Source organism: Prionailurus bengalensis, chromosome A3 (genome assembly GCF_016509475.1).
Source record: "Prionailurus bengalensis isolate Pbe53 chromosome A3, Fcat_Pben_1.1_paternal_pri, whole genome shotgun sequence".
In the NCBI taxonomy this organism is placed as follows: domain Eukaryota; kingdom Metazoa; phylum Chordata; class Mammalia; order Carnivora; family Felidae; genus Prionailurus; species Prionailurus bengalensis.
The window spans coordinates 120,527,249-120,667,894 of NC_057354.1; the positions used below are offsets into that span (position 1 = coordinate 120,527,249).

The 140,646-nt window shown below is 53.4% G+C and overlaps 1 protein-coding gene across 3 annotated transcripts; it reads left to right on the forward strand.

The window, feature by feature from the left end:
* Nucleotides 1-3,422: 3,422 nt before the first annotated feature.
* On the forward strand, nt 3,423-109,620 carry DNMT3A (DNA methyltransferase 3 alpha). 3 transcript variants are annotated; one of them, XM_043604385.1, is made up of 23 exons: nt 3,423-3,573; nt 30,793-31,028; nt 43,479-43,583; nt 59,461-59,731; nt 65,881-65,924; nt 66,380-66,526; nt 90,247-90,462; nt 90,727-90,885; nt 91,256-91,363; nt 91,613-91,769; nt 92,100-92,249; nt 92,357-92,401; nt 93,147-93,226; nt 93,741-93,853; nt 93,987-94,170; nt 94,387-94,471; nt 96,708-96,853; nt 97,621-97,711; nt 97,901-98,049; nt 99,073-99,158; nt 100,964-101,033; nt 101,870-101,988; nt 103,040-109,620. In XM_043604385.1, exons 2-23 carry the CDS (start codon nt 30,966-30,968, stop codon nt 103,179-103,181), a joined length of 2,730 nt encoding a protein of 909 aa, XP_043460320.1. In that variant the 5' UTR covers nt 3,423-3,573; nt 30,793-30,965; the 3' UTR covers nt 103,182-109,620. The 3 variants fall into 3 exon arrangements, with proteins under 3 accessions (XP_043460320.1, XP_043460319.1, XP_043460321.1); XM_043604384.1 differs by lacking the exon at nt 3,423-3,573 and adding an exon at nt 4,048-4,154; XM_043604386.1 differs by lacking the exon at nt 3,423-3,573 and adding an exon at nt 29,878-30,018.
* The last annotated feature ends 31,026 nt before the right edge of the window (nt 109,621-140,646 follow it).

A 140,646-nucleotide genomic window follows, 5' to 3' on the forward strand; every position in this document is an offset into this window, starting at 1 on the left:
GTCCTGAATCTCCAACCCTGGGCTTCCCAACCGTCTAAACTCTAAACTACTGAATCCCTTTGTTTGTTTAAACCAGTTTAGGCTGGGATTCTGTCCCGTGTGACTTGAGAGTCTTGACTAATATAACAACCCACATGGAAGGTAGGTGGAAGTGTCACCATTTGCTATAGATGAAGAACCTACGTGGATAGCGGTCCATGATGCAGCTCTCCTGGTGGGTGTGACAAGCGGTGAGTATTAAGATGGCCCGAGTGATGAGTCACTGTGGGGTTGAAACCACCGGGCGGGATGGAAGGTGAGCCGGGTCTGGACATTAGGACGAGGTGCTGCAAAGGCAGGTGGAATGGTTTCAGAAGCCAACTGAGGTGGAGGACATAAGGTCTACCGGGGTGCGGGGCCCAGGGTAGACTCTCATCTGAGTCAGACGTGTGGGAACCGAGTCTCACCCTCTAGAATCCCTGGGTGGAAGATGTTAGAGGAACATGTTGTCAGTGAAGGAGTTGGAAGGGCCCCTGCGGTAGTCATTGGTGCTGGTTGCTAAATACGTCTGATTCTCGCTGCTTTAAGGTCTGTGGTAGTGATTACTTCCTGGATCCTGAGAGCTGAATGGAGCCGTATGACTGGTTCCAGCCAATGAGTGACAAATGGCTCTTGTCAGTGTGATACTCTCCAGTGCTCTCCTTGAGATGGTGACTCTTCCGTCAGCCAGGGTCCCAGAATATTCCACCGACTCTACCCTTCTGCAGACTTGCCACAGACACGTAACAGGAACGAGAAAAGAAACTTACGTGATTTTTTTTTTAAGTAATAGATCTAATAGATTTAATTTATAGTTGTACCATGCTCAACTTTTGTATTGCGGTAAAATATGGATAACATAAAATTGCCATTTGAACGATCTTTAAGTGCACAGTTCAGAGGCATTAAGTACATTCGCATATTGTGCCACCATCACCCCCCTCCATCTCCAGGACTCTCCCCATCTTCCCAAACTGAAGCTCTGGACCCACGAACACTAACTCCCCACTCCTCCTCACCCAGCCACCCCGCCCCGCAGCCCCAACTTCCTGGCAACTACCATTCTGCTTTGTCTCTGTGACTTTGACCACTCTATGTACCTCATGTAAGTAGAATCGCACAATTTTTTGTCCTTTGGTGTCTGACTTATTTCACTTAGCATAATGTCTTCGTGGCTTATCCGAGTTGAACAGGTGTCAGAATTTCCTTCCTTCTTAAGGCTGCCTAATATTCCACTGTATGTAGGTGCTACATTTACTCATCTATTCGTGAACATCTTCACCTTTGGGCTATTGTAAATAAGGCTGCTATGAACGCTGGTGTACAAATGTCTAGAAGAGTCTCTTTCACAGAAGGGGAATTGCTGGGTCATATGGTAATTCTAGGTTTAATTCGTGTGAGGAACCATCATGCTGTTTTCCATAGAACTTTTGTGATTTTAAATCACCAAAACTTGGGGTTGTTTGTTATCGCAGGATAACCTAGCATATCCTGACCCACACTGCCCCTCGCCCCGGATAATCTAGGATCAACCAGGGTTCTGCAGGCCACAGTGGAACAGACAGAAGTGAGGGGGTATAGGAGCCCAAAGGCTAACTCGATCTGAGCCAGACCCAGTGTGACATGGGGTGTGGACCAGTAGGGTTTGCCACAACTGATATGCCTCTTCTTGGGACCACCTGGAGGGTCCTTCTCATGCCAAAGACATCAGGGCCACACTCTGGAACCAACCCTGTAGCCATATGGTTGCTTCTCGCTGGACACAAACCCCTTCTAACATAGCTTGGGCCTCTTGACCCCAGCAACACAGATATCCAAGGTCATGCACATCATGGACTCCCAATGATTCCATCATAAATAGTTCTAATCAGCAGAAACTTATATTTGCCCTTCTCGATCCTGAGGATTTCAGCTTGTTAAGAGTAACTATAATGTGTTAAAAGTATGGTGTGGTGATCTCAGAGTCAGATGAACCAGGCTTTGAATCCTGATTCTGCGGCTTCCCGACTGCATGGCTTTGACTAAGCCTTAGTTTCTTCATTCGTAGAGTGAGGATAATAGAAACTACCACACAGAGTTGGCAAGGGCTAAGGGAAATGTGCCAAGTCTGGTGCCTGGTGTACAGGACACGCTCAGTAAACAGTCGCTATTTGGGGGCACTATTCTGTAAGCCTTTGAGGAGGGGAGAGGTATGGTGCCATCTTTCTAAACACGGTTTTCCCCTTTGCCAAGCTTTAGACTATTTGTGGATGCCCGCCTTGACGTGGAAAGCAAAGTGGCAAGGAGCTTGCAATGTGCACCTTCATTCAACCGATGTTTATTGAGAACCTACTGGGTGCCAAGTGCTGGGCTACATATGTGGTTCCTATCCTCATGGAAGAAACAGTACAAGTTTCTAGAACTGGCCAGGTGGAGCCCATGCATACAGGGCCTGCCATCGGTGGCATGGGGGCGGGGGGAAACTTGAGTGAGGCCAGGACAACTGTGTGGAGAGTGGCCTCTGACCTTGAGGCTGGGGAGTGGGGCAAGTGTACAGGATCTGGAAGCATTACAGAGCTTCCAGAAGGAAAACCTCTTGGATGAAAGTTCAGCTCTGTGTCTCAAAGAGTGAGGTGCCCTTTGAGGTGCCCTCCGCGGGGTGAAGCTGGTGGGGGAGAAGGGAAAAGTAGGACTGGTTTCAGCAGCGAGGGCCTGAGTGCCCATTTTCAGTAGCCCCCACCCACAAGTGGGAGGGTGGGCGCCTCGGGAAGGGAGCACTCCATGTCCCGGGTGAGGGAACTCAGGGCACTGCCATGTAGCTGAAGTGCTAGGTGGAATGGGGGTGCACAGTGGGAGGGGCTGATGGAGGTACAGGCAGAAGTGGAGAGCCAGTCTGGGGGGATTGGGGGCCCAGCACCAAGCCTTAGAGGTAGCGATGAACAGAGGGTGGCTGTGCTGATGGAAGTAGACGGAGATGCCCCAAGTCAGAAACCTGGAGCGGGAGAACTCTCTGGGAAATGAGAACAACCCCCGCAGGGAAGGGGTGAGTAAGCGTGAGGGTGGAGTGTAGGTGTGCACAGAATCTTAGAGCTGGAAGGGATCTTCAATGTCATTTAGTTCAACCTCCCACCCCACGAAGTCTTTCAGTCTTCCACTGTCCAATTGAGGGCACTCAACTCTACTTGGACGCGTCAAGGTACGGGGAGCTCACTCCCTTTAAGGGGACTCATCCTAGAGAGGTGCCCGAGCCTCTAGGACGGCCTGGATGGACCTGGCGCCCCGACCTTGGCCCTGTTGAGTGGGCTGGCCTCCACTCGGCGGCGGCACCTGGCGGGGGTGGCGGGTCGGGTGGGGATTGCTGTGCGGATGGGCCGGCGCTGCTGTCCCCAGCCCCAGTGCTGAGGCAGGCAGAGTGCAGTGGGCTCTGGTGGAGGTCGGGAGAACTGCAGGGTGAAGGCCGCCGGGGGCTCCACGGGCTGCTGGGGGGGAGGCACTGACACCGGCCCAGGGAGAGGAGGGGCCGCTGTCCCTGCGGCCAGTGCTGGATGCGGGGACCCAGCGCAGAGGCAGCGCCAGGTAGCGGGGCACCCCGCGGGGGGAGGGCTGCAGCAAGGCCCCCGGCGGAGTGGCCCGGAGAGCGGCGGAAGCTAGGTGCCCAGGCCCAGCGCAGGGTCGGGGCGCTGCGGGGTCTGGCCCTCCGTCTTGCAGCGTGCGGGGACTCCCGGCGGGGCCGCAGAGGCCGGGAAGTCGGGCCGAGGGCGCTAGGACCGGCCGCGCGCCCAGGCCGCTACCGCCGCGGCGCCCCGGGGCCCCCCAGTCGGCGCTGCCTCCCGGGCCGGCTCCGCAGCGCCGGGGCCGGGGCCAGCGCGGCCGCGGGGGGCGAGCAGCGGGCGGAGGCCTGGGCCCGCGGGCGGCCGGAGGGAGGGAAGGAGGAAGGCGGAGAGAAGGGGTGGGAGGGGGGGGGACCCGGCAGAGGAGGCGGAGAGAGGGAGCGCGACAGCGAGAGCGGAGGGAGGGAGCGAGCGAGGCAGGCGGGCCGGGAGGGAGGGAGGGCGCGCGGGCGGCGGCGGCGGCGGCGAGAGCAGAGGACGAGCCGGGACGCGGCGCCGCGGCACCAGGGCGCGCAGCCGGGCCGGCCCGACCCCACCGGCCACACGGTAATGAGCGCCGCTGCTGGCGGCCCGGGAGGCCGGCCCGGAGGCGGGCGGAGAGGAGGGGAGGCCGGGCGGGGGGCACGGCGGCGGGCAGTGCCCGGCTTGGGGCACGCTCCCGGACCCCTGCAACTCGGCGCCGGGCGCTCGCGGGGCCAGGGCTGCGGGCGGGGACGGCGGGCCGGGCTGGCCAGGGCGGCGCGGGGGATTTGAGGGTTTGTTTATGTCCCCGCGGGCTCGGCAGGCGCCCCCTCCCGTCCCGCCCGCTCCCGGCGCGGAGCCCCCTCCCCGCCCCCGCCCGGCTCCGGGCTCAAGTTCAAGTCTATACAATGCCGCGGGGGGCCCCCTCCACCGCCGGCCTCAGCCGCGGTGCCCGGTTCGGCGCTGCCGCAGGGGCCCCGGCCTGGCCGCCCCCGCCTTCCGGGCCCTGCCCCCGCCCCGGGGCCCCGCCTGGGGCCTGCGGCCGGGGCGCTGGAGGGCGCGGACCCCGACCCGGAATGATCGGCTCCCGCCGCGGCCCGCAGGGAGCGGGGGAGGGGGCGGGGGCCGGGCCCCGCGCAGGCTCCGCGGCGGCGGCAGAAAATGGCAGCCTGGCACGACCCGGCCCCCCGCCCCTCCCCCCGGCTCCCGGCCCTCCACGGCCCGGCGGGGCGGGGGACCCGGGAGGCCCCCGGGGGCGGGCCGAGGGGTGATCCGGGGGCCGGGCCGAGGAGCGCTGCGCTGCGATCCTCCTCCGGCCACCTGTGGCTGGGGGTGCGGGGTGCCAGCGGATCTGGGAGGGGCGGCGGGGGTGGGGAGAGTGCCACTCGGGGGGCACACCTCCCCGCGGAGGGCCAGGCGGCGCGCGGGGGGGACGTCGTGCCTGGCTCCTCCCTGCCCCCGCCGCGGGCCGTGGGAGCCGGGGCGGCGGCGGCGGCGGCGGCGGCGGCGGCGGCGGTGGCGGCGGCGCCGCAGTGTGGGGGCGGGGCGGGGGCGGGCGAAGATCCCGGGCCCGGGCCGCTGGGGCCGGAAAACGCGGGGATGGGAGCTGCGGGCCGGGGCCGGGAGCGGCGCGGGTGGGGGCGCCCAGGGTCGCCCCCTGCAGCAGCACCCCCAGTCGCACACACTCACACGCACGCGGGCACACTCACGCACACGCACCCCCGCTGGGCCGGTGCAGACGTGTCCTTGAAAGCTTCGCATCTGCACAGTGAAGGACGAGGCCTCGCAGAGGCTGCCGAGCGGGGTCTTCGGCCCCGCGCCCCGGGAGACCCCGAGCTTCGGAGCCGCAGGCGGCCGCGGTCCGTGTCCCGCCCTCACCCCGGCTCCCCTCCCCCAGGCCGCCCTGCCCTCCCTCCCCCTCGGCGCGGACCGAGCTGGCGTGGGTCCAGGGCCCGCCCCCGGCCTCCCCCAGCCCCCCATCGCTGGGGCCCGCGGCCCTCGGGCTGCCAAACTGCATTTCGCTTTCCTGGAACCTCCCTTCTTGGGGGCACCCACTTCCCTCACTCCCCCCTCTGTGATTTCCCACTTTTCTCTCCATCCCCAACGTCCTTCCACCTCTCTCTACTGCAAAGCCAGTTGAGTAGGCGTTGCTGCCCTGGAAGGGGGCCGGGGGGCTCGCTCAGTCTCAGCGGCTTTCTTCCCCCCCCCCCCCCCCCCCCCCCCCCGCTCCTGAGGGGAGCCCCCTGTGGCTGCACCTTGACCCAAGATGGCGTCCAGCACCCAGCTGGGCAGCCCCGGCCTGAGGGCGGGGGGGAGGAAGGGCCGGGCCCCAGAGCCACGCCACGCGCCCCCTCCCAAACCAGCAGGGACAGGAGCCTGGGCGAGAAGCGCCCTCTGCCCTGTGACCCAGCTTGCCCCCTTCGCAGCCTTGCCCAGAGACTGCCATCAGCATCCCCGCGGGACTGTTCAGTCTTCATGTTTCACCCTGGGCTTGCCAGCGGCTGAACCGGCCTCCGGCCTCCTGGGCGGGCGGGCTGCGAAGGGATCCTGGGATCAGGTGCTGCTCTGCTGTGCCTCCTCCCTTCCAGGCAGATGTGACAGCTGCAGCCAGGGAAGCTTTTCTCCTTAGGCGTTGCTGGAGTGTTAGGACTGGCCTGTGGGATTTGGGGAGCCCAGCTGTCAGGCGGAGGGACCCTCTTTGGGCTGTCTTCTCTGCTGGCAGGGGCTATCTTCTGGTGGTTGAGTAAACCCCCCGGGGTTTGGAGACTCGGGTTGTCAGGAGGGAGTCCCTGCTAGGTTTCTGGGGTAAGGTGGTCCTGCTCTGCCTCCGCGTCCCGTTGAGCCCCCGGTTGAGCTGTTTGACAGGCAACTGTGTGAAAGTGTGAGTCTGCGTGTGTGTGTGTGTGCATGTGAGTGCATGCGCTGCACCCAGGCAGGGGCCCACAAACTTGTGCGGCGAGTCTGGCACCTGCCCGACTGCCTCCCTTCCCGGGCCCCACTTCTTTGGGCCCTGGCTCCCTCTCTGCACTCTTGTCCAGCTGCTTGGTGCTGGTCTTCAGCTACTCCTCAAAGCTCAGGCTGACCGAGGTTTTCCATCCCTGGCGTGGGGTCTGCAATGAGAGGTCGGCCTTAGGAAGGTGAATTCCTAATTCCTTCTCGATTCCCTGAGTGCCGGGTGCACAGTGCAAGGACTGCCCACCCCCACCCCCCCCAACCCCAGCACTGGAGAAGACGACCGGACTGTGGCCATCTGTCAGGGTGTCTGCGGACAGGATTCCTCTGTGGGGTGGGGGTTGGACTGGAGCTTGGAGGTCCATTCCAACTTTGAAATTCTATGGCTCTGATTCTAGTGGTGGAATTTCAGACCCAGGAATGGGGGCGGGGTGGTCTGTTTTCACCACATGGCGGTAATCCGGAAAGGCTTCCAAGGAGAGGAGGTCTGAGAGAGCAAGGCCTCCTGGGGGATGGGCCTTTGAAAGGAGAAGGTGGTGTGAGGGGTGGGGGCCCTGCAGGGAGACAGGTTTGTCACAGGTGACTCCACAGAGGCTGTAAAAATGCAGCCTCCAGTTAAACCTTCACACGTGTGTGATTCACGTGTAAATCTGTGTGTGTACATAATTTCTGAGGGTTTTGTTTTGCTCTGAGTCCAATTCACAGTATGCCGACTCCCTTGTGGGTATTTTCCTATCACAGTCACACACATCACTGCTGACGGTCCTCTGAAAAAGGCCACAAGGGAGACAGGACTTACAAAATACTTGCCCAGGGTGACCTGGCCCCTGGGGAACTTACACTGTCCCCGGCTCCAGCTCTCCGGGGCTGCTGCTCTGGGTGACCGTCTCTCCCGTAAGCCTGTGGTCTCCACAGGACAAGGACCTTGACTCGGCTGCCTCTGGGTCCCCCATCAGACATTTAGTGGGGCCTCCATGGGTGTCTGCTGAATGGCGGGGGAGTTTGCTACACATCTGTGTTTTTGGTCCCTGTCCTCTCCCTAGCTGTGGCCAGGCAAGGCTGCGTTTGTTGGAAGCACAGAAGAGCTTCCTCAGATCAGTCTCACTGGCTCCTGAACGAACGGGTCAGTTAAGAATAGACCACCCACTCCCCATCCTTGGGCCTGAAATGTTACCATTAGAATACGAGCCTTACAATTTCGGGTTGAAAGAGAACTTGAAGCTCTGAGAACACTTAGAGCTGGGTTGGGGGCTGTCTGCGTGTGGGGCCTGGCTGGGCTTGGAAGTGCTACCCGGAGCCTGAGGCCAGAAGAGCCAATAATGGCCTGTCACGTGCTCCTGCTCCTTTCCTTCGTCACTTCCTGCTGCCTGTACGGGCCTGGGGACCCTGACTCGGGTGCCCGGCGCCCTTGGGGATTGTTTCCACGTCCATTTTGGTATCTAACGGTGGAGTCAGTCAGGAGTCTGCCTCCACCTGCCCTTTGAGGCTGGGCATCTCTGTGGGCCTGCGCTTGGCCGCTCCTGGGGGCTTTCATGATAAACTAAGGTGCCAGATTCCGTTCCCTGCAAATCTTGAGGGCTTGTTTTTAGTCCTTTCTCTCCTTGACTGTTTTTCCCTAAAACAAAACAAAACAAAATAACAAATCTGAGGCTCATGAAGTATCACAGATGTGTGTGTGTGTGTGTGTTCAAGCCTGCCTCCACTTGGCTGAGTGTTCTGGGCAAGACAGGGTGTGGTGCACGTGTGTCTGTGTGTACTCCTGTGTACACGGTGTGCAGCCGCGTGGGGAGGGATATGACTTGCTTAGACATGAGCCTGTTTCGAGGCAGCCGAAGTGAGGCCCCCCGGAGACAGCCGCTTCCCTGCTGTGAGATCTGGGGCAGCTAACTGAATTTCTCTGGGCCTCAGTTTCCTCACCTGTAACGCGGCAGTGAGACGAGGCTCTCATCAGGGTGGTGGTGAGGATTCCAGGAGAGAGTGCACTGCCTTAGCAGAGAGCCAGGGCTCAGTGTTAGGCAGCTGTGACTGTCTTCATCACGTGGGCAGCTTGGGTTGGACTGGTGCTGCAAAGCGCTCTGGGAAGCCTTGTCCACCCTCCTCTTTTGCCTCTTTTGCAAAATCTTGGACAAAGGAGGAACGTGCTGATTCTGATTGGATAATCTTCAGAGGTGGAGGCCCCTCCGTGCCACTTAGCTGTCTGTTCCCGAGTGTAATGGATCCCATTGTCAACAGGTTGTCTTTGTACCCACCTTCGATCCCTCACGCTGCAGTCCCAGGCTTTATTCTCAGCCTGTCTTCAGTGGCCCATGTGTGTTTGCTGAGCATTTCCCGTGGGCAAGGCCCTGGGCTAGGATTTGAGGAGACACTGAGTTTACGATGAGCCCAACTAATTAATGACCACAGACCGAGGTCACGGGAGAGGGAGAAATAAAGTGCTCAAAGGACGGTGAAGTCACAACCATCTGAGGTCGTCCGGGAAGGCTTCCTGGGGGTGGCGCCTGAGAGGGGCCTCAAAGCACTGAGGTGGGGTTTCCAGGCTGAGGGGAGGAAGCCAGGCTGCTGGGGGTGGGGGGGCGGCGGTTGGGGTGGCTGGAGTGTAGAAGAGCCGCTGGGATGTGGGATGGGCTTTGGCTGTGCTGGGAGCCAGGCAGAGACCCCATATCGATTTGAGGAGAGCAGCCCCTGTGCCCTAACGCCTGCGTGGCCTGTGGACAATGGCTTTGAACTACCCTGCTTGTAGTGGCTTTGCAAGGTGGGGTGGGGAGAAGACAGGGACGGAGGGGAGGGCAGGGAAGGGGCCAGCTGATTTCATTTGGTATAGGCTCTTGATCATTTCTTTATATTCCAGAGACTAGCACTTAAGAGCTCAGACTTGGAGGGAAACAGCATATTTAAATCACAGTAACCCCAGGGGGGCTGCGGCCATTAAGGGAAACACCAGTTGGGGTAAGGATTACATGCCAGTGACAGCAACCATGGTATGAATGGGGAGGGGGGGGTCCCTTGCTTGGCCTCCCATGGCTTCCCCTAACCCAAGCTGAGGTGCCTTTGCATCCAGAACATTCCTGCAAGGGGCTGTGAGTAGGAAGGGGATGGGGGCAGGAGAGGCTGACTCTGCCCTTCCCTCCAGTCTCCCTCCCCCACACGCAGCAGAACTGAGAGCCCAAAGCCCCCAGCTGGGGGTGAGGGTGGGCGCGAGTGGGATATGACCGAGGTGTGGCTGCAGGTGCCTGGCAGCCCCCAGCAAGGACAGCCAGTGCTCAGGGCCCTCCAGGCCACATCTCCCTTGCTGATCACATCAAGCCAGGCCTGTCTGGAGGACAGCGACAGGGGGAGGAGGTGCAGACGTCTGGGGCTTTCCTAACTGAATCCCAGTAGGGAGTGGAATTTTTTTCAACCATAGCTCAGCATTGTCCACTCCCATCCTGCTGTGGTCCCCTCTGACCCCTAAGGCTTCCCAGCCTTATTTACTTCTATAACCAGTTTCCTATTTTCTCTTTCCTGCGGTCATGGCCCTGCTCACTGTCATCCCTATTGATCTTTCCTCTCTGTTTCCGTTTCAAATGTCAAGGTCATTTTTATTCTGAGCCAGTTGTTAGCTGCCCTGTCTGGGTGCACCGAGGGGACGGAGGACCGTCTCTCTCAGCTAGTAAGCGGAAGGTCGGAACTTGGGTGTCCTGACTCCCAGTCTAGTACTCTGCCTGCTGGGCTGTGTGGATGGATCTGGGCTTTGGTGCAGATGTTCCGGACCTAACAGATCGTCTAGATCCCTGTGTTTCAGTGGTGCTTACTTGAACAGGTGAAAGATGCTCAGAGGGGACATTATGGGACAGTGGGGTCAGATCTGTGGTTTACTGAGCCCTGGACTGGACGTGGGCCATGTCACGGTGACTGTTTGGGAATGCTGGGGCTTGGGGTTCTGGAAGTGTGCCCCCCCTCAGAGGTTCCCCAGAGGACCCTGAGAGGGGCCGGGGAGGGCACGCAGGCCTGTGCCTGGCGGGTGAGATCCTCTAACACTCCAGCAAACGGCACCTGTCGGGCAGGGACTTCTTGAGGGAATGGTCCTGTGTGATTAATTTTAGAAATCCTGGAAAGGTAAATACATTTGTGGATAAAGGGGAATCTAAATAGACCTAAGTCTTTGAAATGAGGTCGTAGCATGTCTACTCTGATGTGTTAAATGTCCATGATACGGTGCTGGGTTACCCTCAAAAGCAGGGCGCAGAGTGTGATCTTGTTTTTGTAAAATCCTTTAAAAGAAATACAAATATACGTGGACAGAAAAAGTTGCTCTGGAAGGACACACAGCAGACCTGTCAACAGAGACTTTGCCTTTTTTACTTTATATGCTTTATACGTTTTTTTGTAATCTTTGGAAAAATGTAAACACACGTGTGTTGCTTTCTTAATGACAACAACAAAAATAAATAAAAGCACACTTTTGAAAGCTTCTGGAAGAATATGAAAAAAATTGAGTCGTGCCAGGGCTGGAAGAATGGCTTTTTTTTTTTTTTTTTTGGTAATGGATAAGATACGGGCTTGGAGACTGACAGCAAAGGGTAGAGCCACTCAGGTACCTGTCTTTTCCGGAAAGGTTGCAGGAAGAAATATTGCAGACACTCTAGGCAAAGGCCTGGGCTAATAGGGATTGGGTGAGAGTAGAAAATAGGCAGCTGGCTGAACTCTTGGTCCATGCCAGGGCCAGTGGACCGAGTTAGTTTTCTAGGGCGGTGACTAGAACTCTCAGTTCACCCAGGATGGCACACAAGTCATCGAAGATCTTCACAGAAGGCTTCGATCTGGTGGCTGTTGTGGCCCAAATGGTCCTCTGGGAACCGGAGGTATAACCAGGCCCTGGTCCCAGTACGGAGCTCAGGGGATCCAGCCCCGGCATAGCATGGACAGCGTGGGGAGCCGCACACAGCGAAGACAAAATAGGGCTTCAGGAGACCCCCAAGAGGGATGGAGGGGGTTCTGGAGAACTCATCCAGCATGTGCCCAGCTCTGTGATCTGGAGGCCCATGAGTGGGTGGCAGTGACCCCGATGATGGGGTGGAGAGGTGAGGAACGGCAGGTACAAATTCCTCGGCCTGTTGCTTGGCAACAGTACCCACCTTCCCCTTCCATAGCCTCCTCCTCCGGCCCTACCCCTGCACCCATGGGTGCCCTCTTGGAGTTTGCTTTCCACTCTGAGGCTGCCCCTGTTTAACATGACTTGGGAAAGGGTATGCGGCCTTGTTTGTCTCTGCCCCCCCCCCCCCGATTTAAGGCAGGAAGATAAATAGGGTAACGTGTGCTGCAAGCAGGCACGGAATGTGTCCCTCTGCCGCACCCCCCGCCCCTCGACCCCAGGCTGGTAGGGGGACCGATGTGCCGGGCAAAGCAGAGCCCTGGCAGGCAGGGGGCGGGCACACCTTGAGCATCTCAGCCCCGCTACCACTCACTCACCGCGGGCCCTAATGTCTCTGTGCCGCGGGCCCTGCATCTGTGAGACGCAGGGAGGATAGCCTGCCCACCTTCCCCGGGGTTGCCCGCGTCGAATGAGATACTGTATGAAAACCAGCTGGCGCTGTCCCCGACACGCCGTAGGTGGTGAGGAGATGTGCGTTCCTTTGTTTTAAGTGGGGTCATGGCAGGGCTGCATGAGGGTGACGGTGGGCACCGGGTGAGATGACCCCCGTGAAGGCCTTGTTGCTCTGTACGACCCTACAGATGGCTGTCGTTCTCGCTGTCGGGGTTTCAGGGCCTCCTGTGGGAAGCCAGGATTCAGCTAGGTGGTTGATCTGTGAGCCCTCTGGCCCTGGCCGCCTGATCTCTGGGCCTTTCATCTGGATGCGCTAACTTCAGTCTTGTCGGAGTCCGTGCCCGCTGGGGACCTCGAAGGGCCCCTAAGCCCTGGGCCTCTCTCTCTCCCTGCCCTCTAGTCTCTTTGGGCCCAGAGCAGGCAGTGACCTCTCTGCCGGGTTCTGGCCCTGCCCCCTGGCCTGGAGGCGTGGGAGGCTCTAGACCACAGCGGGCTGGCAGCTGGAACCCAGCGCTGGTTCCTAATGGTTTCATGTCCAGCAACAATGGTGGTGCCTATTGCCATCCTTTGTCCGGGCCTGGTTCCCCCCCGCCCATCTGCTGGTGGCCTGAGGGCCTGCCTAGTACTGGAGGCTCAGCTGGGAAGCCCAGTGGGGCCGGGCCGTTGCTTCTGTGTTTTTTCTGTCAACACCCTCCACACAGCCTGGACTCCGAGAGAGCCGGGGTTCAGCAGAGTGAGATGCCAGGGCCCCGCCTTGGCAGGTCTGGCAGCTCTCGAGTTTTCTGTCCAGAGGTCCTTTGCTTCAGATCCTCAAGTCATGTTCATCTATTCATTTATTAAAGACCTACTACGTGCCAGATGAGAGAGGCTGAGCCGGTCCCTGTGGGCTGAGCCCACAGTAGGTGAATCTGACCAGGATGATGATTATTATCTGGCAGGGGAGTGGAGGAGTGGAGAGAGCTCCGGATACCACAGGGGCTCAGACGTCTCATTAGAAGGGGAGAGAAAAACAGCAAAGGCTTTTTTTTTTTTTTAATTTTTTAATTGAAATTTAGTTGACCTATAATATTAGATTAGTTTCAGGTGTACAACATAGCGATTCGACAATTACAGACATTATGAAGTGCTCATCAGGATACTGTTCTAAAGGACGTGATGCTTGAGCTGAGTGTCAAAGGGCAGGGAGCAGTCAGCCAGGGGGTCAAGGGCATTTTCGGACGTCACGGGATGTGAGGAATGGTGGGATGCGGGGTGGAGCTGGACCACAGAAGGCTGGGGTGTTATTCTCTGGCAGATGTCGGGCTTGGAGTAACATGTCCACGTTTATACCCGAGCGGGGGGGGGGGGGGTCCAGGGGCCTCGAGGCAGAGAGACTGGACAGAAGGAGGGGGGCAGGGAGCCTAGTCAGAAGGGGAGTGGCAGTGCGGGCATGGAGGTGGGGCTAGAGGCTGGGCAGTGTCACCTGGCCAGCTGTGTGGGGGGAGGCGACAGCCACTGAGAGGGCACCGGTCGGGGGAGCCTGGGGGAGCCCTGCGGAGGCTTCCCATGGGGGACAGGACTGGAGCTGGAGGGAGGGACAGGGCCCAGCATGATGGATTAGAAGGGCCGGCACATTTTCTTCCGTAGCTGGTAGCAACTTCTGTAGACTTTTCGGAGGGAAGTAACCGGGGGCTACTGATGTTTGAGGGCCTGAGCTGGACCTTGCTCTTCTCAGGAGCCCCTTCAGAAGATGAGCCTTAACGCCTAGGCTCTGTCCCCGGGCTCCCTGGCTGCAGGGCCCCGGGGTGAGTCCCTTCACCCTGGAAAATGGGTACGCGAATTGCAGAGTTGGCGTCCACCCTTCCCTTTAAGGCAGGGCTGCCGAGATAGGTGGGGATAAGCCGGGGGCAGCAGTTTGGAGAAGCAAACAAGAAACAAACAAAAACCATTTCTCTAAGATAGAAATGAATCTGCCTGTCGCAGGAAGGGCCATTTCCAAAGACCTTCCAGCAAAATGACGTGAGCTGAGTTAGCACCACTGAGACGAGAGGCAGCGTGGCATCGTGCCAGGGCCAGCAGACCCGGTGCTGGACAGACAGGGGTCTCAGCTTGGCCCTGCCACCTCCTAGCCGCGTGCTTGGGCAGATCACTCCATGCTTCTCAGTCTCAGGTTTGCCATCTGCAAAGTGGAGACAACCTCACAGGCTTGTGTTTGCTTGTTTGAAACGTTGCTTCTTGCGCTAACCCTGGATATTTGATGTCACTCGTCACACATTTTATGTCACTCGTCTTTTAAAAGAATCCTTATGCAGTTGGCCTCACAGGTGTTCGAGAATTAACATTCAGCTGCGCGTGTTCCCTTCTGGTGCTGTGGAGGCACACACGTGTGCACCCCTTCCTTCCCTCTCTCAGCGGCTGAGTTACTTCTTGCGCTTTGCCTCCAGGAGGCCCGTGTCACCTGCCCGCAGTCAGTTTTGAGGAGTTCCCTGTCCTGGGAAGGTCCACGTATCACGTTCCATTGACTCTCCTGTTTCTCGAGCCTGGGTCACCCCACTGTATTTGAAGAGCGTCTAGTGGGCCAAGTGGGAATCAGGGGAGTCGGTTCCTTTTCTCTTTAATAAAGAGGGGGCAGGACTGTCCACGGCCGTGTGGACAAGAGAGGGAGAAGCTCGGCACCGTGCGGGGCCTGGGCAGTGGCTGGCTCAGTGTGCCAGGAGGAGGGGTGTAGGGCCCTGGCGGGGTCTGCAAGGTGAGCTTGGGGTGGCCTTGTCTGGACAGCGAGGCCAGCTGCCTCGTGAGTGGCCGCGCCATGGTGACCATTGGCCGTATCGTGGCCCCTGTGACACGTAGCCACGGCCACGGGGAGACCTCGGAAGGTCAGCCTTCTGCTGGAGGCTCTGGCGGGAAGATGGCGTCTCGGCCTGGGCTCCCGTGGTGGTGATGTTGGCGGGAAGGCCTGGGCCAGAGTCAGGCTGGCTCTGGCTGGCTGGGGCAAGAGGTTGGGGTGGGGACCACGATCGACTTCAGAGTGGAAAGCAATGTTTCTCTGGTTTGTACAGACCTGTGCTTGCACCCTGTCAGAGGGATGGCCCTCTGGAAGCCGGGCGTATATGGACGGAGGGTGTGGTGGTGTAATCAAATGAAACATACAGCATAATTCATCTGGCATGCCCTTAATGGTATGCATAATTGTGCTGCATGGTAATTAGGTGTAAATGGTAAGCAGTTCACATAAATGTTTTTGTAATTGGTATTAATTTTGCAGAGGCAAACTAAGTGTATGCGGTTTTCTCTTCTTGCTCGGTTAGTTTTCTAGCACAGGCAATTCCTAGCTCTTGGAGGAATTCTATTGCAAATGTTTGTTTATCGGGCAATGTTTTGTGTTTTCTATCAGAACAATGTTATGAATGGTTATGAGGTTCCCAAGCTGGTTTCCAAATGCCTCTTTGGCCCATACAGTAGGTGAAATGTGTGATGCATGTGCAGGGGGCGCCTGGAGCATGAGGAGAGAGAGAGAGAGAGAGAGAGAGCGCGAGTGTGTGTGTGTGTGTGTGTGTGTGTGTGTGTACATACGTGTCTGTCTATATATGTGTGTCTCAGCATGTCAGTGTGTGTCTGTATCCGTCTGTGTGTGTGTAGAGGGGTGAGTGTCTGTGTGTGTCTGTGCACACACGCATCTGTCTGTATCTGTGTGTGCACATGCATGTGTATCTGTGTACCCGTGTCTGTGCGCACACGCATGTATATCTGTGTATGTGTGTGCATGCATCTGTCCTTGTATACATGCCCATGTGGGCACACATGCACCTGTCTGTGTGTATCTGTGTGCACACACACGTGTGTGTGTGTGTGTGTGTGTGTGTGTGTGTGTGGCCATGATGATGGATTCGGGGCTCTGGTGAAGAGGTTGCCCATACTTGTGGCCAGGGGCCTTGGACTGGGGGATTAGGGGCAGACGAGAGCTTTAACTGGGAGAGATGACTCTGGGTCAGGCCACCATGAGCGACAGGCACTTGTAGATGTGATCTTAAGCCAGAGTCTAGGTTTTCTAAGGACACTTCACTGGCCTTTTGCCCTGATTAATCACATAACACTTTTTAAAAGACTTAACATTTATTTAGTGCCTACTGTGTCCCAGGCATTGTGCTAAAAGCTTGACTTGGATTCTCTCATATCCTTTTTTGTTTGTTTGTTTATTTTTGAGACAGAGAGTGTGAGCAGGGGAGGGGCAGAGAGAGAAGGAGACACAGAAACTGAAGCAGGCTCCAGGCTCTGAGCTGTCAGCACAGAGCCCGAACCAGGGCTTGAACTCACAAACTGTGAGATCGTGACCTGAGCCGAAGTCAGATGCTTGACCGACTGAGCCACCCAGGCACCCTGGATTCTCTCATATCTTACAATAGGGGCTCCTATTCACTCCACTGCACAGACCAGACACCGAAGCCTGTGTCCCTGACTGGCAGGGCCAGGGTTTGAGGTGGAGTCTGGCTGAGCCTCCCTAGGGCTGAAGTTGGGTTGGGGGGGGGGTTGGTGAGAGGCCCCGGGGCTGCTGCCAGGGACTAGTGACTCCGAGAAGCACTGCCCAGAATCTGGGGCTCTACTTCCTCCCCTCGACCCCCTTCACAAAACGTTTGGTTTTGGTTGGGGCAGAGGGTGAGGAGAAAGCAAACCAGGGACAAGTGAGTAGTTCATGTAGCAATGGGTGGAGAGGAGCTGTGCCCCGATAGCAGCTCCCAGGCCCTGAAGACCTTTTCAGGGACATCTTAATTGTGGCCTGGAAGGGGGTCAGCTGGGTGGTCACTTGGTTTCGGAGGAGGGTGAGAAAGCGTGAGTGGAAGAAGCATGTGCGTAGATGGTGGGGAGAGGGTGGCAACAGGCCATGTGGGGACCCAGCCTCCAAGGGCCCGGAGGGGTGTGGGAGGCCATCCCCCCCTTGCTTCCTGTGACTTAGGACCCTCGTGACCCCCTTCACCCTGTGCATCTGGGGGCCAGTGGGGCCTGCAGACCCCACAGCAGGTGTATGTTCTGGCCTGGGAAAGGTGGTGCAGGAAGCCAGGAGGTCCCGCAGGGGGCCTTACTGTGGGCAGAGTCCCTTGGGGGGCTCTGCTAAGCGACCCCTGGAATGGGGCTTGTGGGGGGTCACTCGGGGCACCGCAGCACTGTGCTGGGGATGTTGCAGCTGCCTGGGAGTGATTTCACACAGTCCTCTTTGCCTCAAGGGTCACCCGGAACAGGGAGGAGGGGGGAGGCAGCTGTGAGCTGTCTGGGGGGACAGCAAGGTGCAAGACATGAACTCTGACCTCCTCTGTTTGGGAAAGCAGACACACGCATATACACATGAAAAGCGAAATGACCACGTGACAGACACTGATTAAAGACCACTGGATGGGTGGTCGAGGAGAAGCAGTGGGCACAGGGGGTGCTGAGGGATGGGGGGGGGGGGGGGAGGGGACTCCCTCAGAGGAGAGGACGGGGTGGGTGTAGTCACAGGTGTGGGAACGGAGGGTGTGAGCTGGGGGACAGTGACCGGCCCTGGGATGATGGGGTCGGCTGGGAAGGTGGGGGGTGAGGCCACGCGGTGGTGAGCCATCCGTGTAGGTCTGGACCAGAGTTCAGATTTTACTGTGCGTGAAAATCATAGGCCCGATGGGGTTTAAAAAAAAATAACGGCTGTATTGAGATATGATTCACATACCATACAATCCACCCGTTTAACGTGTGCAATGCGATGGTTTTTAGTACATTCACAGAGTTGTGCGACCATCACCACAGGCAATCTCAGAACGCTTTCATCAGGCATCATAGGTTTTGATGGAGGAGGCCACGTGCTGTGGAAAATCTTTGCTGAGAGGCCGGGGTGGGCGGTAGATATGCAAGAGGCAGGGAGCCCCGTCGTAGAACATCCACCAAGGTCGAGACCCGTGGCACAAAGGGCCCGGAGGGCGGAGGTGGAGGATAGAGGCCCGAGGACAGGATCAGGTGCCGGGTGGACTGAGGAGGAAGGGGGACCTCGGTTCTCTTCAGGGTTTGGGGCTTCGGCGGCCGAGGGGAGGGTGGTGCCACTACCGCGTAGGGAGAGAAGCCAGAGGAAACATGAGGCATCTGGGTCTAGAAGAGTGGGATTTTAGGTGGTTGCAAACCAGCCAGGTGGAGATGTCCAGAAAGTGGGGGTCTGTACTGACCCCGGTGCCTGAGCGTCTCCGCAGAGGGGACCGCGTGCCCCACGGGGGTGCCCGCCGTGCAGTAGTAGCTGCCCCCCGAGGCAGAGCAGAGGGGCCCGAGGGGTGGGAGAGTCAAGGGCATGGAGCCAGGGGAAGGCATGGGCAGGACTGAGAGCCAGAGAATCGACTGGCTTGGAAGCTTCCAGAAGTAGTGCGTCTTGTGGCTCAGCAGTGGCACTCAGCAAACGGTGGCCGATCGAGTGCTTGAAGCAGGGTAACGGTTAGCTGGCGAGGAGGCTGAATTGAACTCGAGGACCACGAGGATGGAAAATGGTCCTTTGAGGCTGTGGGTGACCGTATCAGAGTCCATTCAGAAGACAGAAAGCACATCGTGATCCGAACAGGAGAAGTTTTACTATCAAGACGTGTTAACTACAACTGGGGTTGGGAGTAGTGAGAGACCGGCCGGTGAGACGTAAAACGAACGACAGAGAATCTAGAAATAGCACGTGTGAGACCAGCCGCTTCCCCGGGGGTCACCATGGAGCGCCCGGGGAAGAGGCCCACGCCGGGGCCGATATCCCGACCTGGATGGAGAGGGCACGGCTGTGGCTCCCTGGATGACAGGGAGCTGACTGTGGAGACACGTTGGAAGACCTTGCTGGAGACTTGCCCCTGGAACTCACCGGAAGCCATCCTTTGGGTCCCAAGGAAAGCTACGCATGGGTCACACTGCCACTAAACTACCCAAGGGGAATGTCGGGTGGAGCTGTTGGCCGCTGCCGGCTGTTAGGGACTCTCCAGACCAGGCGCTTCAGAAGCCCCCTCGCTGCAGGAGCCCGGGGCCTGGGAAGTTGTGTACAGAGCTCCGGGAGAGCACCCCAGGTCTAGGAAAGAAGACTCCCTTTTCTTCAGTGTCCCTCCAGTACCCTCTGGTGGCAGAGTCTAACGCCGTGCCTGCTGGCAGAGGAGAAACACTTCAAGGGCCTGGTTCCATTTTCACCGAGCAGGAAGTGAAGGATGAATAAATCGCTAACTGGCAGTCTATCTACCCCTTTGGCCGCACAACTGCATTTGCACCTTTCACACCTCTTTGGGCTCCCCTACAACTACAGTCGAAGCCGTGTTTCTACCTCGCAAGACACGGCAAGCAATTCTTCTCACCCTTTTCCCCGAAGAGTCCCACGAAGCACTGGATCAGCCACTGTCTACGTGAATAGCTTCTCAAGTTCAGTCACAGTGCCACTGACTATTCTGATACCTAAAGACTAAAGTAATAGGGGAGGCTGGCTGGCTCAGTCGGTGGAGCACGTGACTCACTTGATCACAGGGTTGTGAGTTCGAGCCCCACGTTGGGTGTAGCGATTACTTAAAAATAAAATCTTTTTTTTTTTTTTTCAAAAGACTAAAGTATACATTTAACTTCCAACAGCTTGTGTATGAAATAATGGGAAGAAGGAGGAAAAAGAAGAAGAACGGTTACCATGTACAAATAAACACGTATATGTATCAAGTAAATAGAAAGTACACAAAACTACTACTGTTTTCATTTCTGTGTTTGTTCCCAAGGCCACGTTTGATGTCTGGCTCCTTTCTCCCGTTATCCACCCTAGATTTCCTCTGTGCTCTACTGGAATGGCAGCAGGCCAGGCTTCTTTTACCTGGTGCGGTGGCCCGAACCTTGATTCTCGAAGGATCCGAATCCCTCGTTGGTCTGTCTTTTATGTTGTTGTTATTGTTCCTCTGGTTTTTCCATTAACCCTAACTTTGGGGCTTGGAAGTTCTAAGAGGTGACTGAGAGAATCCTCTGGATTCCGGATGTGGTCTTCCTTGTCTCTGTTACGAACCAGCAACTCAGTGGTGTGGTAACTAGGATCGATCACGCAAGCCAGTGGAGTAACTCCTTTTTGGGGGCTCTTGGTTCAGTGGCGCAGGGGTCCAAAAAATGCCAGGCTGTGGACTTACTTTCCAGTGGAACCATGGTGGTGTCCCCTTCGGGGATTATGACGTTTCGCACTCCTAGACGGTTTCAGAGACAGGAGGTAGGGGCCGCAGGCAGGGGTCAACAGGGAGTAAGTGAAGAGGTCCCGGAGCTGGCAGGTGTGGACCGTGGGCTACCTCCAGGGGAGGACAGGACCGGACCCACGCTCACGGCTGCTCAGACAGCAGGCCCTGCCAGGGCCCACGTGGCTGATTCTCATGTGGACCCTCAGCCTGGCCACCCTGGCTCTCTGATCCAAGGCCCGGGACGCCCATCTGACTGCTCCAGCACCCATGGCTCCCCACAAGTCAGGCATCTCCTGACCTGTCACACTCAGAACTGCATGCTCCTTAACGTACTGGTTCTTTTTAATGCCCAAGGACAACTTCGGCTCCTTACCAGCATCTATTTTGGGTATAAATCTTTTTTTTCCCTCCTTGCTTTCGGGTCTGTGTCATGGTAACCATTAGTATGAGCACAGGAGTCTGATTCAACTCATCTCTGCCGGTGTTGCCACCATCGTGGCAGCAGGTTTGGTGTGATCACAAATGCTCACACTGGTGGTGCCCTGGCCTCGAGGGTAGTGTGACAGCCACAGGTCATCTTGTTGTGACTCCAGAGCCAGACAGATGGGCTTTGAAGTGGCAACAGGATGGCAGGACTGTTGGCCTGTTGCCAATGGCTTTTGGTATTCTCTGTGCAGCTGGTGGTTTGGATGGGAGGGATGTTTCTGGAAGCCAGAGGAATGGTATGATGATGTGCATCTCACTCACGCTGAGAGGGAATGAGCAGTCCAAAGGAGACCCCCCCCCCGCCCCCCCATCCAGCTCAGTCTTGTGACCGAGAGAGGCTGTGGTAGGGGGAAAGACTTGGCAGATAGACATCTCTGTCTAGGAGGCCTTGATCGCTCCCCTCAGCCTCCTACCGGCCCCCAGTTTACTAGGCCCGGAGCTTATCGCCACCCTGGCAGATGATTAGGTGGCGAGGGGCACACGATTACTCTCCTGCCTTCGGTCATCCACAAGGTGCATTTGTCGCTCCGCCCAAGCTCCAGTAGGAAATTCAGCTATGACGCTGTTATCTGTGGGCTGGTGCCACACCAGGGGCGTAGACAGATGATCTGCGGTGTAGGCTCAGCGAGTTTGGTAATCCGTGACCAAGTGCTGCCATGTTTGTAAGGACTCTGGAGTTAGATGGACCTGGCTTCATAATCCTTCCCTGGAACTTTCTACCTGTGCTCCCTTGGAGAAGTACTAAACCTCTCTCAGCCTCAGGTTCTCCCTTCTATAAGACGGGAATAACAAGAGAACCATTTCATACATTTCACAGGATCGTTGCAAGGATGAAATGGGACCATACGAGTCTCTTAGCAAGTGCCGAGCACATGGTAGGTACCCAGTAAATAGCTGAATGAACGATTGGCGCGTTGGGCAGAGCCCGGGCTACTATGATTAGAAAGTTGTTTACCACCACGCCGACTCCTGCCCTCCCCGCAGACAGGCCTCACCAGGAAAGGGAGGCTAACTGGAAACTTTGCTTTCAGACCAATCTGTGCCCAAAGTTAATATGTCTGCAACAGCCACATGTTAATTGTAAGAGGACATGATGAAGTGGAAAACTCTGGACTTTAGGGTGGGACAGACGTGGATGTGAATCCAGCTCCACCACTTAATAATGACCTTGGGCAGCTTTCTTAACCTTTCGATACCGCACGTTTCTCGTCTGGAAAACGGGGAGGGGGGAGGGGAGAGTCCCCACTTCAAAAGGTCGGAGTGAGGCGTGACGATGAACAAGATGTTGCGGTTGTAAAGCTCTATTCACAGGGGCTGGCACGTCGTGGGAGCTTCGTGAGTACAAGCTCCTGTTTGAGTGACGTCCGCTCACGGGCACTCGGGGGATTTCAAGAAAGGAGAGAAAACCGTGGGCTGGATTAGTCAGGGACTAACAGTTGTTTAAATGTACTGAGGATTTTCTTTGTGCCAGGCACCCTTGTAAGCATGTTCAATGAATTTCGTTTGAATTCTCACAACAACCCTGTGAAGTGGCTCCTATTATTACCCCATTTTACAGCTGAGAAAACTGAGGCCGCGGGCCATGGTTTTGCCCCAGGTCACACAGCTGATAGAGTAAGCAGGTCAGGATTTGAACCCACGCAGGAAGAAGCCCTTTAGGAGGCTGAGATTAGCATATGAGTCAGGACTGTCAGCCACACGGCACAGACTCACTCACACCCAAGCAGGGAAAGGCTTCCATTACTGCGAGTTTCAGAGATGCCCTGCCTCCAGGTACAGCTAGATTCTCGGGGGCCTAGACAATGACCTCAGTGTGCCATCCCTCTGTCTTCAGCTCTTTGTTCTCAGGCAAGCCCTCCCCCGCAGGCAGCCGCTCCTGACTCACATCCTACCCTGTAGCCTTTCCACTGCACCACCACGGTCCCCGGAGGCGTCCGGTTGGCCCCGCCTGGTCACGTGCTCACTCTGCCTGGGGTGAGTTGCGGGGTCAGGACAAATACGCCCCAAGCCCCCTGGTGGGGAGGGGTAGATAGCTGGAAACAAGCAAAGTCCACAAGGGGAAAAGGAGACTTTAGACGGAGGGGGAGGAAGGGCCTGCTCCAGAGATGGTCTATGTTTTTCAGCGATGCAGATCGAGCACTTGAGATGGAGTGGAAGGGGCTCTTACGATGATGACATCAAGACTGTGTTGTTTTTTTAATTTTTAAAAAATTTTTGTTTATCTTTGAGAAAGAGAGCGTGAGCAGGGGAGGGGCAGAGAGAGAAGGAGACACAGAATCCAGAGCAGCTCCAGGCTCTGAGCTGTCAGCACAGAGCCCGACAGGGGGCTTGAACCCACCAACCGTGAGATCGTGACCTGAGCCGAAGTCGGAAGTTCAACCGACTGAGCCACCCAGGCGCCCCGGGATTGTTTTTGATGGAGAAAGGATTTAGGTTTGGGGCAATTCTGGTTTTGTTCCTGGAAGAGAATCGTTCTGCGCAGGCTCTTGTTGAGGTGACATAGCGGGGTGACGGTCTCAGTGCCGGTGGGCGCAAACCTGGAGGGGAGACTTGGGGTGATGAGCTGGGAGGTGCTGATGGGGTTGGGGTTGGTGAGGAAGGTGGGGACGGTGCCGGGGACGGTGTGGTGGCAGGCTGGAGGCGGGGGGGGGGGGGCAGGTGACGTGGCAGGGATGGCTCAACTGTGGGTGTTCGGCTGAGGTGGGCTGTTGAATGAGCCGGTGTTGCGGTTAGGGACGTGGGCAGCCATGGCAAGCACAGATGCACTTTGGGAGGAATGGAAGGGACGTGCAGCACCCTGGGCAGGGGCTGTGCTTGGTGGAAGTGATGTACGGGGAGGGATTAGACACGTTCGGTGAGGGGTGGGGTGGGGGAGCAGGGAGGGAGGCACCCCTTTTATAGCTGGTGATGGAACTGTGTGTGGGCGTGAGGCACTGGTCATGGTCATGCTGTGGGAAGTGATGGTTTCACAGAGCAGCAAGGTAGAAGGGCTTAGACTCACTCGTAGAGGAGGATAGAAGCCAACGCCAACCAGTGGTTGAAGTTGGGAGGTAAGCCCTCTTGCCCTTCCCTATTCCCTCTTTAAAATAATTGTGTTAATGTTTATGTATTTTTGAGAGAGAGAGAGACAGAGACAGACAGAATGCAAGCGGGGGAGGGGCAGAGAGAGAGGGAGACACAGAATCCGAAGCAGGCTCCAGGCTCCGAGCTGGCAGCGCAGAGCCCGGCGCGGGGCTTGAACCCCCGAACCGTGAGATGATGACCTGAGCTGAAGCTGACGCTTAACCTCCTGGTTAACCCAGGCGCCCCATAACATTCCTGTCTTATTTCCTCACAGCAGTACATACGCATCACGTAAGAAGTCAAGACCAACATCACTTCACCAAAGAGACCCTCCCACCCTCTCTTTCTCAGAGGCGACCACTTTTAGCTGTTTCTTCTAGCAATTTTGCATCTCACGTTTCTGAGGCATGTGCATATTTTTGATTCTTCTTCCATTTTAGACATTTCCCATTGATTTCCTATTTAGTAAGTAGGCATGCAGCTCCCTTACACGGCCAGCCTTTCTGCTCCTAAATAGTTCTCGTGGTAGGGCATACTATTAACAGTGCTCTTTCAAAAATGTTTTATGCACATATGAATGCATGCGTGTGTATACGTGTCATAGGCAGGATATCGCCACGTCCCCATCCCCGCCAAGAGGGACGCATCCTAATCCCCTGAACCTGTGGATATGTTACCTTATGTAACAAAAGGGACTTTGCCGGCAGGTCTGATTAAGTTAAAGATCTTGAGATGGGGAGATCATCCTACATTCTCTGGGTGGGTCTAGGGTAATCGACCGGGTCCCTAGAAATGAAAGACAGAGGTGGGAGAGGCAGAGGAGATGTGATTCTGGCAGCGGAGTCAGAGTAATGCGATAAGAGAGAGCCTGGCCGTTGCTGGCTCTGACGATGGAAGGGACCATGAGCCAAGGAATGTGAGTAGCCTGTAGGAGTCGAAAAAGTCGAGGGAATGGATTCTCCCTCGAGCCTCCAGAGAGGGGAGTGCAGCCCTACCAACATCTTGATTTTCAGTCCAGTGACAAGAACCATTTTGAACTTTTGTCTCCCAGAACTGCAACATGGCACATTTGTGTTGTTTTAAGTCATTAATTTTGTGGTGACTTGTAACAGCAGCAACAGGAAATGCATATATATATACACACACACATATATATATACACACACGTATATATATACGTATATATATACATATATACATATATATACACATATATATGTATATATATACACACACGTATATATATATATACGTGTGTGTATATATATATATGTACGTATATATATATATACGTATATATATATATACGTGTATATATATATATATATATATACGTGTGTGTATATATATACACACATATGTATATATACCCACATGCACTATATAGGTGTGTATACACACACACATATTTGTTAAATCAACTAATGCGTCTGTATTCACAGCTAAGCCTTATAGTATACTGCAATCATTTCCTTTTTTTTTTTTCCACTGAAGTTAACAATGATCTGGTTTCTGCATCTGCCTTATTTTCTTTGTACCTTTTGCTAGTTGCTGCCTCACCTTCTAATAGCTGTTGGTGTGGCTTTCCATAGGGCAGTCACATCAAATATTACCTGCTCCAGACCCAGTTTTCCAGTTCTTGCTGGAAAGTTCTTTCCAGTTCTAGCTGTGTGGCACGTTGTGGCTGCCATTCTGTGGCTTCCTTTTGTGGTCCTCCGTGGCATTCCCTCTGCCTTCTTTCGGGTCGAAGTTCCTGTTTCCTGGATCTCGCCTTCTTCCTCTTGTCTGGTTTACTCCCCCTTTTTGGAGCACATCGTCCAGGACAGATACCTGTCAATATCCGAATCCGTTCAGTTCCTGAGTTCAGATGGCAGAGTGGGAACAGGGAGTGACACCCGTAGTCTTGTCGGATTAAAAAGACCGTTCGATGGCCAAGGGCATGGCAATGACAGCAGTCAACAGGCCTGAGGCTTAGGTGACGCTGCTTTGATCCGAACAGTGACCCTCGATGGCTTCACCTGGCCTGTTTCCACCTCATTCCCAGAGATCCCCTTCCCTTGTCTCGTGTGTCTTAGAGGACATCTTCCTGTGTTCCTGAGAAAGGAGAGTCTGGAAAATATATTCTCCTATCACACGTAAATGATGACGAGGCTGCGTAAAGAATTCTAACGGGAGAATTATTTTAAGAATTCCAAAGGTATTGGTCCTTTGTCTTCTTGCTTTCCACATTACCGTTGAGCGATCCGAAGCCATTCTGCTTCCTGGACCTTTATGTGTCACTTTTTCTCCTGGTCTGCAAGATCCTCTCTTGATGTCAGTGTTCTGAGATTTCACGGTGACATGCCTCGTGGTGGGTCTTTTCAACCAGGTCACTCATGTCTCGGCTCTGGGAAATTCCCTTGAATTATTTCATTGGTAATTTTCTCCCGTTTTTTTGTTTTTGTTTTTGTTTTTTTTTTCTGTAATGCCTGCTTTTCAGATGAAACTTCCGGACCAGTTCTCAAGCTGTCTTTCCCGTCCTCTCCTATTTCCATTTTTCTCTTTGGAGTACCTTTGTGTTGAGTTCTGCATCTTGCTAGCATGACTTGTACCTTCGGCAAATCTGTTTTGTTCTCTGAGTGTTCTCTTCAAATCGCGCCACGTTCTTGTCTCGTGAACGCGGCGTCTGATCTGGGCCTGGAGTCTAGGTTTTCCAAGTTGTGGTTTGGTTTGGGTTTCTGCGTTCTCGTCTCTGTCTTCCAAGTCAGAGGCTTCCCTCTGACGTCCACTGGTCCATGATGGTCCTTTTCAGGATTAAGCACGGGGAACGAACAAGCGGATTAGAAGACCTGTGCATGATGCTGGGGCTTGTTGTGCGGCAGACCCACCTGGTTGACCTAAACAAGCCATTTGGACACCGTTTGGCTTCTGGTGGCAGCATCTATGTCCGCAGGCCTATCCCCTCGGACTAATGAGATTCTCCAGAGAAGGCGAGGGTCGGGCTGCCAGGGTTCTGGGAGCCCAGTGGGGAAAAGCTGGGGGCACTTGACGTCAGCGTTTAAAATAATCTTCGTCTCCCGGATTTTGATATATTACCTTTGCTCTCAGCTGCACCAGTCAACTCTCTGTGCAGAGACCCCTCTGTTCTGTGCTCTCCAGAGAGTAAACCTTCGGACTCCACGGGGACAGACCTAGGGCTTTTACTTCTTTCCTTCAGTCTTCTTCATTTTCCCTTGTCCGTCCCCCTCACCCCTGGTCTGGGAGATATCTGGTGCTATTGTCTCAAGTGTCTTTTGAGGATTCTTGTCATAAAGCAGGTCTGATCTGGTTGATTTGAGGTTGATTTGAAATCAGTTTTGTCTGAAATTTGGCAATCACGAAGCTGCTTTCCAGACCCCAAAATGTCGCGGGGGTGGGGGTGTCTCCTCTCTGTTCGGCCCCAGCCCGTGACTGTACGTCTTGAGAAACAAAACAAAAAAAAACTTTTTACCAACTTGGATTTAGACAGTGGTGAAATTTGGTGTGTATATTCAAAATCCCTGTCCTTTTTCCACAGCGGGTTTGGAATTGAAGAGTGATAATGGTGACTGTGTAGGTTGTGATACCCAGACATTTTTCTGGTGGGATTCCTTAAGCATTTAAAAAAAAAAAATTTTTTTTAACGTTTATTTATTTATTTATTTATTTATTTTCAAACGTTTATTTATTTTTGGGACAGAGAGAGACAGAGCATGAACGGGGGATGGGCAGAGAGAGAGGGAGACACAGAATCGGAAACAGGCTCCAGGCTCTGAGCCATCAGCCCAGAGCCCGACGCGGGGCTCGAACTCACAGACCGTGAGATCGTGATCTGGCTGAAGTCAGACGCTTAACTGACTGCGCCACCCAGGCGCCCCAGCGTTTATTTATTTTTGAGACAGAGAGAGACAGAGCATGAACGGGGGAGGGGCAGAGAGAGAGGGAGACACAGAATTGGAAGCAGGCTCCAGGCTCTGAGCCATCAGCCCAGAGCTCGACGCGGGGCTCGAACTCATGGACTGTGAGATCGTGACCCGAGCTGAAGTCGGACGCTTAACCGACTGAGCCGCCCAGGCGCCCCTCCTTAAGCATTTTTTAAAGATGTTGCTATACACATTATTTACGGCCACTGTGGACATTTAGAAGTGTAAAGAAGGAAATAAAAGCTGCTTGTCCTTGGTGGTAGGGTTCCTGGCATGGATTTTTCTTTGGTGGTGGTTTTTGTGGCACAGCCCTTGGCACCGGTGAGAAGGAGGCTTCGGCGCCAGGAGCAGCAGAGAGCCGTGCTTGGCGAAGGACCGTCGTCGTGGTGGACACATGCCGCTGGGTTGGGACCGGGGGCCCAGGAGCTGGCCGCTCCTCTCAGCAGGGCTGCTTGAGAGAAGGAAGCTTCCAAGGGCAGGTGGGAAGCGCCGTGTCGAGTCCTGGAGCTTGGCCACCGTCGTGGGCCCCCTGGGCTGTGCGGTGCATGGCCTGCCTGACCATATGCCGGATGGTTTTAGATGATGTTGGGTGATTCTGAGGAGCACTTTCTGACAGATCTGTTCCACTGAGTAACACAAAGGAACCTACAGACTGACCCAGGTCAGCTGAGTTTGCGGTGAGTTTGTGCGTGCCTCTCAGATACCAGGGGGATATGGGGAGGAAGGGGAGGAGGAAAGAGGTTTCCTTTCCTTTCCGGGGTGTCTGCCCTCAGGGTCAATGCCTCGTGATGTTCCGCTTTTCCCTCCTACTTCCTACTCTTTTCAATGGCAACCAGAGGTTCTCTGAAAGTGGTTTTTTTTTTTTTTTTTTTTTTTTTTTTTTTTTTCTTGCAGAAGCTCCCTGGGTGTTTCTGGGCCTCAGGGCAGTGTTGAGACAAACATCTGGTGGAGGGTTATCTGCCTCTTACTTACTTTGTGCCTGGGTCTTCACCGACTCCATTCTGGGGCTCTGGGGCTCCTGAAGTTGTCCCAGCCTTGTCTGCGTCTCCCCTTTGCCCTTGGAGCCTCCAGTAGCTTGGCCGGGAGGGGCTAGAAGACCCCTTGTAGATAACGGAGTCTACCTCGACCATTTCACGGTTGAGGAAACTAAGGGTGGGAAGCCCGAGTCAGGACTAGAACCCACATCTGCTGACTCTGGGTTCAATATTCTTTCCAACCAGATAACTCCCTTATCCTTTTGAAGGTTTTGATGTGGTTGGGGGGGGGAGGGGTGGTGGGAAGGCCATTGGGCATGTTTGTGCTAACAAACGGGGTGTGGGTTTGAGGGGGAATGACTGGCTGATAATGGAGGGAAGCTTTATGGAGCTCTGGGTTGGACCAGTTCTCTAATGGGCTCTCAAGAGTTGTTTCTGTGGGGTGGTATAAGCTGGGGGACAAAGCTTCACAGACAGCCCCCCCCCCCCACCAGAGCTTTAGTGAGAGAGATCTGGATTCAAGTTTCTGCTTTGACTCTAGAATATGGACAAATCCTAACCTTTTTGAACATTAGGTTCCACTGTAAACGTGGGATAGTAATAGTACTAGAAGCTCCCCGAAGGAAGGAAGGAAGGAAGGAAGGAAGGAAGGAAGGAAGGAAGGCAGGCCAGCGTGTCACGCGCTTAGCACCGTGTCTGACACTTAAAGCAATACTCCTCCTGCTGTCTGTGCACTCGTGCATTTGGGCAGCAAACATTCATGGGGCTCAGTACTGTGCCGAGCTTACGTGTCTGCATAGCACCTGGGGTTTCCTTCGGGTTCACCTGTGGGGGCTTGGAGCACCTACAGCCCACTGGGGTCTGAACTTACCGCCCCTCCTGTGCTGGCCCTAAGGAGGCTCCTCCCAGCCCCAGCCTGTCCCAACACACCCTGGGCAGAACCCACCTTCCAGCCGCCGCCGTCCCTGGGGGAGGGGCCGCGCCCGTGGGAGACCCAAGCCTGTGCTTTCTCCAGTGCCTGGTTTTCCAGGGAGCCTTGGCTGGAGGGGGATGGGAGAAGGAGCCCGAGAGGGAGGGGAAGCCCGGGAAGCAGAACGGGAACTGGAAGGGGAAGGGTGTGGGTGGGCCCAGATCCAGCTGCCTCCCACTTTCCTTCTCCTGCCAATCCCCTCCCCGCGGGCGGGTGCACTGGAGGCAGGGGCTTGGCCCGGGTTTCCTCCTGGGGGGTGGGGAGCCCAGAACTCAGTGTCTCCGAGCAAAGGGGGTTGAATCCGCAACACCCCCACCCCGAGCAGAGGCCTGCGGCGGGGGCTTTGTGATTTCACTGGCTTGAGGCCCGCACCTGAAGCAGGGAAGATGAAAAAGCCCCTAAAATCAAGCAGGGTGGGTGCAGAGGGCCCCCTCAAGCCCACCAGGTTCCCCGGGCAAATGGTGCCGATTCGTGGGGCCCGAGTGGGGGTGGGGGGGAAGCAGCCTCCCGTCAGCCGTCGCCGTGGCCTTGGCTTCGGCCTTTCCCCACCGGGGCGCCCTCCAGACTGCACTGCAAACCTAGGCCTTCAGCCTGGCCGCAGCCCGAGTTCAACCTCAGCTCTCTCTGGGCCCAGGCGCTGGTCCTAAAGTGAGCTGACATTCATTTCACATCCTGTGACTGCAGCTCACTTCCTCCACGTGGTGGGAGCGGTGTGGGGGCGGGGGCGTGAGGGGAGGACAGATTAGAAGGAAAATGTAGCGGGGCTGGGGACCTCTGGGATTTCCCAGGGGGTGGCTGGGTGGGAGGGAGGGTGCGGGAAGCTTTCAAAGGAGAGAACAGACGTGAATGAAGAAAAGGGAGGAGGCAGGAGGCAGTTAGAAGTCCCAGAAGTGGCGCCCACTGCGCCCCAGCAACGCGGAGGCCCCGGGGAGACTGTTGCCGCCTCGCAGGCAGGAGGTGGCCCTGGGGGAAGCCAGGCAGTACCCTGCCAGCTGAGTCGGCCTCGGTTTCCCCTACTCTCTGGGGTGCTAGTTTGGCCGGAGCTGCTGGTGAGCCTGGGAAGAGGAGTGAGGTCGGAGGAACAGGCCTCACAGGCCCCGGGGCTGAGGTGTGTGTGTGGGGGGGTCAGGTGGGGCCTGGGTTGGGGGTGCCCTGCCCTGCTGACCCCTCTTGTCTTTCCCCCACAGGTGGAGCCACTGGAAGCCCACACCGCAGGCAGCAGGAGTCTCCCTCAGCACCGGGATCTATGTCTAAGTTCTAACTCTTGCTTACAAAGACCACGATAATTCCTTCCCCAAAGCCCAGCAGCCCCCCAGCCCCGCGCAGCCCCAGCCTGCCTCCCACCGCCCAGCTGCCCGCAATGCCCTCCAGCGGCCCCGGGGACACCAGCAGCTCCGCTCCGGAGCGGGAGGAGGACCGCAAGGTGAGCGGCTGGCTCTGCCCAGGACCCCCTGGGACCCCAAACCCAGGGAAGGGGAGGGCCCGTCCCCGAGCAGTGACAGCTCTGGTGTGCTGAGCGCTGGACCGCGCAGCTCAGCCTTCGCGCTGGGCGGTGGAGGGGGGTGATGTCCCCCTTCGGGTGATGGCTGGTAGAGGTTCAGTCCTGGTGGTACGGTGGGAACTTGAACCACGTGATCAGGCTCCAGGACCCAGGCTTTTCACCTTCCTGGTGTCTGAGCAGAGGCTCAAGCCCTGGGTCTGTACAGTGTTGGCAGTCGGCCTTGCAGCGTGTCCCCAAACCCAGATTCCTTTCTGGATTGGCCTCCTACCAGCCCTGTGTCCTTGGGTTGGTCACTTTACCTGTCTTAGCTGCCTCTGCTTCCCCAGGGTATTCGGTAGCTTCTGGGAGGCCAAAGACAAATTCAGGGAGGTTGGTAGATGTGAGGCCGCGTGAGGGCTCCCCCTCCCACACAGGGTGACACCAGTCATCCTGGAGATGGTGATTTCCTGCCCCTCACCCCCACCCCGGGCTCTGAGTGAGTGTCACTTCTGACCATGGAGCTAATGACCTCCTTGTTTTCAGAGCCCCATGAGAGGTGACCTCATCACCCTCTGCTGAACTCCAGGATGAGCCTAAATCAGAGGAGATCCCAGCAGACCAGTAGGGATCCCTGCTGGGTCCCCACAGGCTGCCTTGGAACCTCACCAAGCCGTGTCCACCTGTAGGCAAAGCCACCCTGAACCCCCAACGTTGGGATTCTGTGTTCCCCCTCTGTCAGTGAAATGGTAAACCCCACCACCACCTTTCTGGGGAAGCTGTGCCAGCCACGGGCCTTTCTGGGGTGTCCTATCTGCCGTGCCCTGGTCCCCACAGTTTCCTCTGCCTGCTCCCCTTTTCCTGAGCAAGGAGCGAGGGGTGGTGATGCTTGGTTGGGGGTTATAGTTTGTCCTTCTGGAACTACAGTGGACACCTGGCACCGGGCATGCCCCCCCCCCCCGGCACTCTGAGGAGGGTCCCCTCTGCTTGGCCACCGTCAGGGGCGGCCCTGAGACCCGCTCACTGCTTATCCTCCCCCATGCGTGCTCAGCTCCTTCCTGGGTTTGCTCATTCTTAGAGCCTGTTTCGGTTTTCTGAGTGGTTTCCATCCATGTGGTTCTTGGAAGCAGCCCTTGAGACAGGTGGGGCAAGGGCAGATGGCCCTAGTTTACAGGTGAGGACGCTGAGCCCAGATACTCAGTGGTGGGTCCAGATGAGAGCCTAGTGGGTCAGAACCTTTCCCGCTGCCCCGCCTGCGTCAGTCCTCGTGCGGACACACGCACAGGTGTGCGCACAAAGCGCAGGCACCTGCCTTCCCAGCCTGGAATCCACAGAATGCCCCGGTTGGGGGCGTATACGCAGCAAACTGGGGAGAAAGTGCTTGCCGTGGCCCACTGAGCCAGGCTTTCTAGGCGCTACCGGTCCCCTTCTCTCTGACCCCCACAGAAAATAACAGGTAGTCCAGGTTATCCTGTGGGCCTTCTGGGCCACTCCTATCTCGGGTGGCAGTAGACCTACACCCTGCCACCACGGAGTCAGGGCCACCTGCAGCTGGCCACCTGTGCTCTTGAGTGGAGGCTATGGGTAATTCCCTTCCCTCCACCAGCTCTGCTTTGCTCCTCTGTTGGATTAGGTGACCCTGACCTCCCGACGTGGCCTGATGCCCTGACTGGTGCTGACACAGCTCCAGTCCCTACACTGGCAGGTGGGGAAGGGGGGGGGGGGGGACAGTCAGGCCGGATTCCTCTTGTTACTGAACTGTGCCACCCTGGATAGCAGAGGCCCTGGCTCCCTCGCATGGAAAGCAGCAGATCAGGCTCCCTGTGATGACAGTTCAAGATCGAGAAAGAGCACTGGACAGAGTCAGAAGTCCCCGGGCCCGGGCCTGAGTACGCCACTTCCTGGAGATGTGACTTCAGGCCATCCGGGCTTGCATTCGCTCAGCTGTGAAGTGGGGATCATGACTCTGGCTGTGCCTGTTTTACAGGGTGGTTGTGGAAGTCAGATGAGGTCACGGGCATGGAAATGCCCTGCAAACAGCAAAGTCTGGTCCAATTATGAGGGATTACGATTGCTATTATTATCTACCCATAGTAACTGTTCTGGCTCACGCGGCAACAAACACACACCCAAGCCCCAGATCCTGGTGCTGATAGAGCGGCCGATAGACGGGGGCTGGGGCATGGCGGGCGCTCCTCCCCAGTCGCCCACGCCCACAGCGCGCATGCCGGCTCACCTGGCACACCTCCCTGGCACCTCTGGGCTGGCTCCCACAGCTCCAGGGAGCCACCGGGGAGGGCGGGTAGAGACACAGCCGCCCACGCTGGCCCGAGAAAGCCAGGCCTGGGGCAGAGGTGCCTTGTCTGCAGAGGGGGAAGATGGGCTTGGGCTGCGGCCCAAGGAGCCTGGCAGAGTTGCCTGGGGCACCTGGCACAAAGGAACTGTTTGGTGAGCCAGAGGGAAGGGGTGTGGCCACGCACTGGCCCCTGCTCCACTGGGCCCCACGCCCCTTCCAGCCTCCTTCCCGGCCACGCCTCCACGCACCTTCCACTTGGGTACTTCCTGGAGCTGCCAGGCCTCTGTTTCTGCGGTTTCCTCTGCCCGGTGTGCCTGCTCCCTAATCTTCACTGCTCCTCTCTGATCAAAGCCCTTGCTTCCTTCTGTCGGCCTTGAATTACAGTTTGTAGCGGACATGCAGTTCTCAAAACGTGACCCCCTAAACCGGCAGCCCCAGTGGCCCCTGGAAAGGTTAGAAATGCAAATCAGAAACTCTGGGGCAGGGGCCCAGCAATCTGTTTTAACTAGCTCTCTAGGGCATCTAGGAAGTACTGGTGTGGATGATATCCAGGGGGAGGGGAGGGCAGGGCCTGACTAGCCTAGAGTAGATGCTCAGGAAATACATAGCGGATAGCAGAGAAAGGGAAATGAGAGGGGTAAGACCCTCCCACCGAACAGCAGCCTGGGGCCTGGGTCAAGCAGGCTGGGTGCAGTGGTGGCTGAGGCAGAGTGCGTATGGCTGGGAGTGCATAGAGGGGTCTGCCCAGCACCTCTTCTCCCTGTGGCCTCCCCTGCCTTGCCATCCGTATGTTAAGTGGGGAGGCTGGGACAATGCAGATTTGGGGGGGGTAGAGCTCTGGGGTTCTCTCCAGGGTGGGTCAGCTGGGTAGATGTAGCCACATGGAGGGAGGGGGAGCTGGCCTTATGGGAGATGTGTGTGGGGCGGGGGGGGGGGGGGGGGGGGGGGGGCGCGTCCAACAGCAGGGAGGCCCGGAGCCAGGGTCCTGGCTTGCGGAGGAGCATGGAGGTGGGGTGTCAGGCCCTGCATGGAGGGGAGGGGAGGGGCAGAGGGAGCAGGAAGGGGCTGGAAAGGCCTCCTCAGTTCCCCAAATATGAATCAGCGCCTGGCCACGAGTCCAAGCCCCAGGCTGGGCCCCCGATCACGCCGCTCCCCTCTTTCTTTCCTCTGGCCTCAGAAACACAACAGCCAAGATGCACTGAGTGCTATCTGCCAGGTGCTACTTTAAGCTCTGTGCTTTGCATTATCTTATTTCATTCTGACCATTGCTCCGTAAGATAGGCTGTATTCTTTTCACCCTCCATCTTATTAACGACTAAATGGGTGCTGGGAGAGGTGCGGTCACTTGCCTAAGGTTACACAGCTCGTCAGTGGCTAGCAAGTGGGCTTGGAACCCAGGCAGGCTGTGCTCTTGGCTGCTGACCACCAGGCTGCCTCCTGCATGAAGAGGTAGAATGAGTGGTGCCTCCAGGGTCCTGCCCATATTGCTTCTGCTGCAGGGACCAGGATATTTATCTAGCCTGGAAGTCGGGACGGCCAGGGAATGCCTTACTCCTCGCGACAGCGCTCTTGCCCCAGGGTGGGTGTTGGGGGCACTTCATCTCCAGTAAGAATTCACACACAAGTCTCGTGGGCACGATTGTGGGTATGTGCGTGCGCACACACACAGACACTCCAGACACACGCTGGTCAATGAAGATAGGGCTGTGGACACCCTCCTTCTTACCATGCCTCCTTCCCTGCCTGTCTGCCTCCCTCCTGCACCCATTCTCTTTCCTTCTCTTCCTCTCTTTCTTTCCAGGTACCTCTCCAGGCACCTAGCGCATAGTAGGGCTCCATAAGTCTGTCAGATGAACTAAATAAACATTCCTGTAAAGGAATGGGGATAGGAAGGTACGAGCCGTGCCTACCATCCAGGGGGGGAAGAAGCAACAGCAGTGGATGCATATTTGTGCTGGGGGAGCACAGTGAGTGTGCCCGTGTGCGTGTGTGTCCACCGCTGTGGCCGGGGCTCCCTCCTCCAACCCAAAGGCCTGGCAAGTGCCGACTTCCCTTGGGCACTGACTACTTCCTGCATCCTGGTACACAAACTCAAGGGCACCCTGGGTAGGCTTCCCCTAGCTCCCCTCTCCGTTGTTCTTGCTGGTCCACAGGTCTGTTGCCCACTCTGGGCACGCTCTGCCTTTATCACACTCAGATGCCCACACATCAATGCTTAGGGCCGGCTCTTTGCTTTATAATAGTCACTGTAGGGGTTGTTTAAATAGCATCCCTCTTAGTTCATGCAGACGGTAACAGAAAAGGTAGCTTTACCCTTACCTCTTCAAGAACACAGCTACGACTAAGGGCACATCCGTTTGTAGTTCAGTGGAGTCGATTAGATGCTTGGTCACGGAGACTGGACGTGTGACGTAAACAGTCCACCCCTGAGCCGACTGGGACCCATGTTTTAGGTCCTCTAAGATTCTTTACGTTAGATATGACAGGCGTACCTTGGAGATACTGCACGTTCCTTTCCAGATCCGCAGGGCAAAGTGAATACTGCAATAAAGCAAGTCAAATGAACTTTTTGATTTCCCAGTGCCTAAAAGTTCCGCTTGGGCTATACCGTAGTCTATCAAGAGTGCAATAACGTGTCTAAAAAATGTACAGGCCTTAATTTTGAAACATTGCTAAAAATGCTAACCATCACCTGAGCTTTCAGCAAGTCGTAATCACTGATCACCATAACAAATAGAATGAAAATTTTTGAAAAATTGCAAGAGTTACTAAAACGTGGCACGAAGAGGGGCGCCTGGGTGGCGCAGTCGGTTAAGCGTCCGACTTCAGCCAGGTCACGATCTCGCGGCCCGTGAGTTCGAGCCCCGCGTCAGGCTCTGGGCTGATGGCTCAGAGCCTGGAGCCTGTTTCCGATTCTGTGTCTCCCTCTCTCTCTGCCCCTCCCCCGTTCATGCTCTGTCTCTCTCTGTCCCAAAAATAAATAAACGTTGAAAAAAAAAAAAAAATTTAAAAAAAAAAAAAAAAACGTGGCACGAAGTGAGCAAATGCTGTCAGAAAAATGGTGCCGGTAGACGTGCTTGCCACAGATCTTCAATTCATAAAACACATCTGTGACGCACCGTAAAAGGAGGTAGGCAGGTCAAGTTTAGGTAACCTGCCGTCACTACAGTCTTGAGAAGGTGTCACTCGGACTCTGGAGACAGACCTGTGTTTGCGTCTGGAATGCGCCGTGTGACTCAGCGGCATGGCCTGAGCGGGGAAAAGAGAGGTTTACATGGTGTGTTTTTAACACAGGGACCTGACGTGTTAAGTTAGTCTTATGACTTAATTTGAATAAGTAGCTAGCTTGCTCTCTACCTACCTACCTACCCACCCATGTATTTATCTACCTGCCTATCCGCACACTGGTGGGGTAGGTGCAATGTAGCCCCCAGGATCTCAGGAGCTTGGGGTGACAGGGTGGAAAACGCAGGCGGGGTGTGGTGTGGGTTGAAAGTCCACTGAGAACCTGGCATGTGGAAGGAAGGTTATTCCTGGGTCCTCAAAAACAGGCCTGAGGTCCCTCTTCCCTTCATGCATTGAATAGAAACGACACTGAGGCAAGAGACAGGGAGCCCCAACTCCTGACGGGAAGGGCAGTGGCTCCCTTCAGAAGCTCAGGTGAGGTTCCCCAGGTCCCTCATGGCTTAAATGGTCAGGCTGGGGATGGAGCCCCTCCCTGCCAAGAAGCACGTCCCACAGGGCCTGGGTGGGAACAGCCGAGCTCGGCTTTGCAGAGAAGGGCAGACTGGAGGGGGTATTCCAGGACGTTCGGGAAATGGGGACGATGCCCTTCCTTTCTGGCACCTGGGCCTGGTCGTGCCCTGCAGACAGCTGCGGGGCAATGAGGGATATTGCTTGTGATCATCCCACTTAATGTCTGCACGCTGTGGTAGGGCATGTAAAGGAGCTTCCTTGGCTTGGCAATTAACTCACTCAATCCCACAACAACCCAGGGGGCATCTCCTCTCGTCACCCCCGTTTTAGAGAGAAGGAATGGAGGCATAGGGAGGCTAAGAAACTTGGCAAAGGGTCACACGGCTATGAAGTAGTTTTAGCCGGATTCTCTCCCTCTATAAATCGAGAAAAATCATGCCCCACGTAGCGTTCTAATGCCTCCGGAAAGGGGGTGCCTGGTGGGGTGGGGATGAGATGGAGAGCTATGTAGAGCTTGGGTGGGCTTGGGGTCCACGGAAGGGACACTGTACTGAGGTGCTTTTTTATTTATGTGTTGTCTCTCTCTCTAAACCGAGTGCTCTATTTGCTTATCTTTGTATCCAGCACACAATAGGTGCCGGATAAATATTTTTTGAGCACGCCCATTAGCCTGGCCTCGCGTTGGCCTTGAGGCCACGGAGGTTAACCTGCTGGGCTGCAGTGTGTTGGGTATGCTTAGTGGAGTCTCCATTCCAGAAGGCAGTGAGGCCCCATCATGGCACACAGCTTGTCGGGGAGGGCTGCACCCTGGCAGGAGGGCCTGGGAAACCCCAGGCACCACCATTTTGAACCATTTGGGGTTTCCAAATGGCGTTTATGGGGCACTGGAGCTGTGGGAACCCCTCGGGGGCATGGCCTTTTGGGAGGGATGGGGCCTTCCTCAGTATGTATAATATGAAGCAGACCGAGGGGGCAGTGAATACTTGTTGAATACTGATGAATAATTGGAACAGAGGACTCATAGTTTGGGAGATGACTGAGATCATTAAAAGCAAGGGACTTTGGGGGGTATGTGCAACCATTCCTGGTGCCACTGCGTGGCCACTCACGCTGCAGCCTCGTCCTCCGCACGCGTCCTCCGGCAGCGTGCCTTGCCACCCACCTGTCTGTGGGCCCAGCCTGGGCGTGTGGCACCCGTGAGCACATGTGCGCAGTGTGGTGTGCAGGGTCCTGTGGCTGTCACTCTGCAGAGCTGGGACTCGGGCCGCCCAGAACGGGGCTGGGCCTGGCGGAGAGGCCAATCGGTTCCATTGAATTCCACGATCACAGACGGCCCCTGGAGGCCAGCCGGCCAGCTGGCCAAGGCTGTACGTGCCTCTTGTCCCAAAGGGTCTGGGCAAGTGGCTGGCTAGATCTGTCAAGTTCATCCCCTCAACTCAAACACCAACTTGAGACATCTGCTCAACGGATGCTGGGTCGGTAGCATCCTCTGTATGCTCTGGAGGGAGCACGTACATCTTGCCGGCGGTCTCTGGGTGGGACGTAGATCTCTTTAGGGGAGGGGTCCTGTGTCTAGGCGTGAGCCTCCTGAGACAGCTGTGTGGATACGCGCATGTGAATGCCGGGGTGTGCCTTTACCTTGGATCGCCCGCACGCTCACGGTTTCCCTGTGACGCACACGGTGACACACATCAGCAGCACGTGGCGTCATAGGGTGTAATGGCACGTGGCAGTGGAAAAACCCATGAGCTGGGCGTCGAAAGATTGAAATTTTGGTTCTAAAGACCTTTTCTCCTGGCTCCCTGATCTCTGTAAGTTAGATAACCTCTCTGAGCTTCAGATTTCCCGCCTGTGTAATGGAAAAAAAAATAATAATAATAATGATAATAATGCCAGCTCTGCTTTCTGTAAAGCAGAAGAATAAAATGAAATAATGTATGTGAAAATGCTCCGTTAATTACCACCTACTGTACGACTGCAAGAGATTATTATCGTCATAGCCCAGCTCATCAGAATGAGAAGTTGTATGTGGCTTAAAATAATCCATCCAGTGAGCTGGGTTAAAATCTAGGTCAAATCATAGCCTCAGAAGTTTAGAAAGGCTGATGGTAACTACCTAACCTAACAGGCCACCAAATGTGAAGGTGCTTTGAGAGCTGTAAAGAGTTACATAAATGTAAAGTGACATGACTCTGTGTAAGCCTAGAAAGTACACGTTAGTCATCCTGTTTCCTGATTTGAAATCATAAAGCTCAGGGCAGCACCGGAGCCTCATGCACAGTTATCTTCACGTAACTGTAGGTTTGTAGATTTGCATGTGTGCCTCTCTCGGTGTGTATGGAGTCACCTACTGAGAGTACCTACTATGTGACAGTCACTCATCAAGTGCTTTTGAGTGCCTGCCTCATGCTAGGCGCATCGGTCTAGGCTTTGGGGATGCCAAGGTGGATAAGACATAATCCCTTCCCCCAAGGCCCTCACAGCCCACCCAGGACAATTGCTGGCCATTGCAGTGCTGGGTATTTGGTGCTATGGGGAGAAAGGACCTATGGACTCCGTCAGAGGAAGGGACCAAGAGGAAGGAAATCCAGGAAATTAGGTTGGAAAAGTAAGGATTTGCTGGTCAACCTGAGGGGGAGGTAGTCAGGGCAGAAGGAATGGCCTATGCCACGGCGCTGGGGAAGGAAGCAGCCCACTTTTGCAGCTGGTGCAGTCTGTTTACGGTGAGTGGGAGGAAGGTGGTGGGGAGGGGAGACCAAGGCGGCTGGCCAGATCCTGGGGGACTTCCTTCACACGGGCTAAGGAGCTTGGTTGGATCCTGCAGGCCCCTGGGAGCCCCCTCGGCAAGGGCTTAGGCTCTGCAGAGTGACATAATCAGCTTTGCATTTTGGAAAGATCAGAGAGCCGGTGTTCCTGAGTATCCCACTGCAGTGGTACCAGCCAGATGCGGGGCTTGGTCTGTAGCAGTGAGTGATGGCTGCACATGCAGGGCACTGGGTTCTGCCTGGGGGTGGGGAGGGAGGGGGGAAGGGGAAGAGGGAGGGATGCACTTTTGTGAATAGTTCTGGTCAGGACGTGTAGAGCGGGAGTTAGTAGTTCTTCAGTGACTCTCATGTGTCAGCTCTTGATAGATTACCTCATTCAATTGTCACAGCATCGCTGTAAGGTAGATATTATCAGCCTCGTTTCATAGGTGAGCAAAGAGAGACTCAGGTTAGATGGCTTGAAGTTACTAGTGACTCAAGAGCAGGACGGAAAGGCCAGCTCATCCCTGCCCTCTCCAAATCCCACCCAACTAGAATTTCTGTCCCCTTCCTGCCAACCCCCACTGTAGGGATTGACTAATTCAGTCCCCTTAGTCGAGTTGACAGATGAGGAAACCAACCTGGGCTCATGTCTGTTCCTGCTAAATTTGTTACTGTTTTCCAGCTGCTCCAAGTCACTGGGGATCAGATTCTTCCCTTTCAGAGTATTAGTGATGCTGCCTAATCAGGGCTGCTTACAGATTTGATAAGCATATTTTACATTCCTTTGCTCAACCCATCAGCAAAGATATTGAATGAAGCCAGCTCCGTGACAGATGCGAGAATGGACCTCTTGATACGCCTCCTTGAGGGGCACAGCCCTGAGCCATCTGTTCTCCTTCTCTGTGTGTCATCCCCCTGACTGTGTGTGTGGACTCAGGCAGGTCCCAAGCCGGAGGCCTTACCGCCCTTCTCCTTGCCCTGTGACATCACTACGTCACGGAAGAATGATGTGTTGGCCCCAAATAACATGCTTTGTACAAAGCCGTACTTAAGGGTCTGATGGAAAGGGCATGGGCCAGTTGTTACGCGGACCTGAGTTCGAGTCCTGACCCGGGCTCTTGGGGAGATTGGGTTTCTTCATACACAAGCCAGGGGTGAGGCCTGAATGCCGGACCGAGCGTATCGCACTTTGCCCTGCACCTGGGCCAACGTACGGGCTCAGCATGTGGCAGCCTGCCCCGGTGATGTCCACACTCTCAACATGTCAGGACCTGGTCAGGTGGCATGGCATTCAGGCATCCCACCCCTTCCTCCGGGGGTGTATTGCACTGAGCTGAATTCAATGGGGGGAAGATACGTGGAACATCTCCTATGCGTCAGGCATAGCCAGTGTCACTAAGGGGCCAACTTACAGCAGTCTTCGGGTGGCACAGCAGTTGCCTCTCAGGGGCCCCTGAAGGCTTCTGCACGGGCTGCACCAGCCTCACGGGTCCTGAAATGTCAAGTGTCATTGTTTTTAGGTCATCGCAGTGTGGTGATTGTGGTTCCTTAGTGCCGTTCAGGGGCTCTGAATGACTTTCACTTCTCAGGTTAGTTCAGAGTAAAAGTTAGAAAACCAGATGAATCCCTCTGTAAGAAATGCAGTTTGTTAAAGAAATCATTGGTAGCCCAGAATTTCTGGGCGGTAGGAGTCTTTCCAGACCCCGTGGCCACCCAGCCTGACCCTGATCCACATCGGTGCCTCGTTCTTGCCTGTTGCCTTGTGCATTCCAGTCCCATGGGCCTGGCCGTGAGGAGTGGTCAGAGGCTTGGCTAGGTCTGGCCCAGTGCTTTCCAGGCAAATGCAGGGGCTGAGTAGGCCTCCTGCTGCCAGGGATTATGTAAGCCCCTCCTGTGGGGGGCATGCGGAACACTCACTAAGCGCCGGGCCTGTTCTAGGCTCTGGGAACTCAGCAGTGGACAAAACAGACAAGGGGACAAAACATTGGTTCGGTCCTCTGAAAAACTTGAGAAGCAGGCAGGATGGACACCTTCAGATTCCCCTTTTACGGATGAGCAAAGTGAGGCTCAGAGAAGATGGTACTATAGCTAATGGATACGCCGGGCTCAGCCCCACTTTGGTTTGTTCTAAGTCCTGCGCCTTTGCATGACTTCACGTTGGCTGTGTTTTGTAAACGCCGGGTTACCTGGTCAGAATGATTAAGATGTTGCCCGGTTAGCAGCGGTGGAGTCAGAACAAAAGCACTGCCTCCGCCTGAAATTCACTGCCATTCTGTAGATTCGACTGAAACCTTCACACATTGGTAATATTTCCTCTGGGATCCAAGTGATCATTTCTTATACGGGGTATCTGCGAGGTCTCACCAAGGACAGCTCAGAGCCGGAGGGCTGGCCTCCCATGGGGCACGTGCCCCAGCCCCTGCACTCAGGCCTCCCAGAGCCCTCGTGGAACCCTCCCCACCATCTGGCGGGCCACCTCTGTGGCCTTTCTGCTCTCACAGCTTCTCTGCCGTGTCTTCCTAAAAAGAGCCTGTCAAGGGTCTCTGGTCCTGGTGCAAACTCTCTCTTTCCACCCTGGACCCTCCCCTCCCGCCCACAGACAGGCAAACCACAAGCTATTTTGAAATCACAGAAAATGAAAGTTGAGTGGGATGTTGAGGGACATCTTGATTAAATCCACAGGGAACCTGTGCACCTTCCCTTTCTCTTCTGTGGCACCAGCGCGGCTCTGGGTTGGCACCCTCCCCAGGGTGGACTGGGAAGCCATCTTTGGCTCCTGACATCATGGAAGGTTTGAAGAGCTGCCTGAGATCCCTCTGCGGGGTCAGGGTCCCTTTCTCCTTCCCCATCATTGTTTCTGTTTGTGATTAGTCATGCTGGAGCCGGCTGAGTCAGAAGAAACCCGTGGGTGGTTTGTGGCCAGGCTGGAGCAGTGAGGCAGGAGGACTTTCTAGGTTTGTGTCTCTGTGCTCCATGAGACGACAGTGCAGGGCCCGGCTCTGTCAGGTGCTGGGGGACGTGGCTCACAAGACCAAGCTTCTGGTCCAGAGCTCCATGAACGCAGGGCATCGAGATGAACCAAGACGGTGTCCCTGAGATGCTCCTGTGGGGTGACAGTCATGCATGGCAAATGCTTCAGGGCAGATACATCACAGTGACTGTCAAAGTCCTCCATTGTTTGCCACAGTCCCCATGCCAAGGGCTGCCACAGAGGTGGTGCCCGCCAAATTTACTATTTCGTGTCATGTGATTTTATGCTTTACAGGACAGGTGATTCATGAAATACATAGCTAATTTAACTTTTGTACTTGTGTAAGGTTGGTTTCATATAAATAAATTCCTATCCAGAAATACACTTTTTGTCAGAGCATGTGCTGTGACCCTGTGCTTGAGAAAAACGTGACCACCAGGAAGGAGAGCGGCACAGCGCTTGGGGCAACAGCGTCTGCCCTCAAGTCTTCCCCAAGGTTTTGCTTAAACGGGACTCTGAGGGGCAGCTTGAGCTTTGCCAGGCAAGAAATGGATGAAGATCATCCCCACGGGGGAGGAACAGCCTGGCACGACCCCGGGAATGTGGCTGTCACGGGTGTGGGTGGGACAGGGGAGGAGGCCTCTTGGATCCAGCCCTGGCTTCACAGGCTGTGTCTGTACCCGCAGGAGGGAGAGGAGCCGGAGGAGGCTCGTGGCAAGGAGGAGCGGCAGGAGCCCAGCACAACCGCACGGAAGGTGGGGCGGCCTGGGCGGAAGCGCAAGCACCCCCTGGTGAGTGTCATGGCATCCCCTCCCCCCCAGCGCGCGCACACACGCACGCGCACGCACGCACTAAACAGCAGTGACGTGTGTCCTGCGGGGACCAGGGGGCGTTAAGACTCGGCAATGCGGTGCACCCCTGCGGGTGCAGAGCTCACTGACATTCCCTGTCCTTTGAACCCTACCGCCACCCTCACGCTTTCCTGTTTTCTACACTGAACTGGAAACCCCTAGAGACCAGAGGATTTGCGTTGCGAGTCGTGGCAGAGCTGGGACTTTTCTGGAAGGGCAGTGGCAGTAAGGGAGCCTGAAAGGTTCCCCAGGCCAGGCCTGTGGCTTTGACAGCAGGACTTGCTGTTCCCTGGCCAGCCTGCACAGGCCCCTCCCTCCCCATCCACCCCCCACCCTGGGCTTCAGCCCCACCTGAGGACCCGGAGGAAGGGAACCCAGGTCTGGACGTCTGATCCAAGTGAGTAGGAGAGCTGCAGGCTGATGGGTCCCTTCAGAAGAAATAAGTAGAGGGGCTCCTGGGTGGCTCAGTTGGTTAAGTGTCCGACTTCGGCTCAGGTCATGATCTCGCGGTTTGTGGGTTCGAGCCCTGCATCGGGCTCTGTGCTGACAGCTCAGAGCCTGGAGCCTGTTTCAGATTCTGTGTCTCCCTCTCTCTCTGCCCCTCCCCTGCTCATGCTGTCTCTCTCTGTCTCTCAAAAATAAAATAAACATTAAAAAAAAAAAAAAAAAAAAAGGAAGAAGGAGAACCTGACGCTGTTTAAGTGTGGGCTACAGGGCCAGTCCCAAGCCCAGGCTTCTGGGGGCCATAACCTCTGAGTCTAGGGAGAGTCTTGGGGTTGCCCAGGATGAAGAATGCTCCAGAGGGCATGCCCGGGGGGCTCTAAGAGCTGGCCTGCCTATGCCTTAGACTCAGAGGCAGAGCAATAATTATTTGCCAGCACTGAAGACAGCTGGTTCCTTTCTTTCAGTTCCTTCCAGCTGAGAATGGGAGAGTCAGAGCAAGTAGGCAAGGGAGGGCTGGGAGCTCAGATTTGTAACTCAGCCCATCAAGGAAATGTTCTCAGCAGGGCAGGGTTTTCTCCCTTGGGGGAGAGAGTCGGGGTGAATGGTGGCCGTGGTGAAAAGGACAGCAGAGGGAGGGAGGCCTGCACCAGGGGGAGGGGAGGGGAGGTTCTTAGAGCCAGGAGGTTTGGGCACCTGTGGGTACCAAAGCGCACACTGCCAATTCTGTTTGGAGATTGGGGGGGGGGGCAGAAGTTAAGTCGTTTAATTGGTAAGTAATTTTAAGTATTTTAATATTAAAGCAAACATGGATATTTTATGGCCTGTGATGAAAAATTCACATGAAGTTGAAAGATAAAACAGGGGACTTCAAAGGAATTTCCAGCTTGCAGCAGACTCCAGGCTGTACTCCCAGATTCCCAGGGTGCCCCTCCACTCTCCTTCCCCATGGGCATCTGGGAGAAGGTGGAGGGCCCCAGTGCAGGCTGGAGGGAGGGGGCGGGGAGCCAGGCTGAGTCAGAGCCCACCAGTTATTCCTCACCTGCACATGTGGCCATGATCTGTGGCCGAGAACTCGGCCCCCCCCCCCCCATTCAGGCACACCTGGGACAAGAATTACCACCTATAGCAAATAAAGACCTGGCAGCCCTTTGCTCATCCTTGTGAGTCCCCGGGACCAGAGGGAGGGCATATCACTGAGAGGGGAGGTGAGGCCCCGGGAGAGAAAGTGCAAGGCAGTCAGGGGCAGGTTTGTGGAAATGTGTCCAGAGGTGGACGAATGCGAGGGAGGAGGGGCAGGGCCAAGTGGGTGAAGGGTCAGTGGGTCATATGCCCTCCCCACCCCTGCCTGGAACAGGGGCCAGTGTGGAAGGAAAGGCACTGTCTTTAGACTATAACAGACCCGGGTTTAAATCCTGGCTCCACCACTGACCACCCGTGTGACCTTGAAGAAGTCACCGCCTGAACCTCGGCTTCCCCCTTGGAAAAATAGAGATAAGGATGCACTCCTCCTAGATGCCTGTGGGAGTTAAATTCGTACAAGCACTGGAGAGCCAGGGCTTAGCAAAGGTCAGTCTTCCCTTGCCCGGCCAAACCTTTCCTCTTTAGGAGGCTACAGCAACCTCAGTTTGATAGAAGAAACAGATTTACTGCTTACCAGCTGTGTGACCTTGAGCAAGTTACTGAACTTCTCTGAACTTCTGCTGCTCCATCGGGAAAACTTAACCGCCAGGAACACTTGTCCTGTCCACCTCCAGGGATGCTTTGCAAACAGCCAAGTGGATCCAAAAGAGCAGGGCAGGCAGTGTAATAAACCTGCTCCTGTGCGGGGGTCCGTGGGGCCGGGGTCTACCAGATTTTTCGGGTGGGAGCCAAGCGTTGGCCTCTCGGCAGCCCTGGTGAGAGGCGGTGCAATATTGTGCAGGTCACAGTCTGCATGTGGCCCAGCCCATGCCCTAGTGGACATCTGCAGCCCCCGGACTCTCAAGAGAGGCCCCAGGATGGGAGAGAGACCATGGGGACGGCAATGCTGACAGGGGGACAGAGGGCTGAGGCAGCTGTTGTGAAAGGGACCCCTTGTACTCTGGGGCAACAGAGAAGAACTGACCCCAGAATAAGAGCTCACAGGCCTTCCCAGGCAGCAGGCCCCTGGCCCCCGGAGGGAGCCTGTGGGGGGGAAATAGGGGAAGTTTGTGCTACCACTAGAGGTCGGCTCCCAGGACGGAGCAGGTGCTTGCCCTCCTCGCCTCCCAGCAGAGGAGCAGAGCCGGAGGGCTTCGTGGGGACCCGGTACAGCGGCAGCCCCGGGGACAGACTGACCAGGGAGCTTTGAAGCAGCCGAGCCTGTGTCATCCAGCTAAGCCTGGAAACAGGAGGGAGCCTGGCTCAGATCCCGACAGGTGGCACGGAGGGGGAAGTGCGGGGAAGCTGAGCGTGAGAGCCAGCTGCGGCCGGGGTCTTAATTTGTGCATGTCCCGTGCTGAACAGGGAGGGGTGAGGTACGGCCACTACTGTCCCCGCTCTCGCCTGGCCCCAAGGCTAAGAAATCATTGTCTGCCTTCCCGTGTTGTCCACAAGGCCTGGATCTCTTCCACTCATTCCTGCTCTGGCATCAGCCTCCTGACTGCACCCTCACCCAGACCAGACCCCAGCTGCCCCCAGTATACTTTGTAACCCCTCAGTGACAGATGCTTTACACCCACTGAGCACCTACCAGGGTGAGGAGGCCACACTGATAAAGAAGACATACCTTTCAAGCTAGTGTGTTAGAGAGAGGGGGCCCCGTGCAGTTACACTAAATACTGTCCACGGTACTTTTGTGTTCAAGAATCTTCATTTCTTATAGGACAAGGTCTGGAATGCTCCATCTGGCCCCTCTCCTGAACCTGCTCTCGTGCTCAGCGTCCACTGCTTTTGTCATAGAAACCCTGTCTCCCAGCTGCTCCCTGAGCACACCGGCCACATTTCTCTCACTACCTTGGGGGCTTGGTCCACAGCCTTCCCTTCTCTCTCCCGGCCCCACCGTCATAGCCCATCAAAGCCTGTCCTGCAAGGGAAGCCCGCTTCAGCCATCATGACCCTCTCTTCTGAGCTGTTTGTAAAATTAATCCCAACGAACACAAAGGAATAAAAGACAAGATATTAAGCCCACTGGGGCGCCTGGGTGGTTCAGCTGGTTAAGCATCCGACTTCGGCTCAGGTTATGATCTCATGGTTGGAAATTTTGAGCCCCACATTGGGCTCTGTGCTGTCAGTGCAGAGCCTGTTTCCAATCTTCTGTCCCCCCACCCCTGTCCCTCCCCTGCTCTCTCTCTCCCTCTCAAAAAAAAAAAAAAAAAAACCATTTTAAAAAATATTAAAAAAGAGGCGCCTGGGTGGCTTAGTCGGTTAAGCGTCTGACTTTGGCTCAGGTCACGATCTCGCAGTCCGTGGGTTTGAGCCCCGCGTCGGGCTCTGTGCTGACTGCTCAGAGCCTGGAGCCTGTTTCAGATTCTGTGTCTCCCTCTCTCTCTGACCCTCCCCCGTTCATGCTCTGTCTCTCTCTGTCTCAAAAATAAATAAACGTTAAAAAAAAAGATATTAAAAAAAAAAGATAATAAGCCCACTGATCATGTGCTTGGATGGCACTGGTCTTCAAACTATTACCCGTCTTTAGGGAACTTGAGAGTAAGTATTTTGAATTTTTGCCGATTCGATACTGTCACCACAGCCACACGCATGAGTTTGTATTTTACAAAGGTATTATTTCTTGCTGGATTGGGAACTGAGAAAACAAAACCAAAAACCTGGCCTTGCCACCCCGCGTAGTTGGAAGAGCACACGGGGAGAGCTCGCGCCTTCCACTAGACTTAACGTTGACTGCCACCCCACATCGCACTGAGCTGAGCCACACTGCACTGTCTACCCACCTCACTGAGGACACAGATCAGGAGCAAAGACGTAGTTAGGGTCGTGTAGCACTTTATTGCCTACAAGGAAAGGCCTTGTGCAAGGGTGACTTACTTACCTGTGTGAGATAGGTGGGGCCTCTGTCATTACGATGCCCACATTCAGATGAGGAGACTGAGGTTCAGAGAGGATGTTTGGGACTTGGGCTCCACACCTCCCGCCCACAGCACTCAATCCTCCTTACCACGCCAGCCACGTGCTCTGGAAGCCTGGGTGTTTCCAAAGCCGCCTGAAGTTAAAATGTGAATGCAGGGCTGTTTGAAAGAAGTGGAGACCTGGTCTAAAAAGCATACAGAGAAATGCAAGTCAGATATAATAGGAGGAGGGCGACCAACCCAAGTACCAGGGAGCCTGGGGGTAAATGGGCAAGGCTGCAGCGGCCTTCAGAGCGAGAGGGGGGCCCATGAAAACCGGGCAGCGGGGCTGGTCTGCAGCGCTGGCCTCAGAGCCAGGATGCTTGAGCCGAGCAGGCAACAGGAAACAGGAAGCCCGTGCGGGGCTGGGCGTGGCTTAGGAAGGGAGCTGGCACCTGGGCTCAGGGCCTGCGGGCTGGCCGGTGCCCGTGATGGGGAGGAGGGAGAGCAGTGTGCAGGGCTGATTTCTGCTGGCCGGAGAGTGTGAGCCTGTGCGTGGGTGCGAGCCTCAGGGTGGGAGGAAGAGGCATCTTCCTGTTCACCAACTCCTGAGGACATAACAAGTGGAGGTGTCTGAAGCCGGGTCCTGCCCGGTCACAAGCCCCAGCAGCCCTGCAGGCACCTTTGTCGTTCATGCTGGTTACAACTGGGGGACTAGGAGGGACAGTTTCTGCCCTTGCCCACCAGACCCCGGGGAGTGACCAGCCCTTTAGGGCTCCATACCTTGTGTACTAGCTATATGTATTTATTCATTGAAGATTTATACTCACCGACTTCCTCCAGGGTTATTTTTTGCTCAGTGGGAGCATTCTGAGGTCACCTCTTGCTAAGAATAACCCAGAAAGGGAGGGGGAGGGGGAGGAGGAGGGGGTTGGGAGCAGGGGCCCAGCTCAGCCAGGCCAGCCCAAAGCCAACATTACTCACTCCACGTTGGAGGCTGAGCCTCTGACACAACGCCCAAATGAGTTCAAGAGGGCAAAGCTTCCCCTCTTCGCAGCAGAAGACTTGGGGTATAAACTGGGAAGTTAGGGAGCCATTTCACTGCAGCTCAAGACAGCTGGGGACAGTTTAACTCAGCTGTTGGGCGTTTGCAGTATTGGCTTATTTTCCAACCTAATACGAACTTTTGATTCGTCTCCAAGTTCAGACAGAGCTCAAATCCCCTCTTTGTGTCCAGGTCAGAATGGTTCCTTCACCGATCTTTGGAACCTTGATTCAGTGACTTGGTGCCCCCTGGGTTTTATGCACAAAACTTCCAGAGAGTATCTCCCAGTCCTGGCTCCCACCCCCTCGGAGGGCTTCGCTGCCTGTGAGGGTGCCTCGATGCAGTGCTAGCACCCGTCTGTCCGTGGTTTTCGAAGTGTGGGGAGAACAGTTCTGTCGCTCATCTTAGGAGGTTAGAGACCTCTCGTAACTATGCCCTGCAGATTCATCTGCCCATTCCTGCACCTGATGGGTCAAAGCGGCACTTGCCAGTGGCATCCAGGACCGAGAGCCTGGCTGGTAGTCTGGTCTTCAAGTGCCAAAGACATGCTGGGGGGGGGAGGGGAAGGGGCTGGACTTGGGCCTGGGAAGGGAGGTAATGTTTAGAAGTCCAGGGAAAAGTGGGAGACTTTCCTACCTAGGACCTTCCTGAACAAAGGTGTGGAGGGAGGAAGGCGCACTGAAGGAGGCACTGAGAGCTGACTGGTGTGGCTGAGTGGCTGAGGGTTTCATTTATGAACACATTAGATAGCGGTTGGAGAGGTAGTTGGCAGGCGGCCCGAGGGGTTTACACTTTATCCTCTCAAAAGTGTGTTTATCTAGGAGATTTTTGAGGGGGTGGGGGGGCGTGAAGCAATGGGGGTCATGTTTTGGGCAGCCGGCTCTGGCATCCATGAGCATGGGGGGGTTGAGCACGAGAGACTGCAGGGAGATAGGAGGGTGAGGTGGGGCGGTGCCAGAAAACACCCCCAGAGCCTGCCAGGGGAGGCAGCGTGGGACAGAATTGGAGGGGCCCACACTGCTGACCGCTGCGGACCGGGGAGAAGGAGGGGAGAGAGGAGATGCTGCAGGCCCCATGGATGGCATCAGTGTTGTTGTCAGAGATGGAGACGTCTGGAAGAGAGCAGATTTGGCAGGGGCCCTCGCAGAGTCACTCTAGATAGCTGGTCTCAGCGAGCATCTGAGTGAAATCCCAGAATCTCTGTTTTGTTTTTCCAAAATTCCCTGTTTCTTTTCATCCCGCCTTGGTCCCTTCCCCAGAGTCACACATTCCAGGGCCACCTCCAGAGAAAGCCCTGCTTCCCTCCAGGGGTGGCCTCCAGGGGGCTTCCTAGGACCCCGTGGGCCTCTCTGGAACCCGCCCTGCACCTGCACCACTCCTGTGCTCCTGTGGGTGCTCGCCAGCACATGCACCCGGACAGAGTTGTTGACGCTGGTTTTCTTTCATCATCATCACCTAGAGAATTGTGTGCGTTTTGGTCCCGCCACCTCGAGGAAGATATAACCGAACTGGAAAAGTTCCAGAGCAGGGCGGCTAGCTTGATCAAGGGGAAGGCAGGGCTGCCAAGTGAGGACAGACGAGACTGTGGCTCCCCAGTCCGGAGAGACAAAGGCTAGAGGGGATGCGATTGAAGTTGTGAAATCATGTTGAGGGGTGGGGCGGGGGGGGGGTTGTGGTGCACCCCAGTGGGGCGGGGGGGGGGGAGGTACCCCTTTGAAACTTTAGAAAGGTACAGGAAGCACAGAGAAAGAAAGCCCCATTTTCCATGGTGGATTTCCTTCTTACCAAACCCCAGGCCTGGATGGTAGGGGTTGAAAATAGAAATAACTTCAGAAGAGATTTACCTAAATATGTGGATCTTCTATACCTGGTGGCTTTTTAACGGGAGCCTCCAGCTCATCCTGAAATCCTTTGAGGTTGACTTCAAAGAGCACAGCCAGGCCCTCTTCCAGGTGGACAGGTGTCCCTGCTGGAGGCAGAACCCCGAGTGGCTTGGCCACCACCAGGCGTGTTCGCTCTTGCACGCACTTGCCATGGCCAGCAGGGGCACAAACTGTGTGACCTCTGAGGCTCTGCTGAGCCCTGAATTTGTCTCCTAGAATCAGTGTCTGTCCGTCTGTGTCTGTTTCACACACACACACACACACACACACACACACACACACACACGGTAGAGAGATCTGCTTAGAGTCTGCCTCCATTCACCTCAGAAAGGCAGAGCAGGGAGGCTTTGGGGACCTTTTTTGGGAGTTGGCAATGCGAGGACCTCTCTGGCTTTCCCTGCCTCAAGGCCATGTCCAGCCAATCAGATCGAGGGCCGCCAGGAGAAGGGGCTGCAGGAAGGCCTGGGGCAGAGGCGAAGGGGGGAAGTGTGGGGCCCAGCGCCAGTGCTGTGGGACAGGCCTCCCTGCAAGCTGAAGTCAACCTGTAGCTGGAGTCAGCCTGGGAGAATCCAGGGCTTGGTGGGGGGGCTGACGGGCCCGCGGGTACAAGGAGAGGGGGACTGTTTGTGTGTTTTTGTGGACACCGCTCTGCCGCCTCCCCCGCGCATCTCCCGGGCTGTGCCTCCGGAAGGTGGCGCACCCCTTGTGTGTCTGTGCGTGTGACTGTGTGTCTTCAATCAAGAGGCCAAGGCTGGCGGGATGCCAGGGTCCCCGGCTGGCACAGAGCTGAGTGCTGCCAAGGGCCTTAAAGGCACAACGGCGGTAACACGGGGTGGGAGGGGCCGCCCCACATCTGCTGGCCTCTGGGCTTCCCGCCCCAGCGCTGCGCTGGGGTGCAGGAGAGAAGGCCCCTTTTAGCTGCAGCCCTGGCCTCCAGGCCTGCAAGGGAGAGCCAGTTAGGGGCCCAGAGCCAGCCCAGGAACCTGACTCAGGCCTCCAGGGGCTTCCTGTAAGAGAGGCTGGGCCCTGGGCCTGCCCCCTCCACACCTGGGCCCAGGTGAGCCTGCACGCAGGGCTGCCCTGGACAGCTGGTCCCTGTGCCCTGGCACCCTCAGTGAATGGGCTCCTGTGCCCTCAGATGTCTGGGCCTCGCCTCCTTTGTATTGTTTTCCTCATCTCTTATTTGCCAGGTTTTAATTTTTTGTGTGTAAATATTATTATTATAATAAAGGGCCTCTCGAAAGTCATTTCCTTATTTGGGACCTCAGCACACTGCCCCACCTTGGGAGACGAGGCCTCATCTGGGGGGGGGGGTGGTGTTCTGGGGTCTGGTCCAGACTTCCAGCAGAGGAGGAGGCGGACAGGGGCGGGGGCCTGGACAGGTTCACTGCCGAAGGTTGCTTCTTGCTTTGCCTCCGGCTTTTCCCTGCTGTGGCTGCTGCCAAGGAAACAGCCGGCAGCCTTTCCCTGGCCCTGCTTAGGCACATCAAAGCCTCCTTTTCCTCCTTGGAACCCTTGGGATTTGAGGTTGGGTTTTTCCAGAGACTCAACCCAAAGAGGGAGCTGGCTTTCAAATGCCTCTCTCGTACCTGGGTCATTCTGGAAGCTTTACCACTTAGAAGGTGTGTGACCAGAGGCCTTGGTGCCTTTTTCCTCGGAAAAGTGAGGGTAACGCTACCCACCAGGACGATTGTGATAATTACATTTATTAATTGCATGTGCATATTTATGCCGCGTGCTCAGTGCTAGGGAGCTGTAGGTGGAGTCGTTGGAAGGGAGGGGAATGAAAAGATACGTAAGGCAAAACTCTTGAGTCTACAAGGGAGACACATGGTGAATAATGAAGTGTAGCAGAGGCGTGCTGTAACGAGCTAGGGTGTGGAAGGCTCGGTAAACAAATGTGCCTGCAGTGGGCTGGGGGTTCGGTGACCTCTGGACTGGATTTTACCCGCCCCCCCCCCCCACTGCCAGGCTGGGGTGGGGGGGCTGGAGGGGCTGACTGTGGCCTGGGGACAGGGCCTAGCACAAATACCTGCCTGGCTGGGAGTGTGTGTGTGTGTGTGTGTGTGTGTGTGTGTGTGTGTGTGTAAGAGACAGGCAGACTTTAAAATGTTCCTTAGAAGACACAAAGTAGAATAGTGGTTACCAGGGACTGGGGGCACGGGGAGTGGGGAGTTAGTATGTAGTGGGTGCAGTTTCCGTTTGGGATGATGACAAAGTTCTGAAGACGGATGGTGGTGATGGTTGTTCAGTATGAATGCGCTTTAACGCCACTAAATTGTACAGTTGAAAATGGTTAAAATGGTAAAATTTTATGTTAGGTATATTTTGCCACAATACACTTTTTTAAAGATGTTTTAAAAAAGGGTTCTTAGAAAAAGGCAGTCTGCTCAGTGCCCCCCATTCAGCCCAGGGGTTTTCAACAGCAGCACTGTTGATATTTGGGGCCGAATCATTCTTTGTTGTGGTCGCTGCCCTGTTCTTCTATGGTGTTCAGCAGCATCCTTGACCCCTACCCACTAGAAGCCAGCGGTAGCCCCAGCCCAGTGTGACAATCAAAAGTGTCTCAGACACATTACCAAATGTCCTCTGGAGGGCAAAACTGCCCCCGGTTGTGAACCGCTGCATTTGCCAGCTTGAAATAAGCTGCTCACAGGAGAGCCCGAGGTGGGGGTGGTAGGCAGGGGGTTAGCCGTAGTGGAGGAACCATTGTCCCAGAGTGGAGGGGTCTTGCCTGGAAGGAAGGCAAAGGTCAGCAAATTCTGAGGGACCCCAGGAGGCGGTGGGCAGGGTTTGAAGACCCATAATGGGGCATACAGGCAAGAGTAGGTACATCGTGGGCAGTAGGATCAGGCTTTACCCATAACTGTTGCCCCCTGCCCCCAGGGGGGAGATGTGACGGGGCGCTAGCTGCCGCCATTCCCATTCTGCCAACTCTGCCGCCCCTTCCCCCAGCCCCACAGGTGAGAAGCAGAGGAAGCTGAAATTGTCACCTTCAGTTGCTGCTGGTGGCTTCTGAAAGGACCAGGGGCTTCTGCTGCTACCCCTCCCCCTCCCCTCCATGGGAAAAAATAAGTGTCTCAGGGTGTGCCCCTGTGTCTCCTTTCAAGGCAACTGTGAAATAAAAGCAAACAAAAACCGAATTTTAAAGTTAGCATCTGACCTGCAACTAAGTTGAAACTGCCTCTAAGCAGATGAGCAGGGTGTTCTGAGTTGTAACCTAAGCTTGGCATGCAAGAATCGGTTATGAATACTGAGTGCCCAGCAGGTGCCCTGCTCCTGCTGAGTCGAGCTGGATAAAGCAGACTCCTTGCCTCCAGGAGTGGACAAGCCCAAGGGTGACAGGGGACAGGAGAGGAAGGAGCTGGGAGGAAGGTATGGAGGTGGGGGCAGAAGGGTGCGGTTCTGGCTCTCCCGGTGGCTTCCAGGTGTGGATCAGGCTGTGCTCCTCACCCGAGATGCCCCTTTCAGGGTGTACGCAGCCCCTCCAAGAGATTTGGACGGTCACTTCAGCTCATTTGCCTGTGGACCTCCTTCCTTCCTCTCAGAGGTTTCTTATAGGTGGATTCAACCTGCTCAGTTGCCTGGGCCCCAGAGAGGAAGCCAGGGAGGACGTACTGCTGGCTTGGGGAGGGGAGGGTTCTTTTTTTTTTTCAAGATTTTATTTTTGAGTACTCTCTATATCCAGCATGGGACTTGAACCTGTAACCTGGAGATCAAGAGTCACATGCTCTACCAATAGAGCCAGCCAGGCATCCCAGCGTTGGGGGGTTGGGGGGGGGGTCTTGAGTTGGCTCAGGGGCTGGCCTGGGCTGGAGTCAGCAGCTCCCCCGATTCCAGAGCTTTGGCTAATGCAGACTCATCTAGAACCAGAGAGAATGGGCAGTGGAGGGTGGTGCGGTTGGGAAGAGAGGAGGTGAGGACTGTGTGGGATCCAGGGGGGATTTCAGCCCACCGAACTAACCCTGGGGCTGGAGCTGTGCAGAGTGCTTCCCTTGGCCTGATTCGCCCACCTCTGGAGAGGGTGTGGGGTCTGCTGCAGACTGGGGTCCTCCCGGAGCAGGCCTGGGAGGGGTGTGTGAGCAGCGTGGGTGTTAGAACAGGTCCTCCTGGCTCTCTCTGCTGGAGCTGGCGATCAACAGGAAGTGAGTCCCAGGGTGAGAGCAGGCCATGTGGTTCCCAGGCAGGAAGTTAGTGACAGCAGGGTTGTCTTGAGCAGCTTTGGGGGGCTGGGAGCCTGCCCCAACTTGAGGTGTCTGTGGGCAGCAAGTGGCCAGAGGGAAAAAGGACGCGGCCACGGTAAGAGCTTGGCTCTGACCTGAATTTCCCAGCCTGAGTTGGCCAGCGGGACCCCCACCCCGTCTTCCTGGGAGTGCCATGTTTAGGGCTCTGTGGTGCCCGACACAGCTGGGCGTTGGGGACGCCCTGAGGGTCCGGGTATGCCCTACTCTACCTGGGCTGTCTAGAGGTGAGAGGATTTGTACCAGGGAGGGGCGTGCTAGGCCAGGGAACCCTGTTGGCTTGAGCAGGGAGGTGGGAAGGGCCGTCTGAGTCCTGGACAGAGTGTGTAGGTCCCAACACTCAGAGATGGAGGCTAAGGAGAAAGACGGGGCCTCCTTGCTCACTTGCGTTCCTGTGTTTGGCCTCCTGGCTGTGGCTTGGGAGGCCCTCTGTGCCCAAGGCTAGGTTAACAGGAGGACTTCTTGTTCCTGCCAGAGGCCTCCTCTTTTTCTTGCTACAGCCCCCACCCCACCCCGAGCCTCTGAGGACTGCATACACTTGCAGCTTTCCATGGGAGCTTCCCTTCCTGGAAGCAGGCCTGCCCCAAGCTACCCGGTCGGTCCCTTTGCCTCAGGCTGCTCTGTAGGCCTGGCCTGGAGCCTTGTCCAGGGAAGACTCTAGTTTTTATTTTGATGGATTTATCTTTTTTGTCCCCAAGACCCTTGTCCCTATTTGCCACCCTGGAGGTTCCTCAACAGATGGCAGCAGCGGGCTCAGAGTTGAGGATACAGACCCTTAGAGCAGAAGCGGCCTTGGAGATTGCTGGGGAGGGAGACCAGCGCGCTCTCTCGGGCCGTCAGGGTGCACTTGAGTGGTACAACTCTCTGGAGGGGATTTGGCCTGTTTACTCACACTTAGGCGGGCCCTCTACCAGCCAGCCCACTTGTGGGACTCCAAGCTACAGAAATACACAGGTGCATACAACTGTGAAGTGCTCGGGGTTCACTGTAGGTAAAGTAAATCCCCCCAAAGGCTCACTATTAGGGAACTGCTTGAATAAATTATGGAGCCTCCATTCAATAGAATGTTGAGCAGCTGTGAAATAGGAGACAGATCCATATGTACGGGTATGGAGAGATGCCCACTCTGCTTGTTATGTGAAAAAGCAAGTTATAGAACACAGAGTAGTATGATACCCTATTAGAAAAAAAAAAAATCTGGATCTGGATGTGTGTGCGAATACATATGTATAAACATGTAACTCACACGTGATTGTAGATGCATAGAAAAAAAAAAGTCTAGAAAATATACTCACCAAACTGTTGATCAGGGTTTACCTGTGATTTTGGAAGTAGGGAATTGAAAAATGAGATTTAGGGGCGCCTGGGTGGCTGTTGGTTAAGCGTCTGACTTTGGCTCAGATCATGATCTCGAGGTTCATGGGTTCGGGGTCTGTGTCAGGCTCTGTGCTGACAGCCCGCTTCAGATTCTGTGTCTCTCTCTCTCTCTGCCCCTCCCCCTCTCACACTCTGTCTCTCACTCTCAAAAATAAATAAACATTAAAAAAATTATAAAAAAAAAAAAAAAGGAAAAGAGAAAGGAGCTTTAGCCTTTTAAGAAGACTCATTTTTGTGTGGCTTGAATTTTTATAATATATGTGTCTGACTTTTAGAAACAGAAAGGAAAAAAAAAAAAAGACTTAAAAAGATGGGAAAAACCTCAGGGGACTAGCCTAAGCATCTCACCTTCTAGGTGGGGCACCCGAGGCCCCCTCCTGAGCATCGCCTAACTGGCAGGCCAGCGGCCCGGTCTCCCTTCTCATAGGCATTCCGCGGATGCGGCTGGTGGGTGCCGAGGGTGGCCTTGTGCCTGTGGCATGGCAGAGCACTGATCACAGGGGAAGCTAGCTTTTTCTGCCCCAAGAGGACACCTCCCTTCCTTCTGAGATGTCCGGGCCTACTTGCCCCTCGGGGGCCAAGCACAAAGTGCTCCTCAGGCTCTCCTCCCCTCACTCTGTCCTTACAAAGTGTGTGGCCTTAAGCAAGTCACAGAATTCTCTGAGAGCCTCCTCAGGGAGGTTGAGTGGCTCTAAAGGGGTAATGGTGACAAGGAGTCTTGCCCACCATGCAGTGACACTTACAAAGGACAGTCACGATTACCCTTGATGGGATTCTTACTACCTGGAACTGTAGCAGGCTCGGGTCTTAGACTCTTGGGATGGAGCGATACATTTCCTTTCAGAGGGGAATATGAGAACACGCACAGGGAGGGCTTACCGCAGAGGCTGCAAACAGCTTCTGTTGGGGTCGGGGTGCGGTTTCTCCGGGGGCCTGGGTGCTGGGAGAACACATGGGGTCCAGAGCTGAGGGAAAGAACTGTGCCGGGCTTTGGGGCCCAGCAGAATGTATATTTGAGAGGCTCCCCCTTTGACTCTTCTGCTCCAGGGGGCAACTGGTCACTATTTGGGTCTGGGCCTTAGGAGGCCAGAACAAAAGCCAGAGACATCGGACGGAAGTCAGATCAGCCCACAGCGCTGACGGCAAGGAGCCTGCTTGGGATTCTCTCTCTCCCTTTCTCTCTGCCCCTCCCGCCTCCCTCCCTCTCTCTCAAAATAAATAAATAAACATTAACAACAACAACAAAAAAGTCAGATCAGCCCAAGGTTAACAGAATTGATTTGGTGACACTAGAATCTTCTGAGGAGGGGTCCTAATTTGCAGTAGGGATAGTGCAAGGGATGTTTGTTGTTGTTTGTGTTTTTGTTTTTTAAAAAATCCTTGATGTTTTCTTTTCTTTTATGTATTTATTTATTTTGTTTTATTTTTTATTTTTTTTAATTTACATCCAAATTAGTTGGCATATAGTGCAACAATGATTTCAGGAGTAGATTCCTTGGTGCCCCTTACTTGTTTAGCCCATCCCCCCCCCACAACCCCTCCCATAACCCTCTGTTTGTTCTCCATATTTATGAGTCTCTTCTGTTTTGTCCCCCTCCCTGTTTTTATATTATTTTTGTTTCCCTTCCCTTATGTTCATCTGTTTTGTCTCTTAAAGTCCTCATATGAGTGAAGTCCTATGGTTTTTGTCTTTCTCTGACTAATTTCACTTAGTGTAATACCCTCCAGTTCCATCCACATAGTTGCAAATGGCAAGATTTCATTCTTTTTGATTGCCGAGTAATAGTCCGTTGTGTGTGTGTGTGTGTGTGTGTGTGTGTGTGTGTATGCATATATATATATATATATATGCATATATATATATATATATATATATATGCTACATCTTCTTTATCCATTCACCATTGATGGACATTTGGGCTCTTTCCATACTGTGGCTATTGTTAATAGTGCTGCTATACACATGGGGGTGCATGTGTCCCTTCGAAACAGCACACCTGTATCCCGTGGATAAATGCCTAGTGCAATTGCTGGGTCGTAGGGTAGTTCTATTTTCAGTTTTTTGAGGAACCTCCATCCTGTTTTCCAGAGTGGCAGCACCAGCTTGCATTCTCACGTTTATGTATTTATTTTAAATTTTTTTTAACGTTTATTTATTTTTGAGACAGAGACAGAGCATGAACGCGGGAGGGTCAGAGAGAGAGGGAGACACAGAATCTGAAACAGGCTCCAGGCTCCGAGCTGTCAGCACAGAGCCAGACGTGGGGCCCGAACTCATGGACCGTGAGATCATGACCTGAGCCGAAGTCGGACGCTTAACCGACTGAGGCACCCAGGCACCCCTTATGTATTTATTTTAATGAGGCTCTAGGTCCAATGCAAAGCTTGAACTCACAACCCTGAGATCAAGAGTCGCAGGCTCTGCTGACTGAGGCAGCCAGGCGCCCCAGAACATTTGTTTCTAACAGCGGGCCTCAGCATCGGCTTGGAAGCCCTATGTCACCTCAGGGAGCGGGGGTGGTGGCCAGGGTGGCTTGGGCAGTGAAACCAGCCTGGCACACCTACCGGGATTCTTCTCCTGCTTCTGAAGCTGGAGTGCACAAACCCCTTGACCTCAGGGAGTCAGGCCCACGAATCCCTTGACACTGAGAGCAAAATCGTGAGTGTCTCTGCTGGTATGGATGCTTACGTGAACACAGTTTTCTGGACAAAGGGGACATCACTCACCAGAATTTCCAGAGGGGTTAGTGATCTAAGAGAGACAAGACCGCTGGTCTAATCCTCTCCTCCTGTTTCTTCATCTTCCAGGTGGAAAGCAGTGACACGCCGAAGGACTCCGCAGTGACCTCCAAGTCCCCGTCCATGGCCCAGGACTCAGGCCCTTCAGAGCTGTTACCCAATGGGGACTTGGAGAAGCGGAGTGATCCCCAGCCTGAGGAGGGGAGCCCCGCTGGAGGGCAGAAGGGCGGAGCCCCAGCAGAGGGAGAGGGTGCGGCTGAGACCCCGCCCGAAGCCTCCAGAGCTGTGGAGAATGGCTGCTGCACCCCCAAGGATGGCCGAGGAGCCCCCGCAGAAGAGAGTGAGTCTTGGGCACAAGGGGCAGCCTCTCTGGGCTCCGCAGGATTCCCCCAGGGGTTAGAGACTTGGGGCCAGCAGGTCCGGTCCGGGGAGGCATGGGAGCTGAAGGTCGGTGGGCTTGCCAAGGCTGTGCCCTGGAGGCGGCTGGCTGCATGCAGCCTGCATACGTGTTTTATTTGGCCCATGTAGTGTTTTAAACATCTAAAAAAAATTAGTTGCCAGTATTTAAAAATCAAGAAATTTCACATAAAAATCTGGAGTTTTGGCTTCTCGTGAAGAAAAAAAAAAAAAGCCAGATCTGGAAGCAGTGGGTTTGCAGAATGCTAACAGTTGCGGGACTGGGGTGATGGCTGTCCCCCCACCCCGCCCCCTACCCCTTCGTAGGCTGGGTGTGCACCTCAGTTTCCCTCAGCCCTCACCTGGCGCGCAGCTCTCAGGGATGGTTGTGTCTGTAGCCTCTGGGCTCTTCAGAGCAGTGGATGCCCTTGTAGGCGTTAAAAGCCCAGTTAGTGTTCCCCAGCACAGATGTCCTGAACCCACCACAGTTCAGCTGACCCCGCTAAAATGTGGTTGTGACTGAGCGGGGTGGGGGAGGGGCGGATGGGGTGGCCAGGGCGCTGCCCGGCCCAGGCCCCTTTCTCCCTGGACTTTTTGGCCTCTCCCTGGAGTCCTGGAAAGTTGCCTACTTTTCTCTTTCAGGTTAAGCCAGTGATTTCAGGGCCAAGTGAGCTGTAAACATGTTGGTAATGAGGACAACTAGCATTTGTACAGGGTTCACAGTTTACAGAGCGCTTTCTCATATATTATCACATTTGATCCTCCCAGGGCCCTGCCAGGTTGGTTTGCATATGTGCATTTTAAATTCAAAACGTCTTCTTTCCAAGTGTGTATGATGGAATGAGTAAATTGATTAATTGGCATCGCTTATTTTGCATGGATCCAAACCCAATATTCATGCAAGATTGAGCGCATTTCCAGAAAAGAGAGTTCCAAATTTATTAAAAAATATCTTTCATTCATTTATTATTCAACTAATACTTTGATGTTCCCATTATGTGCAGAGCGCTTTCTGGGGCACTCTGTATTCGTTGTTTTAGTCCTCCAAACAGTCTTCCGGAGGTATTATTATCCCCATTTTAAAGCAGGAAAAACTTGCCACTTAGTGAGAGGAAGTGACTTGCTCAGGGACCCTGACCCTGTAAGTGGTAAATCCAGGATTCATTCCGTCTTGGTCTCTGGCTTCAAAGTCGGCGTGCCCTTCCACTGTCCCCTTTTATTCTGCAATGGGGCTCGGGGTGGGCTGGCCCAGAACTGTCCAGGGCTCCCGCCCTCACCCAAGTGCCTCATGGGATATGTCCCGACACTTGGCAGGATTGTTCAAGGGGCCTGAGTGGGGGGGAACTGAGGAGGAAAGGGAGAAGACACCATCCCTCCCGTTAAAGAGACCAGGTGTTCCAGAGCAGAACCTGGGAGCCCATCAGCCCTGCCCACCAAATGTGCCACTTCCCGTGGGTACGTCTTGGCTGACTCCCAGATTCCTGGGATCTCACCACGACTGGCACCAAGTTGCTGTGCAAGGTCAGGGCAGGTCCTTCCTGCCCAGTGGGGTGGAGCCAGAGCTCTAAAGCCGCTCTTAACCCTTAAGGGTTTGCTTTCAATTTGGGATTTCCCTGTCTCCATTTCTGTTTGTTCTCAGGAGTTCCTTCTTGAGTCGGTCAATAGGCGTTTGTTAAACACCTATTTGGTGTGTGTGTGTGTGTGTGTGTCAGGATCTGGGGAAACCATCACGAACAAAAACCTGGTTCTTGCCTTCAAGGACCTCACAGTCAGCTGGAGAGACAGACATGAAAGAGAAATTCACACTTAAAAGCTTGTGATTAGGGGCGCCTGGCTGGCTCAGTCAGTAGAGCATGCTGGAGTTCAAGCCCCACGTTGGGCATGGAGCCTACTTAAAATAAAAGTTTTTTTAAAGTTTAAAAAAGAGAAAAGCTTGTGATTATACAGGGAGATGTGTTCTCTAAGAGAAAATAAGCATGGTTCTGTAAGGAACGGTGACCAAGGAACCTCAGCCGGTCTGGCCTGTTACACAGAAGCTGAAGGATGAGTGGGGGCTCACCACGTGAGGGGGGGGGTGCAGGATGAGGGGAAAAAAGGCACACAGGCTCCCAGGTAGGAGGGAGCAGGGCACCCAGAGACCTGATAGAAACCAGCAGGGCTGCAGTGGAGAGGGCAAGGGAGAAGGGTGTGAGATGAGAGCAGAGCAGACAGGGCCGGGGCAGGTCTTTGAGGACACCTTTCGGGGCTGGGGGGGGTGGTGGGCGGGTGACACGGTCTGCTTTGCGTTTTGAAAAAAAACATCACTTTGCGCTCTGGATCCTGGAATGGAACAGAGGGGTTGGGAAGCAGGGTTAGGACGCTGCTGCAGGCGTTGAGGGCGGGGGAAGGTGGCTGTGACAAGTGAGGTGGCAGCAGAGATGGAGAGAAACAGACAAGCCCCAGAACACCAGGGGAAAGGGGAGAGAGGGTGTCGAGGTGACTCCTGGGTTTGGGATCTTCACACATCAGGCAGACCTTCCTCAGGGTCTTAGTGCTGAGTGTGGCAGGCAAACACTCCGGGCCTCCCGGACCGCCCAGCTACGGCCTCAGAGCGCTCCTGTGTCCTGCAGCTATCCAGGAGGGGGAGATACTGGCCGCGCTCAGAGCTGGTAGGACCCCTGAAGGCCACTGTGCATTGCCCGGATGCTGAGACCCGTGAGGTGCTACCTGGAGGCATGGGCAGCGGTCTGCCAGGCCAGCAGTCAGCCACACAGAACACGTACTCAGCTGCTTAGTTCCAAGGAGGAAGGAGACTAAGGCCCCAGGGGAGGAAGTGAGTTAGCCATGGTCTCCCTTCTATTTCCCTCATTCCAGATCTCTTAGGGGGGGGAGGGGCATCCATCCCCTCTGGAACCCCTTCCGTTAGCTCTTATACAGGAAAGACAGAAGACTTTAGGGCAGCGTTCTTGTGCACATAGGTGCCCCAGATCCTGACAGTACAGCCAGGAGAAAGAAGGAAGAACAGGGGAGATGATGAGTAATCAGGACAAGAGCCACCTGGATAGGCAGGTGGTGGCCTTGGGACCGCACCTGCAATCCTAGCATTAATGCCGCCATGATTATAATAGAAACGACGGTAATATGGCTTTCTTTTACTGAGTATTGACTATGCGTTGAGTGTCCTATATCCTCACTACTCAAAGTGGCCCATGGACCAGCTCTGTCACCTCGGAAGTTAGAAATGCAGAATCCTAGGCCCCACCCTAGACCTGTGGGATCAAAATCTACATGTCAAAGAGATCCTGATTTCGATGCATATTCAAGTTTAAGAAGCCCTGCTTTTTATGTATTCTCTTGTTTCATCTTTGTGATCACGTGAGGAAGACTCTTATTGTCCCCATTTTTCAGCTGGGGAGACTGAGAGTTCGGAAAGGTTAAGTTACTTACCCAAGATTGTACAAACTAGTACAGGACCAGATCAGGGTCAGCACAAAGCCCCTCTCTGAACACTCACTATTGGGCTAGTGACTGCCCTCTGAGGCAAGCCTGGCCTTAGCCTTGTCATTGAGATTTGGGTTCCTTTTCAAGGGAATTTGGCGTGGCCCCCAGCTGAGTATAGGCTTAGACCGACAGGTAAGTGTTGGAAACATCCCGGCCTCTCCTGCCCCCAGGACCTAAGATACTCTAGGGTCATGTCTGAGTCTGCCAGGGCCACCCCGGGAGGCATGCAGCCACCTGGCCCGCCTGTGACCCTGGGTCTGGGCCAGGAGCAGATGGACCGCAGAGGGAGTGTTGAGAGAGCAGCTGACCCTCCTTGACTCAGGACAAGTGCGGCATTCTGAGACAGCCCAGTTTGTTGTTTTGCTGGGCCAGGCTGGAAAGTGTGTGTGTGATATCACTCAGTGGGCATGTGCAGAATCTGTCAGGGAGAAAATTCCAGAAAGAAGCCAGTTGGAAACTGCACGAGGAAAAGGAATTCTGTTTGGGGGAGCATGGGGGCCAGGGAATGGGGAAGGGGAGAACCTGAAGGTGGTACAGGGTAAAGTGAGCTGGCTTGGGGTTCAGGAGCCCCGATATCTGATTTCGGCCCTGGCAGTAAGTCACTCCACAACCACCCAGCCACCCACCCCCCAGCCTCAGTTTCCTCATTGGCAAAATCTAGGGACTGGACAGGTGCTCCAGCATCTCTACAGTCCCCTTCAGCCCTGATTTTCTTTCATTCTAATAAATGTATGATTCCCCATAATGAGATGCCATGGAGGGACCCCCCCATAGGAAAAGCTTGAAAGGTCCAAGGGACCCTGGGTCGTAGCCTCGTCCGAGGGCAGGCTCCCCCTTCTGGCAGCCCAAAGCCTTGCTGGGAGAACGTGCAGGTCTGAGAGGCGGGGGACCCCCGGGGGCGGGAGGGGCACCCTGCTCCAGGGAGAAAAGTCCGGGAGCTGGCCGTGCTGAGCGGAAGCTCAGAGGAAGAGACAGAAAGCCCCGGGTGAGACACACTTAAAAAGCCTGTCGTGTAAAGCGTTAGCTAGCACCCCCGTTCCCACTGCGCACACCCACGACAGACACTCCTGCTTCCTCCCACGCCCCCTCCCCCACCCAGGCAGCCAGCTCAGCACCGTCCCTGTCGCATGCCGGCACGTGGTGCGGTGCCCGCAGCCAGAGCCCTTGTGGGCGCTGCCCCTGCCTCCCCTCCCCTGGGCTCTGGGGGCGCTGTAACCCCGGACTGCCCCTGCCCCAGGGGCACACACAAAGAGCCCCAGGTCTTCTCTAGCGAGAGAGAGGGAAAGAAACTTCCTCTCCGGGGGCCGAAGAGGCCTTCAATGCTGTGTCTGGTTTCCGCTTCAGAGCCAGGAGATGAAGTAGGGGCTGTTTTTTCCGTTTTGGGCTCCCCCACCCCAACTACCGTGAACCAGCCTTAGTGACCTTCCTGCTTTGGGCCCAAGCTCAGTACTCTTGGCTTCAGAGAACCGAGTTCAGGGGCCCAGGTGAGAAGGGGCTCACTTGCCCACCCCCACCTGCAGGAAGCTCTGGAAGGCATAATTAACCCAACCCCGCCGCCAGACTGCCAGGTGTGTGCGGGGCCCCGGAAGGGCATCTGGGTGAGGACCCGAGAGGACCCGGATAGGAGCACGGGATATTCTGGAGGAATGTGGCTGTCCTCCTGCTTGGGGCCCAGAGAGGGACAGGGAGAGGGTGAGACTCCCCTATAGACAGAACTTCTGGGGCTTCTGCTAGGGGGGTGGGGAGCTTCCAGGAAATGGCATCTGGGCCCAGTGAAGGAGCCACAGGGTAGAGGAGCAGGGAAATGCCTTGGGGACAGAGATCCAAATGAACGTTCATTGAACACCTACTGTATGCCAAGCCCTGCCCCAGGCACTCAATGTTGCCAATCACCTAAAGATATTAGAACAGTTCTCTATCTTAATGCAGTGAGGAAACAGGCTAGGAGAGGTTACAGAGGTCACACAGAAACAGCTGGAATCCAAGTCTACTAGAATAAAGGCTTAGCTCAGGGACCTGAGAAGGGGGGTGGGGGGGAGAATGGAGTACAGAGGCAGATATCGATAACAGAACCACAATATTGAGAATTGCAGAAGGACCTTAGAAATCATCTCCAGCATCATTATTTTCCAGATGAGGAAACCGAGTCTCAGAGACAAAGTTGCTTCACCAGAGTCTTGCTCCAGTGGCTCTGTACCCACTGCCCCCCAGGGTATCTTTGCCTGACTCCATACAGGGAAGAGAACAGCTCCCTTCCAGGGTAGGGGGAGGCTGTCTGGCCCCTCCTCTGGGGGAGAGAGCTGTTTCTAGACGACCCCTTTTGTGTTGCCCGAGACAGTGTCTGTGGGCCAGAAACAGTGGCCCTGGCTTTTCCATTGTTCCTTCGGATTTGGGCCTCCAACCCCGCACCAGTTCCTTCTCTGCTCTAGGCCCTGCTCTGAGTCCTTGGGGCCACCACCGTGCCTAGCACGCGGTGGGCCAGCAGGTTCGCCACACGAACAACTGAACGGCTGGAGGACCCCGTCTCTGTGGCAGGGACCCCAGGCACAAGGTGGGGCCTCTGAGCCACTCCTGTAACTCTGCGACAGTCCCTTTGTTCTTCCCTCTCCACAGGCAAAGAACAGAAGGAGACCAACATCGAATCCATGAAAATGGAGGCAAGTGTTTTCCTCAACCCCCAGGGGCTCTGTGGATCCTGGTTCTAGGAGAAGAAAGCCACCTCTCTGACCAACTGTGGCCAGTGTGTGTGAGGGGAAACCTGAGGTGGCCCTGCCCCCTTCTTTACCTGTCCCCCATGTTAGGAGGAAAGGAAATGGGTGCGGAGGTTAGCAGTCCCCCAAACGAGGCAGCCAGCTGGTCCTGCTCTGAGACCAAGCACCTCCCCTCGTGGTTCACGTCCACGTGCCCCGTTACCCCACGGCTCACTCCTCCAGCCCAAACAGGGGCTTGCCCAGCACTTGCAGGGTCGGCATCTCTGGCCAGGAGTCAGAGCTCCTGTGTTGTGTTCGAGGTGAGTGCCTCCTCAGTTTCCCCTTAGGAGGAAGAAACCTTGCAGTGGGACTGTCGGTGCCCATCTTAATGCCAGTCTGTCTCTGTCGTCTCTCTGTCCTAGGGCTCCCGGGGCCGGCTGCGGGGTGGCTTGGGCTGGGAGTCCAGCCTCCGCCAGCGGCCCATGCCGCGGCTCACCTTCCAGGCGGGGGACCCCTACTACATCAGCAAGCGCAAGCGGGACGAGTGGCTGGCACGCTGGAAAAGGGAGGTGAGGTGCCTTCTGGCCTGGGCCCCAGCCCGTCCCCCAGCATTGGAAAACCAGAAGTTAGCTTCAGCCGCCTTCCGGAGCTGTTGTCGGCCCCTGGCTGAGCCTCAGTTTCCCCTTCAGGTTAACCTCTTGCACTTACAGGGAACCGCTCAATTAGTAGGCAGTGACTGGTTTCTTTGTCCGTTCAACACATGTTTCTTGATCGCTTACTGTGTACCAGGTAGCGTTCTAGGCTCCGTGCCTATATAATTCTTGGCCTCGTGCAGCTGACATTCTGATGGAGGAGATAGAACAAATAAAGACAGAAACGTAAAGAAGGGGCTGAAGTAGAGGATAACAGAGGCCTGCTTTAGGTGGGGGTGGTCACGGGAGGCTTCTTGGAGGAGGTGGCATTTAAGTTGAGACCTAAAGGAAGAGGAGAGCTGGCTCTCATCGGGTCGCTCCTTGGTCTCTCAGTCTCCACTGCCTCAACGCCTCTTGCTGCTAAACCCCTCTACTAGCTAGCTTCCACCCCTCACCCCACGACCCCCGCGGAAGGTGTCTGGTGAGGAGCGGAGTGGGGTAGTGTTCTAAGAAGGGGAAACACACAAGCAAGGCACTTTGTGTGGCAAAGTGAGGGACCAGTATGCCCAGTGTGAAACAAGCAAGGGAGGAAGTGGGGCTAGACGAGGCTGGGAGGTCGGCAGGGGTCCAACCACATGGAGCTTTGCAGCTCCTGGGCAGAAGCTGGTATAGTTCTGAGGACGTTGAAGGTTTCTATGCAGAGGAATGATCTGATGTGGATTAAAGGGGCAGCAGTGGACACATCGGGATGTATTTTGGAGATAGAATCAGTAGGGCTTGCTGATGGAGGGGAGAGGCGGGGGAGGGGAGGACATGGGGGGACTCCGGGACAACTCCCAGGGGTCTCACCTGAATACCAGTGACGGTTGGGCCATGTCCTCACATGGGGATGGCTAGCGGAGGGGCAGGTTTGAGACCGGCGGGAATTCTGACTTCAGTCTGAGATGTGGAGGTGCCTGGAGCCTGGGGGGGGGGGGGCAGGGAGGTCTGGGCTCCAGATGCAAAGGTGAGAGGGCGTTAAGAGCAGAAGCTAGTGTTTAAGTCCAGGGAAGCTGATGAGCTCACCCAGGGACAGGGAGAGAGAAGAGACAAAGTCCCAGGATCGCAGCCACAAAACCCCACTATTTATGGGCCGTGTAGAGAGCAGGACTGGCAGGCTGCGGGGACTGACGAGGGGCTTGGGGGGTAGCCGAGGGGAGAAGAGCCATGACTCAGAAAGGAGAAGGCTTTCCCGAGAGTGTTTGCCTAGCCCTGTGGAAGGTGAATTCACTGAGACTTGCTCATTGCATCTGACGCCCTGGAGTTGGCCAGTGACTTTTCTAAGAGCAGCTTCCGTGGGGGGTGGAAGCCAGCCCATGGAAGGCTGCGGCCGAGAGAGGAGGTGAGGAGACTGCAAGACCAGGGAGGCCCCAGTCTATGAAGGCTGATTTGTGGGGCTGCTCTCCTTCCTGTCTGATTAGTAGAGAGAAGGCGGTTGACCTCTGGCACCAGGATTGGAGCAGAAATGCCTTGAATTGCCACCATCTGGGACATGGCCTACAACGAAAGGCCTTATCCCGTTTACATTGTGTGAGAGCTTGCTCTAGAAGAGGTTCAGAACAGGTAGGGGTTTGGCTACTTGATTGTTTCCAGTTCCTTCGGGATCCAGGAAGGCAGAAATTTCTCTCTGGGAAGAGCCTGGAAAAGGGGCAGCCTGTCTGAGGTCTGGGAGAGGAGAGAAGCACTTGACCCTGAGCACGCAGTGTGGTCTTTGGACTGGAAATTTCAGGAACTTGGGCTGTTTTTGCCATCTGGTCAGGTGCCCACCAGTCAGTTCCCAGGGGCCGGCAGAGGGGGGCTTTGCTTTTTTCTGCTTTCCCTTAGCCCTGGGGCCAGAAGCTTGGACACGATGACTTTTATTTAGGCCTGGTAAATCTATAAACTCTGTGGTCCTCAAACTGTGCTCCCTGAAGAAGCAGTATGGGGGCCTGCCCTCAGTTGCAATAGAAAAGGGGATCTTTTCCCAACTTGGAGGAAACATTAAGATAATAGGTGTATTTTCTCCTAATTTTAAGTGTTCCACTAAAATTTCAAGACTTTATCAGGGACGTCTTGTAGCATACGCAGAAGCCGAGAGAGTGATGTGCCGAACCCCCATGTACCTATCACCCAGCTTCAACCATCATCAAAAGCTTTTCTAGTAAATCTTAAACCTTTGGCCTCTGCTTCCCCACCCCCAGCCAATAAAGGCAATCAATGAGCATTTACAGAAACACGTACAAAGTTGAATTAATTTAAAATGTTTGAGGTATGTGCCCCAAAAGTATATCCGTTGGGCTCCTGGCTGGCTCAGTCAATAGTGTACCTGACTCTTGATCTTGGGGTCTTGAGTTCAAGCTCTACATTGGGCATAGAGCTTAGTTAAAAAAAAAAAAAAGTTCAAAAAAATGTATTTCTTCTGCCAGTAGAAATGTTCCTCATTCATATTCTATAACTAAAGATGTCATAAAGCCTTCCGTGATTTCCAGTACAGGTGTTAGAACTGCTGATCTCCTCATTCTCAAACTAGGGGGCTGGGGCCGCACTTAAGCGCTGGCTACAAGCTCAGGCCCCCTTCGGGCTCCCTACTGCCCGCTGAGGCCTGGCCACAGCACCACCCCTGCCCCCCTTGGGCTCGGCCAGGGAGCTAGGAGAGAGCTAGCTGCGGGCAATAAGAATGTTGGGGAAACACAGGTAGCCCTCAAGAGTGCCAGGTTCCCTTCAGACTAAAGGGTAGTCACTGTCACCAGCAGGCCTGTCTTCCGAGTGGCTTCCCAGGGGTAAAGAAACCCTTCCTCCTCTTGCGGCCTCATCCTCATTCTCTGGCGTCCGACCCTTTCTTCCGACACTGCCTCGCTAGGCCTTCCTGACCTTGGCCCTGGGATCCTTCCCCGTTTCCTCCAACGGCATCTGCTTGGCATTCTCCTCTGTCCCTTAACTATGGCATCCCCAGATCTCTGCCCGCCCCCGCCTCCTGCCAGTTTTGATCCACTTACCCCTTATGTGCTCTCCTAGATCTTACTAGGTGCCCTCCTAAAACCACAGTTCCAGCTGTTTCCCAGGCAGCGTCACTTGAAGGCCCAGCCGGCTCTTCCTAACCTCAGAAGGTGACACCTGCTCTTTAAAACTTCCCGCAGGGCACCATTTTTGAGCTACCAGAACCCTCCATGTCTCAGCACTGTATGAGATATTGGGGGTACCAGAAGCCTAGAAGATTCCTAGTTACCCCAAGATAGGACAAGGGTTTAGGGCACCTCGGGAAGAGCGTCACCCAAAGGGCTTAGAGCGGTTCTGCCTGGATCATCCATGCATCAGCAAGAGGTGGCTTTTGGCTTCTAAAGAATGGACTAGAATTTAGGGAAGGGGAAAAAGGGCATTGCAGAAGGAGGGATACGGCATATGCAGAGGTTCTGAGGCACCAGGCGACATGGCCTTTTCAGGATCAGGAATGGAAGTTGGTGAAGAAACACAGGATGTAGGGCTTGAGGACTGTGTGTCTTGTTTTGGGGCTCCCACCAGACCCCAGTCTGCACCTGCCCCTTCGCTGGTCCACATGCCCCAACTTGTGGGGCCTGCTTCCCTCAAAATACTCCTCTGTCAATCCCGTTACTGACTGGGGTTTACTCTTTCCTTTTCCATCTGAGATTACCTACCTCCCCAGGCTTTCCTCTACCTCCAATTTTTTTGTTTTTTTTAAAGAAGGCTTAGAATATCACAAAATGAAAGAAATTTAAAATAAGCGGGTGAGGAAAATGAGACATGTGCTCCTTCCCTGAGACTGAGGTGGGAAGCTGTCTGTCATTTTCTGTCTGTCCTATCACATAGTCACTTCCTTACTAATCCTTTCAAGGCTTAAGCTCCGCTTGAATCCTGACTGGGCCCTGCTATACAACCTACAATGGCTCTCCATTGTCTCCCTCATCTGTGCTAGAGATGCCCTGGCTGTTTCTCAAGGCATCATCTCTCACTGGGACCTCACAATCACCCCACCCCGTTTCACTGCCACTCTCTAAGAGGAAGGCCCTCTAAGAAGGACCAGTCCCCCTTTAGATTTTGCTGTGCCCCTTCTTTCTTCCCTTTGTCCCCGCTGTGCTTTCCTTTATATGCTCTGCAGAACTGAGTCCACAAGGCTCTCTAGGATTTCTCCACTTCACACTGACCTCCTCCCTTCTCTGCACCCCATTGCCCTTACTGCTAATGTTTTTGGATGAAGCACTCAGTTATATTTTGTAGGGTACTTTTCACTATTTCTCGTGTGTTAATCCTGTCTTCCCCCATCATGCCCAGCCTGATATTGGATAAGAATAGGCTCAGTATATACCTGCTGATTGGCCAAGCAGTTGAGACATTGGTGAATGTGGGACACCTCAGGGAGCTCAGGCCCTTGGATTTCTGCCTTGAGGCCCCAAGCCCTTGGTTTCCATATGGTTTCTCGGAGGTGCTGACAGGTGTACCTGGAGAACAGCATGGGGCAGGAGGACCCGTGTGATTAGGCTCCCACAGGTAAGGTGGTGCCCTGATTCTTCTGCACTCCGTGCTCCCGCTATTTCTGCCGGGCCTCCGCTGTGCTGGAGCCGATGACAACCTTCCCTGCCCTGGCGGAGCTGGCCCAGGCCCTGGCAGCAGGGAGGGCAGAGGTGAGGCATTCCTCCTCCCAGAAGAGGGCAAGTCCTAGCTCCTCTTTCTAATGATTAACAGAACGCAGTGACCCAGGGGAGTATGGTGGGTTTAGGAAGGTCTTCCTACATGTGTCACTTCATCCGATGTCACCACCGTGAGGCAGAAGAGGTGCAGAGGGCTGCTCAAGCAGCGGGGACGGTCGTCTGGCCAGAGGGGCTGAGGACTCCCACGGTTCCAGTTTGTGTGGTTTAAGGGCTCCCTTGTAGCTGCGTGATGAAGAGTAATCTCTTCACCCCAGCCTGATTCTAAATTATGTCAAGGCAAGGACACCATGTCCTGCTGATCTAGGATCTGGTCTCTTTCCTGGCTCCCATCCTGGAGGGAGGGACTCACGCACCTTTACACTTATTAGATGCTTAATACATATTCAATAGTGATGATAACAAATAATCTGTGGTTCACATAGAGACCTCCCCTCTCCCGCCTATATCAGGCAGTTCCCCATCCCCTCCCCCTGGGCCCCCCAACAGGTGGCAAAGCTTTTATGTTCCTGAAGGGAAGGGTGCCTTTGGAGGGGAGTTCGAATGCCACCTGGCCACTTACGGGATGTGGGACCTTAGGCGTCACTTTTAACCTCACCAGGCTGAGAACCCTTGGTTGTAGCTGGCCTTGGATGTGCCCCCAGCTCCCGGGTGTATGCACGAGAGCGGCTCTTGCCCGGCTTGCTTTCCGCCTCTCCCCAACCCGAGCTGGGTAGATGCAGGCACTCTGGGCACCTCTGTCCCCAGGGGTGGCACTCAGGGGAGACTGGGGAAAGGTTTGCTGAATGAGTCAATAATTCTAATCTCAGAACTGGTGTGGGTTAATAAAATAATCCTTAACATTTAAAGCTCCTAGGGCAGGGCTAGCGTATAACAGAAGCTTGATACTTTTCTAAATGATTTTAAATGACATAAGTATTACACAAATGCATTCTTGTCGTGAAAAACTCATCCCTCCCCCGTGATTCTAATTCCTCCAGCAGAGGTGCTTGGTGTTGTGAGTTTGGTGTATATACGACATGATTTTTTCTATCCATCTCTGTGTGTATAAATATATAATTTTACTTCACAGTTGCTTTTGTTTCTCTTCCTTTTTTACATAAATGGGACCACATTGTAGTTTTGTTTTACAGCTTGGTTTTTCACTTACAATAAGTCTCAACAATCTCGCCACGTAATCACTGTTCTATCCCAGCATATGGATTGCCACGATTTTACTCAACTGTTCTCTGAGTGGCGGGCATTTGTGTTGCTTATAGTATCTTACTACATACGCGTTGCAGCAGCGAACATCCTTGGTCATGCCTCTTTGTGCATCTGTGTTCCTCTAAGACACCTAGAAAGAGGAATGCTAGGTCAAAGGGAATGTGTGTTTTGCATTTTATCGAACCTGCCAAACTGCCTTCCAAAAAGGGCAGTGCCATTTGTGTGCCCATAAACAGGGTATGAGAAGACTTCCACCTTTGCCAACATCAATATTTTGCTAATCTAATGGGTGGGGAAAAAAAACGGTATCTTGTTATGATTTTAATTGGCATTTCCCAGATAATAAGTGAGGCTGGACTTCTTTTCATATGGTTATTGGCCATTTGTGCTGCTGCTTCTGTGAGCTGAGCAAATGTTGCTTCCTCTTGCTTTATAACCCTGCAGTCTCAACAGACTGTGCTTCCTGTCCGTCCTGGGAAGAAACAGCCTGTGAATGTCGAGAGGGTCATCTCCTGCTGTGCTATATTCCATTTAATAAGCAATCACTAAGCGCCTACTAAGTAGGGGGCCATTGTGCTTGGGGCTTTAGGAATAAGGAGATGAATTAGGTGTGATTCCCCTGGGCTCTAGTGCTGGAGACTTGAGAAATGGCTACGCTAGTAGACCATTAAGGACTAAAATCAAATTATTAGCCAACTATGTGGATAGCAGTTTTAGGGTATTCTGACCGGCAGGCATCCCTCTCTTATCCACCATTCGTAAATTCATGACAACCTGAACTTTTGCAGGATGGCCTCAAAAACAACATCTCCTTCAAGGAGGTGATGCCATTTGGGGCAAGCATGACAAGTATGTACTTTACCAAAAGGCTGAACAGGTTTTTAAAGGTATTCCTGTGACAGCTTATAATCAGAGTGACTTCCAGGGCTGGCTGTGAAATTGTCATCATAGAGGCTCCCACTGTCTCCTGAGGGGATGGGCTGTTTGCACCCCGGAGTGTTCACTTTATCAGGGGGCACAGAGGATAGCTCTTAGAACAAACCTCACTTTTTAGTGATGAGAAAACAAATGGCGGCGGGTGGGGGGGTGGGCGTGGTGGTGGTGGTTGTGGGCGGGGTCTAGCGGCTGGCCGAGGCCGCGGAATTGGCAAGAGGGGTTGGACTTTACTGAGCACCTACTTTGTACCAGGCACTGTGCCAGGAGCATTCACTTTCACCATAGAACTAAGATGTGGTATGTTCCAGTGGCCCAGCTTACATCACAAATCCAAGCCTAAGTTTATGAACTTACGGGAACCACAGGTCAAACTTAACATACACCAATCACAATCGTCCAGCTCAGCTTTCGTTGGCTCACCTTGCCCTAGAAAATAGGACCTGCTAGCCTTATAAGGAAATTCCCCACTTCCTAGCCAATCATGCCTTGTTTCCGTGTTACCTCTTCTAAGAGTCTATCAAAGTCGCTTCCTGCCAGAATCCCTCGGGAAGAGTACTCCATTGCTTGTTAGGCACTGTACTCTCCGATCCTTGGATTCTTCTCCCTGGAATAAACGACATCAAACGCATTACTGAATTGTATTGTTTTTGTCATTTGACAGATATATTATCTGCAGTTACTATAAGAACTATCTTTATCCCTATCTTACTCCTAGGAAACTAAGATTCCCCTAGATAAGGAGGTGAGAACCACATGGATATGCTTGTAGAGTGTTCCCAGGGGCAAAACCCATCCCATGCTGCTTCTGTTTTGCGCTCAAATGACTCACCTAGAACAGAATCTTCCTGGTTTGCTGATGGCTTCTCCTTAAAGTATGGGGTTAAAAGAGAGGGATAGTGGGGGCGCCTTAGTGGCTCAGTTGGTTAAAAGTCTGACTTCTGCTCAGGCCATGATCTCAAAGTTTGTGAGTTCCAGCCCTGCGTTGGGCTCTGTGCTGACAGGGCGGAGCCTGCTTGGGATGCTCTCTCTCTCCCTCTCTCTCTGCCCCTCTCCCACTTGTTCTGTCTGTCTCTCCCTCTCTCAAAACAATAAGCTTTAAAAAAAAGAAAAAAGGAAAAGAATCATACCACATTTAAAAAAAAGAGAGAGATAGGATAGAGTTGGCCCAGCCCTACCCCCCACCCCCTGCCCCAGCTGCCGCCTCCACTCCCCACCTCCTGGGCTGCCTGAGCCAGGTTTGGGTCCTTTAGGCCCTTGGGACTGCCCCCACCCCGCCCCCGCTCCACTCACTTGGTCCTGAGCCCCTCCTTGAATCGCTGTTTTCTCTTGAAGGTACCTTTGACATCGTGAGATTGGATTAAAACAATGTTGGAATGAGATTCACGAGGCTTGGGATTCAGGAGGCTTGGTTTCCGGGCTCAGCCTCTGCCCCTGATCTATTTGAGAAGATCTTTCTCCTCTCTGCAATTCAGTTTCCTCATTTGTAATGTGACAGAAATAGACTCAGCTGACCCCAGAGATTCTAAAAGTTTATAATTTGTGGGGAGGAGGGCTCGAGTCATGACCTGTAGCACCTTTGTCTCCTGTACTACCTTGTACGTGAATTCTAAATTAAATATCTGAGCGCGTTCTCAGACCTTACATACACGCCTCTTCTAGAAACACATATATAAAGTATCCCGACAAGGATTCTTAATAAAGACTTTCGTAATATTTACGTGTTTGGTGCTAGAACCTAGTTTTCCTTTCCTCCTCACTACTCTTGACTTGGTGCTTATCTTCAGACACTAGGCCCAGGCTAGGGAGAGGCTTGAGTTCATACAAAAAAGGCCATGTTGCAAAGTACACCCCTCCACCCCCGCCAGGTGACACATCTTCCTAGGGCATTTCCTTAGCTTGGGAATTCACATTCCAGCTTCTGGCTTTGGTGGCCCTCTACCTAGATCTGCCCAGGATTGCTAGTTTTCTTTTCATTAATCACTGATTCATTCATTCATTCATTCAAAGAACCGTCGAACCTTAACTGAGCTTTAAGATAACACCACATGTGTCTGCAGAGCTACTGCATTCCGACATTTTCTAGACACTACGGAAACAAATTGCAAGGAAAGTCAGAATCCCGGCCTGGGATGCCTCCTTCCCCTGGGAGACGTAGGCAGGTAGGTGAGTACCTTGTGCAACCCAGTACGGCCATTTTAGGACTAGGAGCAAACAGGCCATGGGAGCACTAACTAGCCTGAGGACCTCGGGGAAGGCTTGCCAAAGAAGGGACAGCACGCAGCCCTCCCCCTGGAACCAGCAGTCTGCCTGACAGGGATGGCGGGGGAAGGGCGTTGAGTGGGATCTTAAGGTAGGTGCCGAGAAATCCCCCGCGAGTTTGGGGTCTGGAGCACCTCCAGATGGCTTGCATATTTAGTCCCAACTTTGAGAAGCGTTCTTATAGCACCTTCTATGAGGCAGACAGAGGAGAAGATATAACAGTGATGTTCTCTCTGCTTTGCTTTAAAGACCAGACCATTTGTCCTGGAGGCCCCAGGGATGTTGAAGCACGGGGTGGCCGGCTGGACTGTGTGACCCTATTAAGGAGCCAATAACTCTAGATGAAAGAGTTAATGGACTTGAATTCAGTTCTTACCAAACACACACAGCACTGTACTGGTGCTGGAGGAGACGCATGGGCACAGCTCCCGTCCCAGGGACATGTGGCTAGTGGAGAAGGCTGGAGCGTTCACTGTGAACCTCGGTGTCGGGTAGAGTGTGGGGCTTGTTCTGTGCTCCCGGTACCAAGAGTCTGGTGAGCACAGTGGAGGGCAAGAGCACTTTTCCAGGGAATTTCCAGGAAGCTTCCTGGTGGAGGCCTCCTTTGGGAATTCTAGTAGGGATAAACGAGGAAAGAACCACTGAGGGGGCAAAGAGAAGGAGCCGTGAAGCTTCTGGGTTGTTCAGGGAACAGCAAGAGATCTGGTAACTAGGGTGTGAGAGTCGGGGAGGAAGCGTTAGGAGAGAGAAGACTACAAAGGAAGATGGTCAGATCCGCAAAGGCCTTCCTGTCGCGGTCAGGAACTGCTTCATTGTGCAGCAGAGAGCAGGAGTGTGAGAGAGGTGGCCGTGGCTTTTAGGAAGGTAACCCTGGCAGCATGGCAAGGGAGTCCAGAGCAGAGGAGTCGAGAAGCAGGACGAGTTAGGAGGGCGTTCGGCTGGGCTTTGACCGAGGGTCCAGGTAACAAGAGGCAGACACGAGAGACTTGATAGAATTGTCTCCAGTCGGAGGACAGGGAGAAACTGGCCTCGTATTTAGGGGCTGGGGGTGGTGGTCATTATCTGAGCTAGAGAATCCTGGAGGAAGAGCGGGTTTGGGACTGGAAGGTGGTCTGGGCTTTTGATGTTCTTAAGGATGTATTGCGATGAGCAGGAGCTTTTAATTTTAATAAGGTCCAATTTATCCTTTTCTTCCCCCCATTTTATTGGTTAGCATGTGTGTGTATCTCTAAGAATTCTCTGCCCATCCCAAGGTCATGAAAATATGTTCCCTTGGGAGAGGGTGAGTTCGGTGTTGGACAAGCTGGTTTTGAGAAGCCGGCAGGGTGGCTGTGCGCTGGGAGAGGTGTAGCAGGCAGCTCTGAAGGTGGGTCCGGAACCAGACTCTGGAATCACTGCCTTGGAGGGCACGTGCTGCAGAGCTGGGAGGGAAGAGCCGGAAGCAGGGAGAGCAGCCTGTTGGAGACCAGGATAAGGAGGGGCGGGGACTTGGAGCTTCTGGGAACAGCTGGTGCCCAGGACTACTACGAGGGCTTCGGAATCCGAAGGAGTTCTGGAGCCCATTAGAGAACCAAGAAAGCCCCCTCTTTCACCAGGCTGTGGAGCCCTTTCTAATCTCTGTGCAGCATCTGGCCATCCTGGTCCTCCACCTCTCAGTTTATCCTCTCCCTGACAAACATGTCATGTGTGTGTGTGTGTGTGTGTGTGTGTGTGTGTGTGATTTTACCAGTTTTCAGATCTGCCATTTCTTAATTACAACTCCTTATAGATGCCTTATGACTCTTCCCCTATTCCTCCTTAGTCTGTAAATGGTGAGCAGTATACATATTTTTCATTTCCAACTCGGAGGAATTAAACACCAATGGGGATGAAAGAGCTTAGTCTCCTGTATATTTGAATCTAGATGCTGTTTCAAGGGCAACTCTATGGGGCAAACAAAAACCAAAAACTGAGTTGGGCTTGCTTTATACATAACAAAGATGCCGTCAGCATTCAGTGTGTCTTAGAGGGCGGGTTGCTGTGATACTACGTCAGAATCATGTGGGCTGTGCATTCAAAAAAGGCATGTTCCCAGGCCCCATTCAGAACCCAAGGAGGCACAATCTCTAGGGCGGTTCCTGAGAAAGCTGGTTTTCTAGCCAGCAACCCAGACGATTCTGTGGCTTATGAAAGCTTGAGAACCACCAAGCTTTGGATGATTCCAAGTAAAGCAAATCTGGCACAGAAGAGATCCCCAAAAGGTGCATTTGTCATTTCACCTACCGCCCTATCAACCACATGGGGTGGGGGGGTGCTCTGTGCACGTTAGGATCACCTGGGAGTCTCGTTTTGTTTTAACCACCACCGCCTGGGCCCCTCCTCTGGATTTATTACATTTGGAATTTAGCGATGGGCCCTGGCCCACATTGCTGCTAACGCCTCTCCCAGGTGATTCTAATGTACAGCTGTTGCGTGAGGCTCTCTGATCTTGGAATACTGAACTAGGAAAGAAGTTCGGGCTCTAAGGCAGGCAGAGCTAGGGAACCGTTTCCAAACATGGGTGGGGCGGGGGGAGAAGACCGGAAAGGACTTGGTACAGGAATTCAAATTTTCCCTTTGGGATGGAGATGGTAGGCGTTCCTGCTGTTTCCAGCTGTAGTTTACTGCAATGCCTGTCTGCCGGGCTCCTCCTGGGTCTTCTCTTTGGACTCTGAAACTTGAGAGGGTCTGCATGCCTGAATCTGAATGGTGGTCCCTGAGCCCCTCCCTTTGACCCCCAGAGCCTGGAGAAGGGGTGGGGGAGGGGAGGGGAGGGGAGAGCAGAGCAGCCCGGGCTGTTAGGGTTTACCAGGTTCCTTTTGACCCGTCTGTCCCAGGTATAAAATTAACACTTCTCTCTAGGGTCGGGTTTCTAAAGCAAAGTGAACATCGACAAGTCCTCAAGCAAACCTGTCATAGGGTTCTTTCCACCTCTCAAAATGTTGCACCCTCATGACTTCCTTTTTTTTTTTTTTTTTTTTTAAGTTTATTTTGAGAGAGAGGGTGTGCGCGAGAGCACGAGCAGGGAAGGGGCAGTGAGAGAGAAAATCCCAGGCAGGCTCTACAGTGTCAGCACAGTGCCAGATGCGGGGCTTGAACTCATGAACCATGAGATCATGACCTGAGCCGAAACCAAGAACGGACACTTAACCGACTGAGCCACCCAGGCGCCCCCCTCCTGACTTCCTTCCATCTTACCTGTACTAGTCAGCAGATATTTGTGGTCCTGTCAGACTGATTCGGAAATCAGGGTCCAAAGAGGCTAGGCACTTATTAAAGGTCTTGGCATTAGCTATGATTCCCTGCTCAGTCTGAGACCTCACATCCCGCTCCTTGATGTTGCCGTGGTAAGGTATGGGGACCAGCAGCACTGCCACCTGCACCCCTGCTCCCTGCCCGGACCCCGCACTCCACTCACTCACAGGTGGAGCCCTGCACACCCAACAGGTCCGGGCTAGGTGCTGGGGAACTGATTCGCAGTGGGGAGCTGGCTTTGTGGGGGAAGCCTTCCCCTTACGGAGCAGACCTGGAGCGGTAGGGAAGGAGAAGGCAGATGGGTGCAGTGAGGAAGGAGGTAGCAGCTGAAGCTCCAGAAGCCTCAGGGCTGCTCTGGCGAGTTGGGGCTCCCAGGCACACAGCGTTGGGGGGGTGTAGCAGTGACTGCAGAGATTGAGGGGGCTGGGGAGGAGGGGAGGCTGCCTGGGAATGTGGCAGAAGAGATGAGGTGAGGGGTCGGCCAGGAGGTGCCTCCCAGGCTCAGAAGAATGCATCTGAGTGCATGGATGGCACGCAGGGGAGGTGGGGTGGGGGGGGAGCTGGGACTCCTTCTCCCTCATAGATAGGCAGGCGCCATGCCGGTGCCTCACACCCCTGCCCCTCTATCTGCCGGGGAGTCGATACAACTGCAGACACCCCTAAAGATCTGGCCGCTCCTGTCTGAGAAAGCTGGGAGGCTGTGCCCACTCCTGGCATACCCTCTGTCATCCTCCCGTTGCTGCCTTTACTGATTTCCGTCTCCTCTGACTTCCCTCAGCACATGGAGACAGCATCCCTACCACATAATTTACCAGCTAATTGCATGCTGTCTTGCATGAGGGCTGTGGTTCCATGAGCGGTGGGTCTTGGGCACACAATTAGGCTGAGTAACAGAAGGGCGGAGGCCCGTCTCCCCCACCTCCGCAGTGTCCTCCCCCAGCCCAGCTACTGCAGGTGCTCAGAACTCCCGTGCTCCCGGATTCCGGTGTCTGGGTGTGTTCCAGGCGGGCTCCGAGGTCGGCTCCGGAGTACAGCCCGGCCTCCCTGTGGGTTCTGGGACCGGCGAGGGGGATGGGGCGCCCCTGCCCCTCCGGCATTTGCCTGAATACTGCTGCACCTCTCCTGGGCCCAAGTTTGGGAGGATGGCACAGAGCCCAACCAGGCCAGCGCACTGCAGGTTGCCATGGCGACCCTTTTGGTTTCCTTCCGAAGGAGGATAGTTTCTTTCAGCGCAGATCATCTGCCTGGGCCGCCACCCTTCTGTACACTCTGGGAACCAGACGGCCCAACCCCACTACCTCTGCCTTGTGCCACAGGGGATAGCTTGTCGAGAGAGGCTCGGTCCTAAATCACAATCCAGTATCGGACAATTGCATGTTCTGGCTTGAAGGGGAGGAGAGAAAGGCCCAGGACACACGGCCTCCCTGAGGCCTCCCCTTCCGACCCTTGCACTGAGGGAGCTTCCCTCCGTATCTCCTTCCACCTACCCCTCCTGCTCCAGACCGCTTCCTCTCCCGTTACTGGCTCTGACCCTTTGGGTGGGCTCAGTTCCTGCAGGTTTCGGTTTCCTCGTTTGTAACAAGGACAGCCAGGGCCTTTAGTGGTTTCCACACCTGGCGAGAATCAGAATTACCTAGGGAGGTTTTAGCAGATTCCTGGGCCCTGCCCCAAGCCTGCTGATCTCCACAAGAGGGCCCAAGAATTCTGTATTTTTAAAAACCTTGGGTGATCCTAATACAATTAAACCCAACCGATTTGGGGATTCTCCTAGCAAGATGATCTGTGGGGCTCTTGTGGGAAGAAAAGGAAGGCCTGCCCTGTGCTGAGGACTGACTGGCCTTTCTGGGTTCCCAGGAGCTTCTGAAGAGCCCCTTGCAGGTTACTCTTGTCAGGAAGCGGGTGTTTCCTGGTCATGCTGGCTAAGCCACGACCAGGCCCCCACCTTTCCCCCACAGGAGAAGCCCGGGGAGAGAGAATGACAGGAAAGGGGGGGGTGTTGCCATAACAACCAGCTCTAGGCAGAGGCCTCCCTTCCAGGGGCTGGTACTTCACCCCAGTAATGGTGGTTTCCATGGAGATGGGTTACTGAGGGACAGGGGGAGCATTTGCCCCACTTAGAGCATTAGTCAGGAGCTGCCAGGAGGCTGAACATCTCTAGGTGGGAGCCCTGGACCCCTGTCAACTTCAAGCCCCCCCCCCCCCCACCTCCCGCAACTATGGCCTCTGCTCTCCAGGTGCTGGTCTGACACTCTCCCTGCTTAGTTGCTCTCTCTGTGACTGGTCTCCCTAGCAACAAGTCCTGCTAACTCCTTGCTGTTGGCTCCGTGGCTATTTTTAGCTTCACTGCCAGCAGCCCAGTCCTGGTCATTTGCTTGCAACCTCCATATGGATTGCAGGGGAACAGGCAAACAAAGATTGCCGGCCTCTGGGGGGGGGGGGGGGGGGGGGGGGGCAGACCTGGACCTCTTAGCACCTATTAGAATTTTGCTATGGACAGAATCTGTCCCTAACTGGGAACTTTGGCAGTGGATTCTGGATGAGGCTCCTGAGACAATGTTGAATTCAGTTCAGCAAACACTATCTAAATCCTCTTCAATGTGCAAGAAGCTCGAGTCCACACTGCTTCCATATGAAGCTGAATAACGTCCAGTCTCTGCCCTCTAGGAATTTTTAATTTGTGGAGGAGAAAGATGAGTGAGTGCACGATCGCCTTAGTATGGGCAAATGCTAAGAGGATTACAAGGTGCTATGGGAGTACCTCGGAGTGGGGGCAGGGCAGTTTTTCAGTAGGGAAAGGTAAGGGGGAGGGGCCAGAGTACCACTGTCCAACAGAACTTTATGCAATGATAAAAATGTTCTAAGATCTGTGCTGTCCAATGTAACAGCCGCAGCCACAGGTGGCTCTTGCACACTTGGAATGTGACCAATGCAACTGAGGAAAAGAACTTTTATTTTTATTTAATTTTTAATTTATTAAAAACATTGTTTTTGTTTATTTTTGCGAGAGAGAGACAGAGACAGAGGGCGAGCAGGGGAGGGGCAGAGAGAGGCGGAGACACAGAATCCAAAGCAGGTTCCAGGCTCTGAGCTGTCAGCATAGAGCCCGACACAGGGCTCGAACCCATGAACTCTGAGATCATGAGCTGAAGCCGGACGCTCAACCGCCTGAGCCACCGAGGTGCTCCTAATTTTAATTAATTTAAATAGCACATGCAGTGAGTGGCTACCCTATTGGACAGTTCAGGTCTAGAGAAACTTTGATGGTGGAGATAACTGATGAACTGGAAGGATAGATAGGATTTGGGCTGGTGGGAGTTGAAGGGGAGGAGCAAGGAACAGCATGAGCAAAGGCACAGAGGCAGGAAAGGGCATATTTCGGGAATAGCAAGTGGGTGGGCTGAGTGGGCTGCGTGACATAAGCGCTATACGGCTTGTGGGGGCCTTGAATGCCATGCAGAGGGTTGACTGTAATCAGCAGGTAGTCAGAGTCTAGTGCGTAGCACTGAGGCTTTTGAGCTACAGGTAGGAGAAGGGCAGGAGCGCAACAGACATCCATTTTGATCTCACGGCCTTTTGTGCGGACCAGGTCTCCTTGGGATGGCTGCGAGTCCTTTTGTGGCAGAGTACATACAGTGCTTCCTCAATATGTGGCTTTGCAGATGGCTTCACAGGGATCATGGCTTCTCTGGCTTTGAGTAAACGGACTTGTGGTTAAATGTCCTGTTTGATGGCAGCAACATGACCTCCCCCTGTCCTGCCGGCACCGGATTTCATGTCCGAGCGTACCGCAGAACACTGAACTTTGAGTTAAAACCAGCCCAGCAGGCCTGGCGTCCCCACCTTGACCCGTGGGAATTACTGCTCTTTACCGGTGGATCGTGGCCCTCGTGCCTCATCTCAGGTCTGTGAGCTGGAGAGTCAGGTTAATGGCACGTCTTGTGATCATGTTCTTCAGAAACACAGGAGAGCGACACATAGCAGAATGCTGAGATTTATAACAGGACGTGTCCTTGCCACACAGATCCTAGCACTTGTCCTGCTGTTTTCTGGCAACTTACTGGCATCGGAGTCGCTGGAGAATATAATTAAAATGAGAAGTTTGCTCGATGAGTGCAGGATCAGGGCGAAGAGTCAGGTGTCCTTAAGAGGTGTTTCATCAGGCCTGTTGAATCACTGCTTTCTGCCTGTCAAACAGGAAACGGCCCTCTCTTTCAAGTTACGCTCTCTTTTGGGCCATCCTGGATACTTCCTCTCCAACACTTCTTTTAGGCTCTCGACATCCACTAGATCTTTTCATCCAGCCGTTCCCCCTTTCAACATACTTTCTAACGTTTCCAAAAACCTGGCTTGTTTTATGTGACACTCCTATTTCAGGTTTATGATCTTTATTGCAATCAGAAGACCTATCTCAGGGCTCAGTTGGAAGAGCCTGCGACTGTTGATCTCAGGGTCATGAGTTCGAGCCCCACATTGGGACTACTGATCTCAGGGTCATGAGTTCGAGCCCCACATTGGGTATAGAGATTACTTAAGTAAATAAACTCAAAAAAAAAAAAAAAAAAAAAAAAGACCTATCTCAGTAACCAGCCTGGGAAGGTTCCTTTGGAAGGTCAAGGACATACATGACCTGAGGATCCTTGAAGGCTGCCCTGTTTTTTTCCTGCTAAAGTCACCTCGTGTCCTAGATTTGAGGCCTCTTCTGTTTTGGGGCCCGTCTCTGCCCACTGAGCACCAAGAACACATGAATCTCTGAGTGACTCATACATACAGAAGGGGGGAAACTTTCCTGTCCGCATAGCTACAAGAGGGGGACGGTGCTCTAGGTTGGTGAGGGACAACTTTGAGTTGGGTCTTTCTTTTTTTTTTTAAAATTTTTTTTTCAACATTTTTATTTATTTTTGGGACAGAGAGAGACAGAGCATGAACGGGGGAGGGGCAGAGAGAGAGGGAGACACAGAATCGGAAACAGGCTCCAGGCTCTGAGCCATCAGCCCAGAGCCCGACGCAGGGCTCGAACTCACGGACCGCGAGATCGTGACCTGGCTGAAGTCAGACGCTTAACCGACTGCGCCACCCAGGCGCCCCTGAGTTAGGTCTTTCTTATGCTTAAGTTGGGAGCTGGGTGGAAGAGGTTAAGAGTTGGGCTTAATTTTAAAGGATGAGAACAAGGAAGTTTGGCAGTTGGAGGGAAAGGCTACTTGATTAAGTGGGCCAAGAGAAAGTGAAACTGATGGTCCTTGTCCGAGGTGACACTTTGAATCCTGGCTGCATGCACCAGGGATTGTTACTTACTGTCTGAAGAAGTCCCAAGGCCACAGAGTGTAGAGTCTAAAGTGTTTAACCTCGTATTAGTGGAAAAGGAGATGCCATGGATGAGATCTAGAGTTTTTTATTTATTTTTATTTATTTTATTTTTTATTTTTTTTAAATGTTTATTTATTTTTGAGACAGAGAGAGACAGAGCACGAAAGGGGGAGGAACAGAGAGAGAGAGGGAGACACAGAATCCGAAGCAGGCTCCAGGCTCTGAGCTGTCAGCACAGAGCCTGACGCGGGGCTCGAACTCACGGACCGCGAGATCATGACCTGAACCGAAGTCAGACGCTTAACCGACCGAGCCTCCCAGGCGCCCCAAGATCTAGAGTTTTTTAAAAAAGAGCTGGCCAAACCAGATCAGAAATTTCATTTTGAGAGGAGGCCTGGGAGGGGAGGTCTAAAGTGGCCTGTTTGCAGGCCCTGGATGCCCAGGAGGCATCAGAGAAGAAGCTCATCCAGAAAGGATTCCAGCAGGCAAGAAGCACAAATTCAGGGCTTCTGGTCTCTGCTTGGGGATCGCCTGAAAAACTGTACCAGATCCCTCGACTGGGTTGAAAGATGGGTTGGAACAGAACAGCCTGACTCCTTCTCCTTGCTGTATGGATGGATTCTGAGTCTCAGTCAGGGTTGGGAGAGCGAAGTGTGAACTCCCCAAGTATCATTTGGAGAAAGCTCTCTGATTTGGAGTCTTCCTCCCTCTTCAGGGCTGGCTTGCTCTGATGGCCCTCAGAAGGGTGCCGAGCCCCAGGAGGGATGGTGGGCCGTCCTTCACAGCACCTCTCTTAACCTCCTTATACCAGCACCTGTTCCAGCTGGTATGTTCCCAGCTGACTGTGGCTGGAAGCCAGGCACCTGGGGCAGTATCTCTTTAAGAGATGCTGGTATTCCAGGGCCTGGGAGGGCAGATGTTATCACTTCTATTTTGCAAATGAGAAAACCAGACTTCTTGGGGTTAAGTGACTTGTTCAAGGTCATGGTGATGGAACCAGAACCCAAGTCCAGATCTTCTGACAAGTGCTGCTGGCTAAACAGCTCTCTGCTGCTGACAGCATTTACCTTCAGTTCCTCTGCTCCTCCTTCTAATTCATCTTGCAAACGGAAACCAGGCTGATCTTTCCAAAATAACCATTCATCTGGTCTTGTCAGAAACACCTGTGTTATTCTTCACTGCTGTGGGATATATCCATTGACATCTTTCTCTGCACCCTTTAGCCTTAGTTGTCTTGGGAGGTGGAGATGGGCAAGGATTTCCCCCCACCTCAGCCCTACATCTCTTATTTCCTTTCTATCTTACTTCATTCCAAATCTGATTCATCTCTGCTCCACACTGACCTCTTAACCTCATTTATCATTCATACTAGCCATTTTTTTTGTTGGGCTTTCAAGCCGTCCAAGTCCACGGGGCTTGGTATTTGTGGTATAGTTATCTTCACAGATGTTTTTTCAATGACCTTTTCCTATCTCTCCAAGTCTAGTTGAATCTGTCCGCTCCTTGAAGGTAGGGCCAAGAGGGTCTGCTTCTTTATCAGATGTGGGTAGAGAGAGAGTGTGTGTGTATGTGTGTCCCTCCTCCCTGGGATAGGGGCCTCTGCTCTGGAGGAGGGAGGTTGAAATGGTTGAGTCCGCACCTGGAGGCTCCAGAAGAGGAATGTAGTCTTCCTGAGCACCAGATGATTGTGCCTGGGAAAGAGGAATTGCTACACTTTTAAACTAGAGTGTGCCCCCCCTGCCCCCCCGCAAACGGGAAAATGGGACATCCAAGGCAGATCCTGAGTGACGTAGGGGACCCAGGGACTTGGCCAGGAAGAGGTTTTCAAAGCCTGAACTCAAGCCACGCGTTTTTAAGGGACCCCCGTCTATCCACCTGTAGTATGAAGGAAGAGGAGAGCCCTCTCCCCAACAGTTCTTGTCTGGAGCGCTCCCAATTTCTGCAGGCGCCTTCTGTCCATCTCTGTGTGCTTTGAGTTTTCCCTACAGCTTCCTGGGCCTCTACGCTCATCTGTAAGCTTTTTCTTCTTCTTCTTTTTTTTTTTTTGGTTGTGCTTCCGAGAGACTGACTTTTACCAACTTTCTCCTGGCTCTCCCAGGCTGTCCGCAACCTCCTCTCTCCTTTTGCCGGCGCTCCTGGTACTCTCCACTCTCCCAGCTTACCTCCGCCGCTGCAGTGCAGCCCCTTCCCTCCCGGGTCCCCTTCCCAGCCTCCGCGGGCTCCCCGCCTCGCCCCGAGGCGTCCCTCGGAGCTCACGCAGAGTTGGGGGTGAAGGGGGCGGGAGGGCCAGCCCGGAGGAGGGGGCGGTGCCGCCTCCAGCCCCGGCCTGGGCGGGGTCCTGGGAACGGGCGGAGGCCCAGCCGCGCCCCCAGGCCCCAGCGGCGGCCCGCGCCCCTCGGACGGGAGGAGAGGGGCTGGCCCATTGCCAGCGTCTGAGAGCCGGCCCCCTCCCCCGGCCCGCTCGCAGCCAACCAGGCACTCCAGCGGGGCCCACGTGACCTGGAGTTCTAGACAAAGAAAATGTTCAAGCCCTCCCCCCCACCTCCCCCCTCCCCCTCTCCCTGGCCCCCTCCGCCCCCAGCCCCATCGCCCCCTTCCCCTCCCCCCAGACGGGCAGCTACTTACAGAGCTTCAGGGCCGGGGCTCACACCTGAGCCGGACCACAGAGGGGCTGCACCTGGCCTTATGGGTAGGTTCCTGGACGGAGCCCTGGGGAGACTGGGGGCGGGGAGGCGGCAGGGGCCGGTGGGAGGATCTCTGGGCCGCTGCAGCCCTCTGGATTTGAGAAGAGTCAAAGTCTGCCTCCCTGGCCCGCAGGAGCTGGCTGCTGTGCCTGGCCCGAGTTCTGGAGATGCTGAGTTAGTGCTGTCCCACCCACTCCCTCTTCAGGAGCCCCCAGCCCCACTTCTCCCTGTGCTCAGGTGGGGACTGGCGGTGCAGGGGCCAGAAGAGCAGCCCCAGCGTGTGTGCCCGGGGCAGCAGTCAGTGAAGCTGGGGGGCAGGCCCTGGCCCACGGGAGCTGGGAGACCAGGAGTTGGGCTGGAAGCAGCCCTTTGGCCGAAGTGGCTGGCTGATGGGTTGTCGGCATTTCCTTGCTGACCCGTGCTCTTGGCTGGCGGACCATGCTGTCCTCGGGCCATGCCAGCCTTGCAGCCTCTTGGGAGGGACAGTTTCTTCTCCTGCGTGTCACTGGGAGCCACGGGGCAGGCCAGGCAGAGAGAAATGGTGCTGGGTAGGAGGGAGCAGTGTGGCCCTGACAGGGGTTGTGGCACGTCAGTGGCTGCCGTGGAGGGCAGCCTGACGCCGACCTGGGAAGGCAGAGGTGCCTGGGACAGCCTGGGATCTACTGCACCGGCAGTCCACATGGGCGCCCGGACCTCTGACCTTTGGAACGGAAAGCAGCCTGAGTCGCAGAGGAAGGTGGAGGCGGGACAGCTGCCCAGGAAGATGGGCCTGGACGCGGGGCCCTTGCCTCTACTAGAGCGGAGTTGCCAGTGGCTTTCCAGGCTGGACAAACTCCAGAGAAGTGGCTTCCTTGAGCCACAGTAGTGGGGGGTTGGTGCGGTGTCTCCCGGGCCCTGCCCAATCTCTGGGCCGCTCTGGCGTGGGCTCTTGTGAACTGGGGGTAGGAGCCTTTAGCCCAAATGCCAAAGCCCTGAGTTAACCCTTCTTTCTCCTATTGTTTGCCTGGGGAGGAGGGTGGGAGTGAGCGTGGAAAAAAGGCATTCCCACACTGCCCTAGGCAGACTATTCTAATGAGGCCCCTCCCCCACCCAGCCACCGTCTCTGCCACTTCTTCCCCTTTCCTCTTGCCTCCTGCTGCTAACCCACCCCCATCCTCCTTCCCCCACCCCTGCTGGCCTCGTCCCTATGGAGGCCCCCTTCTTCCTCCTCCTCCTCCGCCTGCCAAAACCCTGCTGGGTGCGCGTTCTCCTGCACCTAGTGGGTTGGGGGTGCTTAACAGCCGTCAGCAGCAGCATCTGACAAGCTGGGGGAAGTTGTGGGGGAAGAATAATGTTCAGGAACTCACAGTGGAGGGGTTGAGAAGAGAGACAAAGGGGCTGTGGGGGAGTGAGGAGGGTGGCATCAGGCACGATTCCCTTCTAGACCTGGGGAGCCCGGCACCCACCCGCTGCTGTTCTCTGTGCCAGTGGCTTCACCTTTCCAAAGAAGGCCCCTCCTGCCCTCTGCCACCCGCAACCTTGTTCTGGCCGAGGGGCCTCGTCACCCCCGAAGCAGGGTCTTTGGGTCTCCCACAGCAGCACCCTGCTGTAGATCCGTGCCTGAATTTCATGGAGGCATGGTGTTTCTCCGTGAGCGGATCTGGGGCTTCAGTAGTGTTGCCACAGCTGGTCCTGGAAGAGGATGGGGTTGAGCACACACCTAGGCCCACCTTCTTGTGGGGGAGGAGGTGGTAGATAATTGATGGTGGGACGGGGAGGGCAAAGTCCTGGCAGGTGAGCAAGGGGCTTGGGAGGGAAGAAAAGTTGCCCTGCCTTCTTCCACCGCTGGCATCCAGCTCCTTTTCCCAGCTGTTTGTGGGCTGGGGGCAAAGGATGCGGTGTCCCATCTTAGAATTTGTGGAGTCGGGGGGGAAAGAACCCGGACTTCATCCTCAGTGTTTCAGGACTGCACCAGAAGCAGGGTTGGTCGGTGGACGGGAAGACCGAAGGGAAATGAATCGACGACACTGTAGGCCTTTGAGCTTAAAACAAAGGTTCTTCACCTGGGACCCTGGCATCTGGGAGTCCGTCGACAAGCTTTGGAGAGAGAGTCCTTGGAAATCTTGATACTTGTGTACATCAGATTCTTAAACCAGTCAGAAACAGGTAGTGGAAATCCTTTAAATCAAATGCTTTTTTAGGTTGGGCAACTTGGAAGAGAAAGAAAGGACTGCTTAGAATCGGCTGTTACTGCCAGGCGAAGGCGGGAATGTAGGTGCTCCGACTAGCTTAGAGCTCTTCTACCCCAAGTTGCTTTGTGATATTCTTATGTAGTCTTGAGGACGGGCTTGCATTTACAGCTCTAAACTCTCTGGGAAAGCTTCATGTTGAAAGGCAGATTGAAGATGGGATGTTTTTCTCCGAATGTGGTGGAAACAGGTGCAGAGCCTTGAAGTTTGAGATTCATGTGTCCCTCCGATTCAGTAGCTGGGGTGACACTAGGGGAAATGGTTCTCAGAGCTAAGGATCAAGGATTTTGTTCTCTTCTGTAGGGTGATGACAGTTTTGGAGCAGGTTTTGGGAAGGATGAGCGTGATGAGGCGAACGGATGGAGGCTGGCCACTTGGGAGCATAATTGGGTTTGGATTGTTAATTGGTCAGTAGGATGGCAGAGAGGATGTGTGGCTTGTAGGGTGTTGGATCTGAAAGGTGCATGTAGAAAGAAGGGGGGAATCCGATAACATGCATTTGATAACAATGCTAAGAACTCCAGAATGACGTAGGAGCAGACAAGCTCTTGTGGCTCTTTCTGTGGGGTTTGAGCAGAGAGGGAACACAGAACAGTGATTTCATCCTTGGTAGACATCACGACAAAACTGGATTTGTGGTCTGGAAGCCAAGACCAGGAATAGAAGGGGTTGATTGCCCAGGAAAATTACAAAGAAAAGGACAAGAGGATCCAATTCGTGCTTGGGAAGTAAGATGGAGGGCGGAGCCAAGGTCTGTGCCTAAGCTGAGGCACACAATTACTGTTTGAGTAGAATTAATCTTTCCATGTCAGAGGGTGGGCAACTGGTGATGCTGACCGATGAAGGAAGATTTGTGTGAGAGGCACAAGAGGAGGCTGGAAAGCAGCCAACTGTTTTGAGTTCACCAACCAACTTCAGATCTTCCCGTTTTCCATGGCAAGCCAGTTGAGTTGACGAGCAAAGAACTCCGCTATACTTCTGTCACTCGCTCCAGGCCACAAAGAGATTGAGAAGAGCCCTCCCGTATCAAGCGGCCTTGCTAATTCCTGGAGAGGTCAAGGTAACTTCTGTTACCTTTGTTTCTCCAGGCTGAGAAGAAAGCCAAGGTGATTGCAGTAATGAACGCTGTGGAAGAAAACCAGGGGTCTGGCGAGTCTCAGAAGGTGGAGGAGGCCAGCCCTCCCGCGGTGCAGCAGCCCACTGACCCTGCGTCCCCCACTGTGGCCACCACACCTGAGCCTGTGGGAGCCGACGCCGGGGATAAGAACGCCACCAAAGCGGCCGATGATGAGCCAGAGTACGAGGTGAGCGGCTCGCTTCTTCACCTGCCTCGTCCAGCTCTTTCCTGGGTCCTTCCACTGCCAGCTCTTCCCGTCCTGCTCTCCTCTCTCCACCTGACCCCAGGCCTCTTCGTCTCCCCAGTCTTGCTCTGTCTCGGTCCGTTCAGATGGAGCTCCCTCCTGGCTGTCCTGACCCTCAGATGCCCAGGGCTGGGGTTGCCATGGGGGGATCAGGGTGGCAGGGCCTCGTGACCACCACGTAATGACTTCTGCTCCTTGGGGCTCCAGGACGGCCGGGGCTTTGGCATTGGGGAGCTGGTGTGGGGGAAACTTCGGGGCTTCTCCTGGTGGCCAGGCCGCATTGTGTCTTGGTGGATGACGGGCCGGAGCCGAGCAGCTGAAGGCACCCGCTGGGTCATGTGGTTCGGAGACGGCAAGTTCTCGGTGGTAAGTTGTGGGGTTTGGTGGTAGCCTCGGGGAGGGACGGGTCTGGGTCCCAGGGGCTATCTAGGCTTTTTGGCTGGGGGCGAGGTCCAGAACTGGGGCGGAAGAAGCGGTCTCGGAGAGCTGGTGCGCCTGCCAGGCTCTTGCCTCCCAGGACCCTTTCTCCAGAACTCCTTTCCTGCTTGCATTCAGGTCCTCCCCCACGCTTGGGTTGGACTCCTCCTTTGAGCATCGTGTAATCATTTGTCGATGCATCTGGTCCTCTCAAGGGCAGAGGCCGAGTCCTCACGCCCCAGTACCTGCCTGTTGCCGGGCACGCGGTGGGGGCTCGGGTGTGGCCGGAGGAGCAAGGGGGCGTCGCTTGTTCCTGCAGGTGTGTGTTGAGAAGCTGATGCCCCTGAGCTCGTTCTGCAGTGCTTTCCACCAGGCAACCTACAACAAGCAGCCCATGTACCGCAAAGCCATCTACGAGGTCCTGCAGGTGAGTGCCCCTCCGAGGCAGAGGGGGCTTAGGCAGCAGGGACCCCTAGCTGGTCTAGAAGCTGGAGGGCAGACGTTAGGCCCAGGCAGGGGGTCCACCTGTAAGGCCCTTGGGAATCCTCTCTGCGCTCCCCTCCTCCAGTGTTCTCCTGCGGTCCTGCCCTGCCCCTTCTCCCAGCTCTTGCCTCAGGCCACCTTTGCTGTCCTCCAGCCTGTCCTGACGCTCTCCCCAACAAGTGTTGCCCTCCAGGTGGCCAGTAGCCGTGCGGGGAAGCTGTTCCCAGCGTGCCACGACAGCGATGAGAGCGACACTGCCAAGGCCGTGGAGGTGCAGAACAAACAGATGATCGAATGGGCTCTCGGAGGGTTCCAGCCCTCCGGCCCCAAGGGCCTGGAGCCACCCGAAGGTAAATGCAGGTGCTCAGCCCAGCCTTCTGGGACCCCTGCCAGCCAGGTAGCTCCATGCCAGGGCTGGGAAGGCTCTGCCTAGAGGCACCAGGTGCCTCTGTCGAGAGGCCCGGGGGGTGTGTCCCTTTCCCTGGGTTCAGCGTAGGGGCGGTGCTGCTCTGGGACGCAGAATAAGATGCTCCTGTTGGCTTGCTGGCACTGGGGGGCTGGGAGCTAGAACAAGTTGGGGACCAGGCTGCACCCCTTTGTAGGCAGAACAGAGGAGGGGAGGGAGCTGGCACTGCTTGTCCGTGGTAACCACAGTCTCGTCACCTGCTTTCCTTATCCAGAGGAGAAGAACCCCTACAAAGAAGTTTACACAGACATGTGGGTCGAGCCTGAGGCAGCTGCCTATGCACCACCCCCACCAGCCAAAAAGCCCCGAAAGAGCACAACTGAGAAGCCCAAGGTCAAGGAGATCATTGACGAACGCACAAGAGGTAGTTGGCCTGGCTCTGGAGAGAGTGGTGTGGCGAGGCTGGTGTTCAGAGGTGCGGGCGTGGCCCTTGCGGCCCCCTCTGATGCTGGGCTCTCCTCCCCTCCGCAGAGCGGCTGGTGTACGAGGTGCGGCAGAAGTGCCGGAACATCGAGGGTGAGTCCTCGTGGGCACTGACTCCCTGGGAGGTCCAAAGTCTGTGGCTCCCGGCACGGGCAGGAGGGCTTGGCTCCTCGTGTGGTGCCCGGCACAGAGTAGCATAGGTATTTAGAAAGGTTCGAATGTCACAGGATGTCAGTACCCCGTCAAGGCCTCTGTCCTGTATGTCCCACCCCCAGCCTGCTTCACACGCTTTCCTGTCAGTCACATGGGCTGGTCCTTAGGGTTTGGGACACTCCAGTGGGTCAGAGCGAGGTGGCCTCTTGGATTTGCTTAAACCTGTGACCTTTGGGCCTTTTACTTTTCCTCACCTTCTCTCATCCCGTGGTCATTGGAGCATCTCCTGTCTGTTTCCCTTGACCTAGTCTGTCCAGCGTGGGGCCCTCAGGGCTGAGAAAGATGGGGCAGGAGCACGAGACTTAAAGACAGCCCAGGGACTGGACTGTCCCCAGAGTCACCCAGGGTCAGGGCCTTCTTCTCCTGGGCGGGTTTCTGTCATTGAATTACACCTTTCCTGGGCAGTAGGCGTTGCTGCTCTGAGAGCTAATGAGCTTTAAGATTGGGGCCCTGGTGTCTTCCTGTTCCGTGGGTGCTCTCCCAGACTCCTGTCTGCCTCCTTTTGGGGCTGCGGCTCTAACAACGCCCTTTTTTTGTAGCTTTTCTGGAGTGGGCTTTGGCCCAAGGTGGGAAGGGGCCCTTTGGTGACGTTCACTCCGCTTTCTCTGCTGTCCCTGCTTTCTAGACATTTGCATCTCTTGTGGGAGCCTCAACGTCACCCTGGAACACCCTCTCTTCGTTGGAGGAATGTGCCAAAACTGTAAGGTAGGGGCACACCCAGCAGAGACGTGGTTGAGAGTGACTCTGGGGCCCTGGCTCTCTGTGCTATCTCAACTCTTTGGGCTTATAGTCGCCTGGGGTGGCAGCAACGTTGACCCCCACAGCTCACTGCGGACGCAGAGTCCTGATAACAGACCCTGGGCCTTCAGAGCGTTTACTTGCCCTTATTTGTCCTCCCCGGAAAGATTCTTCCCCCTCTAAAGCCCATTCTGCTCCCCGGATGTGGGCTCACAATGTCACAGTCCCTAGTGTGGGGTGAGGGAGAACGGGCTGATGGATGGATGTCCTTGGGGGCCCAGGAGAAAAGTCCGGCACCGCAGCAAGGGACAAGGGGATGCGGTTCCCTCCCTGGCGTTGCTCTCGTGCCTCTTGATTCCACGCACTGCCGTGGGTCGGGAGACCTGCTGTCCCCTGCTCAGACCTGGGTTCAAAGCCCACCTTCGCCGTGGCTGTCCTGGGTGCTGCCTGGTGGTCTCTGACCCTCCGCTCTGCTGTCTAGAACTGCTTTCTGGAGTGCGCCTACCAGTACGATGACGACGGCTATCAGTCCTACTGCACCATCTGTTGTGGGGGACGCGAGGTGCTCATGTGTGGGAACAACAACTGTTGCAGGTGAGGGTCCCTGCCTGGCCCGCAGCCCCCCAGCCGAGCTCCGTCCGGGGCCAAGCGGCCCCCCCTGCCGGGCCTCGGCCCCGGCCCCAGCCCCGGCCGCGCTCCAGCCCTGCTCCACTGGGCTTCCTTCCAGGTGCTTTTGTGTGGAGTGTGTGGATCTGTTGGTGGGGCCGGGGGCCGCCCAGGCGGCCATCAAGGAGGACCCCTGGAACTGCTACATGTGCGGGCACAAGGGCACCTACGGGCTGCTGCGGCGGCGGGACGACTGGCCCTCGCGGCTGCAGATGTTCTTTGCCAATAACCACGACCAGGAGTTTGTGAGTGCCGGGCCTGGGGCGCCTCTTTCCACCCCCTCCCTGCCGGACCAGAGGGCAGGCTCGGCCAGAGCCAGAGTGCTTGGGTGGTCGAGGGGCCTGGGCAGGGGTGCGGGTTTGGAAAGCCAGGGCAGCCCTAGTTGGCTGGGGGGAGGCCAGGCCCGGGTGCAGGCCTGCAGAATCCTGGCCATTCACCTGGCCTGTTGTGCTCATGCCTAGGACCCTCCGAAGGTTTACCCACCTGTCCCAGCCGAGAAGAGGAAGCCCATCCGGGTGCTGTCTCTATTCGACGGAATTGCTACAGGTGAGTGTGTGGCACGGACCCCAAGATGTGCCACCGTCCTGGTCCCGGGACGAGGAGGCTGTGCCTGAGGGACCATGTGTGTGTAACTCCGGCAAAACAGAGTGATAGTTAACGTGACAGCTGTTAAAATATTACCTCAGGGAGGAAACTTCTGTGCTCAATGAGAAGCAAAATCAGTGGTAAACCAGCATGTTTCTCAATGGGGGAGGCACTGCAGCAGAGGACAGGGTGGTCGTTAGCCAGAGATCATTGAAGATTTTCACAAAGCCTCAAAGGACAGACTCGGCGACCAAAACAAAAACACAGGCAGTTCTGTTGTGTGATGACTGTAACTTACAGTCAAAAAAAAAAACCAAAAAACAAAAAAAAAAACTATCAACAAGGGAGTCTAAAGAATATTTAAATCACCCATAATTCCATAATTAGTGTTTTGGTGTCTGTCCTTTTATATTTTTTTTTCTGCGGGTATATGAATGTGTGTTTATATAATCATGCATAGATAGATAAATAAAACGAAAGGATAGTAAAATGCACACTGTGTTGTAACTTGCCTTTTCATTTGATACTATGAGTGCTTTTTCATGTTAACATGGACCTCCCTTACTGGAAAATGCTTCATAGGATTCCATTGGGTAAAAGTACCATCATGTATTTAACTGGTCTCTGTTGGGTTGTTTACTGTTTTTTCTCTGTTACGAGTAGTCCCTGACAATATCTTTATACACACATACACACATAGACTGTTCTCTTGTAGGGAATGCCGGGTCACCGTATGGGAAGTTTTTTTCATGCGGTTCTTGACCTTGCCAGAGTGCCCTCCTGAGAGGTGCTGCTGACCTCTGTCCATCTGCCAAGCAAGCCCCTAGGCCGAGGGCTTCTCCCGTTTTTGTTTTTGTTTTTGTTTTTTTTTAAAGGTTTAATTTTTTTAACGTTTATTTCTTTTGAGAAAAGGAGAGCACATGTGAGGGGGAGGGACAGACAGAGAGGGAGAGAATCCCAAGCAAGCTCCACCATGCTAGTGCAGGGCTACAACCCAGGAACCAGGAGATCATGACCTCAACCACCCAGGTGCCCTGAGGGCTTTTCAGTTTTGTTTTTTTTTTAAATGTTTGTTTATTTTTGAGAGAGAGAGAGAGAGAGACAGAGTGCTAGTGGGAGAGGGGTAGAGAGAGAGGAAGACCATGAATCTGAAACAGGTTCCAGGCTCTGAGCTGTCAGCCCAGAGCCCGACGCGGGGCTCAAACCCACAAACTGTGAGATCGTGACCTGAGCCGAAATCGGACACCCAACTGACGAAGCCACCCAGGCGCCCCGGCTTCTCAGTTCTTAAGAAAGGAACAACCCTCTTCAGAACTTGTGACCAGAGGGAGAAGGGCTGTCAGAGGGCCAGGGTGGGGTAGCATCCCGGGCCAGATGCTTATGTGCTGTTCTCAGCTCCACGTTGATATTATGTAAACGTGGAGAAGTTAATTTACAGCCTTGGTTTCCCAGGCCAGAACCTTGAGGCCTTCTGGAACCACGTCACACCCCAACAGGCTGTAAATGCTCCTTGGTGGGGAGGCCTGTTGAGCAGTGGAGATGATGCTGTTTCTCCGGAAGCTCTCAGGGTCTGTTCTAATTGTTTCCTTGCCCTCAATTAGCAGGCATTTGTGGAGGGATCGTGGTAAGAAAGTGAGTGTAGCTCGCTCAGGAGGAAACACAAATGAGACTCCTTCTCTGTCCTGAAGACCATTTGCAACCTAACTGCTGAATTAGAAATACACACCGTTGTAATGAGTTGGGGAGAGACGCAGAGTGCTAGGGGCTTCCAGGGGCAGGGAGGTGCTTCCAGGGGGCTGCGGGGTGGCGGGGGGGGGGGTGTTGGCGAAACCTTGTAGAGCAGGTGGCATTTATGTTGAGTCTTGGAGGCTGGGTAGAGTTGCAGCAGGAGGTCATGGGTGAGGGGTGAGGAAGGCTAGTATATGCAGGATGTAGAAACAGCAAAGAAGAGGCCTCCCCAAAAGTCACCTGCTATTCTCTCTGGTCCTGAAAACCATCTGTTGTCTGCTCTTGACTGCCTTTTTGCTCATGCCAAAGTAGGCATGACAGAGGTCCAGAAGGATCCTGCAGCTTACCGGGCAGGGTAGGGTTCAGGCCTGTTGCTGCCCCATGTGTCTAGCCAGCCAGAGAGCCCCCTGCGAAGACCAGGGTGCTGGGAAGGAGACCCAGTGACCGTGCCTTTTGCTGGCTGGCACAGGGCTTCTGGTGCTGAAGGACTTGGGCATTCAGGTGGACCGCTACATCGCTTCCGAGGTGTGTGAGGACTCCATCACAGTGGGCATGGTGCGGCACCAGGGGAAGATCATGTACGTCGGGGACGTCCGCAGCGTCACACAGAAGCATGTATGTCAGCGCAGTGGGACCCGTCCCGCCTTCTCTGCGTCCCTTGCGCTTTGCTCCTGGGGGGGGGGGCGGTAGCACCCCCTTGCATTCTGTTCATTTGCTCTTTTCCTTTGTCCTTTTCCCCAGCCTCTTCTCCTCTTCCGTTTTCCCCCTGTCTGCAGAGGAAGTTGGGCAGCCCCCAGCTAGCTTCAGGGCCTTTTTACTAGAGCACCTTGGTTCCCGTTTTTCTAATACTTTTGGCAACAGCTTTACCAGCCTCCATTTCTGGGGGGCTCTGGCAGCGTCTTGCCCAAGTGACCCTTTGTCTTTCCAGTTATCTAGCTCTACCCCTGAAAGTGCAGGCCCTCGGGGATCCCCAAGGGCATTTGGAGGGTGTTCAGATGGCCCAGATACCCTGTCCAAAATGTGCAGAGCACAAAGTACCCTCAGATGCAGCTGCTCAGCCCGGACTGCCTTCCCTCTAAGTGGCTGCTTTTCCTGTCAGGAGCACGCTGTTTCCCTGCTGGCCTCAGAGATTATCCGGTTGAATCCCTTTGTTTAGGAAACTGGGCTCAGAGAGCCTCAGTGCCCATGGGGCGGTGTGTGTGTGTTTGGGGGAGGGGGGCATATATGTGGTATTAGATACGAACGTATGTAGTGAGCATACCAAGCAGCTGGGTCTCCTCTCTCCCATGCCAAAGTACTTTTTTGCCAAATTCACAGATAATTTCTTCCTTTCTGCCTCTGTCCCCGGACATCAGGCCATCACATTACCTTTATCCTCCCAGATCCAGGAATGGGGCCCGTTCGATCTGGTGATTGGGGGCAGTCCTTGCAATGATCTCTCCATCGTCAACCCTGCCCGTAAAGGACTCTACGGTAGGTGCCGTGCTCACCCCTCCACCTTCTGAGCTGGTGCTTCCGCACGTAGGTTTCCTACTTGGATATTTCTGCCCTGGGACAGCTACTCCCAATGACCCTGTCCTCCCTTGCCCTCCCTGTGCCCGAGCCACACCACTGTCTCATGCAGACAGCCCCAGCTGATGGCTTTCTCTTCCGACCTCTCAGAGGGCACTGGCCGGCTCTTCTTTGAGTTCTACCGCCTCCTGCATGATGCGCGGCCCAAGGAGGGAGATGATCGCCCCTTCTTCTGGCTCTTTGAGAATGTGGTGGCCATGGGCGTTAGTGACAAGAGGGACATCTCGCGATTTCTCGAGGTATAGCCAGCAACCTTGGTTTGGCCAGCTCACTAATGGCTTCTACCTTGGACTGCTGCTTTATCCCTGTCTCATCTGCATTGTGGAGCTGGGGACTGGTGACTTCTGCTTTGCAAGGGGCCTGTTTGGGAAGCTCAGGGCTTCCCATTTAGGGAGGAAACATTGCTAGAAGCCGACCCTGGAAAGAACCTGTGGTCTCACTCTAAGAGGTAGTGTGTGGGTGTGGGCCTCAGGGCTTGAAGGACTGTTCCTAAGTCAGGTGGGGTGCCAGACTCCTAGAGTTGGGGTTCTGTGTGGTGCTTCACTGGGGGAACCTTTGAGATGGCCAGATCAATTTTCCCCAACCAGAATGGCTTGCCCTCACTCCCTGGCACCACGACAGATGCTCTGGGGCATCTGAGAAGGAAAAAACATGGCTTACCGTGGGTCCCAGCTCAGCTCTGAGCCGGCTGGAGCCGTGCACTCAGGATCTCTGTGGCCAGAGGCATTCTTGGGGTGGGCAGTCTGGGAGCTCGAGCCCATGCTCCCGCTCGGTGTTCTTACGTTAAGCGCAAGCGTCTGTTTGGCTCATAATCTGGACACACAGTGAACACATCCACACTCATTGGAACTTTCTTACTCAGAGCCTCTGGGTGAGCTAGAGGTATGTAGTCCAATAGGGTAGCCATCAGCCATGCGTGGTATTTAAATTGACATTAAAATCCCTCAGTCGCTCTAACCTCATTTCAAGTACTCGTTAGCCACCTGCAGCTACTCCATTGAACAGGGCAGACAGAAAACATTTCCGTCATCACAGGGTGTTCAGTTGGACTGCAGTGGTCTAGAATGTTCTAATGAGAGCATGTGGAATGTGGCTGGGTTCCATTCTGGCTTTTCCTAGAGGCTTCAGGCTGTTCCACTGTGTGGCTTCCTGAGAGAGGAGTAAGCGGCTTTGAGGCTGTAAGCCTCTAAAACTAGCAAAATTTCCTGGCGCACTCTGATTTTCCTCTGTTGCTCATCTTTAATCTTTCTCCTGTTTTGTAGTCCAACCCTGTGATGATTGATGCCAAAGAAGTGTCAGCTGCACACAGGGCCCGCTACTTCTGGGGGAACCTTCCTGGTATGAACAGGTTGGTGAGAGAGCCCGGGTCTGGGGTGGCTGCGGGTCGGTGTCTACAGGCAGCTCAGGCCAAGGAGGAGGAGGTCACCGAGGGGCCCTCTTGGGCAGCCACCCCTGCTGACCGGCTTGCCGCTCTGCCGTGTTTTTCTCTGTTTCCTTCTCCTTGAGGGAGAAGGCGAGTCAGGGCATAGAAAATACTTGCCTGAGAAATCAGAAACTAATGGCCGAAATAGGACCTTTGAAAGGGCACCCTTTACACAAGAGGAGAATCCCCATGCTGCTGAGTGACATAGTTTGCGCTCCCACGTCGGCGATGGGTCCAGACTGCGCTTGTCCTTAGTCTTCTAGGTGAAGCCACGGAGGGTGGATGTGGGATGGGAAGGAGTGGTGCCCACACCTGGGCCACATCTGCTCCGGGAGAGGGACCCTCGAAGCAACACTGGGCAGCTTAGAGGGTCCGGCTTCGCTTGTCATCCCCACACTTTGTTGGCTTCAGGTCCTTTGTTGGAAGGATGTTCTTTGTTTAGGTTACACAGGTAGAGATTTTAATGTCCAGATGTTCACGCAGGCAACTTCGTTTCTTCAGTGGAATAAATGCATTCTAAAAAGGCCTCTGAGGGGAAAGGAATTCTGGTTGAGAGTCTGTTTAAGAGCAGAGTGAGATCCACCCAACCTAGATATCTGTTATGTAGGGAAATATTTTCCAGGATGTTCTTTTTTTCTTTTCCAGAATGTTCTAAGAGTGGATTATATACCTTGCTATATCTCTAAATCAGAAACATCGTCTAACCTGGCCTCAGTCTTCTCCTCTTCCTCTCAGCCATTAGCGTGAAGTTGTAGGAACATCCCTAGCCTCCTACCCATGTAGCAAAACTGCTTGCTGTCTTTTGTGAGGGCCTATTGATGGGAAGGAGATGGGTCAGGAGGATAGCTGGCCTGAAAACTGTTTCAGTGCCCTCCTAAGCTCCCAAGACGTATGTGTACTGGAAGGGCAGACTGGATTACGCAATCTGGTGTTTCATGGAGCCACGAACTCAGTGTCTCCTCACGGATCTTGGTCCTGTGGGATTATTCTCACTTGCTTCTTCCGACTCTAAAATTCTAGAACTCTGACCTTCGAGGAGGACCAGAGGTACCACAAGGGACCAAGTAGAGTGAGTGTGTGCGTGAACAGGGCAGAGGCTGGAGGCGCCCACTCAGGCCGCGGGTCCCTGTGGGTCCCACGCTGAGGTGGTGGACTGCCATGGGAAACCTTCACTAAGTATTCTGAAAGGTCAGAAAAGGTCAGCGCCGAAGGTGATGTTCAGTGATCTGCTCTGCCCTGTGAGAAGTGACACATTGAATGTCACGGAATTTTAGTCTTCTGGGGACCGTGCAAGAACGTAGGCCATTTTAACTATACATTTAAGGTGCACACTTCGATGAATTTCATCCAGCATACACACCCATGGAAAGCGTCACCATAGTCAAGATACAGAACCTTTGGTCACCCCCAAAGCCTGACAGATACTTTGAAAGCTCAGTATATTTAAAGATAACTAACAAGAGCGATTGGGTTTTCCTTCTTCGGGGCAGGTGTTACCTGCTTATTCGTGGATTGAGACCACTGTGGAACTTCCCTTTAAGGATTAATACTTGCTGCACTGTCCTTGGATGGCTGCAGTGTGTGTGCCTGTGTTTGGGGGGCGTTTGAAGGGGGTCACAACGTGTGGGTGACATCAGCCCTCTTTTCCTTCTCCGTGTGAATCATGGCTGCCAGGCGCGTCCCCGATGCTCTCCTGGTCTCTGGCGTTACCTTCTCTTTCTGCCTCCTAGGCCGTTGGCATCCACTGTGAATGATAAGCTGGAGCTGCAGGAGTGTCTGGAGCACGGCAGAATAGCCAAGGTTAGCCCCCTGGCACCAAAGCCGTCTGCTGGGGGGGGGGGGGCAGGGAGAAGGGCAGAGAGGGCGGGGTGAGCCGGAGTGGCCTCTGGGGCCGTGTCCACAGCTAGTGTGGAGAATGCACTTTGGGAGGTGACACGGGGTCATGCAGCCAGTCGGCCAGAGGGGCGGGCCCGGGGGACAGCTTGGAGGGCAAGGAGAGAGATCAGAAGTCCTTCCTAGTCTCCGGCGCATCCGTTGAGCATCGCCTGCTGGTCCTGTGGGAAGCAGACACTCGATAAGACGTCTTTGCCACAGTCCCTGGATCCGCTCGGGCTTTTAAGCTTTTTGGCCAGGGCCTGTTGCACGAGCCTTCGGGACCGCACATCTCTCCTGTGATGTGGAAGCCGCATCTCTCTCTGGAGAAATCTCCTGGAGTGAGTGTACTAGGCGTCAGGGCCCACGAGAGCAGGCACCGACATTCGCCAACACTCTGCAGGGACCCCAGAGGTGTCCGAGCTCCCGAGTCGTTTGGCTTCCTTTTGCCTGCAAGTTACTTCACGTGTGCAAGAACCAGTTCTCAGAAGACTTAGGAAGTTCAGTCCTGGGCTCGAGCTGCTACTTCTCAAGTCCTTGGCCAGCGGGACTGGACTAAGGATGGCCGGGTGACCTCAAAGTGGGACGAAGAGCGGGGCGGTGGGATCTGCAGAGGCTCACGCCGGAGCCTCACCCCGGCCACCGGAACGGACCGGGCCTGACTTGTCAGTGTCGGACTTGCCTGTCCCGGCAAGGGCCTGGCACATGTGTTAGACGCACAGCCGGCGGATGAGTGGTCATTCTTTTCCTCTCCTTGTTTCTAGTTCAGCAAAGTGAGGACCATTACTACTAGGTCGAACTCCATAAAGCAGGGCAAAGACCAGCATTTCCCCGTCTTCATGAACGAGAAAGAGGACATCTTATGGTGCACTGAAATGGAAAGGTAGTACCGAGGCCGGGTGCTGGTGTCGTGGGGGGTGTGGGGTGAAGCGGTGGCTGTCTGTGAGGGAGGAGGGATCGCTGCCTCCTCCGGCCAGGCTCGTACCTTCCACAGGTACCCTGTGAGCGGTGGGTCCTCCCAAGTGTTTCCTGACAGGGCAGGTTCCTGGGGAGGACTCCTGTGCATCGTGAGGTCGGTCACACAGGGTAAGAGGGGTCTAGGAATCGGTTCGTGGTGCCTTGGCTCGCTCCCAGAGGTCCTTGCTCAAGCTGCTAAACCACAGGATCTTCCTCCACTTGTGCTGCTCGTTGTAGGTACTTTGCACACCGGGGCAGCGCGGGGCCAAGGTAGGCCTCGCGGCCTCAGCACTCTGATTTGGTGCAAACCAGACTCTGGGGCTAGATTACCTCTTCAGCGTCAGTGTAACTGCAGCTTAGCCAAAGAGACCATTTACGCAAATGAACAGAACAAACAGACACTTGAAGCTTCTGAACTCAGGCAAGAGTCCAACTCCTTTGTTGAGTCTGCTCTTGTGGAGAAGATACCAGAGGTGGGGGGGGGGGGGGTATTTATCTATCTAAATGTTTATTTTTTATTATTTTTGAGAGAGAGAGAGAGAGAGAGCACACGTGCATGGGGGAAGGGCAGAGATAGAGGGAGACACAGAATCCGAAGCAGGATCCAGGCTCTGAGCTGTCAGCACAGAGCCCGACGCGGGGCTCGAGCTCACAGGCTGTGAGATCGTGACCTGAGCCGAAATCGGATGCTTAACTGACTGAGCCACCCAGGCGTGCCCTAGGGATGTGCATTTAAGTATATAGACTTCCATATCCGCCGTGCCTGTGTCTCCATCTTCTCAGGCGGAGGTGTTTTTCACAAATGCTAACTTTGTTTGTACTGGGAGGCGCCTCTCGGACAGCGATTATCTTACTTTCCTTCAGGTCCACAGAAAGTGGCTGGGTGCCTGAGTCGTGCTTGGTGAAGAAGGGCAGAAGATTCGGCAGACTCGCCCACGCCCACATTGACCCCTGCCCTTTCTGCCTTGTGTCTCTAGGGTGTTTGGCTTCCCTGTCCACTATACCGACGTCTCCAACATGAGCCGCTTGGCGAGGCAGAGACTGCTGGGCCGGTCATGGAGTGTGCCCGTCATCCGCCACCTCTTCGCTCCGCTGAAGGAATATTTTGCTTGTGTGTAAGGGACATGAGGGCAAACCGAGGTAGTGACACAAAGTCAAACAAACAAACAAAAAACACAAAACACAACAAAACACCAACAACATGAGGATGGAGAGAAGTATCAGCACCCAGAAGAGAAAAAGGAATTTAAAACAAAAACCACAGAGGCGGAAATACCGGAGGGCTTTGCCTTTTGCAAAAAGGGTTGGACATCATCTCCTGATTTTTTCAATGTTAATCTTCAGTCCTATTTAAAAACAAAACCAAGCTCCCCTCCCCCCCCCCTTTTTTTTTTTTGGTCAAACCTTTTGTTTTCTACTCTTTTCAGAGGGGTTTTCTGTTTGTTTGGGTTTTTGTTTCTTGCTGTGACTGAAACAAGAAGGTTTATTGCAGCAAAAATCAGTAACAAGACATAGTAACGATACCTTGCAGAGGAAGGATGGGAGAGAAGGAAGAAAGGAAATTCTATAGAAATCTATATATTGGATTTTTTTTTTTTTTTTTTTTTTTTTTTTTTTACTATATATCTTTTTTTGTTGTTGTCTCTAGCCTGATCAGATAGGAGCACAAGCAGGGGACAGAAAACAGTGACACTCAGCGGCAGAATTCCCTCCCAGCCACTGAGCTGTCTTGCCAGCACCATTCCTGGTCATGCAAAACAGAACCCAACTAGCAGCAGGGAGACAGAACACACAAGACCCTTTTATACAGTATTTCAGGTGCCTACCACACAGGAAACCTTGAAGAAAATCAGTTTCTAGAAGCCGCTGTTACCTCTTGTTTACAGTTTATATATATATGATAGATATGAGATATATATATAAAAGGTACTGTTAACTACTGTACAACCTGACTTCATAATGGTGCTTTAAAACAGCGAGATGAGTAAAAACATCAGCTTCCACATTGCCTTATGTGCAAAGGGTTTTAACCGAGGATGGAGGAGGGAGGCAGCTTGAAGGTGAATCGTTAACCATGGCGGGCTTTCCCCTTGGTATTTTCACAAGGTGAAGGAGGAGAATTTGGGAACCGCGTTCTCCCGCTCCTCCCTGCCAAAAAGGGGGTGAGAGGAGGTGGTCGGACCGTGGAAAGCTAAGAGTGGGATTCATCCAGGCTCACGCAATAACCTTTTGATTTTTTTTCAAAAAGGAGACTCCCTCGGCAAGATGGCAGGATAAGGGGTCTTCATTCCCAATTTCTCACATTAGCCGATTCGAGGGCTCCTTGTGGTGGGATCAGAAATAATCCAGAGTGTGGGAAAGTGACAGTTAAAACCCCACCTGGAGCAAATAAAAAAACATACAAAACGTACTGGTGCTTTCCTGTCTAAGTCGCCTTTTGTGTGTTCTTTTATGAGGCCCTCACCATCCACCCTCTGTGCACAAGGCGGCTTCTGGCCCCTGGAATGTGATGTTTTTGGTCATCTCCAAAGGCTGCAGTTTTATACTGGGAGGCTGATGACACCTTTTGTTATAATTATTATTATGGTTCTGGTTATAATTATGTTTGTTTTCAGATTTTCTTTGAGAAAACAAAAACCCAACCCCCCTCCCTTTCGGTTTCAAACCAAGGTGCGGGGAGCAGGGTGCTTCTGAGTTAGTGGTGGCCCTGGTGCCCTGGCTCCCCACCCCTCGGGCCAGGTGGGCCACCGGGCGCAGCGACAGCCAGGCGGCCAGAGGAGTCCCCGAGGCCGGCCTTCCGGGCGCGTCCCTCTTCTCTTCTACTCCCCTCCTCTCGAGTCCCGGGTGTCAGGGCTGGAGGGAGGACCGGGCCATCTCTCTCCTCGTGTGTATGATTGGAGTGGTGTGTATTTCTTTTCTAGTACTTGGTCTGATGATAGCTGTGCTCTTCGTTGGAGCCAGCAGCACCTGGAGCCCCCGAGTGCACTGACACCTCCTACCGAGGCGGGCAGCCTGGCGTTGGCGGTAGGCAGGGACAGCATTGGTGGCTCCAGGGTGAGGGCCCAATGGGCAGATGCTTGCCTGGATAGATGGGGTGTAGATATGTGGCATATAGAGATATATATTTTATAATGGGAGGGGGGATGGCACCTCCTGGGACTGGCAGGGCTGGGAGGTGTGCTGTCAAGCACATGGTCCCGAGTTCGCATCCCTAGAAAGATAGGGCCTACGGTGATAGGCGCTATATAAATACATAGATAGGGTCACGTATAAGAAATATTATGTAGTGGGGAGCGGGGCAGGGGGGCTCAGGATGCTGAGCCTCGGGTCCCACTGCAGACAAGCCCCACGCCAATCAATCAATCCCACACGCATACACAGGAACAGAATTCTACCGATGCAGAATGGACGCGTGCACGCGCGCATGCGTGCACACACACACACACACACACACACAGCCAGGGGGCTCCCAGCGCCCTTCTCCCCAGGATTCAGGACTTCGTGGCGTCGGCCCTGCAGCTCTTTACCTCTGTTGCCCTGATTGCAGGTAGACTGTCAATCCCAGAAGTTGCTAGGTGCTGAAGGCAGGAAAAGGAGGAGGTTTTATTTTCGCAGGTGCTCTCCTCTAGCAGGTAGCGTTCTATCTCTTTTGCCCCTGGTGATGTCAAAAGATTCTTCTGTTAGCAACCTGTGATACTGACCTGCAACTCTAGGCACCAGTAAAGTCAGCCCTCGACTCCCCCTACCTATTCTCCCCCAACCAAAATAAAATTGACATCCAGGTCTGTCTCGGCCAAGGGGGCTTCCATTGGAAAAAAAAAAAAAAAAAAAATGGGACAGTGAAACTCATCATTTGAATAAAGCAAATTAATAATTGGTGACAAAACTAAACCAAGGCTTTGAATCCCTTGCTCGTTGCTCAGGAGTCCGCGCACAGCTGGTGGCCATGGTCTCCTGTTCCTTTTAGAGGTGCTTGGTCCTGGGCCTCAAGCTACTATTTCCTTGTCAGATTGGTTTTTAAAATCACAGCCAGTTGCTTCCTGCCGGCTCTGTGACACGGTGGCAGGTGGCGATGGTGGGCCCCCCTGGGGCTGGAGCAGCTAGGAGGGGGGATCCGTCCGCCCCTCCCTCGTTGGAATCCCTGTACTAAATCGTGGTGCTTGCCCGTCCCTTCCTCCAGCCGGGCTCCATCCTCCTGGCCTGGAGTTCACCAGCACCACTCCAGGAGGGCTGTGGGGAGGAGGGCTGCCTCAGGCAGTCCAAGGTGCTCCCTCCCCCACTGGCCAACACTAAGGTCTTCGCAGTCCCCAGCGTCAGGACCGTCTCTTCCGGGCCTTTCTTCTGCAAACAGACTTACCGGCTCTCTCGGCCCTCCTAGGCTTTTCGTCCACTGCTTACGCGAAGGGGTTTGCCTTTCCCGATGGCCCAAGCTCCACCCAGGGGGTCGGTGTGGGGATAGAAACTTGGCAGCCATGGATGTGGCAAAGCCTGAGGGCTTAGTGTGGGCCAGCCAGCTTGCTCGGAGGAGGCCTGGCTTTTGTGGGTGATAACCTAAGAGCACTTGTTCCTCCTGGTCTAGCAACCTGACTAGGCCCCGGAACGGGCCAGATGACAGTTCACAATCACCAGCTTTTCTTCCAGCCCAAGCCGTGGGCTTGGTCCCACAGTAGAATTTGAGAGGGTGTAGGGGACCTTGGGGATGTGCCAACTTGGCCATGCCAGATGCTCTCAGTCTACTTCCAGCCCCAGCAGGGGCGCTTCTGGGGACACGTATCTGGTCGCTTTCTAAAGGAGGGCTGTGCTTTGGCTGAGGCGGGGTCGTGCGAGGATTAAGGTGGGGGTCGTTACGCTGGCTGTGGGCGAAGCCGAGGGTAGAGGCACGGAGCGGAGAAACCAGGAGGGCCTAGGGAAAATTCTGGAATATGTCCCCAGTGGGATCTTCTTTGTAACGAAATGTACCCCTGGAAACCAGGGCTTCTAGGGACTGAGGAGGATGCCTCCCCGTTTGTTGCAGGTGCCAAGTAGAAGGTGGTGCCAAAGAGATTGGTGGCTTTTGTCCGGGGGAGGTAGTCGGGGGCCTGTGCCAGGGTCACAGAGCCCTTGGTCGCCTGTCTCAGGAGGAGGTGAGTCTCCCAGCAGGCGGCTGCTGAGCCCTGTGGGCCTCAAGCTGGCTGGTGCTAAGCCCCTTCCCTGTGGGCTGACTAGAGAACAGTAGGCTGAGGAAGCAGCAGGTGAGGACCAGGGGGGAGAGGGGTCTCGCGGTCAGTACATGACGACATGAGTGCATTACTATCTGTTTTTCTCTCTAGACCCCAGAACTTTCCTGCTACTGAACATTCTTCTAGAAAGCAAACTTCCCCAAAGAGCATCCAGGACCTCTTAGCTTTTGAGACAGGCCTGGGAGTGGTTGGCTGGTGGAGATGCCCCTGGGAGTCTTGGTGAGTCGCTAGGGTGCGGATTGGGACAGCAGGGAAGGCTGCTGGACCTTGAACTGGGCTAATGAGGCCCGGCTCCCCCTCCGTCCCTCTTTGCTGGCAGCTCTGGGAGAGCCTACATGGGAATACCCGCCACGTCCGGCTCAGGAAGGTCTGTAGCAGGAGCAAGGGAAGGAAGGTGTCGGTGGAGCTGTCTGGGAAATGTTCTCCAGGAAAACCGCAGTCAGTAGTCTTCCCGTGTTTGGTGATCTAAGCGTAGGTAAAGCAGATCTTGGAGGAGGTTTCGAATTCCTGACGCTGTTCTGCTTGGCCAGAGTTGCTGTGGCACTGGGGTCTTTCAGAGGAGTCATTTTTAGGAAACTTGCAGGATCCCCCTCTGTGGGGTTAGGGCTGTGGGACCTGCCTGGCACTGTGATCTGAGAGAGCTGGCAGTTTCCTTTGGTCAGAGAAACAGCAGACCCAGGATTCTGGCGAGAACAGCATTTCTAGCCAGGCCCCATGTTGATCCCAGGAGGTGAGGAATCTGAATTTGTCTCTCCGCTCGCTCCCAGTGCTTGCGATTAGAGGTGACACTGGAGTTGTCCTTGGCAGGAAAGGCTTTCCTCCAGCACAGGCTTGGGGGTGGGGGCGAGGGGAGGGGGGCGGGGTTGCCGAGGACTGGCCTGGAGCTAGCATGGCCCTGCCGGCCTTTCCATGCTGAGGCAGGGGTTAACTCCAAATGTGTGCAGGACCTGGGAGGAAAGAGGAGAGATTAATGGAAAAGATAGACTGCACGGTTCTCACAGAAGCTCTCGAATCTTTACGTTTTGATAAAGGAAGCCTGGGGGTCTTTGGGAGGCAAGGGCAGCCCCTCTTGTCCCTGGGTGTCCTCAGAGACCTGGCTGAGACGGGCCTTTGCTTGGTGACCTCTGGCTCACCACCGACCCTGGGCAGTCGAGTTTTGGGGGTGGGAGAAACCAGGAGTGAGGACAAGGACGGAAGGGCCCTTTGCTCGTCGTGACTCTGCCCGAACGGAGGCCCACGGACTCCTGGAACTCTGGTAACTGGAAAACTCCCCCGTTCTGCTCTGCCCGAGGGCCGTGGGAGAGCGGCTTTCCCCGACCCCAGTCTGGCCGGCCTCCAGCCCGGCGCCTGAGGAGCTGAGCAGGGATCGAAAGCCTCGCCCCGTAGTCCCATTTCACTTCCCAGACCGATTCGGCTGCACAGCTCTAGAATTCACCAACCAACCAAAATGCCGAAATTTCTTAGAATACGCAGAGGGAGGAGGTGACTCAACAAGGTGCTAAAACATTTTATTAAAAATATATATTGTTAAATTAAGTCTGCTGTCTGGACAATGACTGTTTGTTTTGTTTTCTTGTAGTGGAGTTTAAAAGAGACTATTATTTTACTCTGATATATTATTATTAAAAAGGCATTTTAACTTTGTACTTGAAAACTAAATGGGCGGTTTCATGTGTTTTAGCTGAGGCATTGAAGTAGCGGGTGCTTACTTATTTGTGGGAAATCATGTATTCATACTGAAGAATAAACTCCGTAGCTGATTGGGTGATACCTTTTACTGTTACAGACGATTTCGCTTTGACCCCGGCGGCAGAGCACTTTTATTCCACATTCCACGCAGCTAAATGCAGGACTTCCTCCCCAGCCCCCCCCTCCCCTGCCTTTTCTCTTCACTTCCTCTTTTCTCCTTTTTTTTCTTTTTTTTTTTTCCTTTGGTTTTGTTGTTTGTTTGTTTTCCTGGTTCCAGCACCCTTTCACCACTGTATTTTTTTTTTTTTTAGGGTTGCTTCTCTATTTATTGACAATAATAATGTACATTTCACAGTCTGGTTCTGGAACATCCGAGGAGGGGCGCGGGAGAGGGGCCCCCGAGCGGGTCCCCATCCCCGTCCCCCTGGTGTTCCGTTGTATCTCTGTGTAAGTGATGCTCGTGACATAGCTGTTTATGAAATAATTAAAGAGGTCAATGCGTACAGCAGATGTAGAAAGTCTGTCAGTTCCGCCTTCATCACATTTTTTTTGTGCCCAGAAGACTATAATAAAGCTCCTTTCTAATGTACTTGTGCTGGAGAACACTTGAATAAATGGACTGTTTTTGTGCAAAAAGAAAAACGGAAAAAGCACCGTAATAATGTCCTTTTGTCTTGCGTCTCCTTCCCCCTGACATGACTGTTCACAGCCTTCCCAGAGGGGTCAAGTACCCAAGTGGGGAGGGACTAGCTTTGGGTCCAGACAATGCAGTTTCTCCCTTTAAAATATCACCTGTGTGAGCATTAAGTAGGGGCTGTAAACTGGGTGAAAAAAAGGACGGTTTGGTCAACTTGAAGCTCAGACAAGCTACGTAGTGAGACGGGGGGTGGGGGTGGGGGGGGTCTCTGGAAGAGCACGTTCTGTCCTGGGCTGAGGGGTAGAAGTTTCCAGGCTGGAGCCATGAGAGGAGGGCCTCGTGCCAGCGCCCGGGTCAGCCGAGTGGAGGGCCTTTTGCTTATGGGCTCTGTTGCCCTCTCCAGGGGGTTTCTCCAACACACAAAGGTGTTGAGAGGAAGGCAGCTGAGAGGTAGACAATCTGGACTGCACAAGGGACCCCGGGACAAACTGAGGCATTTGGCCTAGGAAGGAGGAGAGATGTTTGCAAACACTGACATGGTAAGCCTGAGGGGCTGGGATTGTTGGGGTAGTTCCACAAGGGAGCAGAAGTGGCGACAGACAGTCGGCAGGAAGTCAGCCCATTTCAGCTCCGCTTAAGATCCTTTGTTTGCCCCTGGCCAGCAGTGCAGTTAAGAGGTGCCGGGCAGCCATTTGGGGATACCACCGGCCTTCCTTGAAACCCCGGGTCTGGGTCCCTCTCACTGCCCCTCCTCAGAACTGTCTTGCTGGTGGCTTGAAGAGCCCATTCATATGCAATGTCCCCTTCATCCTTGCCACTCTTCCCCTAAAAGTCACTAGTTCCGGTCTCCCGCCATCTAAAAAAACCACAATCTAAGCACATACGAGAATTAGGATGTTCCCCTTAGGGATCTCAGCTCTAAGACCCTGGCATTCTGTGTGGTGTTTCTATCTCCTAAGTGCCAAGCAAGTTCGGCCAGTGGCTTCCTAAGGGAGGATTATTCAAGGTTTCTTTCCTACATTAGACCTAGGGAGAGGTTTAGGGCTGCACCATTTTGTTGGCTGCTTTGAAAGAAATTCTAAAGGGAACATTTGAGAAAAGGGAGAAAATAAGCTTTTTTTCATGGGCACTTTTCTTTACAAAATTGTAAATGTACACTTAACTTTTATCCTGCTTTTTTTCTCTATTTTTCAGTGTTGATGTAGAATGCTTTTTTTCTAAATGGCTGCATGGCATTTTCTTGTTGGATGTCTGTTTCTATATATATGCATTTTATTTTAGCTATAAATAGAGCTGCAATAAATATCTTGATGTGTTGGTTTTTTTCCCCCCTATATTTTATATTTTTTCTCCATAAGCTAGATTCCCAGAAATGAGACATCTTGGGGCCGAACGATGAAGATTTTGGTTGGCTCCTGACACATTGGCCTGATTGCCTCTCAGTGGTCAGCAGACAGATAGTGGATCTTCAGTTCTGAGGCTCTCAGTTCAGAAAAACAAACACAGTCCTTAGTTTGACCATCTCAGAAACGTGTTAGTCCCGGTGAGGAAGTGAAGGCTCAAAGCGTTTTTTTTTTTCCCCCCTGAGAAGCTGGAAATCTGTAGCCAGAAGCAAGAGGTGGAAACAACATTGGTCACTCAGTTTGGAAAAAAGAACTCACCTGGGAGTACCCACCTGGAGGCAGCCTCGGGAGGATGGAATTCACACTGAATCTTTGAGACGCTGATTCCAAGGCTGAGGAGAAATGGGAGGGTGTCATGGGTACCCTCTAGCTCCGAAAGCCACGCTGGGACCTCCCAGTGCCACCTGAGCTGGAGGTGGGCTGTCTGGCCAGAGCTTACGGGGAGGGAGCTACCGGGGCCATTTCGTTAGTAAAAACCGTCTTGCGAAGTTCCTGCCTTTAAACCAGGTACCATCCGATGGTGGCGGAGAGGGACAGAGAGGGAAGGGCCAGGGCTGGGCAGGAGTCAGGTCGTTGTGAAGGGACGGAATACCCAGGTGGGTCTGCCCGGGCTGGGGAGGAGATGTGCCACGCTCCCAGGCTTGCTGGTTCAGGAGCAACTTCCTTGGGTTCAGCAAGGTTGGCCTGGTGAATGCAGAGCGGAAGAGGGGAGAGAGGGAGACGAGAGGCTGTCTCAGAGCTGGCTGGTGGGGAGGCTGCCATCCACAGCAAGGCCAGAGGTGGTGGGCACAGGCAGTGGGTGTCCGGTGTGGGGGGGTGTTAGGCGAGGGGCTTCAGCGAGGGGCAGAAAGTGTGTGTCGAAGATGGGGGCACAAGGAAGTCCCATCCGAGGGGGACGGGGCTCCCCTGCAATGGGCTCCTGGCATCACCCCCCAAAGCTCCCTTTCTCTCTGGTTCTAGTACCCTGTAACAGAACGAGGCCCGCTGGCCTCAGCTGGGAGCCTCTGGGGGAGGCTGCTGGGCTGGGAGGGAAATGCCTGGGCAGAGTCCTCTGATGGGTGGGCGGCTAGATCAACAGTTTTCAGAGCTGGATTCAAATCTCAGAAAGCAACCCAGCTGACCCCTCATTTTCAATGCTGAAGTCCCAGGTGCCCTGAACTGTATCAGAAGAAAGAGGACAGCATGTAGGACCCTCGGATCTGAATCCTGTGTGACCTCGGGCAGGTTAGCTACCGGTCTTGAGCTCAGTCTTTCTTGGAGACCCGGGTTCCGTCTTCTTGTCCGTCAAGCATGTGGCTTTTGGCTCCCCCTCCCCCCACCCAGGTGTGGCCGTAGCTGTGGGGCCTGGGGAGACACACCCGCCGCCACCGCCCCTGGCCCTCGCTGAGCCCAGGGCTTTGGCCAAAGTGGGTGTGCGGCGGCTGAGGGAGGGAACCCAAAGCCTCTCAGAAGCTTTCGCTCTGATGGAAGCGCAAGGCCCCACCTCTCACTGCATGTCCATCCCTTGCCTGGCCCTGGCTTGGCCCATGTGACAGTGACATGAGCACTGTAGATCACCCGGGGTTCGGGTTCTGCCTGGCCCAGCGTGAGGACTTCCACAATCTCCCTGCCCCTTCCCGCTCCTCCCCTCCCCTCCTGCCTGGCTCAGGGATCTCCCTCCACAGGGACGGCCCCTGTCTGCTCTGAATCCCACTCTGTCCTCCTGCTTGGCCATGGCTCTCTCTGTCTGGCACCATTGGTCTCCGTCTCTCCCCGAGCATTTCCTAAATGGCACCCATCGATCTTAAACACATGTGCGCACTTGACCTTGACCTCCCTCCAGATGCCCTATTTCTCTGCTCCTCTTTACAGCAAAGCACTCCTGGGATCTAACGACTCGGCTTTCTTCCTCCCATTCTCCTCCATCCATCCCAGCGGGGCCCTCACCCCATCACCCTGTCACCTCTCAGGAGCTGGGGCCCGGGTGACTCCTCCTCCCTGAACCACCTTGTTCCCTGGGCTCCTGACATCACACCCTGTGTCTTCCTACCCACCCCCCACTCCCCGACTTCTTTGACTCCTTCCTGTTCTCTAAATGCTGGAGGGCTCCAGAGACCCCCTGTCTGCTTTCACCCCGACTTCCCTGAAGCCCAGGTTCTCCTATCCAGCTGCCCGCTTGGCCTCTCTGCTTAGGTGTAAAACAGGCCCCTCAAATGTGACCTGCCAAAAACAGAACTCTTGGTCTCCTCCCGGCTCTCACACTTCACTACATCTTTGTAACTGGTGCTTAATTGGTGTCAAAACCCTGGGGCTCATCCGCCATTCCCCTCTTTCTGTCACAGCCCACTTCTCGGTCACCAGCTCGCACTGACAGACCCCTCTCCACATATACACCCTCATTGGGCCACTTTCACTGTCTTACTTTTGCAGCTTTCCCCAAGTCTTCATCATCTGGCCCCTAACCGGTCTCTGTCCCCATCCTGTGACAATAGATCTCTTTGTTCTGTTCCCGTCCCTTTCGGTTTCGGCCCGTTCAACACGCAGAATGATCTTATTGAAAATCAAACTCTTAAAAAAAAAAAAAGCCCATCCGTTGTGTGCACCTGCAGGGAGCGTAAATCCTTCTCGCCCTGGCCTGCAAAGCCCCGCCCTCCTCACGGGCTCCGCCTGGGCCTCCAAGCTCTTTCCCAGCGCAGAGCATTTGCACGCGCGGTGCCCTCCACCTGGAAATCTTGCTCCCCTCCCTCCTCGGCCTGTTCGGCCTGTTCGCTCTCATCCAGGCCTCGACTCAGAGAAACGCTAACTGCTGTTTCTCAAGTACTTTTGTGCCCACTGCTTTCTGTCACGTGTATTATCTTCCTAGCCCTCGCCCTCTCCGCTTCTGACTCAGGAGTTTGCTTTCCTGGCTGTTGTCTTTCTTCTCCACTCAAATGAAAGCTCTGCAAGGGCGGGAACTTTCCTTTCTTTCTGCAGTGTGCCCGGGGCCCAGACCGGGTCCTTACATAACGATTGCATAGGAAACCTAATCATTGCTAGAGTTGACATGTATTGAGTGCTCAGCATGTACCAGAAATCATTTCTGCATTACTCATCTAACCTGCTCAACCCTGTGTGCTGAGTGCTATTATCCCATTTTACAGATGGGCTACATACTGTGCTTGTGGTTGCACATAGGGGCAATGCCCAAATTTCAAACCCTCTCTGCTCGCTGCAAGGCTGCAGGTCACAGTCCGAGTTACCTGCCCCTACTCTCTCTCTCACACATCTTGGGCTGGTCCATTAGGGTCTCTGTGGCAGTTTCCGGCTCCCTCCCCAGAGGTCTGGGTGTGCAGCCCCCCACCCCTGCTTCCCTACTTAGACCTGGCTCCTCCTCCAGCCACACCCCCAGGGAGCTAGCTCTTCAAGGTGTGGGGAAAGGAGTTGGAAGATGGGGCATGGGGGCACCTGAGTAGATTTCTTATTTCATAGCTTTTCCGTGCGCAGACATTCCTACTGGTACCAGTTCCGTAAGAGAGGCTCCCCTGGCTCAGATTAGGATCTCCTCTCCCCTAATTTTCTGGTTCAGCCCTTTATTTCCTTTGTAGTTCTTATCATAATTAGAATCGTTTTGTTTACTCATTTGTTGTGTCTCTCTCGCTAAAATGGAAATCCAGGAAGGCAGAAATAGAGTCGTCTTGTCCTTTCGTATACCCCCAGAGGTACATTGCATGTTTGTGGAATGAATGGGTAACCGCAGGCAGCCCCACACCTGTGTGATCTCCAGGATAGCGGCTCTCGAGAAGCCTCTTGCTGGGCTGAGCAGGGTTTCTGGAATTTTTTACAACGTACGGGCCTCAGTTCCAACTCGGTTGCATAAATGTTGGTTATGTCCACAGCGCACAAAGGGCAAGGAGAAGGGAAGCAAAGTTCATTACCGAGTGTCCACCAGATACAAGAAATCCTAGCCCGCAGCTGCCAACAGTGACCGACCTTCCCATGGGTCCAGACTTGTGCCAAGTTCTTTACATGCATTAGCTCACTTCCTATGCAAAGACCTCATACTTGTGCCATTTTACAGATGGGAAAATTGAGGCTTATCAAGAGTACCCAACTTGCCAGGTAGAAGCTGGATGGAGGTGTGTCTGACATGCCAGCCCAGAGGCTGTTTCCACTCTCCAGGCTTCCTCAGAGGGGGGCTCTGCCCAGGGGAAGGAGACGTCTGTGCTCTCTGCATTGAAGAGAATGGACCACGAGTCTTTAAAAAAGTTGATCTGACTCCCTAGCCTAAAATTATGTTACTCGCACCTTCAAAATAATCAAAAAAGGGATAAGTGAAAAATCAGTCATTATCCCAACCTCCCAAATTTAACTGTTGTTGGAATTCTTTTTCTTTTCCATGAGGCACATATACAACTTGATTCATTTAAGACTGTATTATACGTCAATATAGTGTTTTGAAATAATAATTACTTTCTGAGAATTCGTTGCATGCTGGATACTACCTTTCTGTTAACATTTTACTGTGAGCATTTTCCCCATCACTATTTTGAAAACATCATTTTCAACGGCTGCGTATTATTCTGTCTCACAGATGTAACATAATTTTATTTAATTCAGTTTTTCCTCTGAGCAATAGGGAGGGGGGGGGAGGGGGGGGGCGGGGGTTGTGGGAGGGGACTCCTATCCCTACCACCTGGGAGCTTGGAGGAAGGGTTGGCCTCTGACCCCCACACACATGCCCCATCCCCTTGGCCTGACCAGCCTAGCTGTCTTCTTCTCCCCTGGGCCCCCTGGGATTTCCGGGGGCACTGGCAGGTCCTTCCCTCACCTGTGCGGGCCTTTGCTCAAGGGCCTGGCGCCCTCATCTGCTGTGATGACAGGATACCCTGTGACTGAGACGCACCCTCCCGGCAAGGAGCACAGCCTAGTGGATCGTTTATTCAACCTGGTGTCTGTACGTGATCATTTTCTAGCATAAATGTTTGAAATGTGATTTCAGGTGGAAGGGCTCGGGACCCATATGAGTAAATTGGACCTGGAAGGATTGTGTTCTCCTGTTGGTGGCAAGTGAGGGCACCCGAGCGCCCCCACCGCCCCCCCCCGCCCCTTTGACCGGTGGAACAGCAGGTTGAGAAAGGGCAGGGGCATTAGGGGTTCACCCCTATCTGGGGGGGGCTTGGGAGTGTCTCTGTGCAGTTTTCAGAGGAAGAGTTCTTGGGTGGCACCGCGTGAGGCGGTGGGTGCAGTTGGATGCTGGGGTGCAGTGGTGGGGTCCCGGATGGTTGGGTTGTAATCTCCCAAACTAGGAAGGTGATTTCACTGCTCTGAGCCTCTGTTTCCTCACTTAGGGAAATGGGGGTGATAATGAGATTATTGTGGAAATTACAAGGATGTTGTGTAAATGGTCAGCACCAAGGGCTGGGCTGGGCTATACAGAAGCACAAAAAAATGCTGCGTATACGTGTGTGTGTGTGTGTGTGTGTGTTTGGTAGGTCCAGGAATGGACACAGGTTTGAGATGTGTACAAGGTCGCCAGGGCCCACAGCCTCCTGCCTTGGTAGACTGAGGCTGTGAGGTCCCCGTGTTTATGTGCATTTTCCTCCAGGTAAATCCTCCATACCTGGGCTTCTAGGTTAAGTGAGCCAGAGGGAGGGCCCTGAGGACTTCTAGGTTTGTAGCCCCAAGGGGCTCAGCTGTGAAGGGATTCCTTCTGGAAGTGGAGAAGAAAGGTGTGTGTTGTGGGGGAGCAGGGGTGCTGCTCTCTCTGTCCTGGCTTGCCACGGAGGGGAGTTTGGGACAAGGGCAAGAAGTGGGTCCTGCTGGCCGGGGCTCACCCCTTTTGAGTTTGAGTGAAGTGTTTATAGGATCCTGGAAGGAGCAAGATCCAGGAGGTCTGGGCCGGATTCACCATTCACCTCCTGTGGCCTGCGGGAGGGGGCAGCTATGCCTGAACAGGCTGCTGAACTCATTCCCTGCAGCTCTGAGGAGCCAGGGACCCCCAAAGGCCAAGGAAAGTTTGGTCGGGCTCCCCCCACCTGGTGGTGTGGTCTTTTGCTGAGTATGGCATATGGAAAAGGCATTGGACTCGGGGTCCAAGACTATTCCCTGTTGGTTCTAACTGTACACTTAGTGGGCAGGGTACTTGACCTCTCTGAGCTGCAGTTTATTCGCCTGCAAAATGGGTTAACTTTCTGCTTTAGCAAGGTCCTCAGAGCGTGACTGTAGGAAGCCATATGAGGTGAGGGTTAATGAAACCCCTGGTCAACCTGGTCTAAGGGGCCAGCCTCTGCTAGAGTGCAAGGTCAGAGACAGGTTCCCCCCCACCCTTCAGTACGTGCGTTATCCAATTCCTCAAGTCACACTTGTCCCACTGAATTAAAAAAATTAGAAATCAAAGAAAGGCACAAAGGAAAAAATAAAAATATCACAGCGGTTACCTGGGTGTATATTTTTGTCAAAACTGATCGAACTGTACTCTTAAAATAGGTACGGTTTAGTGTATGTAAATTATACCTCAATAAAGTTTTTATTTTTAAAACATTTATTTTTAAGATTCCCACCGTCATTGGCATTTTAGTATATTTACTTCTAGATTTTTACTTATATGTAATATATATTCTATTATATATACATATGTAAATGTGTGCTTTTCTGTATACAAATATATGTACACAACTCTAAGCAACTCTCAAACTCTAAATGTATGTATGTGTGTGTGTGTATATATTTATTTGTTTTTTAAATAAAGATGGACCATGACGTGCATGCTGTTTGTGAGCAAAGGCTTTTCCGAAGACGTGGCCACCAGCTGGCACTCTCTACCTTCGGGAGGCCTTACCCCGCCTTCATTATGGGACCGGACAGTGCGCACTGGGCCACCATCCACACCACGTGCTGTCCAAACCAGAGTCACTCAGGGTGGGGAGCCAGCCTGCCCTGCACTCGGCAAGGCCTCTCTCAGGCCCTGACAACCCTGGGCAGAGGAGGCACGAGGCCTGTGGGCAAGCCTGAGGCAGGACGCAATGCTGATTGAGTGACTTAGAAGCGAGAATATCTAGATCCTTGGTGATGGCGTAGGTAGGGAGGAAAGCCCACCTGGGTTGGGGTCTGGGGAGGGACAGCAGTGGCATGGGCTAGGTCTCCAGAGATGTCAGGGGAAACACAGAGTCCTGTCTGGCTGATGGAAGGGGGCTCGGCAGAGCTTGGAATAGTTGCAGAGGGTTGAGGGATGATGCTTGGGTGGATGTGGGGTTTACCAGAGAGAGGGGGTCCCAAGAACTGCCGCTGGGATTTCTGTATGGCCGCAGCCCATAATGGGAAGGTCTGATGGAGGCCCTGAGCCTCAGAGTCCGCCTGTGTAGAACATATCATCTACGTCCAAAGGGCGGAGTAGGCAGACGAGGCACTAGGGTGGCACTACAGAGGCCGACTTCGCTTTCCCTCAGGAGTCCGGGACCCTCTGTCTTCTCAGCATGAGAGAAACTTTCTGGTCCGTTCATCCTGCATCCCCTGAGCTCCTCGGAGTGAGTTTTCATGGTGACATATTACAGAACCACACACTTAACAAAAAGGAAACAGACCTGCTCGGAGTTAGGAAGGATATGGGATTGGTCACAGAATTGAACAGGCGTCAGGGTTGGTGCCTCCGGTGTCTCTCTGTTTTTGTCTCTCTCATTTGCTTTCTCTCTCCTTCTCGATTTTCTGTCTCTCACACTCTTTCCACTTCTATCTTTTGTTCGACTCTGCCTGGCTCCCTTCTGTAAACAGACTGATTCCAGATAAGGTAAAGGTGGTCACTGGCCACTCCGAATTCACGTGCTCGTAGCTCACAGCGCCAGGGGAATTCTCCCGATGGCCTTCCATCTCACTCATTACAGGGACGGTCGCTGCGTCCAAGGAAGCCGGGTACGCTGAGTGGCCACGCCAGAGTGATAGGGTTGAAGGGGATGGGATAGAATCTCCTTCCAGAAGGAAATGGGGTTGCCAGGGGCTGGTCAACCCAAACCAATAGCAACCAGATGCCGTCGCACGTGATTTTCAGGATAAAGTTCACAACGAAATAGGCAGAGGGTCCGTATGGAAGAGCACGGTCTGTTCGAGATGACGGGAACACAACAGAGGGCACTAGAAATTACTAGTGGCTGACTCTCAGCCCTCGATGAGACTGCTTAGCTCTTGGAACAGTCAGAATACAGAACTGATACGCCTATTCTGCAATTGCTTGACTCACATTTCAAGGCTACAGCAGCCAGAGGAATCAAACCTAGAAATATGGGTCTTAATTATGGTAACAGTACAGTGTGGCAAAGCCAGAAAAGCAGACAGACCAGAGAAGGAATACTTGCTCTTTACTAGCTGTGTAACACCTTCAAACACTCAGTTCCCTCGCCTGTAAAACGGGAACAATTGAAGTCTCCTTCCCCGGGTTGTTGTGATGATTAAGACGCGTACATCGGGGCGTTCGATAGAGTATATACACCAGCACCCAGTACATAAGATCCACATTATGGTGTTAGTCTTTGACCCATTGCAGCTATCAGTGAAATTGCTGGAATCCCAGCCCCAGCTCCGTCCCTCTGTTCTGGGGGATCCTTGCTTTCCAGAAGGCATCCCAGATGCCTTCCCTGGGCAGAAGTAAGTCCCGGAAGCTACGTGGGACCTCTTTGGATGGAGGAAGATGCCTTGAGGAGTTGCCTTGGGCTGGGCCCATCCTGCCTTCCCTGCGAACTTGTCCCGGGGCAGCAACAAGGCCCAGAAGCCCACCTAAGCTATTTACATCAGGGGGACTTGGACTAAACGGTCAGAGCATTCAGGCACCTAGCCGCAGGAAGCAGAGCCGGTGTCTCCGCGAGGAAGGACGCCAGGCAGCAGCTTTCTCAGGCATTTCTTCTTCTCCGGGGCCATGTGCACTCTGCCTGCTGCCTTCTAGCTTATCTGTCCCTTCCCTTGTCTCTGGATGCCCATTTATACGTGCCTCTCAAGGCCCTTTTAAAGGCCCCGTGGCCCTGCTTTTCCAGCCTCCCAGTCCAGGCACCAGCCCTGGCTCAGTCCGGTCTCTCCCTCCACACCAGCTTTCTCGGGTAGGTTCTGGCTGCCCACTTGGATGGGGCGGGGTCACCCCAGGCCAGTGAGCTCTGACGGGAATGGCTCATGGGGGGCTGAAGCCCATCTTTTCTCAGCGAAGGGTGCGGCCAGCTCTCTCAGAGGAACGGGTGGTGCGGAGGTGCGCTCACTGGAGGAGAGGCTCTCAGCAGCCTACGTGTATGTGCTGAATCCCGAGGCTGCTTGGTGTGGTTGACAAACGATACCAAGATCTATGTGGTTCGGGTGAACACTATACAAAATTCCAATCCAGTGTTGCATGAGTTTCCTGGGGCTGCCGTAAGAGAGGCCACAAACTGAGTGGCTTAGAACTACAGTTTCTTGCCTCACAGTTCTGGACGTTTGGAAGGCCAAGGCCAAGGCACTGGCAGCGCTGTGCTCCCCCCGATGCCTCAAGGGAGCATCCTCCCTTGCCTCTTCCTGCTTCTGGTGTCCCCAGGATTTCCTTGGCTTGTGCCTTCGTCCCCACATGGCTGCCTTCCCTCCGTGTCCGTGTCTTCATACGGTGTTCTATCTCTGTATGTCTCCACATTTCCCACTTCCCAATAGGACACTAGTCATATTGGATTAGGGGACACCCTGAGGACCTCGTCTTGCCTTGATCACCTGCAAAGATCTCATTTCCAACTCAGCTTACACTCACAGGTACTGAGGGTTAGCACTTCAAGCAATCTTCCTGGGGGACGAAATTTAATCCACAACAAATATTGATAACTAAAACCTGTTTATTTTTTTAATGTTTATTTCTGAGAGAGAGAGTGCATGCATGCAAGGGAGGGGCAGCGAGAGAGGGGGACAGAAGATCCAAAGCAGGGTCTGCGCTGACAGCAGAGAGCCCGATGTAGGGCTTGGACCCACGAACAGTGAGATCATGACCTGATCTGGTCGGACGCTTAACTAACTGAGCCACCCAGGTGCCCCGATAAATAAAATTTAGTGGGATCACCGCCATGCTAGCTGTGACAGAGATGCTACACAAACCTTAATTTACTGCCTGGCCCTTCTCAGGAAATATTTGCCATCCCCCGCCTTAAGGGAGCAGGGTAGGGTTCACAGGAGAAGGCAAGGGGCGTCCTGGGCTAAGCAGACAGCAAGGCTAACCACCAAGTCAAGGATCTTCTGGGCAACTGTGATCTCCGAGCTGTCACAAGGCATTTCACGAGGCAGCGTTAAAATACAAAGCGTCGTCTTGGGGCACCTGAGTGGCTCCGTGGGTGAAATGTCTGATTTCAGCTCAGCTCATGATCTTGTGGTTCGTGAGTCCAAGCCCTGCTTTGGATCCTCTGTGTCCCCCTCTCTCTGCCCCTCGCCCACTCACTCTCTCTCTTTCTCCCTCTCTGAAAAATAAATACGCATTAAAAAAAAAAAATGACAAAGCGTCTCAAGAGAAAACCCCTTCAGAAACAGCTCACAGTTTCTCTTCCCCGTGGAGAGGGCAGTGTGGGAACCGGAGCCCTTTTGCACAGCGGCGCAGGGCACATCTGGAAGGGGTCCCCTGGGAAGGAGGCTCTGCGAAGTCTGGGGAGGCACCTCCCTGCCCCTGCCCCTGACCTTGGGGGATCCCGCTGGAGGGAAAGCCTCAGTCAGACGACTTTCTCAGGAGCAGCCAGAGGAGGCCCCGTGGGCATTGCTTTATTGGCCCTTTGCTATCAGATCCTGTTTGCGTCCGGCTGCCCCGTGGGAGCCGGTTTTGAGCCTGCCCGTCCAATTCCAGAGTCCAGGCCTCTTTGGCTGCAAACGTTTGGGAAGCCTCATGTCATATCTCCCGCTTGGTGGGGACATTTCCCTTTTTGGCAGTGGTGGGCTGTGAGTGGTAAGGAGGCCGTGGGAGACACCCGGCCCCCCCACCCCGGGCTCGTCTGGCAAGGATGGTGAGTTGACTGTGTTCAGGGCCTGGCTGATGACCTCACAGTACTCAGCCTCCTGAGTACTGGCCAGGCCTCCCTCTGCTCGTCACCTGCCTTGTCCTGTCCAACCTCTCCTTCTCTGTTCACGGATGACATAACGCGGTCACATTAAAGAGAAACGTTAAGGAAAACCTCTCCAAATCCCACCACCTTAACACATTTCTACATATTCAAGTGTTCTTTAAAAAAACAAAAAAACCCAAAACATCCCTGGGGCACCTGAGTGGATCAGTTGGTTAAGCGTCTGACTTGCACTCAGGTCATGATGCCACGGTTCGGGAGTTTGGGCCCTGCATCAGGCTCCGTGCTGACGGCTTGGAGCCTGGAGCCTGCTTCAAATTCTGTCTGGGGCGCCTGGGTGGCTCAGTCGGTTAAGTGGCCGACTTCGGCTCAGGTCATGATCTCACAGTCCGTGAGTTCGAGCCCCGCATCGGGCTCTGTGCTGACGGCTCAGAGCCTGGAGCCTGTTTCCGATTCTGTGTCTCCCTCTCTCTCTGCCCCTCACCCGTTCATGCTCTGTCTCTGTCTCAAAAATAAACAAACGTTAAGAAAAATTTAAAAAAAAACCAAATTCTGTCTGTCTCTCTCTCTGCCCCTCCCTTGTTCATGCTCTCTCTCTCTCTCAAAAATAAACATTAAAAAAAAATAAAAATAACATAAAAAACCATCCCTGTGTGATAAAATTGTATAGAACTGAACACACGCACACATGACTGTAAAACTGGAGAAATCTGAACGAGGTCAGTGGCTTCTCTATCTCTGTCAACACGCTTGTTTTGCAAGATGTTACCATGAGGGAAACTGTGTAAAACTGTCTCTCTCTGTATTCTTTTTTTTTTATTTTTAAAATTAATTTTTAATTTTTTTTTTCAACATTTATTTTTTTGGGGACAGAGAGAGACAGAGCATGAACGGGGGAGGGGCAGAGAGAGAGGGAGACACAGAATCGGAAACAGGCTCCAGGCTCCGAGCCATCAGCCCAGAGCCTGACGCGGGGCTCGAACTCATGGACCGCGAGATCGTGACCTGGCTGAAGTCGGACGCTCAACCGACTGCGCCACCCAGGCGCCCCTTTAATTAATTTTTTAATCTGACAGCTCAGAGCCCGACACGGGGCTCAAGCTCACAAACTCCGAGAACATGACCTGAGCCGAAGCCGGACGCTTAACCGACTGAGCCACCCAGGTGCCCCTCTGTATTATCTCTTACAACTGCATGTGAATCCACAATTATCTGCGTAAAAGGTCAATTAAAAAAAAAAAAAGGAATTTTGAAGGATCTGTGATCCATGAGTAGGGACCATTTCGTGTCAACCGCTTTTCGTGGACATGATGTTGTGAACGTTTCTGCATGTTTCTACAGCACTGGAAATAATCATGGAAAGACGGCCCAGCACTACATCTCGTGGCTGTCAATCTTTACTGAATGAATACTTCTCCCTTCCTAGGTTTTCAACTGTTTCCAAATTTCAAACACTGTCAACAATGCCAGAATGAACATTATTATGCACATAATTATTTCAATAGGATCAACGCCCAAGGAGTGGGGCCACTGGGTGTAAGGTTTTGGAGCTTTATGGCTGTATTAGGTAGGATTAATTTCATATTATGATAACTTTATTATTGCTCTTCCTTTCTAAGGTACAGATTGGCTTTTTCCCAAGCGAACAAAAATCCTCTGCTGTGCCTTTCAGCGTTCAGATTTGTTGGGAAAAAAGACCAGGAACCTGCAGCCTGTTTCCAGCTCCACAATGGCACCTGGCATCGGGGTCGCAGAAAGGGGGCGGCAAAGTTCAGCTAGGGGAACCGGCACTGGCGTTACCCTCCCATGGGGGCCTTGGCAGGTGCCCTGGGAACTTACAGACACAGGTGCCCTCCACGACCTGACCTTCTCCCAAGCAAGACAAGACAGCAGAGGCGAGGAGGCGGGGTGCAACCTTCCCGAAAACAGAGTAGTATTTGCTCACTCTCTGGGGGCTCCTTCCAGAGCTGCAGACAGCCTTTTCTAGAACACAGTGGGTTCAGTTAAAAAATGGTGGAGAGGGGCGCCTGGGTTGTTCCGTCAATTGAGTGTATGACTTCAGCTCAGGTCATGCTTTTATGGTTCAGGGGTTCAAGCCCTGCATTGGGCTCTGTGCTGACGGCTCAGAGCCTGGAGCCTGCTTTGGATTCCGTATCTCCCTTTCTCTCTACCCCTCCCCTGCTGATGCTATGTCTTTCTCTTTCTCTGTCTCAAAATTAAATAAACATTAAAAAAAATTAAAAACCAGTGGAGAAAATGCTGCATCCTTCAGCCACCTGGTAGGGAGGACTCTGAGTGAGAGGTTCCTATTTTCCTGGGAGGCACCCAGGAGAGCTGGGTGAGCTGTGTAGAGACACAGGTGGGGGCTTGAAGGGCCAGGCAGGGTGGCATTGGGCCACCATCAACCTGCTGGACAGTTAAGGCACCAGGGATCACACAGGCCTCCACCCACCTATTAAACAAACAGATTTAGGGGCGCCTGGGTGGCTCAGTCAGTTAGGCATCTGACTTCAGCTCAGGTCATGATCTCTCAGTCCGTGAGTTCAAGTTTCATGTCGAGCTCTGTGCTGACAGCTCACAGCCTGGAGCCTGCTTGGGATTCTGTGTCTCCCTCTCTCTCTCTCTGTCCCTCCCCTGCTCACGCTCTGTCTTTCTCTCGCTCTCAAAAATAAACGTAAAAAAAATTTTAAACAAACAAATTTATATTACATTTTATTTTTTTACCTTTATTTTGTAATGTTTATATTATATCTGGTTTATTTTATTTTCGTTCTCTAAATTTTATATTTTATTTCGTATCAGCTTTAAATTTTATCTTATTTTACTTTATTTTTTATATTTTATTTTATCGCCTTGTTTTATCATTTTAGTTTTACATTTTATTAGCTTAATTTTTTACACATTCGAGATTGCCAGATAAAATGCAGGACATGATGCATTAAGCCTGGTTTAATTTGAATTTTAGGTAAACAATAGATAATTTTTTAGCATATGTGTCTCTTGTTTAATACACCGTGTTTTGTACAAATATGTCCCAAGTATTCTGTCTTGTTTTTTTTATTTAAAAAAAAATTTTTTTTAACGTTTATTTATTTTTGAGACAGAGACAGCATGAACGGGGGAGGGTCAGAGAGAGGGAGACACAGAATCTGAAACAGACTCCAGGCTCTGAGCTGTCAGCACAGAGCCCGACGCGGGGCTCGAACTCTCGGAACGCGAGATCATGACCTGAGCTGAAGTCGGCCGCTTAACCGACTGAGCCACCCAGGCGTCCCCCTCCCCGCCCCCCGGATTTTAGAAGGGCGCCCACTGGCACCCGCAGAAGGAGCCATGACCTCTGCACGTTGAATTTCTATGACCTCTACTGGACCACATCCTCTAAAAATGTCCGTCAGACTCATATCCTGTGAGCACCAAGCTCTGAGGGTAGGGCCCAGGTTGGCTACTGTGGGACATGGGCAAGCCACTGACACCTCAGTTTCTCCATCTGTGAAATGGGGCTGCTGCTGGGGCGACACAGGATGAGTGAAGTGAAAGTGTCTGGTGAACTGCAAAGACAGATGCCCCGTCTGCTCCGCTTCGTACCCAACGCTGGGCTGTAATTCACAAGCAATAACGTCCACCAACTCATCTACAACCCATGGAGTTCTGACCTATGTCTACAGTTGGCTGATTGCCACAATTACAAATATCCCCCCCCTTTTTCTCAGGTCAACAAACATTCGTTGAGCATTGTGCCCTAGGCTGTGCCGGGCACTCTGGGCACAGAGATGAAACCCGAGGTCCTCTCTTGAGGACCTCAGAGTCTGAGAGAGAAGACGCACCCCACACACAGCTATGTGAGAAGCCGCACGTGCAGGGGGCACAGCGGGGCACAGAGGCCCATTGAGGCATGAGGTGGCCATTATGAGTGTGACCCCCTCGAGTATTTCCCAAGCTGGCTGCCTCTACTGCAGCCCGGCCAGGCCCTCAGCCCACCCTGCAGCGGCTCGCTGGCTCCCACATACACCTACATCCTCTTTTCTCCTTTGTGTCTGGTGGGAACACGTTCCTCTTCGCGCTTCAAGGCCCAGCTCAGATGTTGCCTCCTCAGAGACACCACCCCGACTTTCCTGGGGGTTCTGGGACAAATCTGTGGCTCCCTGCTCAGTGGATTGGGGGCCTGAGCGGGGCAAGGAGTGTGGGGCCAGGGCTCAGGAATGCAGGTGGGAGTCTGGGCAGCCTTCTCCTGGACCAAGTCCACCCAGCCAGGAGAATCTGTGCTGGGCAGGAAGCAGGGTTCAGGCATGGGGGCAGCGAATGGTGGGGGGTAGGGGGTAGGGGGTATATTTGCTGGCACAGCCTTCTGGATCGGGAATAGGTGGTATCCATTCAAATACTTATCCAGCGGGTGCCAAGCAGGCTCCTACCGGGCGCTGAGGCTTGTACTCATGAAAGTGTGTGTGTGTGTGTGTGTGTGTGTGAGTCATTGGGGTCGGTGGGCAGAACCAGCTCAAACCCTTTCCCTGCTTTCCCTGGGGGTGGGGTGGGGGTCTCCCACTTAGGCCCTGAGCTCTTAAAGCCAGTGCTGGTGGCCACTGGCCTCCTGGGTCCTGCAGTGGAGAACATAACAGTCATGGTCTCTGTCCTCACAGAGCTTTTAGTCCGGTGTTGTGTGTGTGTGTGGTGTGTGTGGGGGGAATGACATTTGTCGTAGGGCAGAACTGAGGGGTGGCAGAGTGTCTGTGGGGGCTCAGAACGACCCCACTCTCACCGGCCTGTCAGCATTGCCTTTTAGGTAAGTCTGCAATCCACCGATCTCTCGGCACCACGGCCACCCCTGCCACCGGCGTGCCCTCTCTGGATGGCCAAACGTCTCTCCACAGGCCCCCACGGCCCCCGTGACCAGTTCATTCATTGCATGGCAGCCTGGGGGATCTTAAAACAACAGCAGCCACAATGTTGGTACTATTGCGGAGGTAATATGTGCTCAGTGTGAAAATTCAGATGGTGGAGGAGTTTATAAGGTGGTAGAAAGTGAAAGATAGACGCCCCCCCTCCCTCCCTCCCCCAAACTCCAGGCCTACTTCCCAGAGGCCATCAGTTTCATGTGTATCCTCCCAAATTTTTCCAAAGCATATACATGCTTTCATCTACGTGTGTATGCATAATGATATAGATAATTAGATGTGTGGGTGTGCGACCTCAAAAAACAAACAATTCAGACTTCTGCACCTTTGCTGTTTTTTTGCACCTAGCATTTTTTTTGAAAAAAAAAAGTTTTTAACGTTTGTTTATTTTTGAGAGACATAGAGAGACAGAACGCAAGCAGGGGAGGGGCAGAGAGGGAGACACAGACTCCGAAGCAGGTTCCAGACCTTGAGCTGTGAGCACAGAGCCCGACGCGGGGCTTGAACTCATGAACCTCGAGATCATGACCTGAGCTGAAGTCCGACGCTTAACCGACTGGGCCACCCAAGTGCCGCAGAAAAAATAGTAACTTCCTTTTTTAATTCTATTTTTTAAATTCTGAGTTAGGCTGAGCTTTTAATATGTTATCCACACGAATCTCTTTTCTGTGCTATGTGTCGTCTTGCTTGTCCTTTCTACGGGGTTCGATAGAAATATATGCATGCTTTCTTCTCATGCTTTCCTGGTTCAGTGTTTACATTTAAAATTTTGATCCAGGGGCGCCTGGGTGGCGCAGTCGGTTAAGCGTCCGACTTCAGCCAGGTCACAATCTCGCGGTCCGTGAGTTCGAGCCCCGCGTCGGGCTCTGGGCTGATGGTTCCGAGCCTGGAGCCTGTTTCCGATTCTGTGTCTCCCTCTCTCTCTGCCCCTCGCCCGTTCATGCTGTGTCTCTCTCTGTCCCAAAAATAAATAAACGTTGAAAATAAATAAATAAAATAATAAAATTTTGATCCAGCCGCAATTTATTTGGGTGCAGAGAAAGATATGGATCCACGTTTAAGTGTTCTCGAAATGGCAAGCCATTTTCCCAGTGCTACTTACTGAAGAATCCTTCCCCCCAATGACGTAGTATCACCTTTATGATGTTCTAAATTTCCACATAGAGTCAGGGTCCATTTCTGGTCTCTCTATTGTGTTCTATTGTTTTAATATTGTTCTATTCTGCCAATTTTTGTATTTATGTGTGCCAAGCTGCTTCATTTACTCCAGCCTTATAACATATTTTATTACCTGGTAAGATTTTTTTTTTAAATTTTTTTTTCCAACGTTTATTTATTTTTGGGACAGAGAGAGACAGAGCATGAACGGGGGAGGGGCAGAGAGAGAGGGAGACACAGAATCGGAAACTGGCTCCAGGCTCTGAGCCATCAGCCCAGAGCCCGACGCGGGGCTCGAACTCACGGACCGCGAGATCGTGACCTGGCTGAAGTCGGACGCTTAACCGACTGCGCCACCCAGGCGCCCCTAAGATTTTTTTAAAAGAAGTCTACTGGCTATTTTCACTCGTGCATTTTCCAGATGAATTTTAGTGTTCTTTTTACCAATGTAACGGGTAGGCAGCCGAAACACATATCTACAAAAATAATCTGATCGCACTGTCATACGTGTTATGGAGGGAAAGTACCGGAAGTCGGAAAAAGCGTAAAACAGGGGCCCTGGGATCCAAGTTCTATTACGTGCATGTGGCGCCCATATAGGCAGATTTAAGAAAACATCATGTTTTCACAATACTGTCCTTTATTCCAGACAAAATGTGTCTTTCCATTCATTCGAGTCTTTTCTGTCTCTCAGGAAAGTTCGCAGCTTTTCTGTAGATCCGTATTACATCTTTCTTGATAAGTGGCTTTCTAAATAGTTTCTTCTTTGTGCTATTCTTATGAATAGATTCTTGTCTTCAGTTATACTTTCGAACTGGTTATGTTTGTTACAGGGGATCTTTCTAAAAGGCGAGTCTTTTGCTCAAAACACTCAAAACCCGGCAGTGACTTCCTGTAGCCCCGGGAGAAACCCCACACTTGCTCACCGGCTTACAGACTCCCGGGAGATCTGGCCTGGCCATCCCTCTCCCCACTTCCTCCCTCTGCCTGGCCCCAGCCTGATTACTGTATATCCATGAGTTCTGAGCTTAATAAAGACCTCCCCAGGGAAGTGGACCCTTCTGATGAAGTCAGATTAAGTAGGGACACTTGTTATATACTTTCATGTATGACAGCGGAGTTAGAGTTATTCTTGTGATGATGTGTTCCCCACCCCCTTCCCACAGAACCGTTCTCCAGGAGGCACAGGGTTCTGCCTGCCTTCTCCAGAGCTGCACCCCCAGCCTTTAGAATAATGCCAGCAGGTGGCAGTCCTTGAGCGAAGGCAGGTATTTGGACAGCAGTTGTGTGCCCTCACTTTGGGTCTAGATAGAGCACCCATTCAGGACTGAGGACCTGGAGACAGTCAAAACCCACATGGGTGGCATTTGAGGCCGCTCGGCCAGTGGGACCTCACTCTTGTGACGAAGACACTAAAAGCTTCTCATATGCCTCACCCTGCTTTGAAGAAGAAGCCACCCACATACTGGACCGATGGCTGAGGACATTAACTCAGTGGGCTTCCATCTAGCCATCTGCAGTGATCTTTACCAAGGCCCTGCGGCAACACAGGTTACAATAGAAGTGAGCATATCAAGATAAAAAATAGAGTGATTACAGCCGGGAGGTTAAGTGCCGTGAAATACTTGATTGAAGGAATGAACTAGGTATGAAACAGGCAGGACTGGAAACTCCAGTGGCACCAGAGGTGTTAAGGGTACGTGATTACTTTTTATTCCCTTACTTTCGGGCTTCTCGGTTGTCTATGAGGGAGTCCGGCAACTCCTGCGATGAAAAAAATTCCCCCAATGGTTGTCTAAGCTTTTCCGGGGTGGCACTGCACTAAGTGGCCACCAGAGGGCAGGGCTGCCCTACTGTTGGGGATTGTAACCGCCAGACCAAGTTTCTTCTTCTTCTTTTTTTTAATATGAAATTTGTCGTCAAATTGGTTTCCATACAACACCCCGTGCTCATCCCAACAGGTGCCCTCCTCAATACCCATCAGACCAAGTTTCTTCTAAACACTTTAACGTGCAGGCTTAGTTACGTGCCTGGGGACCTTTCTGATGAGAGGAATCAATCCCATTTCCCCCCACACCTAGGTCTCGGTTCCCCAGATTGGGGGCGAAAGTATCTCTCTCTCTCTCTCTTTTTGTTTTTGCTTTTGTGCGAAGAACACAACCTGTTCCACTGGCCCAGCACCTCCTCTGAACCAGTCATTTATTGAGTGCTGAGCCCCTCCGAGTGTCTTCTCTGCTAACAGGACTCAAGCTCTACCTTCCTGGAGCTTGTCCCCGGCTTGCTAACCTTCAGATTTACACAGCAAAACCCAGGCCTGGAGAGATTCTAAGCCTTGCAAAAAGAGTCAAGAGCTTATTTAGAAACCTGTGTTTTTATTTGGGTGTCCATTCAAAAAAGCAGGCGGTACTGACTTGTGTGTGGCTGGGGCTTGTGGGCAGGTTCATTCATTCTCCCCCAACATGCACCAACTGCCTCGTCTCCACAGGCACTGCTCCGGGTACTGGGGAAGCAACAGACCAGGTGCTCGGGAAACTCACAAGTCTGGTGGTGGCTGGGGGCACAGACAAGCACTCCATGTGAAGGTGGTGCTAAGTGCTCTGAAGGAAAACAAGCAAGAGAAGGGGATTGACAGCGATAGGCTGGGGTACTGTTTTGTACAAAGAGATCGGGGAAATACCCCAGGAGGTTGATTTTGAGCAGAGACCTTAATAAAATGAGGGAGCTAGACTAGTGGCCCTCTGGGAGAAGGCAGAGCAAAGGCCCTGAGGCAGCGTGTTCAGGTGGGAATGTGTTTGCTCAGCCGGGACTGTGTGTGTGTGAGGTGTGGGTCCTGTAGGGGTGCAAGATCCCCCAGATCCCGTGGGCTGGCTCTTGTAGACTCTGCCTTCTGCTCCGCGTGAGTTGCTGCATTGAGAATAGTCTGTACAGGCACCAGGTGGCAGCAGGGAGACTGGCCATCCCGGCGAATGATGGTGGTGGCTTTGCATCTGGGACACGCAGTAAACTGAATTTGCTGAATTGGACGGAGCTGCTCCGAATAGAGCTTGCTCAAAATCAGTGACCTCCTGACCGCCTACAGAGAACGGAAAAACCACTGGAAGAGTAAAATCTCTGAAGGAAAAACGGCCTTGATTTTGGTGATTGGGGTGAAAAGGAAGATTTGTCCTTCTTCTCAAAAAGGAAATACAGATTTCTGAAGGGCATAGGATTGTGGCCAGAAATGCCTGGCCAGAACTCAGATTTGACAGTTATCTGAAGCCCAGGGTGGTCAAGTGACTGATCCACGGTCACACAGCGGCTTAGTGACCACCCGGGATTTCGGGATGAGGATTCTTGCCCTGTACTGTATGCCCCCTTCTGCTTTGTTCCTTCTCCTGGGCTCTCAGATGGGCTCTGTTCCCACAGTACAAATCACCTCGCCCCCAAGGCTCCCAAGGTCTGCGAGTTACTCTGGTACTTGCCCTCTGGGCCAGGTCATGGCCAGCAACCCAAACCTCGCCTTGTTCTCCCAGGCCCCTGAGCCGGCTCTGGTCCTCTCTCTATTTGGCAGGCACCCTGGTTCTCTCACTCCCCGATCCAGAACAGAAATAGGTTTTGTCCATTACTAATGTTTCACTCAACATTGATGAGAGGAAGAATTACAAGAACTCTCAGAATTACAAGGGCCCACGTCATTTGACCCAGAAATTCTGCCTCTAGGATTTATCCTAGAGAAACAGGTGGAGACTCTTACCTGGGCATCCCCGCTTGGTGGACCGTATTTTGAAATAGCACCGTCTAAAATGACTCCTGCAGCCTGTGGCTCCACGGGCTCCTGATCTGCCCCCTCTCTGGCCTCCCCTTCTGGGTCTCTAATGGGCCCCTTCTCTGCCACGCACGCTCTAAATGGGGCTCTTTCTCGGGGCACTAGGCTCCCACCGTTTCTCCCCACTATGTGCTCTGTTGGTGCACCTCTCAGTTCCCGTGGCTGCAAATGTCCTCTCTGTGCTGATTCTCCCTCTGTTAGGTCTTCAGTCCCAACCTCCCAATGGCCCCAGTCCCGTTCAGCCAACTGTCTTTTTTTTTTTATATATAATTCACATACCATAAAATTCGCCATTTTGAAGTGCGTATTTCAGTGGGTTTTAGTATATTTACAAGGGTGTGCAACTATAACCACTGGATAATTCTGGAACATTTTTATCACCCCCAAAAGAAACCCCAACCCACAAACAGTCCCTACCCATTCCCCTCTCTCCCCAGCCTCTAGGCCACCATGAGTTGACTTTCTGTCTCTGTGAATTTGCCGGTGCTGACGTTTCCTATAAATGGAATCACACAATACACGGCCTTCTGCGTCTGACGTCTTCCACTGAGCCTGTTTCCGAGGCTCATCTGTGTTGTAGCGTGAGTCAGCGCTTCATTCCTTTTTGTGTTCACATAAAATGTCACTATATACCGCCATATTTTGGTGATCCATTCATTCATGGACGGACATTTGGGTTATTTCCATTTGGGGGCGATTATGAAGAGTGTTGCTATGGATATTTGTGTACATGTTTTTGGGTGAATACATTTTCAGTTCTCCCGGAGAGACACCCAGGAATGGAATTACGTTTCACTTTTTGAGGAACTGCTAAATCGCTTCCCAAAGCAGAGGCACCATTTTCCATTCCCGTGGGTAATGTGTGAGTTTCAGCCACGGGGCTTTAGAGGTTCCCCCAAGAGGCCCCGGAGGGCTGTGAGACTCAGTGAGTCAATATATCATGTGAACACTCTCTCTCTCCTTTGTCTTGGTACAAGGCACACAGCTAACCGTTCAAGCCACACACTTGGGGACAAAACTGCCTACGTTCTTGACCCCAGTTCATCGACAAGACCTCTCAGTGCTACCTCCCAACTGGATCCCAAACGGTTCGATCCGACCGTCTCCACTGCCAACACCCCATCCATTCACTTGAACGGCCTTTGCGGTCTCCTGTTGGGATCCCCACCTCCAGTCTTGCTCTCTCCAATCTACTCTCTAGCAGAGTTATTTCCTTAAAATACATTTAAAAATTAAATCAAAGCCATATGTGTGTCTGGTGAGAAAATTCAACTCTGTTTTTAAAGTTTTATTTATTCATTTACTTATTTATTTATTTAGAGAGAGACTGTTTGCATGCGCAAGTGGGGGAGGGCCAGAGAGACATGGCGGGGGGGAGAGAGAGAGAATCCCAAGCAGACTCCTCGCTGTCAGCGTGGAGTCCAACGCGGGGCTTGAACTCACAAACCATGAGGTCATGACCTGAGCTGAAATCAAGAGTCAGATGCTTAACCGACTGAGCCACTGAGAAAATTCAACTCTTAAGTGGCCCACAAGGCCATCCCTGATCTGGCGGCCAATTAACTCCCCGACTTTGTTTCCTACCTCTCTCTTCCTTTGCTCACTCCAATCCAGCCTCGCAGGTCTCCTTACTGTTCTTCAAACCCACCAGGACCACTCCTACCCCAGGGCCTTTGCACCTGCTGTTCCCGCTGCTGGTATGCTCTTCTCCCAGACGTCCACGTGGCTGTCTCCTTTGCCCTCTTCACTCCTCTACTTACATGTCACTCAGCGATGCCATCTCTGGCCCACTTATCTGAAATTGTAACTCCTTCCCCCTCCCATCCTTCTCTCCTCTTCCTCCCCCCCCCCCATAGTACTTACTATTCTGTAACACAGTAAGGATTTTATTTATTGTCTTCCCTTCTGGATATAAACTCCATCTTTTAGCTGTTTATTTTTGTTTTAGCTGTTTTGTTTATTTCTGTATCCCTAGTGCCTAGAACAAGGCCTTGCACCAAACTAGCTCAGCAAGTATGTGTTGAGTAAGTGAATGAATGAAAAGCAACTAGTCTACCGCTCACCTCTTTCCCAACACACTCCACTCCACTTCCTCAGAAATAACCACTTTTCACCGTGTGTTTTGGTAGTAACTCCATTTCCCTAAATAACATGCTACCGCTGCTCGTTCTGAGTTATGCATTTAAAGCATCTGCTGACTTCCCCAGACCCTGCTACCTCCATTCCATCACCCCCAAACTCATATTTTACATTGAGTGAAATCATCAGGACGATGTAAATATTGTTCTCTGCAGAGACGAATTTGCACTCTGATGATCTTTCTTTCCTTAAACAGCTTTCGGCTCTTCCCAGTGCTAATTGCTTGTGCCACCCCCGGCACCGTTTATCACTATTATCTTGATCCTTATAAGTTTCAAATGTTGCACCATATTAGAGATTCTTAGGCGTTATCTTTTTCCCTCCGTAGTATGTTTCACAATTTGGAACTATCCATTTATTTGAACATTTACTTTCTTAAGTGTCTGTCTCTCACTGGAGCGTAAGCTTCTAGAACAAACCCTCTTTGTTTACCAGAGCATTCCCAATATCTAGCACCTCACTGCAGGCCTGGCACATAACAGATCCTCAATACATATTTAGTGAATAAATGAACAGTAAAAACTCACAATATATGTGGCTGTCAGTGGCTGGCTGGTTGCACACATTGTAGAATTGTCTCTGTCATGGAATAGTATTTATTTAGAAACCATAAGTGATAAAGGCTGAATACTCTTCCGGATCATCATTGTTTTGATTCTTTTTTTTTTAACTTTGTTTATTTTTTAATAATCTCTACGCCCATCCTGGGGCTCGAACTCATGACCCCGAGATCAAGAGTTGCGTGTTCTTCCGACTGAGCCAGCCAGGCGCCCCTGTTTTGATTCTTGTAACAGCTCAATCCCCCAAACTTAGCAGCTTCAAAGTAACCACTTTATTACAGTCAAGGATTCTGTGGGTCGGGAATTCACTTCCACATTATTGTTTTTAAAACTTAACATTGTGGGGTGCCCGGCTGGCTCAGTCAGAGGAGCACGCGTCTCTTGATCTCTGGAGGATGTGAGTTTGAGCCCCGCGTTGGGTGCAGAGATTACATAAATAAATAAATAAACTTAAAAAAAAATAAAACTTACCATTGTGCTTTTTCGTATAAGACTGAAACATGGCCATTACAGAAGAGTCGGAAAAGATAAATAAAAAGAATAAACAGACTCTATAATCCAATTCATCTGTCAATAAGCACTGTTCATACCTGCGGCGCGTCCTTCCCAAGCCCTTTGTGTTTTGCTTTCAGGGAAATTCTTCCAGACTTAAACAAACGCAAGTGCAAACCCGCCTTCTTGGCTTGAGACCCGTGTTTGCCACTCAGCAATACACTGGCTGCCTTTGCCCATCTGCAATAGCAGACCTCAGTGTCGTGCTTCTAAAATAGCTACTGTCTGCTCACTCATTTGTTCCTCCCTCGAACAAAGGAAGGGATGTGCCACACATGGTCTGAGGTGATGTTGAAGAGGCAGGTACCGCGCCGGCTTCGTGAGGCTCGCCGACCCTTCAGCATACGAAAGCACCACGACCTATTAAAGCAATCCCCAGCTGATGGATATGCACGTTGTTTCTGTCTTTTCCTCTTACAAATACAGACACCCCTCTGCATAGATCTCCATGCACCGATTCGTGCACTTTCTTTTTTTTTTTTTTTAATTTTTTTTTCAACGTTTATTTATTTTTGGGACAGAGAGAGACAGAGCATGAACAGGCGAGGGGCAGAGAGAGAGGGAGACACAGAATCGGAAACAGGCTCCAGGCTCTGAGCCATCAGCCCAGAGCCCGACGCGGGGCTTGAACTCACGGACCGCGAGATCGTGACCTGGCTGAAGTCGGACGCTTAACCGACTGTGCCACCCAGGCGCCCTCGTGCACTTTCTTAGGACAAATCCCAGAGATGGGATCGCCGTGGTAAAGGACAGGTAGGTATGCTGACAGGACGGGTACATAAATCCGGATTTACCACCCAGCAAACTTGTTTCAGTTTACATTCCCTGAACTATGAGTGAGAGTCAGTTTTTGTTTCTGATACCCATCTTGTTAGTGCCTGCCAGCACTTTCGTCTCTGGGCACATCTGCCATCTGGAACAGACCGTTAGGGAACAGACCGTCTTTCCAAACCGTCTCCTCATCTTAAAAGAGAGCCAACTCAGGGGCGCCCGGCTGGCTCTGACTCTTGATTTTTGGTTCAGATTAGGATCTCACAGTCGTGGGATCGAGCCCTGTGTCTGACTCCAAGCTGAATGTGGAGCCTGCTTAAGAGTCTCTCTCTCTCTCCCTCTCTCTCTCTCTCTCTCTCTCAAAAATAAATAAACACGGGGCACCTGGGTGGCTCAGTCAGTTAAGCGTCCGACTTTGGCTCAGATCATGATCTCGCAGTTCGTGAGTTCAAACCCCGCGTCAGGCTCTGTGCTGACGGCTCAGAGCCTGGAGCCTGTTTCACATTCTGTGTCTCCCTCTCTCTCTGACCCTCCCCCGTTCATGCTCTGTCTCTCTCTGTCTCAAAAATAAATAAACGTTAAAAAAATTTTTTTTAAATAAAAAATAAAAAATAAATAAATAAACATTAAAACATTAAAAAAAAAAAAGACTTGGATGCTCTACCGACTGAGCCAGCCAGAAGCCCCTAAAATTTATGATTAATAAAAATTTTGTCTTACAGAATGACTATATGCTTATTTCAGAAAGTCTGGCAAGTAGAGACAAGCAAAAAGAAAAGAAAAACTTCCCCGTATTCCCCAGATAAGCATTGCTAACATGCGGCACCCTCCCCTCAGAGTTTTAAGTTTTCTTGTCTACACTCTTCGAAAACAGCAAATATGGGCTCAGACCACAGACACTGACTTACGGCCTGCCATTTATCACGCAATAATAGCATGAGAATCTTTTCACATCACGACGCACCTTACTACAACCTAGAGGCACTCAATGCCGTCAATCTGAGGGAGAGGCTTCTGCGTGCTCGTGTGGGAAGGAGCCCCTCTCGCGTCTGGCCCCCGCCGACCCCTCTGGGTCACACGCTCCGGGCAATCTCAGGATTACCGGACAGCGTGCATCCCTGTCCCTTCCTCGACTATGAAGGGCACACCCCTGACGACGGCATGTGGGCCTTGGGGTTCGGGTCTGTCATTCCAGATGGCCAGGTAGGCCCCTGCGTGGGCAGCAGAAGGGGCCGGTTGTGGAGGAGAGAGCCCAGGCCCCCCGAGAACTTGTGAGAGGCACCCTGCCCCGGCCTCCCCCCTCCACGCCCTTCACATCCCATTACCGGGGTCTGGCCGTCATTAGTATCTGAAACAAACTCCGGCAGAAAGTCACGGGGCTCCGGGGCCTTTGTCTTCCAGCCACTTTACCGTGAGTGCCATGGGCTGAAGGCCGCGGGCACAAAGGCCCGTGACTCCCCTGCCTGCGCGGATGCAGCCGGGCCAATGCCCTCCTGAAAGCCTCTCCCCTCCCCGGGTTCGTCTCCCCGGCAGCTCCATCTGGGAAATCTGCCTCTTCAGCCTGGTACCCAGCAAATCACTTCTGCTCACAGTAGCTCAAGCTTTTTAAAAGCAGAGGGAAGAGACGGAGATGTGACTACCCCCTTTTATTCCAACCTCCCTCTCCTCCTCTCCCTATTTAGGCTGCAGAATGCAGGCAGCAACGGCTCAAGAAGAGGTCACGGCTTTGTTAGGGAAAGGCAGAGCCTGGCAGACCTTCTTTTTGCCCCCACCCCGGGCTTCCGCTCAAAAGGCAACAATTGTTTCCTCTCAATGACTGTCTCCGGCCAGCCGGCCGGTGTTCTCAAGGCCAGGCCACCAGCAGCCCTGGGGACCAGAGCACCGCAGACAGCCTGTGCTGCTCGGGTGGCTGGGTGTGTGGGCAACGCTGCCCTGCTCCGTCGGGGCTGCTAAAGAACCCAGAGACCCTTTAAGGGTAAACACGGCCACCAGTCCCTTCTCTTTCCAATTGGGGTATAATTTACCTACCAAGACTTGTACACGCGGTGAGTATACCTTTTGCTCGCTTCTGACGAGCACAGACACGTGTGTAACCCACAGCCCGTTAGGACTTAGAACATTTTCCTGACTCCAGAAAGTTCCCTCGAGTGTCTTCCTGGCCAGCCCTCCTCGCCATCGCCAGGGTCAATACTCATGGGACCTCTGTCACCCTAGATGAATTTTGCCTGTTGGAGAACTTGATACAAACAGAATCATACATCACAAATGCTTCCAACTTCTTTCACCCAGTGTAATGTTTCTGAGATTCATCCATGTCGTTGTATCAGTGGTTTGTTCTTTTTTCAAGTGGTATTTTCTTCTAGGAATACACCATAATTTTTTATAAATTTTCTTCCAAAATGATGCCCTCTCCACTTTTTGTTGTTTCATCTTTTTCTTTCTTTCTTTCTTTCTTTCTTTCTTTCTTTCTTTCTTTCTTTCTTTCTCTTTCTGTTTAATGTTCATTTATTTATTTTGAGAGACAAAGAGAGTGTGTGCACCCGAGTTGGGGAGAGGCAGAGAGAGAAGAGAGAGAATCCGAAGCAGGTTCTATGTTGTCAGCGCAGAGCCCGATCCCGGACTCGGTCTCATGAACTCTGTGATCATGACTTCAGCTGAAATCAGGAGTCAGATGCCTAACTGACTGAGCCATCCAGGCACCCCACATGTATGTTCCTTTAAAATTTTTTTTTAACGTTTATTTATTTATTTATTTTTAATTTTTTTTTTCAACGTTTATTTATTTTTGGGACAGAGAGAGACAGAGCATGAACGGGGGAGGGGCAGAGAGAGAGGGAGACACAGAATCGGAAACAGGCTCCAGGCTCTGAGCCATCAGCCCAGGGCCTGACGCGGGGCTCGAACTCACGGACCTCGAGATCGTGACCTGAGCTGAAGTCGGACGCTTAACCGACTGAGCCACCCAGGCGCCCCATGTATGTTCCTTTATATAGCAATCAACTGGATTTTTTAAACCTATCTAAAAATATTTTTTCCTTATAGATGATTCAAGTCCATTTACATATATAAATATGCTTTATTGGGTCCCAGTTTGTCATATTGCTTTTTTAAAAAAATTTTTTTAAATGTTTATTTATTTTTGACAGAGAGAGAGAGACAGAGCATGAGCGGGGGAGGGGCAGAGAGAGACACACACACACACACACACACACACACACACAGAATCGGAAGCAGGCTCCAGGCTCTGAGCTGTCAGCACAGAGCCCGACGCCGGGCTTGAACTCACAGACCGCGAGATCATGACCTGATCCCAAGTTGGACACTCAACTGACTGAGCCACCCAGGCGCCCCTGTCATATTGCTTTATATTTCACACGATACCTCAATTCACACGGTATGTTATACTTACCAAATAGAGTTTTCCACTAGATGGACCATGTTTTCTTTCTCATTCTGCGGTGTTGAACAAGGTGTATATTATTGTTCAGTGATTAGCACTGATGAATACTCTTATTATGTAAAACCTTTCATTACTTCTTTATTTAGAGATTCAGATATTGTCTCTTGGTTTCCCAATAGGAGTCATATTGGCATTAACCGTGAACTACTTCTCTCCCTCTCTTGCCCACTAATTTGCTGCTTAGGATTTTATTTCTGTAAACGGAAATAAACATCCATTACTTGATTTTTCAGTTTCGAGTGGTATTGTGTTCTTTTTCCCTAACACCCAGAGGCAGTCAGAGACCTTATTCTATTTTATACTTATTGCCCTCTGTTCAGCTGTATCCTCCGTCATATCCTCGAAAAAACCATATGCGTGTTCCCCTGAGTTCTGTGAGCTGCACTAGCAAATTAATCCAACCTGAGCAAAGGGTCATGAGAACCTCCGACTTGTAGCCAAATCAGACAGAAGTCGTGGGTAACCAGGGTATCTGCAATGTGCGATTGGCATCTGGAGTGGGGTGGGGGGAAGGCTTCTGGGAAGGACCCTTAGCCTGTGGGATCTGACCAGGTAGATAGTGTTAGAATTGAGTGAAATTATAGGACACCCGCTTGGTGTTATGGAAAATTCCTTGACGTGGGGAAAAAAAAGTGATCAGAAATGTCAGAAGTGAAGTGTTCTGAGTGAGGAGATACACAGCAAAGACACAGGAGGAAAGACTGGGTGTTTCTTCTTATACAAAGGGATAGTAGGTCAGGGTGGCTTACACAGCCTAACACCCGCAGCATACCCTCCTCTTTTGTTACATTGAAAGATTTGATACATGGGGCGCCTGGGTGGCTTGGTCGGTTAAGCGTCCGACTTCGGCTCAGGTCATGATCTCACGGTCCATGGGTTCAAGCCCCGCGTCGGGCTCTGTGCTGACAGCTCGGAGCCTGGAGCCTGTTTCAGATTCTGTGTCTCCCTCTTTCTGTGACCCTCCCCCATTCATGCTCTGTCTCTCTCTGTCTCAAAAATAAATAAACGTTAAAAAAATTAAAAAAAAAAAGAAAGATTTGATACATGCCTTTCTCTCTCTTTGTCTCTCAAAAGACTACCCCCTTTTAAATAACAGTATTATTGAGATATAATTCATAATTTATTCGTTTAAAGTGTACAATAAAATGGCTTTTATTATATTCACGGAGCTGTGCAATCATCACCACAATTTTAGAAGATTTTCGTCACTCCAAAAAGAACTCCCATATCCACAAGCAGTCACTCCCCATTTTCCCCAACACCTTCGAGGCAACCACTAGTCTACTTTCTGTCTAAATGCATTCGCCTGTTCTT

What these genes read in the sequence shown, in the direction of transcription:
- DNMT3A (XM_043604385.1), top strand. Translation starts at nt 30,966, where the DNA reads ATGCCCTCCAGCGGCCCCGGGGACACCAGCAGCTCCGCTCCGGAGCGG. An exon ending in GAGACGGCAAGTTCTCGGTG is followed by an intron (nt 90,886 to 91,255) that starts GTAAGTTGTGGG and finishes TTGTTCCTGCAG; the next exon opens with GTGTGTGTTGAGAAGCTGAT. An exon ending in GGGAACAACAACTGTTGCAG is followed by an intron (nt 93,854 to 93,986) that starts GTGAGGGTCCCT and finishes GCTTCCTTCCAG; the next exon opens with GTGCTTTTGTGTGGAGTGTG.